The following is a 142,491-nucleotide window of genomic DNA, read 5'->3' as shown; positions in this document are numbered from 1 at the left end:
CCCTCTCTCTCTCTCTTTCTTTGCTCATTTGTTTTGCTTCTTAAATTCCACATATGAGTGAAATCATATGATATTTGTCTCTCTCTGACTGACTTATTTCACTCGGCATTATACTCTCTAGCTCTATCCACATCTTTGCAAATGGCAAGATTTCATTCATTTTTATGGCTGAATAATATCCCATTGTATATATATACACCACATCTTCTTTATTCATTCATCAGTTGATGGACACTTGGGCTCTTTCCATATCTTGGCTATTGTAAATAATGCTGCTATAAAAATAGGGGTGCATGTATCCCTTTGAATTTGTGTTTTTGTATTTTTTTGAGCAAATACCCAGTAGTGGAATTACAAGATGATATGGTATTTTTAATTTTTTGAGGAACCTCCATACTATTTTCCACAGTGGCTACACTAGTTGGCATTCCACCAACAGTGCACGAAGATTCCTTTTCTTCCACATCCTTGCCAACACCTGTTGTTTCCTGTGTTGTTGATTTTAGCCATTCTGACAGGTGCGAGGTGATCTCTCATTGTGGTTTTGATTTTCATTTCCCCAATGATGAGTGATGTTGAACATCTATTCATGTGTCTGTTGGCCATCTAGATGCCTTCGTTGGAGAAATGTCTTTTCATGTCTTCTGCCCATTTTTTAATTGGGTTATTTGTACTGGGGTGTTGAGTTGTATCAGTTCTTTATATATTTTGGATACTAACCCTTTATCCTCTATGTCATTTGCAAATATCTTCTCCCATTCAGTAGGTTGGCTTTTAGGTTTATTGATTGTTTCCATTTGCTGTACAGAAACTTTTTTATTTTGATGTAGTCCCAATAGTGTATTTTTGCTTTTATTTCCCTTGCCTCAAAAGATTTCTAGCAAAATGTTATGGCCAACATCAGAGAAATTACTGCCTGTGTTTTCTTCAAGGATTTTTATGGTTTCAGGTCTCACATTTAGCTCTTTAATTCATTTCTGTATGGTGACAGACAACGGTCCAGTTTCATTCTTTTGCGCGTCACTGTCCAATTTTCCCAAAATCATTCGTTAAAGAGACTGTCTTTTTCCCATTGTATATTCATTCCTCCTTTGTCAAAGATTAATTGGCCATACAGTTGTGGGTTTATTTCTGGGTTTTCTATTCTGTTCCATCGATCTATGTGTCCGTTTTTGTGACCGCTCCATACTGTCTTGATGACTACAGTTTCGTAATATAACTTGAAGTCTGGAATTGTGATACCTCCTGTTTTGTTTTTCTTTTTCAAGATTGCTTTGGCTATTTGAGCTCCTTTGTGGTTCCATTCAAATTTTAGGATTGTTTGTTCTAGTTCTGCCAAAAAATGTTGTCAGTATTTTGCTAGAGATTGCATTAAATCTGTAGATTGCTTTGGGTAGTATAGACATTTTAACAATAATTGTTCTTCTAACCCATGAGCGTGGAATGTCCGCCTATTTCTTTGCAACATCTTGTATTTCTTTCATCAGTGTTTTATAGTTTTCAGAATATGGGTCTTTCACCTCTTTGGTTAAGTTTATTCCTAGAATTTCTGGGTCTTATGATAACTCTACATTAAAATTTTTGAGGATACACCAGACTAATCTCCACATAGGCTGCACCAGTCCACACTCTCGCCAACAGCGTATGAGGGGTCCAATTTCTCCACATCCTCACCAATACTTAGTATTACCTGCCATTTTGATCATAACATCCTCATGAGGTTGAAGTGATATCTCATTGCTGGTTTTGATTTGCGTTTCTCTGATGGCTAATGATAATGAGAGTATTTTCATGTGCTTATTGGCCATTTATATATCTTTTTTGGAGAAATGTGTGTCCTTTGCCCATTTTTTAATTGGGTTGTCTTTTTTTCTAATGTTTATTTATTTTTGGTTTTTTATTTTTTTTAATTAAATATAATTTGTTGTCAAATTGTCTTCCAGACAAAAGCCAGTGCTCATCCCAACAGGTGCCCTCCTCAATGCCCATCACCCACTTTATTGTTAAGCTGTAAGAATTTTTTGTATATTTTTAGATATAAGACCCTTATCAGTTATATGATTTGTAAACTATTTCCTCGCATTCTGTGAATCGTCTCTTCACTTTCTTGAAGGTGTCCTTGGGAGCACAAGAGTGTTTAGGGTAGCTTATCTCGTAGTCCCAACCAGGCTTCTGATAAAGGTTCATGAGCTATGTTCTGGATGTTGAAAGGCAGAATAGGAACTGAACCTGAAAGAAAGCCAACGAACTAAATGAAATGGTAGCAATATTTTACGTTTGGGCTGTTAGGCAGTATTGATGAAAGAAAAGAATGCGGGTCTTGGATTAAAATAGATGTGGGTTCAAATGCCAACTATACTGCTTTCTACTAATTGTGTGCCCTTGGGCAAGTTCTAAGACTAGGCATCAAGTGAATAAATACTAAAATTGGTGTCATAGGTGAAAAGGTAACATAATCGTATCTGCCTTGAGGAGTTTTGATGAGGATACAGGAGATCAAGCATGTGGAGCGTAGGAAAGGATCTGGCACTTAACAGAATAACTGCAGGGTTTTTTGTTTTTTGTTTTTTTTTTACTGAAATTAAATAAACACCCTATGATAAATAGCAACTGTGCATTAACTGGCAGCAATGGTTTTGATTTTCAAGATTTGGGATCTAGAACATTATCCTTAAAGATCCTAACTGCATATATTCCACAACACGGAGTTCACACAATGAAAGAAATCCTGGGATCCTCAGGGGTGAAAGACCTCTCCTTTAACCCAATACCTTCTTTCTTCAGAGTAGAGGAGCGAATGTCTTTCCCAACTCACCAGAGGACTGGTAAGGCACAGATCCTACCCCTCCTCCAGTCCCCTGCTAAGGTAGGGGGTGGATCTGATCACACCTTCAGGGTGTGAGAATATTCTTCCAGATGGGTTATGAATCTGGTCATGTGGGGGTGATTCCCAAGTTGTTTCGGTTTGATTTGGGGGATTTTTTCTTTCGTCATTTTATTAGACAAATTGGCTTACGTTGAAAATGTGTAGCATGTATTTTTATTTTTATTTTTAAAATCCGATTTTGATGTCAAGCAAAACAACCAGGTAAAATATTGTGGGTCTGGGGCACCTGGGCGGCTCTGTTGGTTATGCGTCCAACTTCGGCTCAGGTTATGATCCAGGGTTTGTGAGTTCGAGCCCTGCGTAGAGCTCTGTGCTGACAGCTCAGAGCCTGGAGCCTGCTTGGATGCTGTGTCCCCCTTTCTCTCTGCACCTGCCCCGCTCATTCTCTCTCTCTTTCTCTCTCTCTCTGCCTCTCTCTCTGTCTCTCTCAAAAATAAATAAACATTTAAAAAAAAATGTTTAAATATTGTGGGTCTGCCCCAGACTCATCTCTTGATAAGATGCGGGGAGCTACAGTCTTGTAGGCTTCGTGGAGGTGGGAGTGGGCCAGCAAATTCACGAATTGGAAGCCTATTTACATTTCTCCTTTAATGCTACTTATCTGTTCCTTGAAATGCAGCTTTGCGTTCAGCCAAATGTATTCCACTCTTGAGTTCAGGTGGAGCCTGACACCCCAGGGAGAAAGCTATCAAATCCTAAAACTGCATCATTTATTCGTAGGCACTAATGATGGCCCAATAAGGCTGAACCCTTTGAAAGCAATTAGCTTTCAATGTGATCGCTTAAACAAAAGCACACCTCCCTAGATTTACAAATTGTGCTCTGCCATAAACTGCAGCCTTACTGAGCGCCTGGGGTTATAAATGCCAGTCCAAGGTGAATTCACTGAGAGAAAGAGCGCTTGCAGAGACCAAATACAAATGTAACTCTTTTTAAGGTGACCTGGAGGCCTTCCTGTAGGAGGTGTGGTTTGCCAGGAGCTAATTACAAGTCCCACACTCTGCCTTATTTGTGACTATAATCATGGAACTAAGAACTCAGAAAGTGTAGGCATTCCTGTGGGAAGAGAACAGTGACTTTTCTGTATTAGACCCGGGAGACCTGAGAAATCTGTTTTCCCCACCTTGGTCATTCTTTCCATCTGCACATTTTCGAGATCAATGCCTAGAATCTGGCATTTGCCTCCTCTTCTCATATGGCATTTATTTCCTCTTCTCCATTTGGAGCGGTGGGGGCACATTCACGGCTCTCCCCCAAGCTTCTCATCCCCGCTTCTCCAGCCTCTGCAAGTGCCCAGAGTTTCCTTAGATGAGAGCCCAGGACGAAATGTTGCCCCTGGAGCTCAGAGAGCAGAAAGTGAGCAAAATGACCCGCCTACCCCAGGCCCCATGAGCCCAGAGGATGCCTGCTGTGCGGGTCCTCCCTACCACAGTCCCAGCTCCTTCTCTTCCCCCGGAGAAGGGCCCCCAGCCTGCTCCAGCCAGGGGCCTGGGGGAGCAAAAACAAACAGTCCTTTGGAAATTCAGTGAAAGAAAAAGGCTGAGTCAGGCCTTCTGTTTAAATAGTCCCCACCTGTTCTCTCAGCCCGTGCCTCCCCCACTCCCACCCTGGGCTGCCCCCCCACCCCACCCCTTTCTCTTTTCTTTCCTTTTCCCCTTTGTTGCTCATTTTCAAAAGGACAGAGTTGACAGCTCTGGCCTTGAGCAAAGCCAGCCCCGGAGCCAGCCAGGAGCCGCCTCGTGCGTGGGGCTGAGCCAGCTCTCTCCGGAGTGGCCCTCACCGCCTGCAGCCTGCACGTGGCCGTGCCCGGTCCACGGGGCAAGGGACCCAACCCACCGCACACACACCCCTCCTCCGCTGGCCCCCTCGGTGTGGCGGGCAGGCCCCGGCCTCAGGCACCCTCTGCCCGGGGCATTTGTGAAGCCTGGAAGGAGAGGACGAGAGAGGACAGAGAGGACAGAGGAAGACAGACGGGTGGCCCCTTATCAGGGATGTGCCCCCTTGTTGGCTGGGACCCTCAGTGGCCCCACAAACTTGATGCCCTGCGTAAAAATAACTTCTAGGGATTGGAGGAAATCAATGTGTTGCCCATGTTCCAAACTAAGGAATAGGAAGTTTTCCAAAGTGGCCCACGTTTAGTGAGAGATAGGCCCTGAACCCACTAACCGCCCTCCAAGGCACACAGGAAGCCTTTTAATGTTAATTTATTTTTGAGAGAGAGAGAGAGACAGAGTGTGAGCAGGGGAGGGGCAGAGAAAGAGGGAGACAACAGAATCCGAAGCAGGCTCCAGGCTCCGAGCTGTCAGCACGGAGACCGACGCGGGGGGCTCGAACTCACGGACTGTGAGATCATGACCTGAGCCGAAGTCGGACGCCCAACCCACTGAGCCCCCCTGGCGCCCCCACAGGAGGCCTTTTAGAACTCCCCTGGGCCGCTGTGGAAGGTAACGAACCACCTCTCCAGAGTCTGTTGCTGACCTGTGGAAAGCCTTTTTCTTTCTAATTAAAGTTTCTTACAACTTCACGTGAATCTACCGTTTTGAGCAAATTGGAGATTCGCGTGCAGTTGTGAGAAATGGTACAGAGAGCTCTCCTATGTCTCTCTCACTCAATTCCCCCAGGGGAACATCTTACAAACCCACAGTACAAAATCAGAACGAGGGGATTGACATTGGTACAGTCAAGATACAGAACATTTCCGTCACCGCAGGGGTCCCTCGTCCTGCCCTTCCGCTGCCCAACACACTTCCCTCCCTCCCTCCCCGCTCGGTAGCTCCTGGCAACCACCAATCTGTTCTCGGTTTCTAAAACGTTGTTACTTCTAGAATGTTCTATAATTGGAAGCATACAGTATGCACACTTTCGAAGTTGCCTTTTCTCATGCTGTGCAGGGATGTGTCCATAATTATGTGTATCGATTTTTCATTCCTTTTTTAGTGCTACGTAGTACTCCGTCCTGTGACTGTGCCACAACCTGCATAACCATTCCCCTGTTGAAGGACATCTGGGTTGTTTCCAGTTTTTGCCTATTACAAGTAAAGTTACCATAAGCATTTATTTTTGTGTGAAGATAAGCCTTCATCGCTCTGGGGTCAAGGCCCTGGAGTTAATTGGCAGGTTCTATGATAATTGCATATTTAGTAGTGCACCTTTTAAAACTCTGCTCTAAAATGATTCCTTGCACATACTTATGGATGGGGAAGTGAGAAGTAAAAGCTGGAAATAGAAGGAAGGGGTCTTCGATACCCCAGTTCATGGAGCTGAGCTGCTGCCAGAATGGGCACACCGTGTGCCGGATGCTGAAGGCACAGAAGCAAAAGCAAGATGGCGGGCAGAATAATGGTGCCCCCAAATGCCACCTGCCCCCATCCCCCGAACCTGTGAATACACCAAGTTACATGGCACAGAATGAACGCCGTGGATGGAATTAAGGCTGCTAATCAGCTGACCTTGAGACAGAAGAATATCCCCGATGATCGATGATCGTGACGCTGAGCCAAAGAATGGAGGCTGCTTCTAGAAGCTGGAAAACTGGTTCTCCCCTACAGCCTCCAGGAAGGAAGGCAGTCCTGGTTTCTGCAGGCCAGCATTTTCCTGTGGCAGACCTCTGACTACAGAGCTGTAAAATAATAAATTCATGTTATTTGAAGCCACCGAGTACGGGGTGGCTTGTTACAGAAGCAAAGAGGTAACGAATACACCAAGTGGCCTCTTCGTATGTTTCAGCCCTCAGGGTTTACCCCTCCTGCTACTGAACAGAGTCCAGCTGCTTGTCTTGTGATGGGGAAAAAAGAGAAGGTGGTATTTCTCTCCTGCTTGCTTTAAAAGCCCAGCTCTTTTTCTGTGCATCGGCACAATTTTTGAGTGGCCATAGGCTTGGACCTCTCCCTTCCCATGCCAGACCTGCTGCTTGCTGGCCCTTTCCAATGGACCCGTCCCAACCTCGCTGAGCCTTGTCCTGTCCCTCCTCGAACAGCATCTTTAGTATCAAAGACTCTGAGAGCCTCCATCCAGCAAACTGAAACCTCCCTCCAGCTTTCACCCATGAAAACGACTTCAGGATGTTTCCATACTTGGAAGGAACTTGTCTGTCCGCTGGGATTCAGCACTTAATTAATAGAACCCCACAGGGGCCCGCCTCTCTCGCAGAGCGAGATCAGGCAACCGGTGTTTCATTAGCACATCAATGAACCTGGCTTCTTTTCCTCTGATCCTAACCCTAGAAAGCTAGGAGCCCAGGGTGTGGGTGAGGGGCGATCCAGAGAAATGACGTCCAAATGACATCATTTATGAGGAAGCAAAAGTGAGGTGACAATTCCCCCCAAATGAGTAGCTCTCAGGCAAGGAGTGAATGAGAATCAGCAGCGGAATTTTCTGAGTCTGTGCACACATTCCACCCTCCCCCACCCATGAGCACGTATAACAGATCATGTCCTACTCCATCAGAATTATCATGGTTCTATGAGGATCAAAGCCTTGAGAGCTTAATCAGTGAAGCCATCGATATACAAGCTAACCAATATGCAAATTCATGTCTACTAACGATGCGCGTGCACATACACACACACACGCATACACACACACTTTTAATTTGATCCACTATTTTACCATCCAGTTAAGCTTTGGCTGGCATGAAGCCAAGATTAAGAAGCTGGTCCAAGCTGAAAGATTCCTCTAATTAGTGGTCTCCCCCAACTAAGTCCTCTCTCACCTGAATGTGGCATTCTTCACCCCAGCCTGTTTTCTCATTTTATACATGGGGTTGGGCAATTGGAGCTAGAAAGGAAGAATGGTTGAATTGTCACAACCCCAGAGATTGCCAGAGATACAACCAAAGAAAATAACCTGCTGACAATGGGGCCTCTGAAACACCAATACCTCGTTCATTTATTTTCCAAATATTTGTTCTGCAGAAACATAAGAGGCGTCACCCTGGGTGGGACCAAACGTGCACGTAGCCCAGCGCTGCTAGCTCTCTGAGCAAACTCTGGAGATGGCTATTAATAATCCTAAAGGCATAGGCTGGGTCACTGGTGCTCAACCAATACCCCCCAACCTTCACAGGTGAGCCACCAAATCGGAACAAATATGGTATTTGTTTTTGATGCACTGGAGCACCCATACTTGTAGGGCAGTGATGCTTGTGGCCCTTTGTCTTTTTTTTCTTTTTTTTTTTTTTGTAGGCTCCACGCCCAGCATGGGGCCCAATGTGGGGCTTCAATTCATGACCCTGAGATCAAGACCTGGGCTGAGAGTCAGCCACTTAACTGACTGAGCCACTCAGGGGCCCCCGCATGTGGCCCTTTGAACTCACTATATCATGTAACTCATTTTAGAGCAGGTAAAGTTTGCAGGGGGGAAGGGGACCATCTTAGTCTGCTTGGGCTGCCATAACAAAATTCCACAGACTGGGTAGGTGGCCTAAACAACAGATACTTATTTTCTCACAGTTCTAGAGGCTGGAAATCCAAGATGAGGGGCCAGCATGGTCAGGTTCAGGTCAGAATCTTGTTCCTGGTTTGCAGACAGCTACCTTCTCATTGTGCGCTCACATGGCCCTTTCCTGGTGCCCGAACATGGAGAGAGAGCCAGCTCTGATCTCTCTTCCTCTTCTTAAAAGGACACCAATGTCATCATGAGGGCCCCACCTTCATGACCTCATTCAAACCTAATGACCTCCCAACGGCCCCAACCCCACATACCATCCCAGTGGGAGTTAGGAATCTGACATGAATTTGGGGAGGACACAAACATTCAACCAATGGCAGGGATAGAGTTGAGTTCCGAAGAAGGGGCACATATTCAGGGCAACGTGGAAGAACCCACCAGAGAGAATGTAAGAGAGCGTGTCCAGGGTAATAAAGAGTTCTACTCATAAGGGCCATGGCATTGCAAAGAACACAAAAAATTCGTGAGGCAAGTGGATGTTTCGTAGATGTGGAAAGACATGACTATACTGCTCTCATTGGCTGCATTGTCATAATTGCTGACTCATTAAGTGCTATCTTCAGATCCTTAATCCTATCAAGTGCGTTTCCAACGTTATATCCCAAGGGTGCAAAGGCTGGAAGTCACTGGATCAGGGACATAAGCCCAAACTCCATTAACTTCATTTCTGATGTTCTATAGCCCACCTATACCACCTTTGGAGGGTAATAATCTCTATAGAAGCTACTAATGGCTCTGTACAGTTTGTGTCCTTTTATTTATTTTTTATTTATTTTATTTTATTTATTTATTTTTTTAATTTACATCCAAGGTAGTTAGCATATAGTACAATAATAATTTCAGGAGTATAATCCAGTGATCCATCCCCCACATAGAAGACCCAGTGCTCATCCCAAGTGTCCTCCCTAATGCCCCTTGCCTATTTAGCCCATCCCTCCACCCACGGCCCCTCCAGCAACCCTCAGTTTGTTCTCTACATTTAAGAGCTTCTTATGTTTTGTCCCCCTCCCTGTTTTTATATTATTTTCACTTTCCTTCCCCTATGTTCGTCTGTTTTGTATCATACGGGTGAAGTCATATGATATTTGTCTTTCTCTGACTGACTAATTTCACTTAGCATAATACACTCTAGTTCCATCTACATGGTTGCAAATGGCAAGATTTCATTCTTTTCGATTGCCGAGTAATACTCCATTTTGTGTGTGTGTGTGTGTGTGTGTGTGTTCCATTCATTTCTAAGATTACCCATTTCATTCTTCTGGAAATGTTCTCTTCTTCACACAGGGAAGGTGTCGAAAGTCATATCCATGTTCACCCTACTCCAACCCAAAATAGCTTCATAAATATGTACCATGTAACTCCTCATCCTCCATGTTTTCAGGAGGAAGAATCAAAGCAGCGTGCCTACCATGAGCTGGATCATGGGGCGAACCTCTATTATTTTTATCTGAGACCTAGCAAGTAGAATGTGTTGGCACCACAGCTGGTGTGAGGAGGGCAGGGCAGCGAACTCTGGTTTCAATATCCTTCTTAACGAAGCCCAATGTCATGTTGGCTTTCTTTCTGCCACAGCTGATGGCCCTGTGTTCCTTCAGGCAACAGTCGCACAGACTCTCAGTTTCTGCTTTCAGGGCTGCAAAATCCCAACAAAAAGCTAAAGAAGCCCCACCTAGCCCTAAAAAGTCGCGGTGAAGAATTTCCCACCTCTCAAATAGGTGTCGTGAACTGAGCATGTTTTTTTTTTTTATTATAAAACTGATGCAAACTCACTGCATTGATTTGGAAAGCAGAGAAAAAGCACAAAGAAAACAAAACTCATATTTTGTGTATGTAGGGGTATATAATTATTTTACCGGAATCAGGATCATACTGGATCTAACCGGCTTTTTTGATGTATTAGTAGGACGCGAGCATTTTCTCCTGCCATTTATGTGGATCTTCACAAACACAATTGTTCACACTAGATGGCATGCTATCATGCGGTGTTTCATGATGTGTTAAATCCATCTTTTATTGTTGGCTATGTAGTCCATTTCTGAATTTTCACTGCTTCCAACTCTTCTCATCAAAAGTGTTGCATATCGAATCTGAGTCCGTAATTCATCGCAGAGGAAAAGGTCATCAAAGGCAGAGTGTGCCGGAAGCATGCTGATTTCATGGTTATTGACAAGTGGCTAATTAACACCCGTTTAAGCTGACAACCGTCCTAGAAGCAAGGATAGAAAGCAAAGAAAACTAGAGCAACTCCGATGAAAGCCTGGAAACAGTGCTGCTTCAGTGAGCGTGGAGAAGTACATCAACCAACTAAAGACACTTCATTGAATCTCAAATGCGTTCACTGGAAGATGCGCCATTTACTTTAGGTCCCACGTAGAAGGAGGAAAGATTGTCAAGGGAGTAATCAGATGATGCCTCACTTAAGCACAGCACTCGGGTGGTTCAGAAGACTCTAGGCTCAAGGAAGACGGTCTTGCTAGGAGACTCGAGGTTGGGGGGCATGGGTGACAGGCCGGATGTCAGGCAGCTTCACCCAAAACCAAGGCCTGGGGTCAGAGCACAGAAGATGGTCTACGACTGTGATGTAAACCAGACTGGCTTCCCTGCGGAACGGACTGGCTTTGCAAATGGTTATTGTTGTGTTAGACCGCTGGTCACCTCAAAATGGTAAAACGTGCCTTTCGACTCAGCCTCGGTCATTGTCACCCATGCACACACACACGCACACACACACACACACACATACACACACACACACACACACACACACATTCACCACGCTGTTTCGTTCAACTGCGCCTTTTCAGAAACAGTGTTCTCTGCCTGAAATACCTGTATTCATCCAGAAAATATAACTCAAGCCTCATCTTCTTGGGGGACAGCTCCCCGACATGCCCCTGGGAGGAGATGGCATCACCAGCTGGGAAGGAGTAGACCAGTCCCTCCTCAGAGCCACACTGGCTCTGCCCACCAGCCCCTGTGCCCACTACAGCCCTCTGGGACCCAAACAAGTGGATGAAGACAGAGCTCTGAAAGAGAGCGCTTCGTGTGGCGTCTCGACTCTGGGAGCCAGAGTCTTGCCCCATGGTCAAGCCAGCCTCTCACAGTCTGGAAACATAAATCTGAACCTGCAATGCCAACCTTAGCTTTACGGAAGATGCTGAGAAGGAGCTGATGAGACCGTCAGAGCCCCAACTCTGCAACGGCTAAAAGGTTTGCCTTATCCTAGCCAACGCGGCCAAAAGGCTGAGCGGACTGTTGGCACGCAGACCAGGTTCCCCTCCTTCCAGGCAGTAAAAACCCTCAGCTGCAGGCAGCGAGCTGCGCAGGCCTGGCCCGGCTCCGGATGCTCTCGCAGCCCCTGTCCGCACCCCTGCGTCCGCTGCTCACTCCACACCTTCAGTTCCCACCGAGGCTCAAGCTGTGCAAAGTTTGTTTGAAAGAACACTTGCTTCGCTACAAACCGTGCAAAGAGCTGGGGTCTGCTTCTGCCTCCCAGCAGCTTTCTCTTTAATCCAGGCACGAAGATCTCAGAGTTCCGGCGTCCAGGCTGGGGGGATCATTTCAAATTCCTTTTGGTGGGAAAGGGAAGCTCCTCCTTGGACACTTGGCTAGAACTGTGTCACTTCTTCATCCCTCAGGACCCAGAGTGATTTAGGAGCTCAATCATTCTATGCCCACTCGCCCCGGACACCACAGAGTCCTTATCGCACTGTGTTTTAATCCAGAATTTACACACTGTCTGGGAGTTCCTGGACGCAAGAGCCATGTCTTAATTGGCTTTGAATGCACAGTGACTGCAACTCCCAATAGGTACTTTGTTTGTTTGTTTGTTTGTTTGTTTGTTTGTTTGTTTTCAGCAAGCTCTATGCCCAACATGGAGCTTGAACTCACGACCCTGAGATCAAGAGTCACATGAGCTACCGATTCAGCCAGCCAGGTGCCCCTCAATCAGTCTTAGGTTAGACGAGTGAATGAATGAATAAACGGACACTGGGGTTGAGTCAAACCTCTCCAGGCTGAGGTCTTGGGAGGCCGGCCCATCCTTGGCTGTCCTGCCATCTCTTCCTTGGGCAGCGACCCCCAGAGTTATCTGGCACACATATTAAAGAGTCTTCTTTGTTGGGGCACTAAGGGTGCTTCTCAGTGTCACCCCATAGTCTCATCAGAAAGCATTTCATGGACATAGCAAACTAGGGTTCCACCCTCAAGGGTGGATGACTTCTGTCCATGACACATCCTACGGAGTGTGAGCCACCAGGCTTATCTGTCAGGATGGACAGGCAGGTTATGTTCTCTAACAAACAACCCCCAAATCTCAGAGGCTTACAACAACACAGGTTTGTTTTCTACCACGTGCACATTGCAGACCCGGGCAATGGCCCTTCTCTCCTTCATCCAGGGTCCAGTCTGAGATGACCCAGGCCGCCATCATCTCAAACATCGCCTGTGTCAGTGACAGAGGGCAAAGGGGAAAGGTCACGGTGACTCTCAATCTCACACCAGCTCTTATAGCCTCTGACAGGAAGTGAGACCCATCACTTCCACTCACATCCCATTGGCCAAAACAAGCCATCGGCCACGTCTGGGTTCAAGTGGGTAGGGAAGGCAACTACCCCTTGCATGGAAACAGCCCTAATGACCACCACATACTGTCTTTGATGGAGTTGGGACTCAATTAATTGTTTGACAAGGGATAAAAAAGAACTAACTTGCTGCTAAGGTAAGGTAAGGGTTTCTTTTGTTTTGCAGAAAGGAGGTAAAGCATGGGTATACATAATGAGAAGGCAAATGACAGTGAATTGCTCTGTGTAAGAAAAAAATAGACCCAAAGGAAAGGTCCGGGCATCCTAAGTGGGCAGAGGAAGCTTAGACCCTCTTGGGAGCAGGGAAATAGAACCTAAAGGGGAAAGGGGGCACCTGGGTGGCTCAGTCAGTTAAGCGTCCGACTCCTGGTTTCGGCTCAGGTCATGATCTCACAGTTCGTGGGTTCGAGCCCTGCATTGGGCTCTGCGCTGACAATGCAGAGCCTGTTTGGGATTCTCTCTCTCCCTCTCTATCTGCCCCTCGTCAGCTTGCTTTCTCTTTCTCCCTCTCCCTTTCACTCTCTCTCTCAAAAATAAATAAATAAACATTTTTTTTAAAAAGGAAGGGAAAAAAGAAACAAGAAGGAAAGAAAGAAAGAAAGAGAAACAAAGAAAGAAAAGAGAAAAATAAAAAAAATATGGAAGCCCCCAGAGGCAGAACAGAGGTGATTAAAAGGAGTTGAGAAGGTTTCGCTACATGGAGAGAGGTGCACTGCCTTTGGACATCTCCCCTGCTTCAGGAGCAGGTATGAGGGTTGGGGAAGTGACAACACGCTGAGGCTTATGTCCAGACAAACACAAGGCAAGGCTGGGGGTTGCAAAGAAGGCCCAGTTACTGTCTCCAGGACAAAATCAAATTTCACTTCATTGCATTTTCCTGCTCTGGCTCCAACTAACCTATCCTCTCTCCTCCACTGTGACCCAGCACATCTACAAGAGCACATGCTACATTCTGCCCCATCCCCCCGTGTGGGCTGCTGGGGGTTCCCAACCGTCACGCCTTCCTACGGCCTCACCGGCCACCACTTGTCCACTCTCCATGTCTCCTTTCCTCAAAACCCTCCCCTCTCTTTAAGCTACGTCTCAGTGGCCACCAATTCCCTTGAATCCCTAAGATGTCCTCATCTCTGTCCATGCCACCCACCCCCTTCATGAAGAAATGTCACATACGGAAATTACTGGTGGACAATCCAACTATTGTAAAAGACTGTGAGATGCTCAAGGACCAGGGATGATTTCTACTTGGCTTAGTCTTCTATCCCCAGCTCCCGGTACACAATTTAATATGAAATAACAACTCTAGTGGCACTAAATAGTAGTAACAGTGACAGACGACATTTACCAAGTCTTCGGGGCAGGGTTACTTCCGTTTACAAGGGCTCGCTGGGGCGGCTGAGGGCCCTGTGATAAGGACTTATGTACATCACTTTTCTATCTGTACAACCACCCTGGAGGGTATTAGCTTCACTTTACCGATGGGGAAAAAAAATGGAGGTCCAGAGAGAATAAGCAACCAGGGCCGAATCATGCAGCTCTGGTGTCGGAATGACCTTGGCTTGAACATCTTCCTCCTCACTTAACTCCAATGGTCACTTGTTTCTGCAAAGTTCTGAGCACGCACCACTTAGTGGTGGGGCTCAGCTTTCAGCTTGAGTCTTTCTGACGCCAAAGAGATAATGCTCTTAAACACAAGGTGCTTGTGGCAAAGATGCTCTAACTGTTCAAACCACTGGCCTCCCCTCCAGAGCTCGACATTCCCAGCCTCCCACGTGCAGGCCTGAGCACATGTCAAGAGAGCGATGAACACCACCACCCACGCGCCCAGAGCATGATCCTTCCCACGAGGTTCTCCATGCTCTCCCTCCCCTCAGACCTGCCACCTTGGGGCTTGGAGCCTCCAAGGTGGACCCAGGGCTCTAAGGAGAAGAGACGTCAGACGGATGAGTGACGTCATGGAGCAGAGTCCCACGATCCCGGGCCCGACAACCCCATGCCTCTTCCCCCGGAGACGTGAGCAAGAAATCCATTTTATTGTGCTGAGCCGTTGAGGTGTTGGGTGATGACTGCTAAAACAGTTAACTCACCCTCCGTAGATGACTGATTTTTAAAGCGATATTTGGGGCACCGCTGAGGTGTCAGGAGCTATTTTACATCAGCAGGAAGAGGGTCCCCAGGAGCGCTGGAAGACTTGCCATCCATTCATCCATCCACCCTCCTCAGCTTGGGGGCCGGGTGGGGACCAGTCTGAATGAATGAGTAGGACTCAAGATGAAGAGGAGAGAGGCCACAGATCACTGAACCGAGTACCTGGGAACAGGGAAAGACAGGAGACACGCCTCAGAGGGTCCTCGGGGCAGGGCTACTTCCGGTTACAAGGCTGAGGGCAGCTACAGGAGGGAAGCCTCTACAGCTCCTGACCGGGGTGCATGGGCCAGGCATGAGCAGAAGAAGCCTGCCTGGCCTGCGACTCTGGAAGCCCGGGCAGCCCAGGAGCTTCCTCCGAGATCTGGCCCAGTTCTTTGTCAAGCAGTCCTCCCAGAACATGAGCTGGCACCGTGTCCCGGCAGCTGGCTGCCCACTGCCCATTCTCTCTTTCTCCTTTTCTTTCTCTGGACTCTCCTCTCCCTGCCACCACCCTCCTACTCTTGGGCGGCTGCATTAGGGAGAGAACGACAGTCCCCTGGGGCAAAGAACACCCTAGACCTGTGAGCAGACTGTCCCTCTGCCCACCCACACACATTATGCACCACTTATTTGCATGTCAATACCCAGAATGCCCTGCTGCTCCATGCCAGAGCCATTAGACAGCTGTTGCCAGCGTCTGGAGCCTGGAATTGGCAGAGCTCGGTGGCCCTCAGAGCGCGATGCGTTTGCTCTCGTGCCAGCTGAAACTGGGAACGAGTTGCTTCACCTGCAGCCCCCGTCCCCTTGACAGAGTTCTGCTTGCCTGGCTCAAGTTGGCGCAAGGCACAAAGGAACCCAGATGCACTAAGAAACGATTTGGGAAGCCATTTGACCAGCTTCAAGATCCCCACGCTGCTCACCAAGCCCGTCCACCCGCACGACCCCCTCACATTCCAGTTCAGCCCAGCCCCTCAGCCCAGGAGTGCTACCTCTCCTTCCCAGCACAGGCTATAAGAGAATTTTCTCAAAACCCAGATTTGGGGGGGCACCTGGGTAGCTCAGTCAGTCGAGCGTCCGACTTCGGCCCAGGTTGTGATCTCACAGTTCGTGAGTTCAAGCCCCGCATCGGGCTCTGTGCTGACAGCTCGGAGCCTGGAGCCTGCTTCGGATTCTGTGTCTCCCTCTCTCTCTGCCCCTCCCCTTCTCTTCTCCCTCTCTCTCTCTCTCCCTCTCTCTCAAAACATAAACCTTAAAATAAAAATAAAAATACATTTTTTAAAAAGCCAGATTTGTGTCTCCCTCTCTCTCTGCCCCTCCTCCACTCACTCTCTCTCTCTCTCTCTCTCTCTCAAAAAAAATAAATAAATAAATAAACCCTAACAAAAAGGGGGCACCTCGGTGGCTCAGGCAGTTAAAAAAAAACAAGACTTGAAGAGTCCCCCCACCCCCATCCTTCTCTATAATTTCAGGATACAACGCTGGTGCTTATTCCTGAGAAAGTATCCAGGAGGATGATCGTAGGTGACGACGGAGAACACGGGTGGAACGTAGGCAGGGAGGGGTGGCTCTGAAAACTAAGAGAAACAGCGAACGGAATATGACCTCTATGTTCTGCCTCATCCAAAAAGGGCTTCTTCTGGGCGGCGTGTGTTAGACGCACCTGTTCCGGCCCCTCCGGGGAGGTAAGGCCCCGACCCGGACTCAGCCGGATGCTTAACGAGCCAACAACGCGTTCGCTCCCTGAAGCCAGACACCATGGTGGCCACCAGGATGCCGTGGCCTCTGCGAGGCCGTGTGTTGGCATGCCAGTGTGGCCAGCGAGCCCCTTTGCTCCCTGCCCCCCGGGCGTCGGGCCTGCTGCACCCTCCAGCTGGGCTGTTCCCAAGGACTCTGCGGCTCTCCCTCTGGGGCCTCCGGGGCAAGTCCTCATCTCCATGCCTCAGCGTCCTCTTTGCAGCGTCCATCTGCAAAATGGAGCTCCTTACCCAACTCCCGCCCAGGGCGGAGACGAGGGCTGAATGAGTCGACCCACCAAACCCTCTTCACCCAGCATCTGACACAGATCAAGCCACCAATAAACATTAGCTGCGGTTATCATCGCAGCTGGCCACACGCGGTAGCAGAAGTCGCTGCCGAGTTTAAGGAAAAGCAGCAGCCCAGGGTCACAGACCTGAGCAAAGCATAACGGTTTGCACAGGAAACCGAGCCATGGATTGGGCCTCCTTGCATGGGGCTCCAACCAGGCAGGTAGAGGACACCAAGCATTTACAACATGTTTAGGCCTAGGGATATGTTGATCACTGGAGTGGTGATTGGCTAGTAAGATGGGAGAAGTTCAGCTTTAAACACACTTTCGAAAGGTCGGTTCCTGCTCCCTGGCTCTCAGCCACTGCATTGCTGTGTGGTAAAGATGGGTGAGCTGGGAAGAGCCACGGTGGGGCTGCTGAGACAGCGCGGTGGCCCAGAACCAGGAAAGGTAGAGGTCCTAACATGAGGTCACCTTAAGTCTAGCTGCTTGAGAAAGGCGATGGTGGGCCATTGCTAACTATTTCACAGCCTCGACACCACCCTCCCCTTGGTGACTTTCCACCTGCCCTCCCCCACTCCAACCCTCAGGGTGGGGTCAAAGACGGAGGGATTTGGAGCGCTGAGCCCCAAGTCCCAGGAAAACTCCTTTCTCTGTTCCCCGGGATTAGAAGATTAGGAGGAGAACAAAGGAGCAATTCACCAGTGGATTCTGCAATTCTCCCACGTCCGACTCAGCAACCGCTCAGTTCCCACCATCTCAAGTGGCTCGGGAGAGGGTTGAAACCAGCTGGCTGGCTTTAAACAGTGTCTGTACAGATGCCTCTCCTAGATATTCTTCGGTGCCTTCTGCACATGCAGCTTGGGGTAGAAGGGAGCGTGTGTGCACACGCATGGGTTGCTTAGGGGAAAATCAGAGAGAGGCAAGGGAGACAGGTACTGACCCAGAAAACCTCCCACAGGTCTATTCTGAAAAAGGCCCGGTTCCCACCCCCTCTTCTTAAATCCAGAAGATCGACTCTGACCAGGGACGATGACTGATGTAACCCACCCTCATTCCAACGGATATACACTCCGCCAAAGAGACGCATTTTGAAACTTTGGGAAAATTGAGGGAGGAAAAACCCACAGTTTCATCATGGGTAACATCTGGGTGTATTTCTTCCACTTTCCATGCTTATGTATTTTTTAAAAAGTATATAATACCATCCAATTCACACTTTGCTCGGGGCCTGTGATGTCTGCTTTTTCTTAACATTATTCCAAGCCTTTTTCTGTGTTGCAACACATTCTTGCCATCCAGTCTCTGAGAGGATGGAGCCCAGTTGGAGGACTGACTGATGAAGGGGTTCAAGATGATTCGTGACAGGGAAGCAAAGAGTGAAGGAGACCCTGACTTGCCATGTTTAAGCTCATGCAAGGCTACTTCCCAAACAATATGATCCAAATAAAATAGGAGGAAAGGCGGCCCAGGAGAAATTCTCCTGACTCTCAAGATAATTGTTCTCTAAATTGGATTAAAGTTCCCCGGATCGTTCTGCTCAGGGTCAATGGTGGTCAGTCCTTCCTAGATGCCAAGAGATGCACAAAGGGTGGCTCCTTTTACCGAAGGGGATTAGTAGTCAATCATTCTTAGCGGATCTTTTCTTCAGTGCCTGCTTTCCTCTGTAAAATGTATTCACATGGTTTCTCATTTCTTAGAACCACAGCCTCCCACCTTATAAACATACACACCCTCTCTTCCTCATTTTCTCCACACTGGGCACCTTCCGGATGGGTGGCATTAAGGGAGTTCTAAAAATATTGATTTCCTATGCAATTGCAGATGTGTTGACAAATGTAACTTTTAGCAAGGGTTAACATATCCTTTTCCTGCCCGTTCTCAGCTTCTACCTTCTTATTCTCTAGACAGAAATGCCAGAAAGGGCTCGATGGCATATTGGAAGCAGAAGTGTATTGGCTAAACAATGGGTGGTTCTTAGATGGAGTAGCTCTTGCTCTGTTAGAGGATAACCATTGGAGAGGTGAAGGTCCAGGTGGGAACAACAGTGGGGCCCTTCTTTTTTTTTTTTTTAATTTTTTTAAACGTTTATTCATCTTTGAGAGACAGAGAGAGACAGAGCATGAGCGGGGAAGGGGCAGAGAGAGGAAGACACAGAATCCAAAGTAGGCTCCAGGCTCTGAGCCGTCAGCGCAGAGCCCGACGCAGGGCTCGAACTCACGAACTGTGAGATCATGATCTGAGCTGAAGTCGGACACTCAACCGACTGAGCCACCCAGGCGCCCCTACAGGGCCCTTCTTATGTGAGGCAGAGAAGCTTCCAGCCTTATCTTGTAGGGTTAACACGTACCGTCACTCTACTCCCTTCTCTGGTCCACAGATAAGGGATGAGGTATGTAGATCAAGAGAGAAGCCTGCTTTCCATTACTCTCCAGCCTCCCAGAAGGCATAAGTTGCCATCAACTAGATCCAAAAAGGCAAAAAAGACCCCAGCTCTGGGTATCCTCATGGAGCAACCCACTGGTTGCCATGGTTTGCCATGGCCTGCAGAGCTCAGGGAAGAATAAAGACGTGAGTGGACCAAAAAAGCAACAATAAGTTGTCACAGTTCGGAAGAAAAAAGATTCTTCTCTCCAAGGTTAGTTGCCTAAAGGCTTGGGACAGGAGGACAATGGAGAAGAATTTTTTCATGGTTAAGCGATTATCATTGGAGGTTTCAGAAGTTGACTGGCAGCATTAATGATCGGTGCCCTCCCCCCACCGCATCTTTGGAGAACCCATTCCCAACTTGGCTTCAGCCTCCGTTCTCAGGCCCTCACCCAGCTGCTCATGGGAAGTGTCCTCATGACTAAGGATGAGCAGATGGTGGGAAATGGGGCGGCGGGGGGGGGGGGGGGGGGGGTTGAAACAGGATGGAATCATTATACTAAAAGCTCAGCCAAAGTGAAAGAGGAAAGCCGGTGTTAACTTCTAGCTCACAGAGTGGCTGGGGTCCACATTGGGAAGTATGCTGATGCGAACCCTAAGTGGTTAGCAAATGAGACACAGACACTGTGAGGAGAAGTTGGTGATCCTTCCAACTCCTGTTTTAGAAGTCATAACGTATCAACAGCTGGAAAAAGGATCTCAACGTCCATCTCGAAAATCCCTCCTTTTGCAGATGAAGGCACGCAAGTTCAGTCTGCCCAAAGTAATGGCGAGCGATGGCCAGAGCCTGGGCTGCCCTAGGGGTTTCTGAATGGCTCCGGGTTCACGTTCACACCGCCAGCACGTAAGCCCTCCCAGCCTCGGCAGGACATTCCCCTCCCTCACACCACACCCAGCAGCATCCCACTCCTCCCCCCCCCCCCCCACCCTTTGCAGTGAGAATTATTTCTCAAGGGGGCCGCCCTGCTTGTGACTGCCTTATCTGGTGCCTTGCAACAGGTGGAGAAGCATGTGCGGGGCAGGATATCAAGCACAAAGGTCTCCAGGGAAAATCTTAGGAAAGGGCAAATGGCTGAGAAATAGGGAAAACGTAAAAGATCTGAAAGCCTCTGCAATTGGGTAGCGTTAAAAACCTACAGTGATACAGGAGGTAAAGCTGGGAACTTGCGCTCCAGGCAGAGCTGGAATATGTAAGCCTTTGTGTTCTCTACCCTCCTTTCCCCTGCCTTTGCCTCTCTCAGACACGGTCCTTCTTCTCCATAAGCAACATTTGCTTTCAGGGAAGATGTTAACAAGCACATCCACGGGGAAGCAGAACGGATAGAAAATTCTCTCGGGCAGCCTCCAGAAGATGTCAGAGTGAGGAGGGACATTGCCAACCTCGTCTGCAAAAATGTGTTTAAATCCAGGAGCTAGATAATAGGTATCGTCATGATCTGCACTGTGGACCAACGATGTTAACCTGAGCATTTTGCGGCCAGCCTGGCACACAGCGGAAGACTCTACCTCAGGAGTTCTCTTCTTCATGCATCCTTTCTCAAGACAGCTTGGTCTAAGTATTTGCAGGATCCAACGTTATTTCTCGTGTATGTCCTTTTGAGGTAATCTGCCACAGACCTCACCCGGGGCCACCCCCTGGTCCCTCCAAGTATTTGAGACCATATCCCTTCCAAGAGGTCATTAGCACTTCACTCCTAGAAAACAGGATGAGTCAGGATGAGAAAACACTCCCCTCTCCTTTTTCTTGGCCACCACAAGACTAACACACCAAACTGCAGGTGTATGCAAATTTCTTTGTTCAAGAATTAGAGAAAACTCAAAAGGGCAGGATCAGTTAAGCTGGACAAACCTCAAATGAACTGTGAACATGGGCTTTCATTCAGCTCCCAAGGGAAGGCATCTAACGTTTAGGCTTTCACAAGGAAGAGGTCATCTATGCAGGGCCGCCATATTGCACAATGCCTGGGAGCACCATTCCCGTAATAGTCTGTGATGGTTTCCCGGGAGTTGTGCAGGGCCTGGCCTACACAGCTAGAAAGGAGGCTTTGTCTCACCTAAAGTTGGCCCACCTGCGCTTAGATTATTCACATGGCCTCAAGCACCCACTTTTCCAAGTACCTGTGTCCTAAATGTACTCTCCTTCAGGAACCCTTCTCTCCTTTCCATACAAAGAGGTCTCAGCTCCCTAAATCATTCTGTCTTTTACTGTCTCATGTAGAGCTCTAGAATTAGCCATTTGGTCAACGTTGGCATGTTGGCCATCACTGAGCCTCAAAGTTACCAGTGGAAGAATGGGCTCCAGTCCCACGAGAAAGAGTGAATATGGATCCTCCAGTCCCCCCACCAGGGAGAGCTGTCCCAAGACAAACAAACACTAAGTGGGGGACAGGAGAAAAAAGATACAATTTCAACTGTGATGAGTAAATGCCCTCGCTCCACCCTCTTGGCAATGCGTGCCCAATATTGTATGACAAGCATTTGGTTTCTTTGGGGTTCTCCCTTGTGGACAGCCACCCCCATTAAAGAGCTTCAATGGGGTCTACTCATTTTCCATCTGATCAAAAGACAGTAATAAAAACCTGCATGATTTCCCGGATAGCAGAGCCTCTCTCTGAAACACACACATCCTCCAGAGACATAACATCATTGTGAAAATTTATTTTGGGGTCAGGGAGGCGGTTCAAAACATCTTAGCTATCGCAATGATTTGGACCGCCAAAAGGTGACAGTACACGAACAGATACAGAGCACATAAAGGGGAGGGGGGGGAGATGATAAGGAAATCATAATGCGGAAATCCACAAAAAGGAGAGTGATGATGAAAAAAGTTGAGAAACACTGCTCTAATAGAGGAGGGAGACAGGGGTAGGGAACGTTGCCAATTCTAACTGCTGCAATAGTTATTATTATTATTATTATCCTCGTAATCATCATCGTAATTAAAAATACTTTGTAGGCATACCCTAAATTAATCCTCCTAACAATCTTAAGGGGTAAGTACTATTATACTCATTTAAGATGATGAAACTGAGCTTTAGGGGTATTGTCCAAGGCCACACAGCTAGTAACTGGCAAAGACACCATTCCAACCCAGTTCTGTCTGACCCTGAAGTGCATGGGCTCTACCAACTTACAGAGCAGCCCATCTCTAAGTTCTGCGTCTACTCTGCCAGCCCAAGACCACCTCCAAGACTATGGAAGACGGCTAAGTTCTAAGAAAGGAGACAGGCAAATCCTGAGAGAACTCTGGATTAGGTTGAGGATGAAGAGGGACGAAGATGGCCCCTCTCTCCCCTGAGTCTGCCTCTTCCTCCTCCTCTTCTGGGAGGTAGCCGGCCACTGGGACCAGGATCCTGGAACGTGGGGCAGAGGGAGAAGTGAGGAGAGGGAGGGTGGCCCCCGCTGTGGCTCAGCTACCGGTGCTGAAACCCCAGCGCGGGACTGCAGCCAAGCCCCAGAGATGGGGTGACCTCTGTACAAACAGAACTTCCCCAGGCGGCGCTTCTGCAAATATAAACATGGGCTCACCACGTGATGGGTTCAACCAGTTCATGTAAACACTGAAGAGAGAAAAAAATTCAAGAGAAAAAATATGCTCCGAGGGACAGTGCAGGGTATGTAGTTTTGTGACTCAAAGGGAGGAAGTTCGAGAGCTAAGGGGCTCAGGACCCACTGGGTCTGCAGTAGGGTCACAGGGGCTATTCCAGACCCGGGCCCAGGGAGCATCAATCCCCTCCCAGTGTGGGAAATCTTGGGTCAGGAGCAGCGAACCATGCGTGGTCAGCTTTTCTCCTGTATCTGAGGTAAGTCGGGCTAGATTTCCATGGAAAACAGAGAGGGTAGTCCTGAAGGAGAAGGAAGAGGCACTGGGGATCAGAGCACCTTCCCCATTGGCTAGTGCCTTTGTGGAAGGAAGGTGCCTCAAGAAGTCCATTGAAGCTTGGGAAGAGCACACCTGCTTGGAAGCAGATGGATGGACTGAACTCCGAAGAGCACACCCTTCCTCCTTGCCCCTATGAGCCCCCACCCTGTTGTTTGTGCTGGCAGAAAGGATGCTTTCCCCCACAGCCCTGTGTCATCTGTCAGGCTGCCAGAAGAATCCCCGTTGTTTCTGCAAATAACCCTCGCTGCCCCTGTAAGAAAAGCCAGCTCTCCAGAGCGTTTGCAGATAGCATGTTGCCCTACATAGGAGTTTCAACAGCGCTCCATCCTGGCCTTTCCAAGGCACCCGTTACCCTAAAATAAACCGGCCAAGGAGGAGGCTGGCAGCTGGCCCTAGTGGACAGTAGGGGACAGGATGCCCTGTGCTGCTGCAGTGGTCTCTCTAGCATTTCCGGGAGAGACCCCAGAGCTCTAGGACACCCCCATCGCCAGGCAGTCAGAGGAGGACGACAGGGGCCATCACAGGCCCAGCACCGTGTCGGGATTTTTCCAGGGAGGTATGGCCTCCTGGAGGCTCAGCAGGCCCCCAGCTGAGGGGCCCATCTGACCCTCCTGGGAACTGAAAGTGCACCAAAACCCAGTGCAACTTAGGGAAGGGAGAGGGACAAGGCCTGGCCCTGAGGAGACCGGAAGAGGACGAAGAAGTAGAAAGAGAGACTAAGGATCCGTGGATTTCGGTATATTAACAACAAATCCCCCATGCCTTACTATACACATTTATTTTCATATCATCAGGTGGGCACGGGGAACTGTCTGTAAGGGACACACCAATAACAGAGAAATCCTATAAGCGACAGAAGGTAGCCCAGTGGGTTCCTACCCACCCCCCTTCTTATCTGTGCGCTCTTGGACAAGTAACACAACTTCCCTGTATCTCGGTTTTTAAATGGGATTAATAAAGTGCCTACCTCCTCGAGGAACTATGAGGATTGAATGCGTTAGTATTTGTAAAGCATTTAGCACAGCGCCGGGCACATATGGAGCATTATCAGCATTTATCGAACACAACACGGGCTCAAATGATTCTGCCCCCGACTTCGTACCCAAGGGCTCCTCACCCTATTCTTTGCCTCATTTACTCGTTTGTTCAGTAAATGTTTATTTAGGGCCTACTACATGTCAAACTCCGTGTTGATATTGCAGCTGTGAAAATGGTCAGAAGCAATCACGGTCTGCCCACTCCTGGGGCTTGGAGGCCACACGTCAGCTCTTTTCATGGGCTTTTCCTCTGAGCACCTCCAAATCCCCGTCAGGTTAAACCGGCCCAACCCACATCAAATCTGGCCTGGGGGCGCACGCCCCTGAATGCAGGACCTGAAAAGGAAAATTGCTTGTGGTTTTACAGCCGTCCGAGCCTTGGTGTTCAGGAGACCGAGCTGCCGGGGTCACTGAGCCCCACGCCGGAATGCAGATGGCATAAGCCCACATTTAGCTGGGGCGGGGGGGGTTGGGGGGGGTCAGTAGACTGCCTCGCTCAACGCCCATTCCAGCTTCCAACAGGTTTTCCTCCAACTGCAGAGGCTAGAACCCCCAAAACTACATTTCTCAGATGCTCACACAGTTAAGGTTTGGGATGTGACTTGGGACCTCTAACTTGATTTGAAATCAAGTTACTGAGGGGCGAGGTGTGCCTGGGTGGCTTAGTTGGTTAAGCATCCTACTCCTGATTTTGGCTCAGGTCATGATCTCACGGTTTGTGGGATCGAGCCTGCTTCGGATTCTCTCCCTCTCTCTGCCCCTCCCCTACTCGCTCTCTCTCTCTCTCTCAAAATATATAAATAAAAATTAAAAAAAAAAAAGAAACGAAGTTATTAGGGAAGAGAAAATCAGTATGGGATGCCCGTTTAACTGGAGCCGGCTGCGGCTGTGGCCTCCTGATTCAGCAGGTAGGTTTCCGAGCTGAGCAGAGGCAAGAGCTCCCGCTGGGGCCCAGTTCTGCCGTGTGGTTGCAGGAGCCGTTCCCGGAAGCTCATCCTAGAGCGTTTTCCCTCTGCCCTCCCAGTTGGTCGGTGATACATCCACACCTCTTAATAAACCCCTCTCAGCCTACACTAGCTGAAGCGGACTCCATTATCAGCAACTGAAAGCGGGACACCCTACCCAGAGCCGACCACCCGTAACAATGTAATTAGGATTGAACCAAGGCCTACACCTAATGAGAAAACTATAGTCCCTAAGGTGCCAGGAAGAAGAAGCCACCAGTTTCCTTGCCACTTGGCTGGCACCAACCGCAGGACCAGCCGTGAGAGTCAACAAAGTCCTGCTGGGCAGTTTTTCTCTATAGGAGGCTTGGCAGGATCACCAGGCAGAGACAAAGGTTGAAAGGTTTTGGCCGCAAGGCCACGCGTAGGAAAGCGGAGGAGACGGTACACTCTATGCTTCGCTGCCTTAGCCCTCAGTCAGACAGGACTTCTTTCTCTCTCTCAAACACAGCAAGTGCATCCCTGCCCCAGGGCCTTTGCCCTTACTGTCCTCTCCGCTGGGAAGTGACTTTCTATCACATTTCCCTATTCTATCTTCTCGCCAGCATTGATCAACTATTTTCCTGACTTCTTTGTTTATGTGTATATTACCTGTTTTCTACCATTAGAGCATACGCTTTCAGAGCCCAGGGGTTCTGACTTGTTCACACTGACTCCCTAGACTGTAGAACATGCCTGGCACATAGTAGGGGCTCCAAGAAATGTGTTGACTAACTTGTTCGCTGACTCTCATTCTTCAAAACCTACTTCCCGAGATCAGAGGTTTTTGAGCCCACCAAAAAGGCCCAGCCTTTTGGGTACAAATGAAATCCCAAGTACATTTCGAGAACAGAAGGGGCTCATGGGTTAAACCCTGGAGGTCAATGGCAGGGAAATCCTTCTCCCCTGAGAAATTAATAAGTTAAATCAGATGGAAATAAATTTAATCTTCTCCTTCTTCCCCTTATTACCCTAATTGGTTTAATTTTGGGGCAAACTTTTCAGCATTTCTCACAATAGAAAACAACTCCTGTTGCGTTGGTAGAGCCCAGAAAGTAATTATCCTGTGGTTTCGTTCTAATCCACTAACAGACACCCTCTGGCTTTGAGGACCCCTCAGAGTGAAAAAGTAAATAATAAAGGTCAGAACTTGCTTTTTCCATTTCTTATGTTTTTTTTTTTTAATTAAAACCTATGATAAAATGATTAGGCATGACAATGATCTTCTTTTGCAGTTAAAAAGAAGGTGCGTGATTTAGAGTGCAATGTAAGACACGAATAAACAGAAGCAAAAATCTAAATACAACCGAGCATCTCATTCACTAACCTTTAACTGGTTTCAAATATTGCTGAATGCAGCCTTGGTTTTATTCCAGAACTGACTAAATTAAACTCTGTTTGATTATCCTAACTTGGACATCAACTTTCCCCGGGGCTTAGCCCAAGTCTAATGTGCTTTGTGTCTTTTGTAGCGGTTTTGTTTAAAAAAAAATAAATAAATAAATTGCAAGGAGCTTCTATCAAGCTTTGATCTTTTCCTAACAAGAAAGACCTTTAATGTCTTACTTGCAATTTATTAGAGAAAAGTCCAATTTGTCCTTTTATGTCCCCAAGCTCTTTTTCCGCTTCCTCTCCCACTTTGCTGCCCACCAAAACCCAAGGAAAAAAATCAAACGTTTTCAGCCTTTATACAGCCTCACTCACTGTGAGGTTTCCAACCCAAGAGGTATCTGTGAGTTTGCAGAGTCAAACCAGCACTCCCAGGAAATGTCTGCCATGGATACAGACTGTCCTGTTGAGAGAAGCATCAATTATTGACCTTTGACACCAGACTTATTTTAAACAGGCAAAAATGCTATTTTCAGAAGGTATGGGAACCCATCCATTACACCCAAATTGATGTGCAAAACCTTTTGAAAGTCCGGAACAAAGAGACAAGATAGAAACTAGCACAATTGCCAACAGAAGGGGAAGGTACTGGGGACGGTCACCCAGGTGACACAGGTGCCTCTCCCCCCTCCCCATCCCCTTTGTTCTCCATTTGGCGGCATGAATATGAGATAGAAGCCTCTCCTCTGTCCCCGGGCACCGAAGTTTAATCCAGCACTTGTCAAGCAGCGGAGCAAACTTTCCCAGCTGTCACCATGAGTCAGCTCACTCGAACAGATGTTGACAGTTTGGTTTACAGAGAAGAGAGCCGGAGAAAGAGGGGAGGGGAGGGGGTGGGGGACATGGAAGGGAGAGGGTTATTGCTCAAGGAGTCTGGCTCTCAAGGACCCGCAGAGGCTCCAAATTCCCGGGCATCCCTGCGTCTGACCTTTCTCCCTCTCCCTGCACTGGAACATCTATATGTGGTGAACCTTCTTTGTCACGTGGCCTCAACTCTCTGCTCCCCACTCCGTCTCAGCCCTTCCTCCTTCCTGGTGCTTCCTCATGCTTGGACAAACCTCTGAGGATCATCTAATCCGGTGGTTTATAGATTATTCAGGACAGTAAAGTGTCCTCCAAAGTTTGGGGCCAACATGGGAATAACAACCCCTCATTTTCCAAGAGGGATATTGTGATTTATGAGAAATATATATTTGAACTTTGGGCCCACGTCTGGGGCGATGCTCCTGAAACCTTTGGAACTTCCTAAGTAGTGAGAACGATAAAGGTGTCCTTTGTTAGGTCAATGAAGTAAATTTTGGAAAGAACCTAAGGGTGAGGGCTGGTTGCCAGGAGAACCAACTTGGTATTTAGAGGTCACCATTGACCTCTGATGAAGGGAGACGGGTGGGGGACTGGGGAGGAAGTTCCATCACTAATGGCCAATGATTGAATCAATTATGCCTACTGCGCGAAGCCTGCATAACAACCTGAAGGGACGGGGTTCTGAGAGCACTGAGGCCAGAGAATAGGTGTCGAAGTGGGGAGAGTGGCATGCCTGGAGAGGCCGTGAGGCTCTCAGCCATTTTCCCCATACCTTGCCCTACACATTTCTTCCTCTTGGCTGTTCCTGTGCTACATCCTTTTATAATAAACAGGTGATCTAGTGAGTAAAATGTATCTTTGAGTCCTGTGAGCAGGCCCAGCAAATTAATTGAACCCAAGGAGGGGGAGGTGGGCACCTCCCATCTTTGGTAGGTCAGAAGCACAGGTGGTAACCCGGGCTTGCAACTGGCCACCTGGAGTCAGTGGGGACAGTGGTCCGGTAGGACTGAGCGCTTGACCTGTGGGATCTGAAACTACGTCCAGGTAGCGTCAGAATTGATTTCATTGCTTGGTGGCATCGGAAGACCCACACGCATGCTGGAATCGGGTGTAGAATTATACCAAGTAGGTGTTATATCAATCAAGGGGGTTTTCAGAGGCAGGTAACAGAGAACCAACTCGAACTGAACCCAACATTGAGGAGATTTCATTCCTCTTGTCTCTGGAAGGGCCCAGAGTGGCTTCATACAAGGTCACTTCAGCCTCCAGACCCTGAGGCCCTTCCCTTTCCCCAAGAGCTACCCACAGCATCCATATTTTCCCGCATGGTTGCAAGAGGCTACCAGTGGCCACGGAGCCTATGAGTTTTCACATCTGATGAGAAAAAGCAGAGAAATCTCTGTCCCAGACCTGAAATATAAATCTTTCCGTGAGCTAATCTGATTGGGTTAATTTGGGTCACTGACGTAACCGATAACGGTCACCGGATTCAGCCAGTGGTTCTCAAATTTTTCCAACTTGGGATCCTTTTAAAATTCTAGAAGTTACTGGGGACCCCAGAGAGCTTTTGCGTAGGTGGGTTATCTACTGATGTGTATTGCATGAAAAATTAACACTAGGAAGTTTTAAAAATACGTATTTATCAATTCATTTTAAAATAACAATAAGAAACTCACTACCTGTTACCATAAATAACATTTGTTATGAAAAATAACTATTTTTTTAAGCTTAGTGAGAAGTATGGCATTGTTCCACGTTTTTGCAGATCTCTTTAATTTCTAGTTTAATAGAAGACAGCTGGGTTCTCATATCTGCTTCTGCATTCAATCTGCTGCAAGATCACATGACAGTTAGCCTCTGGAAAAATCCAGTGTACTCCATAAAAGAATAAGAGTGAAAAAGGCAAATAATGGCTTAGTCTAAAAATAGTTTTGACCTCCCAGACACCCTGGAAGAGTCTCATGGCCACACTTTGAAAACTTCTGGCTTAGACTTATCAGAATTGCCCTCTAATAAGGGGGATGGGGTGGACCCCTGCCCAAAACTGGATCCAGACAGAAAAGGGCAAGGGGTCTGGATTTCAGGGTCAATCAATTGTGTCACCTTCCCTGACACTAAAAGCATACAAACAGGAAAAAAGAAAACAACTGCCATCTATCATCTCCGACATTTCTTTGTTTCTTTTAAGAGCATTCTGATTCAAAAGACATCAGATGAGCATAATTTCAAAATGAAGGGTACTAGTTTTGATTGACTACATAAATTTTTATAAAAAATGTACCATGCTGATTGGACATGGAAGGAGGGGCGAAGAGACGGATGGTCTATAGCCTGAGAAGCCGGTGGAAGAGAATGGCGTTTCCTGAATGAAATAGAGGGCTAGATGGGGGGAGCAGGTTTGGGGCAGAAATGATGACTTCCACATTGGCCGTGTTGAACTTGATGGGGCCTGGGAGGCAGCAAGTGGAGAGATCAGGGGTGAGGGCAGAGATCTGGAGCCCAGGAAAGGGTCACAGTTACAGGAAAAGCTTTGGGAGTCCTAGGTATGTGAGTGGCAACTGAAGGCCCTGCAGGAAAGGAGGTGGCCCTGGTGGGGGCGGGGGGGGGGGGGGTGCTGGATAAGCAAGAGGTGAGAGACGGCCAAGGGGGAGCACTAAGGGGCACCTGTCTTTAAGAGTGGGTAGGAGAGGAAAAACAGGCAGAGGATACTGAAGAGGAGTTGCCAGGAAATCTAGGAAAGCTTGTTCCAATCGACTGTCTTGAAAGTTTCAGGAAGAGAACAAGGGTGGTGAAGCAAATGTGTGCGAGCTGGGTTCTAGAAGACTGTGTATGGGGGCTTGGAGCTGATTTGCCGGCTGCCTTCACGTCTAGCCTCTTGCCTCCAGGGCCTGCAGCCTCAAGCTTTCTCCCTACTTAAAAACAAAAACAGGGGCGCCTGGGTGGCAGTTAAGCATGCAACTCTTGATTTGGGCTCGGGTCACAACCTCAAGGTTTGTGAGTTCGAGCCCCACATTGAGCTCTGCACTGACAGTGCAAAGCCTCCTTGGGATTCTGCCTCTCCTTCTCTCTGTCCCTCACCTGCTTGTGCTTGCTCTCTCTCTCTCTCTCTCAAAATAAATACATTTAAAAGTAAGTAAATAAAAACGAAAGCAAAAACAAAGAACAAGAAAACTAGAATCAGAAAAGAATCTCTAAAGATTATTTTTAATGACTATATAGTATTCCCCCATTTGGATAAGCCATACATGATGGTAAGTGCTCACGGTAGGTATACTAGCAAAAAAAAAAAAAAAAAAAAAAAAAGGCAAGACACCAAACAGGATATGAAGCGTGATTCCATTTGGGGAGGTCTACCTGGGTGCATCGATATGAACTTGTACATGCATGTAAATTGACCCACACATGGTTAAACGAAATGAGGCCCCCGGGGTGTGGTTGGTTGGGATTTGGCTCTTTAGTTCTACTGAGTGCAGCTGCTAGCATTGTAAGCTGATGAGATTCCAAAGGGGTGGGAAGGTTTCAGTGCCAGGTGGCTGGAGAGGCTGAGGAAGAGTTTCTTGGGAAAGAGAGAGAAGAGACCATGAGACAATTTCCACCAGGATTAAAATGTCAGAGAAAGCACACAGATGTTTAAAGCGTATGGGAGAAAGGCAGGATTTGTTGCATAGAGTGATATAAACATCTCCATCATCTCCCAAGAAATTCTAGAACAATCTACATTGTCCAGCAAGGATTTAGAAGTTGGAACGGGTAGGACTAGGGGGCCCAGGGAGGCTTAGCTACTTATGAGTTACCAAACAATACCAACAGCAAGAATAACCTGGATGGCTCTCATTTCTTGAACTGGGCAGTGCTCACTGAATCTTCAAAACAGCCTTATAGCATAGGCACCATGATTATCCCCATTTTACAGACTGAAACAACTGAGGCAGGGAGAAGTCCATCGTTGTCGAAAGTCACAGAGCTAGTAACTGGTTGGCACCTGCCCAGAGATCTTGCTTTTAGCCTCTGCACACCGCTATGCCTCTCAGTAAACTAAGCATTACACCTATTTGAAACTGGAACAAATGCTCCACAGTTGTCTCTGAGTTATACAGGCACAGGGTGATTTGGGTTTCCTTGTTGATGCATTTTCTATATATTTCATATTTCCTGCAGTGACCAGGTGTTACTTTTATAATCGTATGAAAATAACAAAAAAGATCTTATTACATCATCAGTTACATAAACATCAGTTACAACTGATCAGAGCATAAATGAGACCTCTCTTAGAAGGATTTACCTTTTGGGTCACCTGGGTGGCTCAGCGGGTCAAGCGTCTGACTCTTCACTGTGGCTCAGGTTATGATCTCAACCGTTTCACGAGCTCAAGCCCCACGTCAGGCTCTGTACTGACAGCTCAGAACCTGCTTGGGATTTTCTCTCTCTCTCTCTCTCTCTCTCTCTCTCTTTCTGCCCCTCCCCTCCTTAAGCTCCCTCTTTCTCAAAATAAATTAATAAACTTTTAAAAATTATTTTAAAAAAGAAGGATTCACCTTTTAATAAGAAGCAAATTCCTAGCCGAAAGGAGACAGACTTCTCATCAGCAAGCAGGCTGGTAAACACTCTAGCACTGGAGACTCTGAAGTCACCCTACCTGGCCACAACAGTGCTCCCTAGAGCAGCACCCTGGAAAGAAGGGAACCAGAGGGATAGTGACCCCCCAAACATAAGTCAGAGCTTAAAGAATGTGGGAGCCCCTGACTTGTTCTTCGAGGTCCCCCCTGAAATTAGCATGATATTATACAGCAAGTGCTCAACAAATGCTTATTAATTCATGTGATTTTCATGTTCCCACATGACCTACCAAAAAGAAGGAATGCAAACTGCCCTCAAGAAGGAAGTTTAAGAGGGCTTCTGAAACCAAGGCACGGGGCCGCACAAAGACCGAATTTGCTACCCTGGAGATACTGCCCAACATGACAGACTTAGTTCAGCCTAGGAACATTAACAAGGCAGAGGGATGACCACGGGGACTTTTGAGGACTTTAATCATCTTAGCACAGGCAGCATGCCCCACCTGAAAAACACCAACACAAATGACACGACACCTCCAGGCCTGGGTTCGAGTCCCGGCTCACAGAGGTTTGTAGAATCCGGGGTGTGATGGGACCTCATGGGTCTTCCCATCCCCCCCCCGCCAGCCACGTGCAAAGCCCTCCTGGTGACTGGCCAGTCTCCCTCTGACCACTCCTCCCTGGGTCCCCAAAGAGCCCACTCTATGAACAATCCTCCGAAAGACACAAACGGCTCTAGAAATGTGGATCACGTGAGGGGCAGATGCCCTGAGTTACCCTAGGATGTGGAACATGGTTGATAGCCAAACCACAATGTTCAGGAGACTCAACTCTGCCTTCTCTCACACCCTCCAGGCCACAGTTTGTCATCAGAATAAACCGACCCACCCACCAATGCCCTCAGAATTCTGGATTCCTTTCTTCAAGCCGTACGTCCAGATAAGACAAGTCACTGCTCACTCGGCGAGCCTGATCATATCTCCAACTCTTCTTAGGCCTCCGTTTGCTCATCTGGAAAATGAGGAAGTTAGATAAGATGATCTCTCGCCGAAATCTAAGGCTAACACTGCGATGCTGTGATTCCTCTTGAGGGTAACATGGCAGGTGGGGAGACAGTACTCAGGATTCATGTGGGACTCACACATGAACACCAGGTAGAAACAGCCTTGGCAATTAGCAAAGGCTCAGCCATGAAAAGTGGATATATTCACACGTGAGAGCTAGACGACTCCCAAGGTCCAGGTACACAGAGCCAGGGCAGAGTCTTAAGTCCCCTGAGGGGAGGGCCCCACCCGCCCAGCATCTGTCGGGCTGCACGAGATCTCCAGCCAAATCTCCAAAAGCACACCCACCCAGCATGGCTCCGGGCCTACTGGGCGTGGGGAGATGGGGTCTTTTCCAGATGAGGCTTCCAAAACTAGCTCGCAGGGCTGGGGAAGCCCCCGGGGTAAGAGAGAAGGGGTAAGCCAGCAGAGAAAGCAGGAAAAAATAAGAATCTGTATATCCAGAGTCACTGCCCAGAAGGACTCTTCCGTTGCATAGACAGGATGGGGTGGTACCAAGATGTGCCCACCATGTTCCTCAGCCTTGTTCTGGCACAGGCAGGCTGGCAGGGTGGCAGGGTGAAGACACAAGCTATGGCTAAGACTGCCTGCTCCCAGCCCCACGCCACCCCCTGATTCACAGCTGTGCTCCTTGGACCCAGTAATTCACCTTTTAAGCTCGGCGTCCTCATCTGTGTAATGGGGACGCTACTAACCTCTTCATTAAGGTTCTTATGGGGATTGAGTGAGTTGATTGGTTTTTAATCGAGATGATATTAGTAAGCGCTCAATGAAGAATCCGGAACCTAAGACACAATAGGGTTACTTAGCAGCAAGTACTCCTCGCTGTGCATCCTTAGACCTGCCCTCGCCCAGCCCCGTCCCAGGGATGGAGCTACTGCCTCTCCTGAAGTTCCTGAGTTTGGGAGAGATGGCGAAAGGGAGGAGGCAGGAAGGAAACCGACCCCCAGTGATAGAGCAGAGGAAAAAGTTTTTCCTTCTCTGTGGTCCAACCCCAGGGTGCCCCTGTAGCTCCTGGTGGGGGGAGCGGGGGGCTGCGAAGGCAGCAGCTGTACCCACAGGTCAAATGGACTCTGGCCCAGAAGCACAGGTGGCAGATAGGGCCTAAGGGACAGAGGTGAGCAAGTGGGTCATGGCACGTGGTGGAGAGACGGGGGAAGGAATGTTTCACAGTGATGCGAACGGGGAGAAATGGGATAATCAGGGGCCAAACCCCAGTGGGGAGGGGAGAACAAGGAAAATTTTCACACGACAAGTATGTGCAAACACTGCATGGGGCACACGTACGCCAGAAAAAAATTGTTGTTTATCTGAAATGCAGATTTAACTGGACGGCCTATATTTTTATTTGCTAGATCTCGCAGTGTTGGTAGGAAGGACTAGGACAGCAGGCTGGAGAGGCTCCGGTGGACGGGAAGAGGGGAGCTGGGCTCAGCTGAGGAGGAGGAGGGAAGGAGGAAGAACGCGGGCAAGCAGGGCATACAGGAAGGGCCAAGGGAGACCCCCTTGCTTAGACTAGGGAAGGTGACAAGCTGGCCAGGCGTAAGGGAGAAGAGGGAGCACTCAGGCCTCACGTGCAAAGGCCCAGGGTCTGAAACAGCACGTGTTCTGAGAACTGATGGCGTCCAGTGTCACTGGTGGGACTGGGGCAAAGGGCACGAGGCAGGGAGGGCGGGCCCCCACCTCAGGAGGCTATCCTTATCAGAACGCATTCATGCACAACCCTGTGGGCAGCTCCAGCCTGCGAGGCTCTCTTCCTGGGATAGCTAGTGAGCAGACAGACGCGCTCACCGCTCCCGTGGGAGCCCCCCTCAGTTTTCCCCGGCTGCGACACTTAGCACACAATGTTGAACGGAGTGTTCCCTCCTCTGTGCCACACACTAGAACAGGGAGCTCCCTAAGGAAAGAGACTTGGATTAAATCTCTAGTACCCAGCATGGTGACTGGTACCCAGCACCTGTTGAAGAAATTTATAGGCTTGGGGTACAAGACCTGGCTATGTGCATCCTGGTGGAGAAGTCTAGTCCGGTTGGAATTTTGGATCTGGAAATGGGGAAAGGATCAGATGCTTAAGATCGGATTTTTCTAGTCCAATATATGGACGGTATGTAAATACCCTTGTCTAGGGAAAGTATAAGCATCGTCAAGTTAAATAAGTTTCCTTGGTTAGCCATGAATAGAACTCACCTTGACCGACTTGAAGGAAAACACAAGATGTACCACACAAACAATGACAAAACCCGCTGGGGGGGGGGGGGTGGGGAGTAGGGATTATTTGGGGGCTAACGTAGGGACTCAGAGGAACAAACAAACAAAAAAACTGGAAGTCAAGTTTAGAAAGGCTGGATCCAGGGTAGGTCAGGGCATCTCTGTGGAGCGGAAAGGAAAGTCTGTGTGCTCAGGATCCCTCTGTGGGGCCCCCCAGTGTGGTTCAGCTTGCTTACTCACTTCAGCTAATTCTCAGGAGAGACAATCTGGCTGGCATAGCCTGGTCCTGGACCCACCTCTTGGTTGAACCAGGACAGGTCACCAACCAAAACAGGATACCTGCGGGTTAGTCAAGGACAAGACTTTATGGAGACCAAGGTGAACCCATGGATAATGACACCACATGAAATTAGGGTGGTGTTATCAGAGAAAAGAGAAAATGGATGCCAAACAGCCCCCACACAAGTGTCCTTATAATTATGAAGCTTTGCCACACGGTCAGGATGCAAAGTACTTGAACAAGTGAGCCAAGAACGCCACAAAGCCTCCTTCCATGGTAATTTCTACGGAAGATCGTATACAAACTCCCTCCTGAGATTATCTGAATGGAGCATTGACAGGAAATAGGAGAATAAAATTGGTAATGTCTTTAGCTGTTTCTGGGTCTACAAGAATCAATGTTTCAGGATGGCCAGGGGAGCCTGGAAGGTTTGATATCATCTATTGTGTGTCTTTTATACATGACAGAGTATGAAATCACGCTATTTCATTTTTGGTGCGGTGGCGATGGGGGCGGCCAGGGTGCAGTGGAGGAAGCTGTTGGAATAACCAACTTCAGTGTGAATCGGTAATGTCTCATTTACGTGCCTTCAGTATTGCAGGTGCACGTGTCAAGATAGACACCCAGATACGTTGCCGTGCTGCAGGCAAGCTGCCCGCCCTGTTGGAGCACCTGGGATTTGCAGATTTGGAGGAGCCTCCCTGTGCAAACAACTGTCAAGAATGATGGATGCTGAAGTCTCGGGTAGAAGGAAGGCATACGCAAGAGACCCGAGCTCTGGGAATCTGTTAGAACTCGGTTCCGTTCTCTTCATCCTTGACTATCAAGGACCAATGATTGGTGATTCTTTCCAGGTTGCCCAGAAGACGTTGGAAGCAAGGCACCAGAGAAGTGATATCTGAGCAGAGTGGAGGAGAGAGAGGGAGAGGAGAGCAAGAATGGTAATAGGGGAGGGAGATGCTGGGGCAGTGAGCCAATGGGGGAGACCAAGAGGTGATTTCTTATGTCGGTCAGAAACTGGGATGAGTTTTCCCTTGAAACTATTATTTTGGACAAGGAATCCTATTCTCCAGCTGAGATACCAATCCCCTTTCTCCTAATTTTTAAAGCTCAAGAGTCTTTCCATGACCTTCCTAAACTGCCCTGCTCAGTTGATCTGTCCCTACACCTCGCATTTCCCTGTTTCCTACCCACAACCTAGAGGACATCTCGTATAACAATTACTCAGGTTGTTAAAACCCACAGACCCTCTTCCCAAGTTTTAAAATAAATAACAGGGGCGCCTGGGTGGCTCAGTTGGTTAAGCGTCCCGCTTCGTCTCAGGTCATGGTCTCACAGTCCATGAGTTCAAGCCCTGCATCGGACTCTGTGCTGACAGCTAGGGGCCTGGAGCCTGCTTCGGATTCTGTGTATCCCTTTCTGCCCCTCCCCCAATCTCTCTCCCTCTCTCTCTTTCTCTCCCTCCCCCATTAAAAAAATAGACATTAAAAAATTAAATAACAGCAGTCCTGTTCATGTATATCGTCCTGTCCAGGCTGCAAAGCATACTCACTCACGCAGTCCTCTCAGTGACATAGGGAGGGTTGACATTATTTTCCTTCCAAGCTAAGAAAACAGCAATAGAGAAAGATACGTGTCCAAGATGACGTAGCTGGGATGGGGCAAAGTGGGGAGGTTAATCCCACACTTCTTTTTTCCTTACTCTCAGAAACATCTTTTATACACGTGTTTGTAACACTACTGGCAAGTTTCACAGTGTGGCAGTTACGTTCATTCACTAAAATAACACTCACCTGAAATCTGTCCACGAGCAGTTCACAGAGAATCATCTCTTTAAAACGCCAGCTTTATTGAGGATGGCTGACAAACAAAAATTGCATGTATTTCAGGTGTACAATGTGGTGGCTTGACAGAGGGACACACCGTGTGGCCACGACCACAATCAAGCTATTTAACGCATCCATGACTTCACACAGTTACCATTTGTGTGTCTGGGGTGAGAACACTCAGGAACTCTTCCAGCAAATTTCAAGTATACGGTGCAGTATTACGAAGTGTGGTCTCCATGCCGTGCATTCAATCCCCAGAATACTATTCATCTTATAACTGGAAGTTTCTAAATTCTGACCGTGTCCCCACTTCCCCCAGCCCCCAGCCCCTGGCAACCCCCATTCTAGTCTCTATTTCTCTGAGTGTTACTTTTGTAGATCCTACATAGAAGGGACATCATGCGATGTTGGCCTTTTTGTGTCTGGCTTATTTCACTTAGCATAATGTCCTCCAAGTTCATCCACATCGTCACAAATGGCAAAATTCGCTTCCTTTTGAAGCCTGAACAATACTACGTTGTGTGTGTGTGTGTGTGCATGCGTGTGTGTGCGTGTGCGGGCGTACGTATCCCACGGTTCTTTATCCGTTCATCAGTCAACATAGCCTTAGGTTGTTTCCATGTCTTGGCTACTGTGAATAATGTTGCAATGAACACGGGAGTGCAGATTTCATTTCTTTTGGCTATACACCCAGGAGTGCGAATTCAGAGCTCCCTCCATAACCCCACACTGCCTGAAATCAAGGCTCTTCTCAGCCCGCCAGAAGGAAGCATGATTTGCTCTGGAGAAGACAGAGAAAGTGAGGAGAAAGCAGCGAGGCTGCTTCTCAGGATGGGAACCCCCTTCAGATGTTCCTCTGGAAGGGAGATACTGTCTGATCCGTCCATTCTGAAACCAGGCACAGAGCCGCTGATAACTCGGTTGACATGTGGCTGCCTCTCCTCACCTCTTTTCTTTTTTTTTTTTTTTTTAATTTTTTTAATGTTTATTTATTTTTGAGAGAGAGACAGAGACAGAGTGTGAGCAGGGGAGGGGCAGAGAGAGAGGGAGACACAGAATCTGAAGCAGGCTCCAGGCACACGGAGCCTGATGTGGGGCTGGAACCCACGAGCCATCAGATCATGATTGAGCTGAAGTCAGACGCCTAACCAGCTGAGCCACCCAGGCTCCCCTCTCCTCTTTTCTTTTGTAGCACTTGTGGTTGGGTACAATATGACCTGACCTGAACTCCAAAGATGGACCCTGATTGGTCTAAGCCAATCAGATAATTCCATCCAATTCACCATAAAAGTTAGCCCAAGGACGAGCAATAATCCACATTTAAGCCAATCAGCTCACAGCGTTCCCCTGGGAATTATAGTGCTTAGTTCACGTTGGCCCAATGAGAGAAAGTGCAGGACCGGGCTGATTTCATGGGCATGTGACCCGTACTCACACAGAGTCCTACACTTACGAGGGCCCCATACGTGGTTTAATGCTCTGGGTTTGCCTTCTTGAAGTTCTTAGTAATTGTTGAACATGACATGCATTTTCCTTCACATTGATCCCCACAAATTATGTGGCTGGTCCTGCACAGGACTGGTTTGTTGGCTGAGGGTGGAACAAGGAAGCATGCAGCCATGCTTGCCGTAGGCTGCTATCTTGCAACCATGAGAAAAGCCAGCCTGAGGACAAAGACAACACTTCGAGGAGGGCAGAAGTGAGAGAATCCTAGAGAACAGGAGCTCTGATTGAGTCATGCGTAAGTCCATCACTCAGCTGGACTCCTTGATCACATAAGCTAAAACATCGCCGTCTCAGTGGAAGCAGATTTCAGGGTAATTTTCTGTTACTTGCAACTGAGCAGATCGTAACTGATAGAACAAAGGACGATTGTCAATGCATTAACTTAGACACTTAGAGCCACATCTGTAGGACAGGAATGGGTGACCTCAGCTACCTCCCCTACATATACTGCACTCCAGTCGCATCTTCCTCATGCAGTCTGTCCTGCCCACTCACTCCGGCCCCTGGGGTCACTCGCTCTTCAGGACTCCTGAAGCAGCTCAATCAAAACTTGAACACTTGGCTTAGGACGTGCTCAGCACTGAGCTGAGCAGAACCGTTCGTGGGCCTTATAGTGTTTATAAAAGAGGCATAAAGCCTCTTGCATTTAGAGCTGGACAAGACCCAAGAGGTTGAGCCTAACACCCCTTCATTTTCCAGATGAAACAAAGCCTGCAGGGAAAATGACTTGTCCAAGGACACATAGCACATCAAAGGCTGATTCAAGCCTCGGCCACCATCCCTTGACCCCCACTCTGCCTCAGGAACAATCCTGGTATTTTTACCTATGAGTTGAAAAATTGAATCTTCGTAAGTGCTCACTAAAAGTGAGCTACTATTATAATACTCTTCCTCGAGATACTGCTTATGGTTATTTTGCACGGACATTTAGCTCTTAAGTTGATGTTTGGCTTTTGGTGGACGTATGCTTTACCACCTTCCAAAGACTCCTTCGTGACAGGACCGTGTCACAACCGATTAACATCTTCCAGAGCACCTAGGGCAGGGCTCTGCACTCAGAGAGAACTCAACAAAAAACCGTTGACTCACTGGCTCACCTCCTCTAGCAGGTAGGATGCGAGAATTTCCACTTTGTCAGCTTTGGAAAAGCCTGGCTTGCTGGTTTGCAAGACAGAGGATCTCACCAATGAATGTTAAAGATCGGCCAGTCAAGGGAAGGTTCCAGGGACTTCTTGAAGTGATGGGGACAATATACCTGTTCTTTATGCCAGCTGTTGACAAGATCCAAAAGAATGGGGGCTGTACCACAGCTGAAGATATTTGAGTTAGGTACTGAGAAGAACTTCTTCTCTCTGTGGGGACTCTGATACAGTTTCAAAGAAGGTCATGGTGTTTTCTGGACACTTCTAGAAAAGGGGACACCGATTGCTAGTATGGTTGGCCTGAGGTGCCCCAGTGGCTAAGCGGACGGATGTCTGGTATTCTTTGGCAGTCTTGGGGTGGGACGAGAGCACAGACAGCAGAGCCTTGGGACCTGAGTCCTGGAGGTCAAGCCTGAGCATCCAGCAGTCCCCCTGGTGCACGATGTCGGCTCCAGAAGCTGGACCCAGGGCCTCACCTTTCTCTCCAGGATGTGCCAGGAGGGAATGGTCTGGGGACAAAGCAGTGTGAGGCAGGGATTAGGTCGTGAGGAATTAGAGCCATAATTGTCCTCCAGCAATCTGAGCTCTTGAGAGAAAGGTATGGCATAAACCGGGGCTTATAATTACAAATCAGAATTTTTTCTCTTGAAATCCCTTCTTCACTTAATATTCTTAATAATGAACCATTCCTAGGAAAAGGGAACATGAGACCTGAGAGGTGGTTTTCCAACTGAGCGGAGTATTTTGGATCCTTTTGACTCGGCTTCCCAAATGTTTTTTAATTTTTTTCCTCTTGGGATCAGATGTCACAGACTGACCAGACACTATTCTGTCTAAACAGGAAATTCCCTATCTCCAACCCCAGCCTGCTCCTCCCTTCTCCCCCTCTTTTATTTACCCTTTGACCTGAGCATAATATAAATATTTAATCTCCTTTATTACCTGAAAATTATCTGTATTTATTCTGTTTGTTTAGTGATGGTTACTTGAAAACAAAACAAAAACCATAGGATTGGGCTAAACAACCAGTTTCTTGATTTTTCCACTGAGGTAATCCCTGCTGGTATTTAATTTCAATAATTGACTGGTTGCTCCCCAAACACAGCTCAGGTTTTCCCAGTCTTCTTGCTTTGGGCCTCTTTGCCTGGCAAAATTCCACTCACCTCGCAAAACCTATTTCCAACACCCCCTCCCCCTGGGAAGACGCCCCCGACCATCTCGCCGCCTCTGCAGCTGGACCGGCACTCCCGTGTCTGTGCTCCCAGAATGCCCTGGGTGTCGTCACAGCCGGCCACCCCCTGGACCCACTGGAAGGCAACAAAATGGAGCTGTCTCGGTAGGACTCGAGAACAAACTTCCCAACTTCAGATACAGACCCTACCGCCTTCTAGTTCTAAAACCTGAGGCAAGTGTCCTAAGTTTTCTGTGGACCAGGCAGCCCATCTTTCCAGGTTTTGCTCGATTCCCTTCTGGCTTTTAAGAGACGGATGTAAGCCTCAGAGGATGGACAGATAAGGAAGAAAAGGGAACTAAACAGTGGAATAAACACCGGGATGCAGACCATCAGACGGAAGCGGTGTGAAAAGAGAAGGATTTTTCTAGAGAGGAAAGAACAGGTCATCTGGAAGTCGCTGAGACACCAAACATCTAGCCCCGAAGTTAATATCCACACATTCACTTAGCAGCCTCTGTGGCCTACTGTTTGGGAGGTGTGGGTGAATTTGTCAGTAGCCCTGTGTTCCTGCACACCGGTGAGTCTGTGACGGAGGCTCAGGTGCAGTGACAGGATGAGACCTGAGCAGGCAGGTCCCAGCAGTCTGTCCTGGCACAGATCACAAAGTCCGCCTCTCGGGCAGGACCTAGCTTTGGGATTATGCCAACCCGCCCCTGCCAAGGCAGAACTGCTTAGCCTAGGGCTAAGAGAAGCCCATGGCTGTATAACTCAGGCATCAATGTACCTTTTTTTTTTTTTTTTTTTAATGTTTATTTATTTTTGAGAGAAAGCACAAGCCAGGGAGGGACAGAGAGAGAAAGGGAGACACAGAATCTGAAGGCAGGCTCCATGCCGTCAGTGCAAAGCCCAATGCGGGGCTCGAACTCACCAACTGTGAGATCATGACCTGAGCCAAAGTTGGATGCTTAACCGACTGAGCCACCCAGGTGCCCCCAATGTACCCTCTTAACACACAAGTAAGCCCATGCCAGACCCTGGCTTTCAGTGTCCTGATGGCTTTCCCAGTCGCTCAGGCTATAGTCTGGGGTCCTTACCTTGGTCTGGCCCCCTGCCTACTTCTCTGTGTTCTGTCCCCACCTGGCCTCATTGTGGTCTCTTAAATACACCAAACCGGTCCCTTTCTAAGGGCCTTGGCACTTGCTGTCCCTCTCCTGAGGATCCACTCCTTCAGACACATGCATGGACTGTCCTCTCCTTTTGTTCGGGGGTCTGCTCGAATGTCAGCTCTTGGGTGATATCTGCCATGCTGACCTTACCTAAGGGAGGTCCTATCCTTCGCTCCCACTTACCTGCTGTACTTAGCTTTTGCACACTCACCTCACCTGCATTACATCTGTTACCTACTTGCTCACTGCCTTATTTGGTTTTTGTCAGCCTCCCCATCTGTGTATGCTCTGCGGCAGCAGAAACTCTATTTTGTTTGCTGCTGCATCATTGCATACCTGAGCAGGAACGGCAGTTAAGTGGATAAACAGAATGCAAGGCCCCCAACCCCCTCGTTCCCAGGGAGGAACCCAGGCCAGGGCCCAGAGCAGAAAGAACCTGTTCAAGGTCATACTCACTGGCTGGCGTGTCACAGATTCCAAATTGAGCCCACGACTCCTGGCTCCCAGATGGAGATTTATGGTGCCACTCCATGTGATCTGAGGACCGGCCCTGTCACCCTCACCGTTCCTAAATACACACTGCAGGCTGGACTCTGAAAGGGAGGCTGAGTGCAAAAGCCTTCCTCTGCTGTACTTGAGTCTCTTTGTAGGTCTTACTCCAAGTAAGCTATGAATCTGAATGGAAAGGTTCTTTAAGAATCCGGGTCAGAGGAACCCGGGTGGCTCAGCCGGTTGAGCGACTGACTTCAGCTCAGGTCACAATCTCACGGTTTGTGAGTTCAAGCCCTGCGTCGGGCTCTGTGCTAACAGCTCGGAGCCTGGAGCCTGCTTTGGATTCTGTATTTCCTTCTCTCTCTGCTTTTCCCCCACTCATGCTCTGTCTCTCTCTGTCTCAGAAATAAATAAACCTTAAAAATTAAAAAAGAAAGAAAGAAAGAAAGAAAGAAAGAAAGAAAGAAAGAAAGAAAGAATGAATCCGGGCCAGGGGCGCCTGGATGGCTCAGTCGGTTAAGCATCTGACTCTTGATTTTGGCTCAGGTCATGATCTCATGGTTCATGAGATCGAGCCCCGAGTCAGGTTCTGCGCTGAGCATGAAGTCTGCTTGAGATTCTCTCTCCTGCTCACTCTGCCCTTCTCCCACTTGTGCTCTCTCTGTCTTTCTCTGTCTCTCTCTCTCTAAAATAAATAAATAAACGTTAAAAAAATAAATTAAAAAAGAACCCAGGTCAAGCTCTCTCGGGTCCTCACCTCCAAGATGACCAAGGAAAGAAGGAGTGACAGTCATGCCACAAAGGACCATGTCATGTGCAGCCTACTCACTGCACCAGCTGTGCCCATTGCATGGCCAAAGACAAGGCCATTAACAAGTTCATTATTCAGAACACGGTGGAGGCCACCTTGGTCAAGGACATTTCTAAAGTGAGTGTCTTCAACACCTGTGTGCTTCCCGAGCTGCATGTGACACTCCATTACTGTGTTACTGTGTGAGCGGTCCCATTTCCAGCAAGGTACTCAGGACTCAGGAACCACTCTTGTGAGGCACAAAAGGACGAGAACACCCACACCCTGATTTAGACCCGCGGGTCCTGCCCCACGACCTCCACCAAAGCCCATGGAAAGAGCTAAGTCCTTAAGGATTGAAGAACAATGGCTCTCTAGAAAAAAATAAAATGGAGATTAGGCTTTGAAAAAGACGAAGAAAAGAAAAAAGAACCCAAGTCAAGATGATGCTGGGGGATCCGGTCACGAACTATGTCCACAGAGGGCAGGTCAAGAGTCTACTGGATTTGGTTGGGTTGGAAGACAGAAGGATTCCCAACAAGGTCAGGTGGAACTGGAGTGGGTGTCCAAGACGAGTGAAACAGAATCAGAGCCCGGCAGAGAGAGAAGAAAGACACAGCTACCCATTCATATAACGTTCACTCAGTCGATCAGCAAATATTGAGTACCTACTGGAGTATTTTGGTATCTCTAAGGATGGGTGCATGGACAAGACAACCTGTGAGACCTTACAGCCCAAGGAACCTGATCCTGTATGACTTTGTCTTCAAAGGACCTCTTTGTAGAATGGTTTCTTCATCAACGGAAGCCCTGAGTACTCAGGACAAGAAGTATCCACAAAAGAAAGAGGCACAAGCTTTTTCCTCTTCTCTCCTCTCCATCAGCAGCATGGATACCAATGATAACCATATCATGGAGTCATGGATGCTGGGCCACCCAGGGCCTCCATGGCTCATTTTGTCCATCCTCCTGCCCCTAAGAACAAACAATACTTTCTTGGACCCAGGTGAGGGTGGGCCATTTTCAGAGATTCCCAGCATAGTTAATTCCATAGCTTCCCTTGGTCTACTTTCCTTGACTATTGGCCTTTTCCATATGAAGTCTGCCCTCATGCCTTGCTGCTATACCTAATTAAGTTCTTTTGTAAAGTTCATCTCAGTTATTACAGGCGATTCCATAGACACCGGACTCCCTTTTGCACCACTTACTAACGACTACATTAAAATCTTAATCAATCAGCCAACAAATAAATATGCATCAGGCATCAATTATATGCAAAAATCTATGGTAGGTTTAGGGAGAAGTACAAAAAGAAGGCAGAAGAAAGAGCCATGGATCTGGAGACGTAAGTGAGAATCACAGCTCTGACACTTGTTCCCATGAGGACAAATCTTCTTCCTCATGTCAAATTTATCATCTGTGAAATGGGGTGGCCAATTCTTACTCCATCTATCACCCTGGGTTGTTGTGAGTTTCAATAAAAATTACAACAAGCAGGGGCTTTATAAACTGTAAAATTCCATAGAAATAATGAGTCAGATGTAAGACAATGCAGTGGAAAAACACTGAACTTACAGCCACAGGGCTGAGTGGGCCTGACTCCATCATTTACTTCCCTTGGGACTTCGGGCAGCTCATTTAACCTGTTTGCCTCTCTGTAAAAATGGCTTGTTGTGCAGATTGAGACACTGAACGTAGAAGCATCCGTCATTAGCCTCTGGTACCTTAGCAGATCTCACATCTGTATTTGTTCATTCATTTGCAGGTGACCAGGGGCAAGAAGGGCATGCAGGCAGACCAAGAAGAGATTGCAAGTGTGGTGAACACCTCGGTTCGACCAGGCATAAAGGGTCAGCCTGGGAACAATGAGAAACGAGACTGGAAGGGTTGTGGAGGGGGTAGGGAGGGTGAATGCCAGACTAAGGAGTCTCAACTTGACAGAACCATTTGTAGCCATTAAGGAACCATTGATGGTTTTAGAACAGCAAGGTAGCAGATGGCAGATATTTCTGTTCTTTGTGGAAAGTGGCTCAGGAATGGGGAGTCTTCTGGAATTGTTGGGTTCTCCACTCAAGGGCTGAGTGGCTAACCTGCTGGAATGCAACGTGGGCTTCAGAGGGTCAAGGCCTGGCTAGCACCTCTTTTGACATAGCTAGAGCTCAGAGCAAAACCTGCCCAGGGCCTTGTATTCATCACATACAGCTACGTAACAAATGACTTCAAGAAGTAGTGGTTAAAGCCAATTAAGAAATATGTATGTATTTATTAAATATTTAAAATAGTAAAGATTTGTTAAATAATTATTCTTATCTCACAGTTTCTGTGGGTTAAAAATTTGAAAGCGTGTTAGCTGGGGTGGCTTAGACTCTGGGTCTTTCATGAAGTTGCAATCAAGATGTCAGTCAGCCCAGCCTGGAGTCATCTGAGGGCCTGACTGGAACTATCATATCCACTTCCAAGATGGCGTACTCATATGGCTGACAAGTTGGTGCTGGTTGTTGGCAGGAAGCCTCATTACTCAGCACATGAACCTCTTCACAGGGCTGCTTGAGAGTGGTCATGACATGGCAACAAATTCCCCAGAGCAAGTGTCCAAGAGAGAGCAAGGCAAAGGCTACAATGTCTTTGATGCACTAGCCTCAGAAGATACACACCCTCACCTTCATGATATTCCATTGGTCACACTGGTTAATTTTGGTTCAATGTGGGAGGGAACCTACATAGGGACTGATCAAGGATCATTGGGGCCTTCTTAGGGGCTGGCTACCATGGCAGGGAGAGTGGGATGTCAAAGAGAATGATCTTGGAATCAAATAGATCGGGTTCAAATTTTAGGTCCTTGACTTACACCCTGTGTGACTTCAAGCAAGTCACATATCTCAAGCTTCAGTTTTGTCCCTCTGAAACGAGAATAAAATTAGCAGTGGCAGCGTCATAGAGCGCTGTAAGGAGCCAGCAAGGTGACGTGCATAGGGTGCTTGGTCCAGCTCCAAGCCCAGAGTCCATATTTGGTAGATAGTAGCTTTATGTGCTGGTATAATGCACAGACAGGTAGGTAGAGAGTTGTTCTAGAAGCACAAAGTGTCCCTGTGGTAGGCTGAATAATGCTGCCTAAGGATGTCCATGCACTAATCTCCATAATTTACGAAAATGAGACCATATATGGCAAAAGGGATTTTACAGATGTAAGCCAGTGATCTTGGGGTGGGGAGATTGTCCTGGATTAGCTGAAAGGATGCAATGATGCCATCTCATGGGTCTTTATGAGAGGCAGGCTGTAGCAATGTGGAGGTGAGAGGGTGAGGTGATGACAGAAGCAGAAACTACAGTCAGGCAGCCGCGAGCCAAGAGGCCAACGTATGCTGGCAGCTTGAAACTGGAAGAGGCAAGGAACAGATTCTCCCCTGAAGCTTCCAGAAGGAGCCATCCTTTCTGTCGCCCTGATTTTGGCCCCCTTTAGGCTCATTTCTGACTTCTGACACCAGAACTAGAGGAGAATAAATTTGTGTTGTTCGAATCTACTAAATTTGTGGTAATTTGTCGCAGCAGCAAGAAGGGGCTAATAGGATCCTTTGAGGGGCTTGGGGAGGGGGATGGACAGGGAAAGAAAGGATAAAGGGAGGAGGAGGAGGAGGAGGAGGGTGCATCTTACGAGAACCATTGTTCTCTCACAAGATAGAATGACAGCCCTGATCCTGTGGGCTCTGGAACTATCCAAGCACAAGGCATGGATTCAGGGCCCCAGCAGGGATAGTGGCTATATAGAGAAAGCAAGGAGTAACAGAGCAGTTCTGAAGATGACTGGCCTGGCCTGTCGACTTAAAGTGCCTTTTGTTTAATGCCATATCTGATAAAGGGTTAGTATCCAAAATACATAAAGAACAGATACAACTCAACACCCAAAAAACAAACACTGCAATAAAAAATGGATAGAAGGGGCGCCTGGGTGGCTCGGTCAGTTGAGCACCAGACTCTTGATCTCAGCTCAGGTCATGATCTCACGGTTCTTGGGATGGGTTCTGTCAGCGCAGAGCCTGCTTGGGATTCTCTCTCCCCCTCTCTCTCTGCACCTCTCACTCTCTTGCTTGTTCTCTCAAAATAAATAAATAAACTTTTTTTTAAAAAAATGGGCAGAAGACATGAATAGACATTTCTCCAAAGGAGACTTCCAGACGGCTGACAGACACATGAAAAGATGCTCAACATCACTCATCATCAGGAAAATGCAAATCAGAACTACAGTAAGATATCACTTCACACCTGTCAGGATGGTCAAAATCAAAAGCACAAGAAACAAGTGTTGGCGAGGATGTGGAGAAAAAGGAACACGTTACACTGCTGGTGGGAATGCAAACTGGTGCAGCCACGGTGGAAAACAGTATGGAGGTTCCTCAAAAAGTTAAAAATGGAACTGTCCTAAGACCCAGTAGTTGCACTACTAGGTATTAACCCAAATAATATAAAAACACTAATTCAAAGGGATACATGCACCCCTATGTTTACTGCAGCATTGTTTACAATAGCCATACTATGGAAGCAGCCCAAGTGTCTATCAATAAATGAATGGATAAAGAGAAGGTGGTATATATATATAGTAAATATATATATATATATACACTATTATATATATAATATATATTAAATCATATAAGAAGGTGGTATGTATATATATACACACATATATATGTATACATATATACATATGTGTATATATACATATATGTGTGTATATATATACATTATGCAACCATAAAAAAGAATAAAATTTTACCATTTGCAACAATATGAATGGAGCTAGAGAGTATAATGCTAAGTGAAATAAGTCAGTCAGAGAAAGAAAAATACCTCTGATCTCACTCATACGTGGACTTTAAGAAACAAAGCAAATGAGCAAAGGGAAAAAAGAGAGAGAGAGAGGCAAACCAAGAAACAGACTCTTAGCTATAGAGAAGAAACCAATGGTTACCAGAGGGGAGGCGGGTGGGGGTGGGGGAGATAGGTGCTGGGGATGAAAAGTACACTTACCACAGTAAACACTGAGCAACGTATAGAGTTGTTGAATCACTATATTATATATACACCTGAAACGAATATAATATATCACGCTATGTTAACTATACAGGAATTAAGATTTAAAACTCAATAATAGGGCGTCTGGGTGGCTCAGTAAGTTGGGCATCCGACTTCAGCTCATGTCACGATCTCCCCGTTCGTGAGTTTGAGCCCCACGTCAGGCTCTGTGCTGACAGCTCAGAGCCTGGAGCCTGCTTTGGATTCTGTGTCTCCCTCTCTCTCTCTGCCTGTCCCCTGCTCACGCTCTCTCTCTCTCAAAAATAAATGAACATTTAAAAAAAATTTTTTAATAAAAATTTTAAGAACTCAACAATAAAAAATGAGTAAATAAACAAAATGCCTTTTGCTTGACAAGAAGTAAAATTGGGTGGGCCGGTTCCTGATGATCTCAGTGGCCCTGCTCCGAGATGGACATTGGGCAAACTTCTCTCTCCCCTCAGAAAGGGGACAGAGACAGGGACTAGGAGAAACTGTCTCCTGAAACCCTGGGGAGATGAGAGGAAGTGGGGGATGCAGGAGGCCGTGGGCAGCTCATCAAGAAAAACAGGATTCGGAACCCCAAGTTCTTCCAACTTGCTGCTCAGTGACACCGAGAAAGTCAGGTTCACTTTTGTCGAACGTCAAATGAGATTGCTGTAAGGATCGCATAGGTGAAGCCGTGTAGTGTATTCTACACAACAGGCATATGGGACGCGATCAATAAGTGTTAGCTATTATTACAGCGACCCGAACGTCTGGTCTGACCTCCCCACCCACAACACCCCCATCTGTAAGAGAGGCACGGCTCCGTGGGTGGTGTTAAATCGTCAGTAAAATCACCCACGTAGCAGGGGCTCCATTAACGTCAGGTACTCTTAACATTATTAGGAACCCAAGCTTGGGAATCCTACAATTCATCCTCACGCTCACGGAGCACTTAGGAGCAGCCTGACCTTGGATGATCAGTTGGTCATCTCCGACCTAGGAATGACTATCCCTTCTTTCAGGGTAGCTGTGAGGACAAGAGACATGAACCGATCGCAGTGCGCTGGGCGCTGAGTAGATCCCCCGTAAACGACAGCTATTGCGATGGCCGGTGGCCAGGGCCATCAGCAGGGAGAAGCGTCTCCCACCAAAGGCAAATCAGATGACACTGAAGAATCTTTCTCTTCCCCCGTGACCCTTGCCGCTCACCTGGCTGACACTGCTCAGGAGTGATGACGAAGGCAGTGAGCTCTTGCCGCCCGACACGGCCAGCTGGATAAGCGGGAGAGGAGCGATTAGCAAGCCGGGAGCAGAGCCGACCGCATCACCCTCAGGGTCCCGTGTTTGCCGCGCAGTCACCTCCAGGCAGTCCCACCAGCAGCCCTGCTCTGGTCCAATGCGAAGGCAGTGCCTCCACTTGCAGGGGCCATACCGACTGGTTACAGATAGAAGTTCTCACTGGCACAGCATCTCGGTTCCTGCTGCCGGGTGGGGCCCAAAGGTGGGTGTGCCCTGTCCCTAAGCAAAATCCTTGCGGCCTCCTGCGAGAACAGTAATAATAGAAGCTTATAACCGTGCTTGTGCGCCAGGGGCTCTGCTGAGCACCCTTCTTAAGGAGGTAGATTACCTTCTACCCACTTGACAGGTGAGAAAACTGAGACACAAGGAAATTAAGCAACTGGCTGCAAGTTATTCAAGTGGTAAGCAGAGAATCAGGATTCAAATCCAGTCATCTGTCTTTGGAGGCCCTGCTCTCCCCATCAGGCCACTCAAGCGCACTACCTTGGGCACCCGTAGTCATAAAAGTCACCCTCGTTGATGGCCTTGGAGCCTGCCATGCAGAGAGGAGGCAGACGCTGGCACCACACTCCCGGGATCGCAAGAGGATCCCTGCCTGGGAGGAACCAACCAGACCGCACTTGCCCTACTGGAGCTCGGCCCCCTCCCTGTTCCTCCGCTACCCTCTGTACTGCTCCTCTGAGACCTTGAGACCTTTGCGGAGTCGGCTTCCAGATCCCTGGTGGAGGGAATCCGGTTTCACCCAGGTCCTCCCCAGCGCCTCCAGGCCAGCCCTAGGTAGAAGGCTTCCTGGCCAAGACACTAGAAAGTTTCCAACCCTTCACAAACCCCCTCTGGGTGGGGAGATGAAATAAAAAGACAGAGAGGGAGGAGGGGCCATCGGAGAACTGAGTTTTCCCCAGACACTGAGCAAGCCTTCAACATCCTGAGGACTGGACTCCAACAAGTTGCAACTCACCAAAACGTCTTCCCCTCCAGCTGCACCGGCTAATTACAAGAGAAAGGCTGAAAGGGAAGGTTCAAGCTTTCCATGACAGTGTGGTTTTTCTCTCTTACTCTCCTTTCTCCCCCTCCTCCATTCTTCCTTTCCCACTCTCACTCCTCTTCTTCCTCCCGCTCTGGATCCTGGCAACATGCTCTTGCAGAGAGGTACGAGTTAGCTGTGTGCACTGAGCACAGACTCATCTGTCATAAGGGTCTTCCAGAAGCCACAGAATCGAATCCCTGGCTCCTAACACGCACACACAAAAAAAATCTGCTCACCTGTCAGCATCCTCCAGAAAAGGGGTAGCAAAGGGGAGGCTGGATGGCTCCCCTCAAGACAGCCTTCCAAAGTAATGCTTACTTCTCTTTGCACAAGTGATGCCCACTCATGCAGAAGATACAAACGCTTAAGATTAGCCCCGACCCCAGCCACCAGCGAGAACACATTATCGATACTTTGCTATGCACTAAATCCTTGACATTCCCAAGAATTATGCCTCAAGATCTCCATGACTCTCCAAATTTAAGAAGATGGATATGTTAGGGGCAAACCCCAAGAGCCTTTGCAAAGAGATCCTTACTCTACATCTAAACTGTATCATCGTAGGCTTTAGGAAGGGAATGTCCTAGTTTGAGACCGGGAGTGGATGCGGTACCACCCACTTTACAGATGAGGAAACTGAGGCCAAAGGGATGTACCCGTTTTTCTGTGGCCCTCAGTTAAATGGGAGTCAAAGATGCAAAGAGAAGGGAACTTCTTGGCAGAGTCTGCAGAGAACTGGCTGGTGCCTGTGTTGGCCAGGAACTTGGGAGGCACAGGGAAGCCAGTAGGAATCTTGTCCTCCACCTGCACTAACAGGTTGAGTCTCCAGCTTGACCAAACCCGAGTTTTCCAGAATTTGCCACCCGGTGTGTTGTCTGGGTCTGGGAAATGAGACATTGGTGGGTCTGAACAACCACCCTGTGGCCCCAGGTGGCCCCATGCTGACACAGGGTGTGTGCTCCCAGGTAGCAGAACTGGGACCAGCGTATCCCCAGAGAAGGCCACCAAGGAGAGGGACAGATAGATGCTCGCATTGGATGTCACAGGAACACTCGGTTCCAGAGAGCGTGTCCTACCCAGGCATTCAGGGAGAGCTTGCCAGGACAAGAAACCTGGGACCAGCCCGCCTCCTCACCCCTGTCCCGCACTTAACACTACTTAACCCTGGCCAAGTCCTTTGACAACCGGCATCAAACAGGGGCAAATCCACCTTGAACAAAAAGATCCAGACACCCCAGACTGGCGGTTGAGCTTACCCCTCTATTCCAGGGCAACCAAAAAGCTCTGGGCAATGCTTTGGAGTTAGTTGCAACCTGTAATGTTGCCTGCCCCTCCCCTTCCTCCTCCAGGATTGAGCCTGGAGCTAAAAGCCCTCACTCGCCACTCCCTTTGCACAGCCCAGAGCCAGCTGCGGAGAGTCTTCCATTCCTAGACCTGCCACGGATTGACTCATCCCCTGCCAGCTTTCCCTGAGCCCTAGCCCAGAGTCTGTTCTCACCGCACCCACAAAGCCCTCGCTGGATGCCCCTCTTTCTTGCGCCGGAACCTCTAAGAAGAGTCCATTTATTTTTTCCCCCAGCCGTGCCCAAGCTCCTACAGCTTCTGTCTTCATATTTCATCTCTCTGGTGGCTCATCACAGAGAAGAAAGAAGGGTTTAATGAGAACAATTCTAGATAATGATAAAAAGAGGAAGGAAAGATCCACACGCTAAGAATCCCAGCTAGCTCATTCTTCCAAATGACCTAGTGGAGAAGTTTAATGGAGGAGACCCATTGCCCAAGTTTCACGAGGGCCTTTGGAGCACTCCAAGGATCTCTAAGTTCTTGGGAAGTGTTTGGAAATAGAAAATTCATAATTTTGGAACCATTCAAGAGCCAAAAAAATAAAAATAAAAACACTCATATGACTTCTGACCCAGATACTGTTTCCTCCCAAGATACAGACACACCCTTCTTATGTGCTTTGGTACCCATGCCTCCTACGTGTAAACATCCACACATACCACCTCCACACAAACCCGGAGATGCTGGGGATTTGATCTGCCCCAGGTAGAGCAGGTAGAGTTGTCAGATAAAAATAAAAACGTAGGCTACTTGGTTAAATTTGAATTTCAGAGAAACAACAAATTTCAATGTAAGTATGTCTCAAATATTGCATGGGACATTCTTACGCTAAACTCTATTCATCGTTTATCTGCAACTTTAATTTAATTGACAATCTTATGCTTTATCTGACATCCTTAACCCTAAGGCATCTACCCTAGGCCCCCCACAGAAACACACTACCTAGCCCCACATAGACCCTCTACCATAAATGTGAACCTTGATCCGTTGTGAATTCTATTTTCGTATAATCGTCTGAAAATTACTAGGGCTGAGGATCTAGGGCAGAGCAAGTTGCTTTAAGGCCCCTCACCATCTGCCTTAATCCTGCTCCCACTCAGGAATATGCCCATGATTAAATGTTAAGAGTGTAGGGATGCTCAAACTCACCAAATGTCAAAGACCTTTGGTATCCCAAAAGGTTATTTTCTCTCTCATCCTAAATTTTCCCTCCACAACGGTACTGGTTTGGATTAAGAAACGGCTGAAAGTATTGGTCCGGGTGAAGAGTTTAATTCTCAGGTGCTAGAGAAAATCAAAAAAGTGGCTTAGCTGGTTTCTAAGGTAACATCACAGAGATGCCCAGGACAGCAGTCGTGCTGTCTTAGCAGATCTATTGTTAAAGGACTAGATGTATATTGAGCCTATCATGAAGGCTACAACTCTGTACTCCATAAACACTGACCATGACAATGAAGACAGGGTCTCAGGGCATCCCTAAGTTCTTCCCCTGCTCATCTCCCGGATAGCTATGCACCCTCCAATTTGATGAGCTCTCTCTCTCTCTCTCCTAGAGTAGAGCAAAGATCTCCCAAATTTCTGATAGAGCTCCTTGAAACATCTCTGTTGGGGGCCTTTCCCTTGTTAGGCATGTGTGGACAAGATTTCCTCACGCTTTTGACTCACCCTGAAACGAGGTCTGCCCAAGGCTCAGGTCTCTAGCTGGCAGCTTGGCAGTGAGCCTGTGATGGTTGGGAAAAGAAGCATTCTATTCGGCTTTCCAATGCTGGCTTGCCTCAGAGATCGATACTGCCAACCCGCCCTCCTGCAGCTTCTATTTCCAGGCTGGTAGAATGGGTTCACGTAACTAACCAGATATTGTCAGAAGGACCAAAGAGATGATGTCTGTGAACATTTGGTGAATTCTCAGAAGGACATGGTCAGGTTCTGAAACATAAGGCATCCTTCAAGGATAAGATATGGCTTAAAGCTTCCAAAGAGATTTTTCTATCTCCAGGACATCTCCCATGAGAAACTCAGAGTTTTTAGGTGCAGAAAAAACATCTCTGGTCTCCTAGAACCCGCACAATTTTTTGGAAAAAGAAAGAGCTACAGGGCTCCCAGAGGGAATAGAAAGCATAATGGAAGAGGGGTTCAACCTTCAGCGAGAGGACCAGCGTCGGAGCTTCCTAAGAGTGGGAGATTTCTGCTCCTGAAAGCTGACAAAACAATGAGCTCTTACCACACAGCATCTTGCAGAGTCAACGTACCATAAACATACACAATCCCAACACTCTTCGAGGTGGCAGAAGAAGACGTCAGGGACCGCCCGGCGCCACTCCAAATCCAAAAATCCACGAAGACGTTGTAGTGAAAGTCCTTTTGATCGCAAAGAACAGAAACCCTCTCGGACGAGTTCAAGGAGTGACAGGGGCTGTTGAGAGGGAATACTGGAATCATGTCACGGAGTGTCATGGAATCGTGGGGAAAACATCAGAGGATCCAAGAAAACCAGGGTGACTCTCACTTGTCTCCAGCTTATCAGCCGCATCCTCCTCACTTGCCACTGAGTGCCTGTTCACCTTGTTGCCCAATATCCCAGCCTCCGCTAAGACTTTTCAGCTCCCGTGACCACGACCAATTCTTTCACTCACATGTCTGAACGAGGGTCTAGTGGGCCCAGCTCACTGAGGAATGAGTCTTGACGGGGTCAGGTGTCCTTCCCTGAGCCAGTCACTGTGATGGGACAGGGAGGGTTCAAGGCACTGAGACTTGCTCCCCGTGAGCAGAGGCAGAACAACCATCACGATGCCTGGTAAGAAGGGAACGATGAATACACCGACGGGGGGAGTTAAGGCTAAGAGGAAATACCCTCCTTGTCCACAGTGAATTGAGACTTCAGGCCAAAAGGCCATCCATTTAGTGGGCAGTATGCTAAGAAGTTTACCTGTTGTCCTGTTTCATACTCCCGTCAACCCTGCACAGGGGGATAATTATTCCCATTTCACAAGCAAGGAAAACTGAAGCTCAGCAAGGTCACACACCAAGGTCCCTGAGCTAATGGGTGGAGGCGCTATGGTCCAACCCAGGCCTGTATGACTCCTGACCAGTGCGTCTGCAGACACAGTCCTCCATGGAACAAGGTTCTGCCTCTGTACATGGACTCAAATGAAATGCAGACAATGAAAGGGATTTTTCACCCCAAATCACCCTGAGTGAGGAAGAACAGGAAGGGACAGGGAGACCAAAAAAAAAAAAAATGATGTGTTTTTCCTGAGTAAATAAGGACGAAATGGTAGAAAGGTGGAAGAAGGCTGGCCTATATAAGGACCTCGGGTGTGAAACAAAGGGTAGCAGAGAAAAATGAAAGCCAAGGCCATAGAAGAGTACTTACTTGAAAGGAGTGATTTTTTGCTGCTGATCTTTGTTCCTGTACCAGAAGTGCCTATTAAAAAAAAAAAAATGCCGTTGCTTCAGCAACAGACGGAACCGGAGGCCCCACAAGGCCTTTGCCAGGTCAAGAGCTTTTTCTATTCCCCCGACCCCCATCATTTCCATTGTCAAGACGAGGGGCAGAGTCTTGCTGAGGCACACCGCTCAGAAGGTGTGGCAGAAACCCAGACCTCATCTGAACCGAAGAAGAAGTGAAAGAAGCCTTGGGGGGCAGGGGCACCCTACTCTGGGCTCTTCCCAGTCATACCTGAAGACAGTGACCGAAGCTGAGACCAAAAGCAAGTCCTGAAGCGGATCCCCACAGGAAGTAAGAGGAAGGGGAACGGAGAAATGATCAAAACTAAGACACACACCCCTAAGATCCAGAAACGGACACATACACACTCGCACAGAAACAGGGAAACGGAGACCGCAGAGAGTAGGCTGCCTTGTTTATTCTCCTGAAAGGCATCTGGATTTCTCAGTGAGATCCTGATTTGGGTCTTTTCCTCATTTTCCATCTGGACTGAATGGTGAAATGGCCTGGCACGAGAGGTGCCGTGAGTCAGCTGCAGATTCAGGCTTGGTCCCTCTGCCCCTCCGCTCTGCTCTTTGCCAGACCACACAACCTCCCTCCCTCCTGCCAAGCGTGGCTTAGCTCACCATCCAGGTATCGCACTTCAAAGACTTGGGGGTGAGGTGGGCTGGGCTGGGCCAGCCTCGGGAGGGGAGCAGAGTCCACTCCCGGCCCAAACACTCTTCGTCAGTTCTCTTGAACACCTTCCGCTCCTCTCACACCCCTGACACTTGGAATAACCCCTGGAAGTTAGAGCTGGAAAACCCGACTTTTCACTGGAGCGGTCTGTCTCTTCCACACTGCAGGTCTGTGCAGCTTTATGACTGTGGGGTTGACCAGATGTCAGCCAAAGCCCAAGCACCGCCTGGCACCAACAGAGTCTGTGCGTTCCTCCTTGAAGTATACTCCCCAGGGTGATCCAAAGACCAGGGGTGCTTGAGTGACCAGAAACCACGGGACATCTTGCAAGGTGTGTGGATCATCAGGGTGTGGTCTGCTTCCTACATCTTCTAAGGTACGACCTTTAGGCCACTTTGTATCAAGAGTAGGGGTGCGATCTCCCACAGAAAACTGTAAAGACCTCTGCGATCAGGAAACACACTCATCTCATCTTCGTGTCCCCGGCAACGCAAAGTGAAGGGCAGTGCCTCGTGCTAAAGTGCTCTCACTAATCGTCTGCTGACTTGAGTTCACTTGCCGGTAGCCTCCTCTGACTTTTTTTTGAAACACGGCAGAACCGGAGCAGCATGAAAACAACATGACGTTTCTTCCTTTCTCAAATCTGTTCTCTCCTGACGCTTGGGTCTATGCATGAGCCTGAGCGCTGGTCCAAGGACTCAGTGTCCTATTGTTTCACTGGTGGAAAACCTGAGGACAAAAATGCCTTTGACATAAAAAAGTAAAACAAAATAAAAGCTTTTAACACTCATTGATCTGTCAGGCATGGTGGCGGTGGGCAGAAGACGACCCCCCATGACCCGTGTGCTCTCGTATAAAGTCCTCCCCCTGAGTGTTAGTGGGACATGTAATTTGCTTTCAACCACTAGAATATGGCACAGGTGACGGGACATCACTTCTGTGATTGTGGTACCTCATACGGCAAAGGTGAAGGGACTTTGCCGATGTAATTAATTTGCAGTTGACTGAGTCAATTCCAAGGGAGATTTTCCTGGGCAAGCCTGAACTAATCAGGGGAGCTTAAAAAAAAAAAAAAAAAAAAAAGAGGGTCTAGATGTTCCCTGAAGTTAGAAATTTAAACCTGCCGAGGTGCTCCTTGCCCACGCATACCCTGTCTCTCTGTCTCTGTCCCTACTGTCTCTCTCTCTCTCTTTTTCTCTCAGCTAGAATGACACTTTCTGATGTGGGTAGAGGGGCTTGGTTTCTGGATAGGCAGACAGCCACCCCCCTCCCCATTCCCCCCCCAGTCCATCCTAGCTGTCTCAAATGTTCATTTCCCTCGACACATGCCAGTCTCTTCCTGCCGTGACGTGATGACCAGCTCTCGACGTCTTGCAGCAAGATCTAATCAAATCAAACAGGTGGCCTCCACCTGCCCTTCCTCCCCAGCACCTCCTCTCCGCCTTCCTGCAAAATGGAGCATGATTGCCCAGAAAACGTGAGTTCTCCTCCCAAGCCCAGACCGTGCATGGTGTTCTATTCCGCACAGAGCCTTCCCTCCGGGAGTCCGTACCTTCACTGCCACGTTTTTGTGGCTGATTCCCCAGATCTCTACCACCAGCCCTGCCGTGCTGTCTGCGCTGAGGCTGGCTTCCGCCAGACGTTGCCCATGTCCGCCTCCTTCTCTCCACTTTTCCTCAGTGCTTCCTCTGCCCGGATCATCTGCCTCCCACCCCATCCTCTCAGATGTCCAGCCTCTAGAACCTCAAACTCACGTACCCTCCACACACCCGCCTTCCTCAAATATTTCCTTTACTGGCCACCGAATTCTGCCTCCGTAATATAGAAGAAAATCATCTGTCGTCCTACTTATTATTCGGGAATGTTCAGGTGAATGTTCAGGGTGTGAGAACAAAGAAGCTCCATAAATTTAACAGCGTACCTGAGGCAGAACACTTACACTTTCATTCTGTGTTAACACTCAGTCTGTAGGAACAGCGGAAGCGGGTAGAGCCGTGTACGTGGGGCCGGACGGCCATGGAATAATGATTGTCCAGGCTGAGGGATGGGCTCGTGGGGATGATTACACTCCTCTATCTGCTTCTGCGTATTTTTGAGATGCTCCACCATAAAAATGTTTTTAAGTCGAGTTCAATAACCAGTTAAATCCTTAATTAAAAAAGAAGTGGGCAAGGATGAGCCCACACTGTTTTCATCGGTCCCAAGTGGTAACAGTAGCCTGAAAGCGTGTCACTGCTTTGCTATTGCCTCTCCTGAACCCCAGCCCCCTCCTGGCTGGATCCTTCCTGTTTCTTGCCAGGGGCTGTGTGCGTGTGCAACATCTGTTCTACAGCGGTGAGAAGCTGGCTGGGCAGATGGATAGATGCATTTGTACCGCGATGATGCCAGCACACTATTAGGGTGTTTTCACTCTTTTCTCTCACCGGAAGGTGGGGGGGGTTGAGTCCAGGCACCAGCACAGAGCTACTTAGCTTACGATAGTCCGTCTCTGGGTCTCTCGAATACACAGCATGGTCTGTCTGCGTTTCACACTCCACTTCCTGTCCGAGTCCAAGATTCACACAACTCCTGACCTGTTTTCAGACCAGGAGCCATCAGACACAGGTGGCCACATCTTTTGGGCCCGCACTGGCGGTGTGCGGACAGAGAATCATTGCGCCAGATGCGGGGGGCGTCCGTCACACCTTTCTGAGGACCAGATAAAGTCCCTGTACCTTTCCAGGCCTGTGGCTCTTCATTTTGACTTTGACTTTCAACCTGTAGAGCCAATATTGACCTCATTGGTTTCTTCCCAGACTCTCAGAGTAGAGTTGGGCCACATGCATTCCAAATACCCAGCTCTGGCCAAAATCAAGCACCCGGGAAGTGCCCAGAATGGCCTCTAAGTGTCCCCAACACAGGCACTTCACTCCCCCCACCCCCAGCAATACTTCCGCTGCCCTCTGCCATCTGGCTGGGTTTCTCACTGGCTGCAGGAAGCAAGTGATTATGGAGGATTTAATAATTATCAACAAAGGAAATTAAAATGTGTTTGGTTTCATGTCTTTTGCCTTTAATGCTTTCACAATCTAGAAAAGGTAACTAAGGTGGAAGGCTGGCCACCGAGAAATAAAAAATAAGTAAATAGAAAGGAGGAGAGAAACAGACCTCATCCATTAATCTGTAGACATTCCGTGGGGCTTCCAGGGGGCCCACTGCTACCTAGACCCTAGACAGCACAGGACTGAACCCCACGGTCAAATCACCTGCTCTCAGGGCACTTTCTTTCTAGACATAATGAAGGCCTGGAAAGACGATGAGAAAAAGATGCAAACCTGGCTACAAAAATACCCCCATGAAAACGTGTTTGAAGAAGGTATTGTGAATAGTAACTACCACTTGAGTGTTTACTATGTGTTATGAATTGAATTCTGTCCCTGCCCAAATTCCTGTGTTGAACTCCTAACTTCACATCCCTCACAAGGTGAACATATTTGGAAACAGGGCCACCGAGGGGGCACCTGGGTGGCTCAGTCGGTTGGGCGTCTGACTTCGATTCAGGTCATGATCTCACAGTTCATGGGTTCAAGTCTCGTGTCAGGCTCTGTGCTGTCAGCTCAGAGCCTGGAGCCCGCTTTGGGTTCTGTGTGTGTTTCTCTCGATGTCTGCCCCTCCCCCGCTCATACTTTCTCTGTCCCAAAAATAAATAAAAACATTAAAAAAGTTTTTTACAAAATAATAACAAAATTAAATAAATAAAAAGGAAATAGGGCCATTACAAGTGTAATCAGTTAAGATGAGGTCATATTGGAGTAAAGTGGCCCCTAATCCAATATGACTGGGGTCCTTTTGAACAGGGACATCAGGACACAGACACACACAAGGGGTACGTCATTCACAGACCACAGCTAGGCTGTTCCCAAGGAACTACCGGAAACTGGGAGAAGCCTGGAACACATCCTTCCCTGACACCTTCCAAGGGAGCCCCACCCTGCCAACGACACCTTGGTCTTGAACTCATAGCCTCCCGAAGCGTGAGACAATGAACTTCTGTTGTCACAGCAGCCCTAGCAAATTAATACACTGTGTAACAGGTGCTGTGCTATGTGATTTAGAGATTATCTCATTTAACCCTCGTGCCAACCCATTGGTAGGTACCATAGCCCATTTTACAGCAGAATAAACTGAGCCAGGGGAAGGTTAAGTAACTTCCTCAAGGTTGGGCTGCTTTAATCTGAAGGGACCGTGTTATTCAAAACTCGGGGTTCAGGAGCAGCTGGGTGGCTCGGTTGGTTAAGCGTCCGACTCTTGGTTTCGGCTCAGGTCATGATCTCACAGTTCCTGGGATCTGCCAGTGCGTGAAATCTGACAGTGCTGGGCCTGCTTGGGATTCTCTCTCTCCCTCTCTCTCTCTCTCTCTCTGCCCCTCACCTGCTTGTTCTCTCTCACTCTTTGGTTCAGACTGCATGAGAGATGGAAGTGTTTAATCACTATATTGTACACCTGAAACTAATATAACACTGTATGTTAACTATACTGGAATTAAAATAAAATGTGAGGGGTTCCTGGGTGGCTCAGTCGGTTAAGCATCCGACTTTGGCTCAGGTCATGATCTCGCGGTCCGTGAGTTCGAGCCCCGCGTCGGGCTCTGTGCTGACAGCTCAGAGCCTGGAGCCTGTTTCAGATTCTGTGTCTCCCTCTCTCTGACCCTCCCCTGTTCATGCTCTGTCTCTCTCTGTCTCAAAAATAAACGTTAAAAAAATAAATAAAATAAAATAAAATTTGAAAAATAAAGTTATCATCAAAACAAAATGAAAACGGGGGCACGTGGATGGCTCAGTCGGCTAAGTGGCTGATTTTGGCTCAGGTCATGATCTCACGGTTCATGAATTCAAGTGCCACATCAGGTTCTCTGCTGTCGGCACAGAGCCCACTTCGGATCCTCCGTCCCCTTTTCTCTCTGTCCCTCTCCTGCCTGATGTCTCTCTTTCAAAATAAATAAATAAACTTAAAAGAAAAAAAAAAAGCATGGGGTCCAGGGAAGCCAAACCCACCCTCCACAGCCAGTGTCGCCTCACTGGGTAAACCCCCCATCTTTCTCCCCTCGGCCTTTCAATCCTTACTCCAGACAGATGTTGCCTCTTTGGTTGGCTTATGGTTAAGATGCTTCCCTGTCCTGCTCGGTGGTCGAGTTGGTGCCTTCACCTGTTCTAAGTCTATACAAGTGGAAGGGCCTAGTGAGACAGGATATTCGTGCTGCGTGTGATACCTCAACTCAAGCACCCTCGTTCACCAGCAAATCGGTAGCCTTCTCCCTGGGAATCGCGCCATCTGTGCGGGCAGCCTCTGACACATGCCTCCCAGCCATCAGAATACAGACCGTTCACGTTCTTTATATGTGTTTAATACGCGTCTTTGTCTAAGGCTTGTCACTCCGTGGCGTGCGGATTCCTTCTGTCACACAGCCTCCCTCGCCACTCTGGAAGACACGTCCCGTTTTCAAAGGCATGACAGCCAAGTAGCACTACTGTCTTCATCACGGGCCACTAGGCTAACGGGTGGAGGCGAGCCTGACCCTGAGACAGTGCACCAGCGCCGACTGGGGCGACGTGATGCTGTCTCATAAAAGTGAAGATGTCGCGGGACCATTTTGTTTTGCAGGTGATTTAAGGGAGTTTTCACAGGCGATTTCGACTCTACTCAATTTGTGTATTTCAAGCTGATTTCAGTCACTACATAAGCCATGACTCCATTGTAGTTTTTAAAAAAAACAGTGAGGATGGGGCGCCCGGGAGGCTCAGTCAGTTAAGTGTCAGACTCAATTTTGGCTAAGGTCATGAACTCGTGGTTCATGAGATCAAACCCCTGCATCAGGTTCTGTGCTGACAGAGTGGAGCCTGCTTGCAATTCCCTCTCTCTCTCTCTCTCTCTCTGCCCCTCCTCTGCTCATGCTTGCTCTCTCTCTCTCTCAAAATAAATAAATAAATTTAAGTAAATATATAAATAAATAATAAAAACACAGTGAGAGAGGGACACCTGGGTGGCTCAGTTGGCTCAGTCAGTTGAGCCTCTGACTTCAGCTCAGGTCATGATCTCATGGTTCATGAATTCAAGCTCTGCATCAGGCTCTCTGCGTCCATGTGGAGCCCGCTTCAGATCCTCTGTCCTGCTCGGTCTCTGCCCCTCCCCAACTTGTGCTCGCTCTTGTGTTCTCTCTCTCTCAAAACTAAACATAAAAAAAAAAATAGCGAGAGAATTATATCAGCAAAGAAGACATCATACAAGCCAAAAAATCTTGTACCATAACAATTAAAGCATAATCAGGACAGGAGTGATTTATTTTCAGCAGAACATCAAGTAAACATCAACCAACACACTAAGTTAATGTTGTCATTTTGTGTTTTGTTGGGTTTGTAGTTCTGATTGAGTTTATTGACATATTTGTTGGATTTTACAATGAGATAAGCTTATGGAACTTAGGCCTTATTGTGTTTGTACATATTTAAGTTATACTACAATTAACATATTTTAAGTCCAACAGAAGTAGTATATTGGAATTTATTGATATTTTAAAAGATTTTAAGTAAAACAAGACTATTTCAATTATTCACATTTGAGACACAAAGGGTTGAGCAGACTAGTAGATAAAGGGACAAAATAGAAACACATCAACAGTGACATGACCAATAGTCAGAATGATGCAGAAATAAAACAAGGTGATTAACAAAATGCTGGAATAATTAGGGAATGGTAAATAGTTTTCATTCAAAAGTAATTTATTAAGGGCCTTCCGTGCCAGGAACTGTCCTGGGGACTCCTGGCCAAGAAGGAGGGAAAGAAGGAAAAGTGGAAATAATATATGAAGTTGAGTATGGCCTTGGGTCCTTCAAAACATTCTGTCCAAAGGGAAAGATTTGGTCTAGTAGGTAATAATGATCAAGCACTAATGAGGCTCACATAGACTGCCTCATTTAAGGCTCACAAAAACCATATGGGGTAGACAATAAACTCCCTCCATTTTACTGATGAGGACAGAGGACCACATAGGATAAACACAGCTACATAGCTAGGTGTCTTTAGGAAATTACACATGTGAGTCAGGGAAACCTTTCAAAGTAGATGTGATTTCATTTGGGTCTTTAATAATGACTAATTCACTAGTCAGAACAAAGGGGAAAGGCATTCTTGTCAGAATGAATAGTTTGTGCAAAGATACGGGAGCATGGAAAGGCATAGCTTCTCTAAGGAATGGCACAAAGGTGCCGACTGGCCCAGCTGAGAACATGGCCAGAGTCAGCTGCTTTGAAGGGGTTCAGGCCCATTCCTCAACTCTGGTAATGGATCAAACCATGTCACTGGACCAATCCTTTCCACGCTAGTAGAAAAATAGTGTTTCCTGATGGCTCAACTTTTCCAACCAGGGCTACCACATACCATTGCATAGGTTGTGCACTGCACAATAAAGAGCCCCATCTAAGTGGCACTATTCACATATCAGACATCATAGATATGTACATTCATTATGACAATTTCCTGGAAGGGGGAGTAAAGTTTCTCATTCTAACAAAGTCTGTATTTCACAACAATTTTCTGACAAATAGATGTATCCTGAGGAAGAGTATCTTTTTCTAAATCACATAAATTTGCCCTATAGGCTGGTGGTGGTAAGCTAGCTCTTACGGTTTCTTTCCCTTTAATTGCAAAGGAACCTAGATTCCAACCATGCCCTGCAGTTTTATTTGGCCTTTTCATGGCTCAAATGCATCTGCTTCAAAAAGTTAACACACTCTCTGTCCTCCTGTCCCATGTGATTTCATCTTGCCTAACTCACCCACCCCTCTTCTTCCTAGATCTGAATCTACCAACACTGTTTTTGTTTTTTTTTATCACAACAGATCACTCTTTATGGTTAATCTCATTTTTCCAAAATTGAAACGCAGCTCTAGGGCTGTCCATTGTACAAACATGTCAGACCCCGTGATCCAAGAAGTCCTCCAACCAGAAACTGGATTTATGGAGCCATCCCTATTCTGTCGTATCTCTCTGGAATGGTTCCAGAAGCCTTCTAAACATCAATTCTTAAAACTATGAACTTCTATCTTGCTCACATAGTCACTCTGAGTCACGGTTGGCTCCAGCTCCTTCAAAAGGAGCCTGGGGTCAACGCTGACTGTAGTTAAGTCGTCACCATAGCAGGCACCACTGCAGAATTAACTCCAAGGAGCTCGTGGCCTCACCCTCAAAATTGTCCTAATCCTGTTCTGTAAGAAACTTCTAGTAAAACCTAGAAAAACACTGTGCAAAAAGGATTCAAAGCTAGTTCAGACGAGTGCCTAGCTCTGCAGAGAAAAGAGGCAGGGGCGGGAGCAGGCAGTGAGCTGTTCTCTGCAACACTGTCTTTTTAACAAAGTCTCAAACCAGGATGGCAAAACTGTAACGTGTTCAGCCCGGTTGGTTAGTTAGTAAGGGGTATGTTCTACTATCTTCTGCTCTTTGAATGGCTGAAATATACCGTAATTAACACTTAAAAAAAATTTCGAGGACTTTTTTTATGCACTTTGGCTGAAGGTCATATTCTAATTATTCATCAGAGAAGCTTTAGGGCATTCTTTGATGAACCCAAAGTAATCAAGTTCTGACCTGGCCGAACCTGTCTCCAAGGTACAGTGATCACCAACGTAGCTGCTGGTGGGACTTGGAAGGTGTCCCACCTCCCCTGTGTCGGTGCTGTCGTGGCAAAGGGGCAGTGCCCAGGCTCCGGGGACGTACAGATGACCCACGGGGTGCGGCTGGGGCCCTCCACCGGTGCCTTTGCTACCCCCACCCCCCATCCCCGTGGCTAAAGACCTCCACCAGTGTCTGCTTCTTTCCCTTCCAGAAAGGAGGCGGGTGTGAAATGATGTATCCACTCTGCCACCTAGCCTCCAGCCCCATCACTACAACACAGCTGCCTTGAGCCATTCTGCACAGACCTCAATGTCGCTGAACTTCCCTCATCTGGGGAGGGACCTGAGCGACTGGGTACTTTATTTCCTAAAGGTCACCATACCTTAGTTTCAGGCTGAGATGAAGTGGCAGGACTAATATGCCTGCCGTGTGCTGGCCTCCGGAAAAGGGACTGGTGTCAATCTCATAGGATCTTTAAAATAGAGTAATTACTCACAGTAGGGAGTGGTTTAGGCAAGTCTGTCTGTCTAAGACAGTGAGGAGAGTAACGCAAAGGAAAGAATGAAGACAAGACCCTCCAGCTGACAGTTTTCCTTTCCAGCCGGGAGGAACCAATGATACTTTTGTTTTGTTTTGTTTTCATATGAAATTTATTGTCAAATTGGTTTCCAAAGGACACCCAGGGCTCATCCCAACAGGTGCCCTCCTCAATGCCCATCACCCACCCCCCCCTCCCACCCCCCATCAACCCTCAGTTTATTCTGTTTTTAAGAGTCTCTTATGGTTTGGCTCCCTCCCTCTCTAACTTTTTTTTTCCTTCCCCTCCCCCATGGTCTTCTTCTTTTTTTTTTTTTTTAAATATGAAATTTATTGTCAAATTGGTTTCCAGGAACCAATGATACTTTATGTCTTATTAAAAGTCCAGCTTTCCCAACCATGTTAGCAGCTTCCACCGTGGCCTTGAAAACCACTTAGAAACTCACAGAAAATGATCAGAGGAAAAGATTCAAGCTTCATAAAACACAAATGTTAGGTGCCCTTTGAAAAGTTGTCCATATAAACACATAAATCTATGTTGTACTTCTTGGAGCCAGGTTTTGATAAGCAGTGAGTCTTTTAAAGGAATGGGGAGGAGTGAGCTCCAGGGGGATAAGACACAAGTGGATGATATTTAACTTCTTACTTCTCCAAGAAAAATGTGGTTGAAAGACATCAAAACTTGGACATGCCAGGGTGGGAAGCTAATGGCAAGGAAAGCAAGTCAGCAAGAAAGGAGGGAAGGGAACCTGGCCTCTGACATTTGCATCTGGCAGGAATAAATGAGCCCCTCCCAACTAAAGTCATTGATGCAAATGATTTTTTTTTTTTTTTTTTTTTTTTTTTTTTTTGCTCCAAAAGCAATCTTCTAAAGGTGACTGTGAATAGATGTAGGTCTTCAGAGTGGAGGGGAAGGGGTAACAGAATCAAGAAAAGCTCATCGGGATGCCCCACAATCCAACATCATGCACCAGCCCTTCCCTTCCGCTGTCATATGTAAGTATGGAAGCAGACCCATCTGGCCAGTCCCGCCTTTGGACCTAACCACTACAGACAGCCCCAGGCTCCTGAGAATTCTTTCTCTGGAGCTCTCTAAAGAAGCCTACCTGAGGTTCCTGGGAGAGCAACTTAAACTCTTTTGAAGCCGAGACCCGTGATGATCACTTAATGTTAACAGAATCACTTAATGTTTACAGTGTATCCACTCTCCATGGCCCCTCTGTGCCCTACCCCAAGGACCAGCCCCAGCCACCTCCTTCTCCTCCTCCTCCTCTCCACAGGCTTTTCGTCCTCTCCACGAATCATTCCCCTCTTCCTTCTACCTGTCCTCACACATTTTCTTTTCCAGCCACTGGAAGTCGGCTAGACAAAAAGACGTGTCACCGGAGGCCGTCTCTCTCGGAACAGAGGGTGGCTGGAAGCAGCAACTCATGTTTCTCTGGAAAGAGCGCCACAGTTTCCCTGTTCATCTTAAATGCTACCAGTGTGCTTAGAGGATCTTTGCTGCGAGCTGGTGCAGACAGAGGAGCAGGGGTCAGAACGCACACCGCACCGCTGGGCCACCCTTCTAGTCTGAACTTGACACAAAAGGGAAGATAACACATGATCTCCCCAGTTCCTCAAATATTTCAACCAAATTTTTGGATATTAATTTTCCCCCTAACTTCCCAAGTCCCCAGATGGAGGGGGAAATGCAATGCAAACAGGTCTTGTAGTTGGAGGGTTTTTTTGTTTGCTTGTTTGGGATTTTTTTTTTTAACCTTGACACACAACTCCTCCCCCTCCTCCCAGCTAATACCCACACCCCCTCTGGCAATTCAAACAAAAGCACAACTTTAAACTTTAGCCTTGTTTTAAAATGTGCCTTTCAGCTAATAGATAATCAAGAAGAAAGATCAGGATCTGGGAAAGTTAATAGCATACCATGAGATGCTCCTGAACCACACCAGCAAAAGAAATCTTTTCTTAAGAGCAGTCCTACGCAAAGAATTCTTATCACAGATAAGGGTGCAGTCTAGTGGCAAACTTCATGAAATGCAGCCCCTTTTCCAAAGGAAAGCGAGAGCACTTGGAAAGAGCTGAAGGAAATGTAAAAGGGATGAGTCCAACCCAGGACCGTCCTCTCAGATGGGGCAGCAATGACCGGCTGTGCGTTTTTCTCTGATCTGGTTGCGAAGTCTGCAGCCCAGCCGTGTCAATTTCAGAAGCAAAGTTGAAATCGCCACCTTCCTTCTTGGAAGAATTTAGCTTTCTTTCATTTTACTAAGGAAGGAAGGGATCCAGTAGTGTCTGAATAGATTGCCTGAGGTTGCAGATAGAATAGTAATATTCCTGGTCAGGATCTCTTCAGAGCAGGTCCTACGGCTGTCAGCTCACAGTCCTGAGATGTGCCTGTGCATGGCAGTTAACCTTATAACAAGGTGTTCCTCTGGTCCGTCCGTCACCCATCCCCTCCAGAGATGTGGCCCTATCCCATAGAAATGCCCCCTGTGAAAGAACGTGGAGGGAAAGTATCTCTCCAATCTGCCTTCTTCCATCTGAAAACTCCACACCAGGACACATTAGATCACCAGCAAGATTTTCAGACTTAGCATCTTCTGGAAAGTGCCAGTCTCTGTAACTCACTGCTCCCCACAATGCCGTTGTATGAATGTCCCTTCCTGCACGTACACACAGCACAGATACCCACAAGCATGTGTGCACGTGCATGCATACACATACACACACACACACACACACACACACACACACACACACACACAGCTTCCCTGGGCCAACAATGGAGCTGAAGGAAAGTGGCCACCTCTTGATCATATGACCAAAGACAGTCAGTCTACCAGCAAGAGAAATGCTCTTAATTAAATCCCCTTGCCCAGACTTTTAAGGGGGGAAATCCAGTTTTTCTTTTCTTTTTCTTTCTTTTTCATTCAGCTCACTACCCTCTCAGCTGGCCATCCTACACTAACACTCCCCCATCAAACACACACTCAAACACACACACACACACATACACACACACACACACACACACACAGTAACTTAAACACTAGCAGACAGCCATTTCCCAAAGCCTGGGAAGAATTTCTTGGGCACTGTATATATCCACTTGGCTAATAAGAAAATGCTTCTCCAGGCAGCCGGAGCCTTGGCTAGTTGAGGGGTGGGAGGGAGGGGGAGACCGGGTTACTCTTCATTGTGTCCACCACCTCCTTGAATTCTCTCTTCCACTCGCCCCCCCCCCCACCTCCTCCCCCTGTAGGCAGCCCAGCCCTGTCCCCCATGCCCCTTTCTTACATTCCGGGGGGAGGAGGGCACTGTTCCGGGAGCTCAGGGGAGCCCCCGTGTGTCTAGAAGGCCTCTCCCCACCCCCACCCCGTGTGAGTTTGTACTGCAAAGCTCCTTGGCACCCTCGCCTGGGTTGGGTGTTGGGGAGCTCAAATAGCAGCTACAAACTGGCTGGCAGCCAGGGGCCGTCTATTTAAAAGCGCCTGCTCCACCGGAGCCCGTAGTCTCTTTGGAAACTTCTGCTGGGGGAAAGAGCTAGGAAAGAGCTGCAAATCGGTGTAGGGTTTTTTCTCCTTTTTTGCTCCTTTTAATTCCCCCCTCCTCCGTTTGCACCCTTCTCCGAGCTTCACGCGGAACCTGCGAATTTCGAAGAGGTGGTGGCAGAGTGGGAGCAAAGAGGTGTTAGGGTTTTGGATTGGGGGCTTTTTTTCTTTTAATTTCTTGATTTCAACATTTTCCCCCCACCCTCGCGGCCACAGCCGCCGCCTCTTACCTGTTCCGCGGCAGCCGCGCGCCGCAGGCAGCTGAAGGGTAGAGAGGAGCAGGGTATACTTCAGATTTTAAACAAAATTTTTGAAGGCAGACCCATTTTTCTCCCCCACCCCCACCCCCTTCTCCTCCACAGCCTCCGAGCGCATTATTCCGGTGGTTGTTTTGGGGTGAACAATTTTTGGCTTTTTCCTCCCTGTAATTCTGACCGGGTCCCGCCGAGCGCGGGGGGGGGTGTTGTTTCTCCGGCCTCCACTCCCTCCGCGTGCACCTGGCGCAGCTCTTCTCCCCCCAACCTGTTGCAAGTCCTTTAATCCTTGCATTTGGGACTTGATCGTGGGCGCCTCAGCCCTCCATCTCTCCCTACATTTTGCAATTGTCTGGGGGAGGGCACCTGCTCTACCTGCCAGAAAAAAAAAAAATTTTTTTTAATTTCTCCGGGCGCCCCCCTGGCCCCTTTCTCCCTACACTCTCGCTCTCGTGCCCCGCCCCAAGGTAAAGGGGAAGACACGGAGAAGATGGTGCTCACCGCGGTCCTCCTGCTGCTGGCCTCCTGTGCGGGGCTGGCCCAGGGCCTGGGCTCCTTCGTGCACTGCGAGCCCTGCGACGAGAAAGCCCTCTCCATGTGCCCCCCCAGCCCCCTGGGCTGCGAGCTGGTCAAAGAGCCGGGCTGCGGTTGCTGCACTACTTGCGCCCTGGCCGAGGGGCAGTCGTGCGGCGTCTACACTGAGCGCTGCGCCCAGGGGCTGCGCTGCCTCCCCCGGCAGGACGAGGAGAAGCCGCTGCACGCCCTGCTGCACGGCCGCGGGGTTTGCCTCAACGAAAAGAGCTACCGCGAGCAAGCCAAGATCGGTGAGCGCGCTCGGTGTGCCAGTCAGTTACACGGCGCACGGCCGGGGGACACGGGACAAGCTGGCCCCGCGCGCTTGGCCCAGCAAGTGGCTTAGAGCCGGGGTGTAGCCGGGGAGGAGGGTGGGGAGGGTCCGGGCACCTCGGAATTGGAGCCTGGCCGATCCAGCTACCCCAGGCTGCTTTCTAGCCGAGCTTCTCTCGCGGTTTTCGCTCCTTCTCCTCGCCCCTACCCCCACCCTTCTCACCCTCCCCCTTCTTCCCGAATACTGACTCTGAGCTGCTGTTCAGTCTCCCGGTCCAAACGGCCGGGTACTCAATCTCCAATCTGAGAGGGTGCATGTTACATTATCGATTCCCTCCTCCATCCCCCACCCCCACCCAATACGGTTTTTTCTGGACTTGATAAAGAAAATCTCTTTTGTTAAAATATTGCTTTGACTGGGGACCTGGAGAGAGAGGCGTTACGGGTCTGCTGTGGTAATTCCACCTTTGTGCCTCCCAGTCCCTGCCCTCCCCCCCCCCCTCCCCAGTCCGTCCTGACATTTCTATCCTCTACGCCTGCACACACTCGCGCGCACACACACCGCTCGCACGCTTGGAAGCTAACGTCTTTAGGGTGGGGGCTTTGATGCCCCTCCCACGTGCACACCATTGCTCTTGACTTGATTTGACTGTTTGTGGTAGATGGTGAAACATAGTACAATGCAAAATACCTTCTTTCCTCCTGGGAAAGGAAAAATTACAATAGCTCGCTCCGCGGCGGTGGGGGGGGGGGGGGGCGGCGGGGGGCGGGGAGGAACGGGTAAGGTTTAGGTTCCTGTGCTGAGTATTCGTCCCCGAATCTAATTCCTTTTTCCCCGCCCAAATTCCGATTTCACCTAGGAAGAAAGGTGGGTAGAGGGACAAGAAGGGATGGAAAACTCAGACATCACAACTTGCCCGCCAGTGCTAATCTCCCCACCACCACCACCACCTCAATCTTTCAAATCGGATCGCAAGTGGGTGTGGTGTAAATGCAAGAGGGGCCCTGGAAACGCAGAATGCAAAATCAAGTGGGCGGAGACGGAAAAGCCGCGCTCAGGGAGCCTCGCCTCCGCCTCCAGTAGCCCCGCCCCCTGGTTGCCCCGCCCCCAAATTCTCTGTGTCTGGAGTCTAGGGTTTAAAAGGTTGACAGAGCTACTTGTTCAATCAGTTCAGTCAGAACAGTTCTGCCTCCTTATCCCCAGCCCCCACCACCAGACGGGGTTTCCGTTTGGACTTAGACCTGATTTTACTTTTTTTTTTTAAAGTCCAGTGAATTGGACACAAAAATCTGGGTTCTGAAACATCAACCTGGTTATTCTCTCCAAAAGGGGTTAAGACTTGGCTAAATAATTTTTTTTTCTGTGTAATTTCTTACTGAGACCATGCCCTTCCCTCCTATCTCGTCCATTAGGGCACCCAACATGAGTTTTCCTAACTGCAAACTACAGACATTATCATACAGGAAAGGAGTCCGCTCCTGAGAAGCGGCAGGAGAACTTTCCCGGGTTCTTCCTGGATCCCCGCAAACTTTGCAGGTTTCGCCTGTCGCCCGCGGCTGCCCCTCCACTTTGCGAGAGGCTGTCGTTCTCCGGATTGCAGCCTGCAAAAAGGAACAGAGGGCAACACGCAGGCCCCGGAGGCCCTAGAGGCCCGTTTGTGAAGTTATTTTTATTAGGAGCCACTTTCCAAGGCGGTCCTGGCCGCCTTCATCTTGGGGGATGTGGATTTGGAAAATCTTAGCACGGGGGAAGAAAAGGTATGAATCGATTTCCTGGCTTGGAAGCCAGCGCTCTGGGTAAAAATCCGGTCACATCGAAAGTATGCAAGGTATCACTCAGCCGCATTCTGGGCCCGCTTTTATTTGCCCAACCGTGTGGTTGGTGTGATGCGGTTGGTGTGAAAGTTGTGCGCGCAGGGCGCGCGCACACGCGCGCGCAATTGCTGGAAGAGCAAATTGGCTCATCAGCCAACTTTCCAGTTCAACGTAATACGCGCGCGCGCGCGCGCGCGCACACACACACACACACACACACACACACACACACACTGGCTTTTGTCCCAAGCAAGATGCCCTTTAGAATTCTCAGCAGCCCATTCCTCAACCCCCACCCAAAAGGTGCCTCTCGGCGAACACGTAGCACCCTCCACGCCCCACCCTAGACTTTGCGACTCCACCCCGCCTTCGGCAGGTGCCTGACCCACCTCAGTTTCCGAACGGCTACAGGAGCTGACCCCCTTCCTTCCGGAAGATAGTACGCTAGTGGGCGCTCCTGGCTAGCGCCTTTCAACTCGAAAATCGCTGAGTGGGTCCCCAAAAAGTTGGAGATAGGACAGAGACGGTTCATAAAAAGAGGGAAAAGAACAGAGAGCGGGAGGAGAGTGTCGGCTCCTTTGGCCAAAAATCTTGTTCCCCAACACCCCACCGCCATGTCCCCCTCCCAAAATCAGCAATGAGAACTTGGATTTGCCTCTCCCTCCTGCGGTTGCCATACAGATATAGATTATGCGCACACACACACACACACACACATACACACACACCCATAAATCAAAAGATACATGCGCATGTAAAGAAAGATACAGATATAGATACATATATGTTTTTTTTCACCAAAAGAAAAAGTGCATCTCTAGAATCCGAAATGGAGAGCTGAGGAGAGCGAGGTGGCAGGCAGCCAAAGCTGCTGGGAGGAAGAGCCGAGGGCGGGCGGGCGGAGACTGGTGTTTTGCTGGGCGCGTTGCTGGGCAACCGGAGAGCCGAGTCCGCCCGCGAACTGGGTGCTGGGAGCGCGCCGGGCCCTACATTTTATTTTGGCCAGTTCTGGGGCAAAGATAGATACAGAAACAGAGGGCAGTGTGTGTGAAGGCTGGAGGGAGGCGGGAGACGAGCTATTTATTGAGCCAGGCTCAATAAATATCGGTGAGCTGGGTCGAGTCAAGGAAGCACCGGGCTTTTGCTTGGGCATTGTTTGGAGAAGGAGCCCTGTGGCTTTCTGGGAGGGAGGGCAGCCCACATATTTGCCCGGGTCTGGGAGATCTTTCTTGAGCCTGTGGGACATTAAGCTTGGGATACAGGGAGAAATGGGTTTTGAGTTTCAGTTCTGTCATTGAGAAATAAGAGAGGACAGAAAGTATGCTCTGGGAAAGAAAAAATAAAATTACCTAAATAAAAATAAATTCGACCTTTGCTGCTTTGAGGGGTTTGGCCTCCATCACCCTGGCTTCCACTCCAAACCTGGTCCGAATGCCATGTTGAAATCAAGTTCCAGAGTTAGGTTTATTGGCCAAATTTGTGTCTGGGTTGAACAAGATCATGGAAAACTGAAGGAGCCAGATTCCTTTCCCACCCGCATCCCCTCCCTTTGAAACAAGTCTTTGAGAGGCTGGCTATGCCCTGAGACAACCAAAATGGGAGTCAGGAAGACAGGAGATGGTGCTTTTAACTGGACTTTTCTTACCTCCCGCCACCTCTTTCTGCTGTGTCAGCTCACACTGGAAGAGTATGGACAGTTGGCCACTGTGAGAGCTCATTTTCTTTCCATATTTTTTTTTCTCTCTTCTTACCCCTCTTTCCCACTCCGCCCCCACCCCCAGCCCCTAGCTCCCGGCAATCCCTGAGGGCTTCCCTGAGGGCTCCAGTTTTAAGTCCACGCAGCTGCGAATTAGCCTGGGGCTTGGCTGGTTGGTTTTGAGCAGCAAGTGGGCTTAAAGCTGCAGAGGGAGGACCGGGCTGACCTAGGAGGCAGAGGTCACCTCGAGGGTTCCAGCAAAGGGCAGGAGAGCAGGATTCCCAGCAGAAGTCCGGGTCCCCTTAATGGGGGATGGGGGAAAGGGAGATAGGGGGAGGTGGCTAGCGGGGTAAAGAAGGTGATTTTTGTCTAAAGTTTTTGCTTTGTACCTGAGCAATGCCTTTGCAACCTTGGGCTATTGAATGTGTAAGAACGTAGAACTTGAGAAAAGGGATCTGCACACTCCGAGCCCACTGCATCCAGAAACTGGAAGAATGCCATAAACAGAGCAGGTACCAGTGAGGGACCAACACGGGGTACAAGTGAAGAGGGCCGAAGAATGGACTCGGTGAGAGACGAGGAGGCAGTTCAGAGGGGTTTTGTTAGGGTTTTTGTTTCGCGTTTTGCAGTTGGTCTAAAAGTTGCAGTCCCCAGAGACCATCCTTAAATTGCCATCTGGATATGTTTTCCAAAACAATAAGATTTGTTACCTATTTGCAAAAACTAATAAGCAAATCTACAAGGAGGCCAGTTCTAAGCTTCTCCTCCCCACTGCCCCATATACAGAGGTTCCTCCACTTTTGTTTCCTGTTCCATTTCTTTTCATGATTTCTGTTATGATGTCCTTTTTTTTTCTTTTCTTTTTTGTTTAATATAAATCCAGAGAGACAAAGTGGCTCTTCCTGTCTGGCCACTCGGCTTAGCTCGGTCCCAGTGTGCCCCCAGGAATTGTCTGGGTATTGGCCAAAGAGTGCTGATGCTGGAAGGAACCCACAGATCCCAGCAATCAAAGCAATGGTTTTACAGATGAGACGCTGAGGCTGAAGGTGTTGAGTCACTTGCCCAAAATTAGGCGCGGAGTTGGCAGCAGAGTCGGGTGGATAGAACTCAGTCTTACAGTCCTGTTGATTCTATACTCCATTCTGCCATTCCGGGCTCTTCACTAGTCCCTGGGGCCTGGCCCAAGCTGCAGCGAGGCTGTGGCAAGTACAGCCCAATGGTGGGGGGTGTGAAGGTGAATGGAGGGCTCAGAACTTGGGGGTGCTCTGTTTTATGGGAAGTGAAGTAGCCCCAAAGCGGAGAATGCAACACCCCTTTTATTTGCAATCCCACTCGGTCGCATTCCTTTCTCTACCTGGTCTTGGGAACAAGGCTGGCTTAGGACAGTGGTTTGGTGAGGGACAGGCAGGGGCAAGGAGAGTGGAAAGGGGCAGTGCTGAGCCCAGACTTCGGATCCATGTACCAAACCTCATTTCCTGAACTGCAGGGCGCTCTCCGGGCGCGGGAAGCCAGGCAGGCAGGCCCTCGCTTCCCCTTGGCTGTGCCTTGGCCCACAGGGTCCAAGGAGAATGTGGCCAGAAGCAGCCGGCTTCCTGTGGCCACCAGCCTCCGCCAGCACAGGCCTTTTGTGGAGTCAGGCAAGCAGGATGGGGAGACCAGAGCTGGCAAGCTGTGCGGGGCAGGATGGGAGGAGGGAGAGAAAACCACAAGCCACAAGAGTTGATAAGGAGGAGAACAAGTCACCAGATTTTGAGCATATACAAGTATGTCAGACGATCTTTCCCAATGAGAAGAGAGAGAGAGAGAGAGGCCTCCTGATTACAGCTGGGGGCCTCAGATTGATCTGAGGAGTTGCCAAAGGCCATGCTAATACATCCTGGAGCTGTGGCATCCTGTCCCATGTCTCTTGGGGGATTGATTCTTGAGGACCAGACGGATAAGTTAAAGCCCTCTTCCCGGTAGGTTACACCTGCCAGGTGCACCCTAGGGGACTTTTAATACAAATAGGTTACCTCATTTTCCATCCCTCAACCTCAACCATCAGATGTGGGCCTTCCCTTGCTAAATCCTGAAGCTGAATTTGCACTCAAAACCTGGGCTCCTTTGACCTTTGCTGGTTTGCAACGATGTCTTGCAACGATGCTCCAGTTATCCCAAACCATTCAGATTGTTCCATCCCAGCTGAACTGAGCGTATATGCTCCACAATCTCTTTGTCACCCACTGAAGATGACTGTCCTTCCAGACCCTTTAGGACAACACTGGCCAATTGAAATATAATACAAGCCACCCATGTCAGTTCAAATTTTCTACTAACCACATTTTTTAAAAAGGCAAAAGAAATGGGCGAAATTAATTTTAACCATATATTTTAATTCAGTATGTCCAAAATATTATCATTTCAACATACACCCAAACAGTTATAATGAGGGATTTTACGTTCCTTCTTTCACATTAAATCTTTGAAATCTGAGGTGCAGTTGACATCTACAGCCCATCTCAGTTGGGACACTACATTTTCACTGGAAATACTTGATCTGTAGTTTTAAGTTTCATAAAAGTTACAGTTGAAAAACTGGATTCACATACCCGAGTTGTTCCAAACATGCTCAAAAATTGTCCAATAACAGTATTCGTTTGTATATTTAAATTAATGTAGGGGTAAGGGCGCCTCGGTGACTCAGTCGGTTAGGCGTCTGACTTCAGCTCAGGTCATGATCTCACGGCTTGTGAGTTCGAGCCCCATATTGGACTCGGTGCTGACAGCTCGGAGCCTGGAGCCTGCTTCGGATTCTGTGTCTCCCTCTCTCTCTGCCCCTCCCCTGCTCACGCTATGTCTCTTGCTCTCAAAAACAAAAATTAAAAAAAATTTTAATTTAATTTAAATGAAATACATTCTTGAATTCAGCCCCACTAGCCACATTTCAACCTTCAGTAGCCACATGTGGCTAGCGGCCCTGTAACTGGACAGCGTAGAGGCCACCACAAGCCCCTCCCCAACCTGAGGAAGGAAATAACGTCCCTACTCTCCTCCGGCATCCAAGGAGTCCAAAAGGAAGAGTCTTGAGTCTGGATTGCCAGACACAACAGGACTCTTCTCTGACCCCTAGCCACTCTATTCGTAGGGGGACCAGAGAGAATTCTCGCTGTCTGTTTGCTCCCTGCCACCCCCTTCTGGCCATCCAGGACCATTTTGAGGGAATGTGGCTGCCTAATTGTAAGGTTCTGAATGGACTGTGATGAGTCATGAGTGGAAGTGTAGCCAGGTCAGAGAAATGGCCAAGTGTCTCCTCCCCGCCTCCCCCCTTTTCCATTCAGAGGCTGCTTTCCACCTGGCCCCTCCTCTCCCTTCTGGTTTGGGATGTCTGTAGGGAACAGACATTTCTACTGAGCATTCTCCACCTTCGCCAGCTCCAGAGAAACCTGGCAAGGGATCTTGACGCTGTGCGTAAGTGTGTATTTCTTCTTTTTTTTTTAAATTTTTTAAAATCTTTATTTGTTTTTGAAAGAGAGACAGAGCGTGAGCAGGGGAGGAGCAGAGAGAGGGGGAGACACAGAATCCGAAGCAGGCTCCAGGCCCCGAGCTGTCAGCACAGAGCCCGACGCGGGGCTCAAACTCCTGAACCATGAGATCGTGACCTGAGCTGAAGTCGGACGCTCAACTAACTGAGCCACCCAGGCGCCCCAAGGCTCAGTGTGCATAAGTGTGTGTTTCTTATATGTAAAGTTACCGCCAGCTGCCTTCCAGGGATCAAGAAATGTGTACCGGAGCTGCAGCCCTGAATCCTCCTTGGGCCATAGAGGAAGTAAAATGAGGGGCGTTTTTTCTTTACCTCTGATCCCAGGACGGTGGAAGGTGTGTGAGGGAGACCTTGGCCTTTCATTCTGGGGAGTGTTACCAACTTGACACCAGCCACATCTGTGCCATCTAGGCAACCTCGGTGCAATTAGGAATTGCAATTAGGAATTAGGAATGCAATTAGACAAGGGGAAACTTCTGGAGGGAGTTCTCGAGGTAGGGACTGGTTCCTCTTACCTGGGCTTGGTGATCAGACTTTCTGGCAGTCTGACTCTTGTTCTGACTGCTTACCCGCTATGCTAGATGCTGTCTTTATTTCTCTGCTTAGGAGATGTCACATATCCCTGTTGACCAACTTGGCCATTGGCTTAGCCAATGCCAAGGTGCTTAGTACTCAGCACCTGAGTACTTTAGTTTTCCTGGCCTGAAATGGGGCAGGGGCTGTCAAGGAGCTCAGCAGGGTAAGCCTAATGGCCTCCCTGTCTATTCACAGATTCTCTGAACCGGCTCCCCGCCTCTGTCACTCACCCCAGGTCAAAGTTCCCCTCCAGTGTCTTCTGCAACTGTCCCTTAGGATGACGGTTGTTTGGGTTTGTTTTCCTCTTGAAAAGACAGTGCTTTTGTCCTTCTCAGACCATAAGTCAGGTTAAAAAGAGCCCAGAACACGCACGTCTGTTGCTGACCACAGAGGAAAAGAAAACAGTGTCTTCCAGGAGAGACTAGGGCAAGGCAGACACGGGCCAGGGATGGAATGGGTAGGAGGAGGGACACTGCAATTCCCCAGGAAGGTTCAGCAGCCTCTCCCTACCGCCCTGTCCCCTTTCTGTTTACGCAAGGGCATGCGCACACAGTGTGATTGATTCACATGGCATCCACAGCTGGGAAACGGTCAGACTTCAGGAGACTGAAACGTGTCTCACGGTTTTTTAAACAGTGAGCCGCCAATCCGTCATTTCCCCGTAAGCCTCCTGTCCTCACAAAAAGCAGGAGGATGCAGGTTGGCTGCGAAACAGGGCAAGGTTGGGAGGCGGCTCAAAGCATCTAGCCACACCCAGGCACGGGTCAGTGCCCTCAGACCAGCTGTCCAGTAGAACTGTCTGCGATGATGAAAATGCTCTATACGTGCACTGTCCAACACAGTAGCCATTCACCGCTGTGGCCACTGAGTCCTTGAAACGTGAATAGAGTGACTGAGGAGCTGAATTCGTGATTTGATTTAATATTTATCCATGTAAGTAGCCACATGTGGCTAGTGAGTACTGTATTGGAGAGCACAACCTTAGATCAAAGAAGCCCAGTAAATCCGGGGATCCCTCCTTGTTCCTGTTCCTCTAAGACTAATTCCTCGGCTTTCTGGCTCCCTCTGCAGCAGCTTCAATGCTTTAAGGCAAGGGCCTGAGTGATGTGACCTCTCAAGGCATCCAAGGAACCCTAACATGCCTGAGTTTATGTTACAGAAACGCTTCTAGACCCACTTCTCTTTAACTCTTGGGGAAATCTGTGTCTGTCTCTATTTAAACATTATATACTGGTTACCATATAATCGAGAGAAAAAGATAAATGACAAAGCTGTGTGCTTAAGAAATGTACTGCTTAGGGGCGCCTGGGTGGCGCAGTCGGTTAAGCGTCCGACTTCAGCCAGGTCACGATCTCGCGGTCCGTGAGTTCGAGCCCCGCGTCAGGCTCTGGGCTGATGGCTCGGAGCCTGGAGCCTGTTTCCGATTCTGTGTCTCCCTCTCTCTCTGCCCCTCCCCCGTTCATGCTCTGTCTCTCTCTGTCCCAAAAATAAATAAAAAACGTTGAAAAAAAAAAAATTTAAAAAGAAATGTACTGCTTAAATTCCAAAGAAGGAGTTAGAATGAGGGCCAGAGGAAACCCAGCTCCCCTTTTCATTCCTTGTAGAGATTCTGGGCAAACCCATCTTGTCTCCTGGCTAGAAAAAGAGACTTTCCCTTCCCCAGGTCCAGGTGGCCTGGCAAAGCCCTACATTCTTCCAGAGCTGTGAATTCCAAATACGCCTCGGTTTCTTCAATTTCCACAAGCAAAGTCGCAATATCAGGGCCACCCCATTTTCTCTTAAGGTCGATTATGAGGTTAAGATAGATTGGGAAACTACCACCGGCCCAGGAGCAGGGAGCTAATGATGCCAGGGCAGGACTAGGAGCCCCAGGATGGAGGGTTAGATTGCAGGGAGCAGCGGGTCCCTGACACCTCGTCACCAGGCTGGGGAGAAGGATGGAATCAGAATGCACCTGCTGGTGCACCATCCGGCCCCTGCGAGAGAGCAGAGGCAGCCAGAGGTTGGATGTGGACAGCACGGTGGCATTTGGGTAGGAAGCATGCATCGTATACTCCGCTATGAGTAGACCTGCCCACCCTAGCGTGCCTCCGGGTGCATAGCAGCTGGGCCTACAGCCAGACACCCTCTGTGACTGCTGGGTCATGGAAATGGCACAGCCCTCCAGGAGGTGTTCCTGTCGGTGCAGGAACGGCCGTGTTGTGTCCCTGGATGCTGGGGCAATGCTCTGAACCGGGAGCGCCTTATGAACGGAAAAGGAACGGAGTTGGCCACCCTGACGTGGCAGGGGCTGGGGCCATCAGGGAGCTGGTTGGAATGACTGAGCTTGGAAGGCAGACCAGACTCAGAACCCACCTGAAAGGCAACCATCAGGATGACGGGATAGCCCTCACTCCCTCAGTCGTTGGGTGAGATTGCGGGATCAAAGGGCCCTGCCTCCACCATCCCGTGGAGGAGCGAACAATAACCAAACATGCCGCTTTTCCATCTGCTGCAGAATCCTTTCAAAATGACATCCAGAGATGGGAAGGGAGGCCCTGGGCATGTCTTGCTTCCACCCCAGATCACTTGTCAGCTGCAGATTAGAGAAGCAACACGGGCTTATGCACAGGTCGGCCTTGTCCGTCCCCCCCTCCCCAACAAGCCTCCCACTCTCCCACTGTGTCCACGCGTGGGTTTTTTTTCCAGTTCTTCACTGGCCATCCCCACGACTCCTCAAATGCATGCTGCAGACACACAGAGAGAAGGAGAGGACTTGGGTAGCTGTCACAGAAGTAGAGGAGGAAAGCACCCAAATCCCAGATTTTAAAATTGCTTGCAATCCTTGGAAGCACTGGAAACAGGTTGTGTGGCCGTCAGTCTCCTCCGCCATCTACTGGCCATGCGGGGGTATTGACCTGTTTTTGGACCAGCTTCCAGAACCCCCTGCCCCTTGAAGTTCCCTTGCCTTTCAGGGGCCCGGGCAACTCACCAGGAAGTCTTCCCCTAAATCCCCTCTGCAGCTTTGGTCCATATCCTCTGGATGAAAAAGTGCAGGAGCAGCCAGCTACCTGTGCCTGCCTGTCTCACCCAAAACTTAAACCCTTCCCAAATTGAAAGCCTGTTTATGGCTTGGCCGGGAAGCAGCTGAGTAGGGCTAGCCGGCTCTGCCATTCCAGCTCTGGTCTTACTTTCCAGCTTTTTAATCTTCGTAGCTCTGCACTGGCTTGGTGCCACGTTTCCACTGTCTCTGGAGACTGCAGGTGACCACAAGACCCTGATTAGTATCTTTGATACTCGACTGTCCTGCTGCCTAAGAGGTCCCGTGGGGTTAAGTGGCACCAAAAACCAGGAGGCACATCAAAACTTAAAGTTCAGAAGCAGCCAAAGAGCCTGTGCGCTGGGGAGGGTGTGCCCTCAGGAACCCCGCCTTGGTGAGCCCGGGGAAGGAGAGAGGGCTTGCAGGAGTGTTTTGAGTTCCTCAGAGAACTTACAGGGATCTGCATCATTTTCCGATATCAACATGTGCCTAGCCCCGAGGCCGTATTTGAACACCTTCAGAGAAAAGACTAAGGTGAAGGAAAATTTGCTCCCGAGTTTATGGAACCACTGCTAACAGCCCCGTCCTCCTGCCAGGAAGAGTGAGTCCAGGGTAAGGGTGGCCCATAGCACTTCCTAGAAAAAGTCCTAAGAGGCGAAGAGTCTTGAGAAAAGCTGTCGATATATGGAGTGCTGTGAGCCAACATGCTGCCAGGCCCACAAGGCAGAGAGAGGAGCTCCGTGAGAGGCGACACGAGATCTGGAGGATGGCAACCTCTGACCAAAGGGACGGAGGGGCCCCTGCAAAACAGGTGGCCAGAGGAGGATGGGTGGTGCTCCCGTCCCAGATGTCTTCAGGAAGTAGAAAGAGCACCCTGAGACAACGTGGATGTACTTGTTCCTGCTTGGACACAGGGACGTGGACCCGGGGGTCTATTGGAAGGGTTCCAGGAGCTGGTACAGCCAGCCCCTGGAGGTGAGCAGCTTCCTGGGGTCTCTCCCATGAAAGAGGTGACTCCTGGAGCCCGGCCCTGCAGGTGCCCCTGAGGACAAGTTGCTGGCCCTGCAGCCCAGGCTGGAGCAGTTTCTGAAGGAGACACTCAGCCCTCTGCCAGGTGCTGGTCGGCATCTGGCCCACCCACCCCCCACCCTCCCTCACTTCACGTGGTTATCATCTCGATTAGGGAAAGGGTGTGGCCATGCACCCCAGAACGCCCCCAACCTTTCAGTGGCAACCATCTCTTTGTCCTCTCTCCTACCTCAGCTGTCAACTGCTTGTTAAAAGTCCGAATGCTTGGTGATGCCCAGAGAGATTGAGTGAAGTGTCTCAGATCACCCAGCAAGATGGGCTCAGCAACCCTCTGTGCCACAGTTGGCTTTTCGTTTCCACGCATCTCTCCCCAAGACCTGAGCCTCGGGTTTGGGACTAAGTTACTAGATAACAGAGCCCTAGCCTTTCAATTTGTACAGAGTCCCCCCCGCCCTCCACCCCAAGCCGGCTCTGCTCCTCCCTGTGCCGCACCCCATTCTAACTTGTCCTGCAACCAAGAAAAGTTGGTTGGCTCCAAACCCCACTCCTTAGCCATCCTCCATCTGCCAGGCACATCACCATGCCAGTTAGTCATCACAGCAGGTTTGCTTGACTCCACTGAGTCAAGCCGAGGTGGGAAGAGGGAGGGAAAGACCAAAAGTGGGGGATGGGGACCTGGCACTGAGTTTTCTGCTCAGAGAAAGCCCGCCTGATGCTCCGCCATTTGCTCTCTTCCCGTCCTCTTCCCCTCCGGTGACTACTTCCCTGCCTATGGATAAATACCCAAATCAGCTAACCCCCACCCAAAACACTGCAAACCTGTGGAGGCTTCTTCGGGGCGGGGAACTTCCCTGCCAGGGCCTTAAAGACCGGATACCTATTCACTTAAGTTTGACAAATCCCAAGCCAAGAGACAAACAGGTGCCCAGGTGCTTCCTGCCACCTGCCATCCCGACCGGGTTAGGCCGGGTCCCCAAACGCCTTCCTTACCCCACACCTGGAACTCCCCCTGGGAAGAGGGCCTCTGCCCGGGGGACACAAAACAGTGTCTTCCCACCAAGGTTCTCCTTCCCAGTGCATCCCTTCATCCGCACCTCCTTGGAGTCCTCTCCCTCCATTTCCCATCCCGATGCCTTGTCCTCATGGCTCCTGGGGAGCCCAGTGACGGTGGAGTGGGCAGGGGACCGGATCTTCCCTCTCCTCATTTGAGTCAGTCGGGGTCACTCCAGAGCCCTGTCTTCTCTTTCTAAAATTTGAAAAGAAAAGAGGTGTTGTAGACGGGGCCTCCCTGCCCCCACCCGCCCCACCTTGTACCTGGTCTTGCTCTGGGCATCCTGGCCACGCCCTGACCGGCTGGGAAGAGCGGCTCTGTGTCTGCCGGGGCTGGTGGGGTCAAAGAGCTGAGAGGACACGTGGGGACCCAGAGAAGGGTGCCTAGGAGAGAGGAATGTACTGGAAGTCTGTGGAGGGAGAAAAGGCTAGGGGTAGAATTAACAGATCAACAAATAAATGAACAAAGTCCTGCTTCTTTAAAGGTCATAAGTCAGCTAAGTATAGACTGTCACCAAGTCTCTCCTATATATAACCGCTCCAGCCCCAGCCAGCTGTCAGCCTCTCTTGGCCTGGAGCTGAGTTATGTTCCAGCCTCCCAGGGCCCGGAGCACAGAGCCAGCTCAAGGGTTCCAGGTCCCCCCACCCCGCCACCAGCACCGCTCCCCTCCAAGCCCCACACGTCTGGCTCTCTCAAATCTTCTCCTCTTCATGATCGTCCCCACCACCACCCTGCTAGCCTAGATCCTGAGGACCGTCCTACTCCCATCCCGGTTGCCCAAGTCAGAATCCAGCCCAGCTCCAACAGTCCTGGAGGCACAAAGACCCCACATAAGATAGACTTGGCCTTTCCTGTCCATGCTGGGCTGTCACCTATTTTCCCCCAACAGCCTGCATCTCACCCCTGAGGCTGATCCTCTGCCTCCTTCTCCTGCAGAGAGAGACTCCCGTGAGCACGAGGAACCAACCACCTCCGAGATGGCTGAGGAGACCTACTCGCCCAAGATCTTCCGGCCCAAGCACACCCGCATCTCCGAGCTGAAGGCCGAGGCCGTGAAGAAGGACCGCAGAAAGAAGCTGACCCAGTCCAAGTTTGTGGGGGGCGCTGAGAACACTGCCCACCCCCGGGTCATCTCTGCACCTGAGATGAGACAGGAATCCGAGCAGGTGAGTCTCGAGGATTCTCTCCTCATCTCCGTCGGCATCCGCACCTGGCCACCTCTGCCACTCCCCTGACTTTTGACCTTCCCCTGATTCTAAATGAGCATCCGTGGGCAGCAGGTGCTTTGGCTGGGCCTAGCTGAGGGCCTACCGCTTAGATCAGCTTGGGATTCAGGAGGATTTTCAGAGCCTACGTTTATCAGGCCTTGGTGCTTGACCGAGGGACCCCGGGAGTAGAGGCGGTGCTCATTCAAGGAAGGTGCTGGGCTGCCACAGCAAACACACCAGGAGCTGCGACGTCACCTGGGCAGAGGCTGCATGTTCCCCTAGGGCATCTGCCGACGACCACCCCGGATGTAATCAGGGCAGAGCGGAAGAGCTGAGGGTGGGTGTTGTGGGAGGTAAGTGGGACCATGTGTCTTCCTGTCTAGTCACACGCAGGCTCCTCCCAGAGGAGGAAAGATCTTAGGTAGCAAGTAATTGGAGCGACAGTCTCGACAGACCCTTCAGCCCCCGTGCCCTCGGCCACGCGCTCTGCGTATACAGGTGGTTTCTCCATTTGGGTGCCGCCGTGTCCCTCACCCCTGCTGTCCTCACACAGGGCCCCTGCCGCAGACACATGGAAGCTTCCCTGCAGGAGCTCAAAAGTAGCCCACGCATGGTGCCCCGCGCCGTCTACCTGCCCAATTGTGACCGCAAAGGATTCTACAAGAGGAAGCAGGTACGCCACCCGCCCCGCCCCTGCCCCCAGGTTCAGAGGGCTCCTGAAATGGCACTTGCCAGAAATTTTTTTTACCTCTGAATGCTTAAGATTTCCGTCATTAACAATAGTGTTTCCTGAGCCTCCGGTCTCCGTGCAGGTACCCCGGTCGCCGGGCTCCCGGTTCCCTCCTGTGCTATGATCTACTTAAGTTTTAATGATCCACCTTGTTTCCATGAATCCATTGAAAAAGGAAGCTTTATATCACTATGTCATATCGCACGTTGTACCTACTATTTTCTGACAACCCCACACACAGAAATACATACATCCGCAGATGATGACTTCAAAACCTATTTCAGCAGGTACCCACCCCCCCCCCCAGATCATTTACATCCCATTCGCAGCCAGCCTGCCCTTTGGGCAACACGGAATATTGAGCCTATTCAAGTGGTACCCATTACCTCAGGCCGGTGGTTCTCACACTTCCTGGGAAGTGGCTTATTAAAACACCAATTGCTGGCCAGAGTTTTCCGGGATGGAACTCTGGGAATTTCGCATTTCTAACACGTTCCCTCCCAGGTGACACTGATGGTCCACAAGGGTCAGGGGTCAAGAGCCAGGTGGCCTTGGGTCAATTCTTGGCTCTCCCACTTACGAGCTGTGTCCCCCTTACCTAGTCATTTAATGTCTCTGCCTCCAGCTTCTCATGCAAAATGATGACTGCACCCATTGTCCTTACGCAGTTATGAGGGATAATGGACTCTTCTTTGTAAAACCCTTAGAACAGTACCTTCTATGTAGTAAGTGTTCAGCAGTGTCTGCTACATGATGAAGCTGTGCCAGTGATGCCCGGTACCATCACCACCACCGCCTTCATCATCATGTAGCCGCCTGGAGAATACCGCGGCAGAGGACCCTGAACGGGTGACATAAAAAAGAGCTTGTAAGAGCTAATCAGGGGCCGACTGTCTAAGTCAGCATCTTCCGTGGGGCCATCCCCGTGCAGGGGGTTTACTGGAACCCCATGGCTGAGGTCGGGGTTGAGAATCTGTCTGGGGGCAGGGAAGACAAAGGCCAGACAGGAGCAGAGCCTCCGGGGACAGCCACCCTCACTGCCTGTCGCTCTCCCCACCCCAGTGCAAGCCTTCCCGCGGCCGCAAACGTGGCATCTGCTGGTGCGTGGACAAGTACGGGATGAAGCTGCCAGGCATGGAGTATGTCGATGGGGACTTTCAGTGCCACACCTTCGACAGCAGCAACGTTGAGTGATGCGTCCCCTCCCCATCCTTCCCTCGCCCCGTCCCACCCCCAGCCCCGACTCAAGCCAGCACCTCCCTCCACCCCAGGACGCCACTCATTTCATCTCATTTAAGGGAAAAAAAAATACATATATCTATCTATTTGAGGAAACTGAGGACCTCGGAATCTCTAGCAAGGTCTCAACTTTCAAACCGGCAACAGCGGAGATGCAAAAAGCTAAGGAGACCCCCCCCCTTTGAAAATGGTTTTCTTTTTGAAGCAAGTTGAATGGACAGGGAGGGGAAGGGAGGAGGAACATGAGAGAGAAAGGAATAAAGTGCACGTGTAGAAGAGAGGGGGAGACAAACCGAGTTTCGAAAAAGGAAAGAAGAATGTGGGCAGGAAGGAAAGATCACCGGGACCATGGCTGGATCCACCTGTCGTGTCCAGCCCTGGCCTGAGTTGGGAGACGTTTGGGCACTAGAAGGTATGGCCCAAGGTGTGGCATTCGATGACACCCTTGGGGGTTTTCCCGACTGGATTGGATACAGGGGGAGAAAGGAAAAGACAGAAGGGGTCAGTGCCTCTCCTGGATCTGTCTCCACCTCCAGCCAGCGAGCTGCATGGCTCCCACCCACCCCTCCTCCCCTCTCACCCGGCAGAGGGTTCTCCCTCCCCAAAACTTCTAAAAACTAAAATGCATTCCATTCTTCTCCAAACAGAGCAAATGAATAACCGAGTGTCATTAGAGAGATAGATTTTTCCTAAGCAGATACATAAAGATTGTGTGTACGTCTTTCACTCCCCGTGCAGACGTTTAGAACCCAGTACACACGCCCAGAGTGGACAGACTTGCCCTTCCAGGGTGACTAGATCATGCCGACACGCACGGTGATTTCAGCCCCTCATTGCACTCAATTCACCATTAGCACGGCCTCTGTGGGGGAGGATAGGCTGAAAACAGTGTGGCCTCGTATTTATCTACGAGGCTCCATGTAGTGATCTATAAGGCATATAAATCTATTTTCTTTCTTTTTTTTCTTCTTTCCTTTCTTTCAAAGGTTTGTATTAACTTTTCAAAGGAGTTCCTCTGGGGGCACTGAGGAACTTCCTCATTTGGGGAAAAACCAGGAAAACCCAAATTCTTCTAACACAACCCTTAACTCTGGCTTGGCCAGCCTCCCTCGAGGGGCAAACGCAACCTTGGGCAGGCCACGGTGTTGGATTTTTTCACGATTCCCCGTACGCGTGTGTGTGTCCATAGGTACCACCGAGCCAGGTAGATGAGGGCTCTTGATGGTGCATTGCCCCTGCGTGCACCATCCCCCGCCTCCCCCTCCCCCTCCCCCCCCCCCCCCCCCCCCCCAGCACATCCTTTAGACCCTCCAGAAGTAACCGGCTCTGGGCCCTGCACCAGTCGCGCACACCAGCTCCAAGTTGGACCCCCTGGTCCTGCCCAGCCTTTTCATTTCATCCGGGCAGAGCCTGCATTTTGAAAGCCTCTCTGGGCCTTCACGCTGGCAGAGCAGGAGAGAGACTGAAGTGAGAGGTGGCAGCAGGGGTGATGGAAGTGAACCGGTTTAAATACAGGGAAACAGTAAAAGTGATTGCATTGCGCAGGCCCACGTAGAGGGCATATGGAGGGACGGGGGCTGGAGGGACGGGGGTAGTGGGCAGGGGGACTGCCCTGTTTTAGCTTTGGAGCAAAGCAACAGAAAGGAGGACAGAGCCAAGAGAAGCCTCCCTGGCTCCCCACCCCCTACACCCTTTGGGATTCGAGAGGAAAGAAAGAGGAAGATGGGGGCACGGTTTCTCAGAAATGAGCTTAATCCAGGCCTGAGGGCCAGTAAGGTGGGCAACTTTAGGCAGGTTCTAGACCCTCGCTGCTGGACAGGAGCAAGGATCGGCAGAGACTGGCTGTGCTTTTGAAGGGACAAGACCATGCGCTCAGGTGGCTACCTTCAACCCGCAAGGAGGGACTGAGGCCAGAGTCTTTCGAGCTCTCCACCCACACGGGCCGGTGCAGGCTTTGTCCTCGGTGTGGAGGATGGATGAGAGGCCAGGACGACCAGGAAATGGATGCTCCAAGGGTGCTGTCATTTGGCAGCCAGATTTGGAACCAGGAAAATTCCCATTCCTGCTGACTTCCTCCACGGATTGGCAGCCGTGGGCTGTCCTCTGAGGCTCGAGAAGACCTGCCAGGAAAGGGCAGGAAACTGGCAAAGGAGACCCCTTCTTGCCATGAACACAGCTCTCTCCACTCTCTCCCAATGGCGTGGCACCATGGAGGCCACCCCAACACCGAACTTGGGGCAGTGAAGAGGGACAGCAGAGAAGCAGATAGATTTCAGCTGGTGGGAAACTTGTAGCTATGGAACTCGGGGAGGGGGGGGGTCTCCTGCCCCCCCCCCCAACTGGACAGTTGGCTGGGACAGGAAAGATGGTCGATTGTCATAGGACAGAGGGCCCTATGGGGATGGCAGCCATGAGGACTCACTTGACCTGCTGCGTCCGTGCGCCCCATCTCTCTGCACAACTGTCCCCAAACCCCCGACTCACGTTTCTGTGTCTTAGGCCAGTATTGTAAACCTTTCCCACCTCACTCTTCTGTCTGCCCTTTCTTTCTGTGGATCTTGAGCAGTCTTCTAACTGGGATCTGCCAAGTGGATACTGGGGTGCCGTTGCCCCTAAGAAAAGACTGAGCCAGGGATTGCATACCCCTTCCCACACCCCTCCCAAGACCTGGACCTGGTTCCTGAGAGGGGCCCCCTCTTTTCCCCCTGCTGTTTACTGGACTCTGAACGGGCGTCTGCCCCTGATCTCGGCTCTTTGCTGTCGGCCACGAGGTGGGGGAGGACGGTCTGGTTTAACTCCACCAGCGCCTTCGGGTTTCTGCCGTTCAGGCCGCCTCACCCGAACCTGTGAGGCCAGTGCTTCTGCAGAGGGTGACTCTGGTCAGCTGGCCATTCCCCGGAGGATGCTGGACCTTCGTGACGGATGAGAGTGACCTCCCAGGATGAGAGGGAGGCCTGGCCTGCAAAGGCAGTCATCAAGGAAGATGTCCCCATCGAGGAGCGTGCCCGGGGCAGGGCAGGAGGAGAGGCAGGTGGGCAACGCCACCAGCTGGGATCCTGAGCAGGAATCTTCTTGACTCCAGGCTGCCTGACGGCTGCTGTTTATCCACCTAGAGGCCTTAGGCTCCGGGTTTTCTGTGGCCTCAAGACTCAGTGTTGCCCCCACCCCACTCACCCACCCAACAGCGGGCCTCTTCCCATCCCCCTCTGACTCATGCCTCACTCTAGCAGCGAGAGGATATCCGTCATTTCCACTGGTTCCCGCTGACTGAGGGAGGCCTCGCCAGGACTGAGCCTCCTTCCCCCAGAGCTTCCCCACCCACCTGAGCAAAGCAGGGCATCTGGGACGGAAGAGACTCGAAAGTTTCTCAGACAGCCAGGCCTGGACAGGCAGGCCTGGAGACATTCAACTCCCCACAGGGGAGGACGGGAGGCCCAGGAGGCCGTGGGGTCTACCTCCTGTCTCCTCACCCATTTCCCACCCCCCCCCCACCCCCCGCCCTGCTGTCACCACCTCATTGGTCTCCATGGTAACCGCAGGGTCAGCCTCCCCTGGGGGAATTGGGCCTGACCTCTGCTCTCCCACCACCCAGCCTGGTGGCAGCCACACGGCTACCCCACTCAACTGCCAAGCACCCCCCCCAAGGTGGCCCACGGCTGCCCCTCTCCCTCTGCTCGGCCCCCCAAGAGGGCTGCCGTGCCCGTGGAACTCTAGAGGGGAGTGGGCCAAGGAGAAGCAATCCTTGGGCTCAAAGAGGACATTTTTGGCTTCTGAGAGAAAGGAGGCTGGGTTTAGAGAAGTGGTGGCACGAGGGGACGGGGACCTGCCAGCCGGCCACCTGGGTGTTGTACTGTCTTTATTTTTAAAACCACTAAGTGCAAGACTTATTTTTGCACTTTTCTCCACTTTTTTTTTCCTCCTAGGTTTTTGTTTCTTTTTTTAAACATACTTTCTTGGTTTTCTAATGGAGTATATAGGTTAGCCATTTTCACAGACTCTGGCCCCCTCTCCAATGGGGGGAGGGAAGGTGGGGAGCACCGGCCACCTGTGCCCGTCCCCCCCCACTCCCTGGTCCCCGGCCACCAGCCTGAGTCCCCAATCTCCCACCACCACCACCACCACCGCATAGTAGCCCACATGGATAGACAGTTGTCAGACAAGATTCCTTCAGATTCCGAGTTGCCTACCGGTTTTTTTTTCTTCTTTTAAGACAGCAATAACCACAGCACATATTACTGTAGCTCTTTGTAGTTTTACATACGTACATACCATAACTCTCTCTCTCCCCTTGTTTTGTTTTCAACTTTTTTTTTTTTTAAATAAATGCTCATAATCTTTACTGGTGAAAAGGATGAAAAAATAAATCGGCAAATAAAACCAGGCTGAGGGGCTCGCCTCCTGTTTAAGCATTTTGTACCTGAGGAAATAAAACAAACAAAAACAAAAACAAAAAGCCAGAGGATCTCACGTTTTATTAAAAAAGTGAAGATTGCTGTATACTATTTATTCAACTTATAATTTATGTTACTCCTTGATCTTTGTCTTTTGTCATGACAAAGCATTTATTTAATAAAGTTATGCATTCAGTTAGCCTGCGTCAGCGTCCTCCGAGGGCCCAGGGAGGCAGGTGAAGGGTGAGAGGCACACAGGGATCCCCTCAGGCCACATTCCAGAGGGCGAGGAGAAAGGGCCAGGCAGAGGAAAGGCTGACGGGCCTGCTCCCTCCACAGAGGAGCCCCCAGACCCAGCCTCCCATCCAAACCTGAGCGCCCCCTTCTCCATCCGTTCAAAACATTCCAGTGAGTTAACGGACACAGCGTGCTTAGAGCAATTAGGCAATGTGCGCTCAGCTACTGTTTTTACCGTTATTATCATCATTTAATCTCAGCCCCTGCCATTACGTAAAGTGGCCTTAATCTACCCTTTAGCAAATGACGGGTCCCTTTTCCTTGGAGAGGATTTTCAGGAAGGCATTTCTAGAATGTTCCTCAGTCGCTGATTCTGGTGCCTCGTATAAACTCTTAACTCCTGGGAACCTCTGGCCAACGTGAATCCTACCTCCCACTCCTGCCCAGCCCCCAGCTGTCTCCGCCCAGTGAAGAAGAAAGCCATAAAATGGCTAATGACTCAGATTTTAACCTTACAGCCATTGAAAGAGCACAATTCCTACATTGCCCCACTATCTGTCTTTCCTTCCTCCTGGGTCCCTTCTTCCTAATGTCCATGCCCCCCCTTCACGTGTGGGGTGCACAGGAGTTCACTGCCCTTCGTGCATCCCACTGACGGCACCCGATGGCTGCCCAGTCCTCGGGCACAGCACATAGACAGAGTTGGTGGCATCCCCACTCTGCCCAGCCCAAACCCTGGTACCTCCGCCCCATCCGAGTCATTTGGCCGATGGAGTGATTAGGAGCATCCTGCCTGGTGAAGAGGTTGGCCTGTCACTGGCCATGCATCCTTCTGAAGGTCGCTGAAACTCTCTTCCCTGGGACCCTTCAGACATGTGGTCATTCAGACAGCGCCCAGCAGCAAAGGCAAAGATAGAGCAGGCCCCTCGGCCTTGCCTCTGCCTAGATGCACGAGGAGGTACAGAGAGCGATGGGGTATCTATTCACCTCCCTTTGCAGGGGGGTTGATGAGGGAGCCCAGGGAGAGTAGTGCTTGGAAAGGCTCTGCTGGTCCAGCCACATGGTACCCCTGCCCCGGGACTGTCTCCTGGCGTCTCCATTGGCAGCCGCTCACCCTGCTGTCACCCCCATGCTGCTGGGGGTGGGGGTATGTGAACCCGGAGTCTTCTCCCCACTGCTCCTCCCTCCACCAGGCTCCGCTGCTGCCCGTGGGCCTCCCCCCTGCCCTGACAACCCTCCTCTGCGAACTTCCTGTTCACCCATGAGGTCACCTAGGATTCTGGCTCCCGGCTGCTCCAGACCTGGCCCCACCCCACCCCACCCTGCACGATTCAGGGGTCATTGGAAAACCCCCACAGCACCCCAGTGATCAGACACTCACGGGGTCCTTGTGACCCAGTAGGACTGGGCTGGCGCCTCCCTCACCGCCAGCCGGCCGCGCTGGTCCATGGCCACACTTCCAGAGACACTGCTCGCTGTGCTGTCGACTTCAACAGTCTCGCCTCTAAACACTCAAAGCTCAGAAGGCACGCTCTGAGCCTCGGGACCCCGAAGGGCTCCACACGGAGAATCCCAATACCCCGCTCCCCACTCCACTCGTACTCTGTATCGCAGTGAGGAAACAGGTGGGGGCTGCAAGGCCGGCATCTTACTCGGGGGAGAGTGAGTCTTTGGTCTCCCCAGTCTATTTTCCAAGCCGTCGAGCCTCTCCGGCTTTGCCTCCTTCCCTGAGGAGACTAGACGCACGGGTCCACTGTTACCTCTGCTTTTCTGGGTCCCACCTGCCCTGCAGCACCTCAGCCCTGGAGAAGCCTCACCAGCCAACAGTGGCACTCCCGTTCAGCCCTGCTGAGCCCTGATGGAGAAAGTCCCTCCGCGGTGTGGGCTGGCATCATCACAGAATCCCCAAGCTCCAAATCCTGCTAGCCTTGCCTCCCTCCCACGCTCCCCCGTGTCTACAACACCCTTTCGTGCTCCTCTCCGTACCCCCTGCTCCCCATCAGAGAAAAGCAAGACCGGCCTGTGAGAATGTCCTACCTTCGCATCCAAACCCCTGTGGAGTTAGCCAGAAAGCCACCGCCCCGTTCCCCTCCCTCCTGAACCCTTCTTCTTGCTTCCGAAGGACAGCCGCCTTCCTGTGCCCTGCACACCTGCGGCTCCCACCCTTCGCCATTAACCACCCCTCTCCTGCCGTGGAGGTGACGGTGGAGAAGGAGCAAAAGGGGCACATATGAACAGTGTCTTGTGGATAGAACCCAATGGGTCTTGTTCATGAATTGGATGTCAAGATGAGGGTGATGGGAAAGTCAAGAGTGTCTTCTTGGCACTCCGGGCAGCTCCAATACAGTGTGCCCAAAATCGAATTCATCCTGTACGCTCAGGTACCTTGCCCATCTTATTTTATCTTACACGTTACACACTGCAAGTTCAAGAACAAGAACGCCATTTGAACTCATCACCTTCCCTCCTAAGCCACCCTCTCCTCCTCCCCAAATCCTTCCTCCCTTTCCGGCTGCTATCCCAGAGAATGGTACCGCCATCTACCCAGTTGCCTTAGCCTGACCCCCAGTGTCATTGCTGACTCCTCATTCACCTCCTACGTCCCCACGTCCCAGGAATTGGCTACCTCATCGAAAACTCTCAAATCTGGGGCGTCTGGGTGGCTCAGTCGGTTGAGCATCTGACTCTTGATTTCGGCTCAGGTTATGAGCCCAAGTTCATGAGATCAAGCCCCACGTCGAGCTCCACCCTGAGCCTGCTTGAGATTCTCTCTCTCTCTCCCTCTGCCCCTCTCCCCTGCACTCTCTTCTCTGTCTCTCTCTCAAATAAAAAATTAAAAAAAAAAAAAATCACACATCTAGTCATGCCCATCCTCTGCTTAAACGCTTTCCTTTCAGTCCAAAGCTGAAATCCCTCAGCAAGACCCCCAAAATCCTTCCTGACGAGCTCTCCTCTGACTTCCTCCCCAGCTGCTCCTGTATCTACACCCTCTCTCTACCACAGGGAGCCTCAAGCCTCCACGTAGCTCATGCTGTTCTCTCGGCCTGAACACCCCCCCACACACACCACATCTTCCTCTGAAATTCCTACCTCCTCCCTACAACTGTTCCTGTGGGACGTACATTCCTCCCAAGTGCACTCGGGAACACCTCTGTCCCTCCCATGGACGTCGCAGACTCCCGTGGCTGTTTCCATCCACTGCAGTGTCAACCCTTCGGGACAGGGGCCATAATCTGTCTCATCTTCACCTCCAAGAACCCTAACCCTGAGCCCAGGGTGCAGCACTAACTACACGTAAGCAGCACTTCCTATACAACAGAAATGATTTTATATTCTCAAAGCAATTCTTTGAAAAAGAAATCATCCCAGTATTTAAAAGGGAAATAAATAAAGCTCAGAGGTTAGGAATGTGTCCAAAGTCCCATATGTCATAAGTAGTAGAGTCCAAATTCCGTTCAAACACTGCCTCACCCCCGGGGGGCGCTCTCACCCACCACATCCTATGGAGCCGGTCCAGTCTCTACAGCAGTGGCCGTCCGGATTCAGAGGGCTTAACAACAAGGCCAGCTTCCCAGGCACGAAGCCTGTGTGGTCACACAGGGCCTGGGCCTGGCTTAATCCTCTGCCATAACTGTCTTGAAATTCTGTTTTTTCAAATGTTTATTTTTGAGAGAGACAGAGAGAGAGGGAGAGAGAGAACATGCAGGGGAGGGGCAGAGAGAGAGGGAGGCAGAGGACCCGAAAAGCGAGCTCTGTGTTGACAACAGAGAATCCGATGCAGGGCTCGAACTCACGAACCGCAAGATCATGACCCGAGCCCAAGGCAGACGCTTAACCAACTGAGCCACCCAGGCGCCCCTTGAAATTCTTAATAATTTCTAAACCAGGGGCTCTGAATCTGCCCCAAATTGTACAAATTAGGTCACCGAGAAACTAGGTGACTCTATGAATTAGAATCGCCCAGGGGGCGTGTTTCAATGCAGATTCCCAGATCCCTTCCCAGGCTTCTAGCTCAGGCGGTCTTCGACAATGGGTCCCCTGTTTCTGCGAGTTTACCAAGCACCCAAGCTCCCAAATGGACTCCTGGGACCACCGCTTAAGCAAAATCACCCTCCGAGACCCAGCAGCAGTTTCCCGTGCTGCCCCCACGGTGGCAGTATAGCCCCAGTGTTTGTCAACAGCCCAGCGGTTCCAGGAGGTGAGCAACCAGCTTGCAATCCTCAAGATCCCTCCCCCCCCAACTCCTCCCAGCCATCTTCCCACTTGGGAGCAATTATACTTTCCCTCAGCAAAGGTTTCTAGGGCATACTATCCATCCATCCATCAGGGGGTTCCTGTAGCTAGAGCCACAGTGGGGGTGCGGCTCACCCATAAAATCCTCTTCAGAGGGTTTAGAGCACAGGGAGGCTGTGAGCAAGTGACGTGGAAATGAGCACTCTGCAAAAATACTACAGAAAGGGCCCGAGTTGGCAGTCTTGGGGTACGGCGGGGGCGGGGGCGGGGGAGGGGGGTCTGGCGTGAGTGTTAACTCCAACGACGGCCCCTTCATAATCCACCCAATTTATATGGTTTTCACACCCATGGTCTCACATTGCTACCACCCTGTTATTTGAGGCTGAGATCATCCCCATGAGATGCAGAAAACTTGAGTCTCAAGAGAAGGCGGGTAGCTCCAGGGCAATAAAACAGTTAAGTGGTGGGACAGGATTCAAACCCAGGTGTCCTGACTCCAGCTTTCTTTTTGCCCAGCTCTGCATTAGAATCGCCTGGGAAAAAGAAGAAAAAGAAAAGAAAAGAAAAGAAGGAAGGAAGAGAGAGAGAAAAAGAAAAATAAAGAGAAAGAAAGGAAAGAGAAAGAAAGAGAGAAAGGAAAGAGAGAGAAAGAAAGAAAGAAAGAAAGAAAAAAAGAAAGAGGAAGGAAGGAAGGAAGGAAGGAAGGAAGGAAGGAATGAAAGCCCTACCTGGGCTCCACTCCAGGCCAATTAGATCAGAATCTCTGACGGTGGGATGCTGACATGCATGTTTTTTTAAGCGCCCCGGTCAATTCGAATGTTAGCCGGGGTCGAGACGGCCTGCACCTGCAGGGAGAGCCAGCACCCTCTGCCCCATCCCAGGACAGCAGCTGCAGCCGAGGGGTGGGCGGCAAGAGCACCCACCCGTGGATGAAGGAAAATCAGACCCCAAACCAGGATGGCTGGCCCACAGGGTACAGACCCAGCCCGCGCCAAGAGTGCCCTGGGGTCCCTCCAGGCAGCCCCGCCCTGCTTCCGCCCGGAGAGGGCAGCGTAACTCAGAGCTGAGCAGCCTCCGCACTCTGGAATTTGGAGCCCCAGCCTGGGCCGTGGAGGTTGGACACCTCTGTGGGTTTTTTCTTCATCTGTAGAGTGGGCCTAATAGTTCCTCGTTGATAGATTCATGAGGATTGACAGAATTAACTCAGTTTCGGAGCGGTAGAGCACGTGGCCTAAGTGACCAAACGGCCTGCAGGCCTTGGCCTTGGCCTGATGCAGCCTAGAGCACTCTGGCCAGGATTTATCTGCTTTGGGGGACCTCGTTTCCTTCTAAGGGGAGAAGCAAGTCTCACCCCCTTAAAGGTCCCAAGTGCCTTTTTGCCTCTCCTGAGTCGATAGAAGGAAGGACAGGAGGGAGATGGTCGAACAAAACCACCTTCCCTCACCTCCTGTGGCAGGGAAGTGTCTGACTCCAGACACAAAAGAGGGACTACCAGGGAAAGGTGGGGCTCTGTGCCCGGTGCTAGGGAGGGGAGAGAGGGGGGCACTCCTTTCCCTGTGGCCCACTGCCAAGTGCGAAGGCCCCTGCAACTCGCCAGGGGTCAGGGGCCCCCAGAACAGTGGGTAGAACTCTCATAGAATTTTGCTTCAGAAACAGGTGCTCATCGGTGCATGTGTAGTCTTGTGAACACTGCTGTTCTGGAAGCCGAAGAGTTACTTGGGCCCCTTGGAGAACAGCACCTGAATTCCCAGAGGCAACACCTTGGTGAACACGCTGGCATACAATAACCCGCTCCCTTTCCTTGGGGACCTGGGGGTCATCTCCCCCTGCCCAGAAGGGAGCTGTCCTTACTTCAGGGGCCAGAGGGCCTCAGATCCAGTGTCTCCCCGTTCTGTCGCCCTCTGCATCACCACCTGAACGTGAGACTGAACGTGGGAGAGAGAAAGACACTCGCTCGACCGCTCCTCCCTCACTGCCCACCCAGGGGCGGCTTGGGGGCCAGAGGCTGAGCTGGCAGTCCAGGGGAGACACCAGAGTCCTGTGGCCGCACTGGAAGGGTCCACCTGGACTGAAGACTTTAAGTTTCCACAGGCCACTTGAGGGAGGAGATTCCCCTGCCTCCTGACCCATCCTTCTCATTCCCAGCCCAGCCAAGGCTGTGCCTGTCCCACTCACTCCCAGCCCCTACTCCCAGCAGTCGGGGACAGAGCTGGACAGACGAGGCCAGCCAGCGCCAGATCGCTTTCCCGGGGAAGCCCCCCAAAGACTCAGGCAAAGGACACACAACTTTATTTTTCCTTCCTTTAATCTTAAGCAAAAGAGACACGGGGGTTCAAAAATAAAAATTTCTTTCCCCCCCCCCCCAAATCTTCACCCCAGCTCCACCACTGCAACTGCCCCTTCCTCCCCAGCAGGGACAGGAGAAGGGGGGGGTGGTGCAGGCATCTGGGGAGGGGGAAGGCGGGGGTGTGCCGAGCTCGGTGCTGGTCTCTTTCCAAATATAAATACACGTGTCAACACTCCTGGAAAACCCTCCCCGCCCACCACGCAAGGCTCTCCTCTCTCTGCCCGTGTTTGGAGAGGGGGCGGGAGCGGGGGGTGCCAGGCACCGGCTGGCTGTGGTTTACTGCATCCGCTGGGTATGTACCCCACGAGCCTCCTGCTGCTCATTGTAGAAGAGATGACACTCGGGGTCCCCCCGGATGGTGGGGGCTCCCTGGATCAGCTTCCCAGTGTTGGGGTTCACACACCAGCACTCCCCACGCTGCCCGTTCAGAGACATCTTGCACTGAGGAGGGAGAAGACAAGGGTATGGAGGACAGGCCTGAGGCCACCAGCTTTCCCTGCTTCCCTCAGCCCGAGGTTTGCCGAGCAGCTACGGGACGCCCGAGCTAGGGTGCCGCGAGGTGGTCTTCTCGGCCGTGAAGGGTGCCAGGGGACCTCCCTGAAATGCAGATTCCCCTTCAGGAGGCCCGAAGCGGGGCTAAGACTCTGTCTGGCTCCCGCGTGATGCTGGTGCTCTGGCCCAGGGACCACGCTAGTAGGGGATGCCCCACATCGCAACGACTCAGTGCCCGCCGGCAGGAGAGGGGACCATCCAGTGGGGGCCCAGCAGACTGGAGTTCAGTCATAGCGTGAAGGGAAAACAGCACGTGACAGCAGAAGTCAGCACTAGCACAGGCCCTAGCAGGTGCTTTGCACCGTGAGAACAGTCTACACACTGCTCATTTACAGTTTACAACGCTTTTTTTAAAAGCGTATTTATTTAAGTGATCTCTACCCCCATCGTGGGGCTCGCACTCATGATCCTCAGATCAGGAGTCGCTCACTCCTCACACCGAGCCAGCACAGCCACCTTGTGAGTTAGGTGCCATTATTTCACCACTTTACAGATGATCAGAAGGAAGCACAGATAGGTTAAGTAACTTGCCCAACGTCACACAGCTAGTAAGAGGCGTGGCTGAGATAAGAACCCAGGCATTCCCATCCTACGGTCCCTGCTCTTACCCATAAACTAATTACCATTGAAAACCCCTTTAGTTACCCGTAGGGACCGGCCACAGCCTGTCTTTCATTAGAAGAGATCACTATTTCCACTTTTGATCTCCAAATGAAGTAATAAGCTGACATTTCGAGGGCACGTGTACAAATAGCTCTGAACACTACACTGATATCTAGAGGGGGCAGGATGCCTGCCTGGGCTGTGAGGAAAGTGGGGGAGTGAGACCCCCTAGGGGTCAGCAGAGGCTACTTGTCAATGGTTTAAATCCATGATTCTGCAAGTATAGCCCATGGATCATCAGCAATCCCTGGGAGTTTATTAGAAATGCAAATCCTTGGCGCGCTTGGGTGGCTCAGTCAACTAAGCACCCAACTTTGACTCAGGGCATGATCTTGTGGTTCTCGGGGTTCAAGCCCCACGTCTGGCTCTGTGCTGACAACTTAGAGCCTGGAGCCTGCTTCAGATTCTCTGTCTCCCTCTCTCTCTGCCCCTCCCCTCTTCATGCTCTGTTTCTGTTTCTGTCTCTGTCTCTCTCTCTTAAAAATAAATAAACATAAAAAAAATTTTTTTTTGGTCCCCACCCAACCTTCCGGAATGGTAAGGCCCAGAAGTCACTGCCAGGCGATTCTAATGCTCAATAATAAGTTGACAGGCATTAGGGTAGCCCGACATCTCCTTTCCCAGAGGCTCCCTCCCAACCTGGACCCCAAGTGCTGATGGCAGGTGGCTGGGTAGGTGGAGTCAGCCTCTGCGTCTGGAGGTGCAGAGGCCTGGCAGCTGACATCCCCACGCCCCCTCAGCATTCAGACCTCAGAGGATGACCGGTGGGTGGGGCAGGGACAAGCACACCCGGGGCCCAAGGCCAAGGAGATCCTCTCTCACCTGTTTGAGGTTATACAGGCCATGCTTGTCACAGTTGGGGATGTGCAAGGAGTAGAGGTGCTCCAGGGGGCCCCGCTCATCTGGAAGGTGCATGGTGGAGATCCGCTCCAGGACCTGGTCCAATTCCTGCTGGCAGGGGGTCTGCGGGCACAGACAGACACAGAGGGGCAAAGAGGGAGCTCGGAGTGAGACTGAGCTCACAAAACACCGGTCCTGGGAACAAGCTCAGAAAGAAGTTCATACACAGGGAAGGGATTTTCCCAAGGCCACCCAGCAAGTTGGTGGAACCAGGGACTTCCGACAGCGACCTCATGGATATGTCACTGTGCCCCACTCCACCCTCTGAAGAAAGTCACGTGGATAGGAGTTTTCACCCCTCTCTCGTGCTGTGTCAGTGGCTTTCAGGGATCAAAATGGGATCTACTTGCAAAACGTGAATTCAAGTGGCTGTCTCTAGAGCATCTCTACCCCAAACCAGTGGGCCAACCCCCATTTCTTTCCATCAACCCAGCCAGGCCAAGACCCAAGACAACAGAGCTGAGCTGGGGAGAGGGAAGGGCATATCCCAGCGAGACTGAGCAAGTCTAAGGAGGTCCGGCCCCATCTCTAGCATCCACTTCCTTGCCAAACAGAAGTGTGGAGGTTTCAGAAGGAAGGGACTTCAAGAAACCCTATGCCCAGTCCCTTTCACAGCCAGAGATACTGAGGCCCCCAAAGGAGACAGTGATCAGTCTGAAGGTCACTGAATATGTTAGTGGCAGAACCAGAAGGAAAGTGCTTTGCCTTCCGGCAACACAGGACACAGATGGTAGTGGGTGCCCTCCCCCACCGCGAGACCCCTTTTACGTGTCCTCCCGCCCCTCCAGCCAGACCCGGCCCCTCTGACCCTGCCAGGTGGTGGCCGCAGCTTCTTGGGCTCATCCAGGCCAAGGTGATGTTTGCCACCCTTCCCCATCTGCCGGTGCTGCTCGGTGACCTTCTCCCGGAACACGGCCAGCTCCTTCATGCCTGACTTGAGGGGCTTCCTACCAGCACTGCCTCCACTGCCCAACAGGTTCACGGTCCCATCCACGTGGTTCTCAACCAGACCTCCCTCAGCGTGCTCATCTCCGTTGTCTGCAGAGAGAGGAAGGGAAGACCAGCTCAGGGTGCTGTTTCTAGAGCAGCGGGCCCCCCAGCAACTGTCTGAACCCCTGGAGATGGAGAGGACTGATATCCTTGCAGTTGAGCTAAGCAATTTACATGGACTGTCAATTTCAGTTTCGCAGCAACTCTTGGGCGGGGTGGGGGCATTACCCCAACTTTGGCAGACAGACAGGTCAAGGCGCACGAGAAAGACCAAGACCACAAATCCGGGATCCGAACGCAGGCCGTCCGACCCCAGCAAAATGCCTGGGAGGCCTGGCCGGTTCTGCCTCCATCCAAGGCACAGCAAAGGAGCACGGAAGGATGAACGTGTCTGCAAGGCTTTCACCATGGAATGGGATTGAGTCCTTCTGGATCCATCATTCTCCTCTAGAAAGACCTCCCAGATTCACCTGCCATAACCTGCAGTTTAAGATCTTCATCATCTGTGACCTAAAAGGGCACATGCCATGTCTGGCAAGGGAGAAAGTGGAGAATCACCACCAGAACCCACGGTTTCCATCACCCCTGCTGCTACTCGTCATTTGCCCAACGGTCCCCTTCTCACGTGCCCCCATGACTCAGTCCCACGACCGCTCCAGCACGGCCCAGGCGGCCCTGGATTGTTCCCATGTCTGTCCACACATGGCACCGCCAGCCCCAGGCACAGGAACCCGTCCAGCTCTGTAGTTTCGGCTTATCACAAGGCACGTAGCCTCACCCAGATGCTTGTCCAAGGAGCATGTTAAGTCTCTTTCAACTTTCTTCAACCACCAGTCAACAACAGGGAAAGGCTCCTACTAAGTGCACAGCTCAGGGTGGAGGGGGCCCTGAGAACAGCCCCCGGCAACCCCAGTCTCACGCTGGCTCAGGTGTATACACCCAACAGCCAGGCCAGAGGAACAGGATGGTACACGGAAGAGTCATAACGAGGGGGCCAAATCCCCAAGGGCCCTAGGACGGCTGGGACTCAAACAGCCCCTTGCACACAAGGCAGAGCAAACAGGGTCACAGACCATGTCCCCCCGAGTGGTCCCCCTTCAGGTCCCAACAAGACCTACAGATGTGGAGGGGATGTTTCTAAACCAATTTGGCCCATTTTTTCTTCCCCTCTTTCGTGCCTTCAAAAACTTACAGCCCTGATAACATGACTGCATGGCTCCTAAAATATTTCTACCCAAGAGTTTCAGGTGAGGCACTTAGAACCTGGTTGTCCTCTCAGAATTCAGTGTGGCGGGTTCAGATGGCCCCTGTCCTGACCAGTGTTCACGGTAGAAAGAGCAGACGCTGCCCTGTGCGAAAGCTGTGGCATTCACTCTCACTTGCCAACTAAGGGATGGGGACAGTCATGAGTGCCATGGGGAACTGGCACCTGCTTTCACGGAGCGTGCTCCAGAAGGCTCCAGGAGACCAGGCACCTGCCACCTGGCCCAGGTGTCCCCATCAGCTACAGCGGTTTCCTTCAGAAACTCTGCACGTTATCTCCAGACTGAGGGAGCACTACTTGGTAGGGTCGAGTCCCAGCTCCCCCACTTTTTATGCCAGCTGTATTTCTCCTGCACACATAACCTCTCTGCGCCTCCGTTTTCTTAACTCAATTGTCGGATCCTAACAGCTCCCGCCTCACAAGACTGTTGAGACCATGTTAGAGGCCAAGCAGTTAAGATAAGGCCTGGAACACAGAAACCCAGGCCCTGCTTGTGATAGTTATTACTCTGACAGTGATGAAATGGCCTCAGTCATCTGTTATCTCGGCAATGCGGAACCCGACCAAGGACCAGGAAGCAGAGGAACAGAAGCCCCCGAACATCAGAACAGCTGTCACTGTATCCATGCGTGGTCAAATTCGAGCGCTTTCCTCACAAGGCGCGGGGACATTCGGCACAGGAAGAACACGGACGGTTCACGGCAGCATGGCTCCAGCAAGCCCGGTTTCTGGATGTCTGGTTCCCAAGGCCACCACAGAATAAAATCAACAAAATTAAAAGGAGAAAGAAAAAAGGCATGTGGATAGTGGCAAGAAGCATCAAATGGCAGGGAGAGAAGAGGACGCTAAAAAAAAAACAAACATAAGAACTTAGGGGATATTTAGTGCAGAGCTTACAACTCCATACCCATCGATGACCCCTGAGGACTTCCACATTCTGTAGCCCAAAACAAGAGTTGTCTTGACTAATGACAATGACCCTGAGACATCCAAAAGGGGATGGGATTAATGTCTGAGCAGCCTGCGTGTTACCCTAAGTAAACTGACCACGGATTAAATCCTGTTCCAGAAGCCCCAACACCACCTGCAGGGGAAGAGCTATTTGAAGCGTTGACCATCAAGCTGGGTGGGAGTCCTGTCCCATCGTGTATGAGTGGACCCATCAACCCACCCCAAATTTTCATCACCGACCCTGATTCCCGACCCGGCACCACCTACACTGGGACCAGAGGATTCACTGGAGAGCTGTTCTGTGCATTATAGGATGCCAAGCAGCATCCTGGGCCCCTCCCTACCGGATGGCAAAGATACCTCCACAAATTGCCAAAAGGCCCCGGGAGGCGAAAGCGCCCCCCACTGAAAACTGCCCTTCAGAAGTTAGGCTTTATCCAGAGGCCTGGAAGTTGCCCAGCCCAGCACCGATGACCCCAGGACCCGCGTAAGGTCGATCTGAGTTCTACCACATTCCCCTCCCTCAGCTAAGACCATCCACCACTCTCCCATCTCCAACACACTTCTGGCCCACTAGTCTCCCTTCCGGCAGAGGGGGGGTCTTCCCTAGGCATCCAGAGGACTCCCAGGCTGCTGGTCCCCCTTCCCTGAGCTCTCCCCGCCCTCAGACCACTGAGAGGGGCCAAAGCAGCATCCCCTGGCTGAGTCCCAGAGGTCAGCCCACCTTTACTGCTCACAACAAACTCTGGAAACATGTTAGATGGGGGCGCCTGGGGGGCTCAGTCGGTTAAGCGTCCAACTTCGGCTCAAGTCATGATCTCACGGTTCGTGGGTTCGAGCCCCACAAGGGGCTCTGCGCGGATAGCTCAGAGCCTGGAGCCTGCGTCGGATTCTGTGTCTCCCTCTCTCCTCTCTCTCTCTGTCCCTCCCCGGCTTATTTTCTCTCTCTCTGTCTCAAAAATAAATAAATAAACTTAAAAAAAAAAAAAGTTACCAGCCTCACTTAAAGAAAAAGAAAGAGAAAGAAAGAAAACAGGCTGGATGAAAGAGAGGCTCATAGGTAAGTACCCATCAAGCCTACCGGCTCTAGGCAGGGCTGGCCCGTCATTAGGTGCAACACGCACAGGCATCCAGGGGCCTAGGAAATGTATCCACTTTAAAATCAAAAGGAAAAATAAGCTTTTACATTAAAAAAAAAAAAAGCAAAGGTCTTAATATACAATACTTTCAGTTATTAGACCCGGTTACCAAATATCATTTTGGAACTTTTTCTCACAGAGGAAAAGCCACAAACGCAAAGGCGTCCAGGGTCCACAGAGTCCCTAACACAGCCCTGCACCAGGTCCCAGGAGATGGGGGCCGACTGGACAGTCTTCTCCAAGGACGGACTCGGCTTCCTGTCCTGAGACAGCCCCGATCTCTCTAGAGTCAAGGTCAGTTTGTCCACCCTCGCAGAGGCCACTTGGATTCAAGGCTATGTTTTGTCCCATTCCGTTATTGATCTCAATGCTGCCAAAGAACATGCCAATAAGATGAAGAAATCCACGGGTCCGGGTCCGATTTGCTGACGCACATGCTGACACTCCACACCTTGAAATGGAAGCCGAGGGAAGGAGATCAGCGAGTTGACGGGGTGGGGCTCAGAAAAGACTGTAGGCTGAGGAAAGCCTCGATTCCTTGGCGGTTACATTCCCAGCCAAGGAGGTTCAAGAATTCAGGCTTCAAAGTCTAATCGCCGGACTGAATTCCAGGTCTACCACTTAGCTGTGCAGCCCCAGACAAGTTACTTAAGCTCTCTGTGGCTGCAAGGCTCATCTGTAAACTGTGGACAAACAGCACCTGCCTCCAGCGGGCAGCCAGATTCCAGAAGCTGCACATACACGCAGTGCCAGGCACACAGCAGGAGCACACGGAGTCAGCTCTCAGCTGCTCCCATTTCCCGCCCCCCCCCCACCCCCGGCTCGAGGAAGTGCTCACGTGGCATCCCCTACGCTCAGTAGGACAAGAGCATCGTCACGTTATTACCCAGTTCTTCCCATATGTTCTCTTATAGGTGACAGAAGCAATCTGCAGGAGAACATTCCAGATGCAGAACTCCAGCTAGAGATGGAATCTGCCCTCGGAACAAAAATACTAGGCTGCACTTTTTTTTTCGGCCTGAGAGTGAGGTTCAGAATAATATTTATTATGCAACTACTTATGTATGCAGCTCCGTGGGCTGCAGTGCAAAGGTCAGTCTAAGAAATGGTTCTTAGCAGCCCAGATCACATAACTGGAAAAGGCTTCAGGCTCAGAGGCTCCCGGAGACTTTCCCCTAAGGATTAGCCACTCTCTATGTAGCATCCCGGGCAATGGTTCAACACCAAAACAGGGAATTCACCCATTATACATGGAAAGGAAAGCTTTTCCAAAGTGGGGGAGACACCGGAGGACCTGAAGCGTGAGAACTCCCATCCCGCGTAGTGGACTGCCACACCGCTCGACCTCATGCACCTGGAAGGGGGCTGGAGAGGAGAAAGGCAAGTAGAATGAGAGGCAACGGACGAGCTGCCCCATTTTACAGACACCAAACTCGAGGCCCAGCTGGACTACCACGTGGTCTACAGGAGCACACACAATCTCCGTGCCATCATCAGAGACGCTTCACAATTGGCGTGGGGTCCCCACGCTGTTCTTTGACCCAGCCTTACTGAGTGGCCCAGGAGGGCAGCTGGAAGCAGACATTCCAGAAGATAGGGCTTTACTTACACCTGCATTCCACATTCTAGACTACGCATTAATACCCTAGTTTTAAATTTTAATTCTGGCCTAGACTTTTTCCCCCCGTGTAATCTCATTGGATTGTAGCACTGATGACCTTACTCCATGAAGGTCATGGACCCTTGGGTCCAAGGGATCAGATCCTTACTCTCACGAAACCCCATCTTCCCCTAGCGCGATGCTCTGACCTCAGTGCTCCAAAGGACAGTTGGTGATTCCTGATCTATGGAAGACCTTAAAGCATTCAAGAAAATAGGCCCCCCAGATCCAAAAGCAACCCCCTACTCCCTCTTGCTTAGAATATGAGGCTCTGTCCTTAACGCAGGCCTGGTGAGAAAAGGGAATTTCCCCCAGAAATACACCAGATTACAACAGATTAAGGTCTCCTTCCTTTCTTCTTGTCTTTCCCCCACCCCCTGCCCTGAAGAAAACCTAGCCATTTTCCAACCTTCTCTTTAGTCTACCTCCTGACTATTTGGAAATCTAAGAGCTGGGAACACCACAGGGAATCATCCAATCTGACCCTAAATCTATCACTCCCTCCAGTGGATTCACCTCCTTCAAACAGGTGATAGCATTCCAGGCCCCGTAGGACTGGATTCTGAGTAATGGGCCGGGGTGACGCGGGCTGCTTTCCTGGTTCCATTCTAGCTGGGCACAGACCTCACATGGCTCCCTTTGTTGGTCTCTCCCCAAAGGCACTTAATCTTGACACGTGTTGGGCAAAAGAATAAACACTAACTTACCATCTTCCTCTTTCCTCCTGGACAGCTTCTCCATGAACATCCAGGACAGAGGACAATTCACTAACAAGCTCAAATGGGCAAAGAATTGCAGGAGTCAAGAGACCTGAATGCCAGGCCTGGCTTTGCTGTTTATGATTCACCCATGACTATAGCCAAACCCTCTAACCTCTCTGAGCTCCAACTCCTCAAGAGTGACAGATGCAAATAATAATCCTACTAAAGTGAAGGTTGCTACCGGATACAGGATGATCGCTACTTAAACTGGATACAGTGTTGTTAGCATTTGCCCAACATGGGAGAAGCAAGCTCCAGAAGAAATGTGCAGATGATCTAACGGGTAAATGAAAGATGTATGTGCTAGGCAGAGGGGAAGGGTGGGTGATAGCTGATCTGTAGAATGGCCACGCACATGGGGGGAAAATGAGTTACAAGAAAGTTCTAGAATACTATTTGCATGTTTCTTCTAAAGCCTGATTTTGTTGATTATATGAATTCTGTATGTCGCTAAACAGCATAGTTGTCCACCATTTGATGGAAGTCCTTGGGCAAGTGTGGATTTGCCTAAATTACTTTAACTTTACAGAATCTATGGGAAGGAAGAAAAGGGAGGGAGCAAGGGAAGGAGAGAGAGAGGGAGAGAAGAAGGCATGGAAGGAGGGAGGGGAGGTGGCTCATAACTGCCTTGCATGCACAGGGCAGACAGGGCTCACAGGCAAATTCACCAACATACAGGGGAAACAGCTTTTGTTTCAGAGAATTTGAAGCCAGTCCCTTTGGATGGCTGATTGTGGCCACTATGTGTAATAATGCAGGCCACCAAGGCTGGCGTAGATAATCCAGGCCATGCTGGGAGGTGGGGAAAGAGGCAGAAGTTAACAATGGTACAGAAGAAAGGGGAGCTTGTTATTTTTCAGCTGAGGTCCTTTGTCTCTCTGGGTAAGTGACACTGTTTATGTGTTTCCCTCCACCCTTTTGCCTAAAGGTCAGAGGCAGCAGGCAGCAGCCGTGTGTGCATGGACAGCTGCTGTGTGCGGGGCACATTCCAGCTTCGCGAATGATGTTCTCCTGGTCAGCCCATCTACCTCCTGCTGACACCCAGCTTCCTTCCAAACTCCCTTCCCATTCTCTCCCCACCCTCTAAGGCCCTGCTCCCCGCATGGCTGCCTGCAAAGCAAATCTGAGGTCTCAGACACTACCACCTTCTGGGAGAAACCCCTTTGGCAACAGACCGGTAGCAACTCAGCACGATTTAGAACAAAAGGAACTCCCTTGTGGTAGAAAACAGCTCCGAGCAGACTCTTCGGATGTTCTAGATCCACAGGTCATCCAGGTTATGGCACACAAGTGCAGGACCTGGCCATTCTCAGCTGGGGATCATCTCCCTGCACCCGCAACTGCCTCAGGCTTACTGCCCAGCCAACTGTTGCTGAGCTCATAAGCTCTGGGGAGGGGAATGGCCGGTACCCACGTTCACACAGGGAAGGAGTCGCCTGCTACTGGTGACAGTGTACGAAAGCAGGGCAGAGGGCCCACTGCTTGCCAAACCACCCTAAACTTTCTGGATTCCCTTTGGAACAATAGCTCTTGGGTTCAAAGCTCTGGCCAAAGCTTTGGCCATAGTAGGAAGAGAAGTGCTGGTGTGAAAGCTGGGGGTGGGGGGTGGTGTCCAAAGTTCTGCTCCCCTGCTACCATCATGCCTGGGACTCTGAATGATGCTCGACAGGGTGTTTAAGAGGTGTAGGCTTCAAGGGACACCTGGGTGGCTCAGAGAGTTAGGCGCCTGACTTCTGCTCAGGTCATGGTCTCGTGGCTCGTGAGTTCGAGCGCCACGTTGGGCTCTGTGCTGACAGCTCAGAGCTTGGAGCCTGAAGCCCACTTCAGATTCTGTGTCTCCCTCTCTCTCTGCCTCTCTCTTTCTCTCAAAAATAAGTATTAAAAAAATATTTTTTAAAAGATGTGTAGGCTTCAATATATGGGAAACCTGGCTGGCTCAGTCGGTAGAACATGGGGCTCTTGATCTCTGGGTCACAGTTTGAGCCCCACGTTGGATGTTCATTACTTAAAAAAAAAAAAAACCTTCTATGGTCAAGATGTGCAGGGTTCAGTGTGTTCATTTACAAATTCAGGGAGTTAGGTTACGGGAATGGCTCCCAGTCATGGGTGTTTGTCAGAAACCATCTGAAGATGGCAATGCAAGCTGGTGCAGCCACTCTGGAAAACAGTATGGAGGTTCCTCAAAAAACTAAAAATAGAACTACCCCATGACCCAGCAATTGCACTACTAGGCATTTATCCACGGGATACGGGTGTGCTCTTTCGAAGGGACACATGCACCCCCATGTTTATAGCAGCACTGTCGACAATAGCCAAAGTATGGAAAGAGCTGAAATATCCATCGATGGATGAATGGATAAAGAAGAGGTGGTTTATATATACAATGGAGTATTACTCAGCAATCAAAAAGAATGAAATCTTGCCATTTGCAACAACGTGGATGGAACCAGAGGGTACTGTGCTAAGTGAAACAAGTCAGTCATAGAAAGACAAATATATCGCTCATATGTGGAATTTAAGATACAAAACAGATGAACATAAGGGAAGGAAAGCAAAAATAATATAAAAACAGGGAGGGGACAAAACATAAGAGACTCTTAAATATGGAGAACAAACTGAGGGCTGCTAGAGGGGTTGTGGGAGGGGTGGATGGGCTAAATGGATAAAGGGCATTAAGGAATCTACTCCTGAAATCATTGTTGCACTATACGCTAACTAATTTGGATGTATATTTAAAAAAATTAAAAATAAAACAAGTTAAAAAAACTATAAAAAGTAAAATATAAAGAAATTTCCCATTAAAAAAAAAAAAAAGAAAGAAAGAAAGAAAAAGAGAAATCATCCAAAGAGCTTGCTAAAAATGGTCCCAGACTTCACCTGTCTGTGAACTAGCAAGCCTGGGCAAGGGTCAGGGACTCTGTATTTTTAACAACCTCCTTCAAGCTCTGGCATTTCCAAGGCCCCCTTCCTTTGTGCTTCTCTCTCTCTGGCCTCAGATTCCTGAAGAACTTCCTAGTGATGGGAAAGAGGCCTCCTCTTTTCAAAAGATATGACTTCACAGACACACTCTGCGAAGACACAGCCCCATAAGCTCTTTCCGCCCCTAGACTCACGGGTTCAGAAACAGACACACACGCATGCCTGGGTGCACACAGGGGGTCCTTCTTGGCCAGGCATCATGGAGATTTCTAGAGCATGCCCTCACGCTGCTGCAGAAATAGCATGGCCTCTACAGAACTTCCCTGCCTACGCACTCCCTAATGGGCTGCTTTATAAACACCAGGGTCATTCCTGGAATGGCAAAGACCTGGGGAGGGTCAGCGCTGAGGCAGAACGTTTGAGAAAACAAAAACATGCTCAAATTCAGCCAAGGTCCTCTGGGATTCAGTGAGCCAGGCTGTCCTTGAAGAGCCAGAGAAACTGATATCAAGATGGCAAACAGCACTCTCAGCTTTCACTCCTTTCCGTGGGTCCCAAACATTTCTCCTCCGGTTCAACTAAAGTCATCCAACAACCCAGCAAGGTGACCTGTCTGCCGAAAGCCCATGGGAGCAGACGGTGTACTTTGGTGCAAACTTGGACCAGGGACTATGGGAACGGGAAGAATGAACCTGACCCAGTGATTCGACATCTCTCAGATACGCGTGTAGTGGGCACACGGGCAACAATGTTCATTACGGCATCATCTGTAGTTGCAAAAAACACCATCGGCAATGCGATCCAAACAGGAGAATGGATGAATAAAATCAGCAGGGTAATAACAATGGAATAATACCCAACAGCTGGCAAGAATCACTCTGACCCGTGATCGCTCAGAGATCTACCCAACATGAACAGATCTCAAAAACCTAATATTGACAGAGCAAAAAAGTGGCAGAAGGACACCTCTTGGGCACATTTAACTTATCTTCAGAGAACATTTCCAGATGCTGGCTATCCATTAGCAAATTTGTTTAGCCGAGGAAAAGAAACACTAAGTAATGCATGCCGGTGGCTGCCTCTGGGGACAAGGGACAGCAACAAGAGGCTGGTGGAAGGCCATCAGGAAAAGATTTTTAAAGAGACATAAAGCAAAAATGACAAAATATCAACCGCTCCCAATTCTGGGTGGTAGACTGGAGTTACTGCGTTATTCTTATTATTGGCTGCAGTGTTACCATTTTAAGATTTTATTTTTAAGTAATCAGTAATCTCTACATGCAATGTGGGGCTCAAACCCACAACCCCAAGATCAAGAGTCACCCACTCCACCGACCAAGCCAGCCAGGCACTCCGCAACCATTTATCTTTTAAAAGTCACTTCCTAGGGCAGTTGGGGAGCTCGGTCGGTTGAGCAACCGACTAGGCTCAGGTCATGATCTCACGGTTTGTGAGTTCGAGCCCTGCACTGGGCTTTGCGAGGACAGCATGGAGCCTGCTTTGGATTCTCTGCCTCCCTCTCTCTCTGCTCCTCTCCCACTTGCGTGCATAGGCTCACACTCTCTCCCTCAAAAATAAACATTAAAAAAAAAGTCCCATCCCTCATGGGGTGCCTGGGTGGCTCAGGCCTCTTCAGGCCTTCTCCAGCTCTTGATTTTGGCTCAGGTCATGATCTCATGGTTCATGAGTTTGAGCCCCAAGCTGGGATTCTCTCTCTCTCTCTCTCTGCCCCCCTCCGGCTCTCTCTCTCAAAATAAATAAATAAACTTTAAAAAGAAAAAGTCCCTTCCTTCACTGCATTCATTCTTCCAGGTCCTTGTCAAGAGGGGTATTTGTAAGTTGGGGTGCCTCTGAAAGCCCACTGGCTGGAAGAGGACAGAACATCAGTGACTTGGACAACTGCCCTGCCACTCTGAGGCCAGAGTAGTGTCACCACGGCCACCTATCACCAGGGGCTCCTGGCCAGGTCTCCGTGGCATGAAGAAGTGGGAAATGAGTGGCACCTGAGTGGCTCAGTCAGTTGAGCATCCGACTTCAGCTCAGGTCATGATCTCGCAGTTCATGAGTTCGAGCCCCACGTCGGGCTCTGTGCTGACAGCTCGGAGCCTGGTGCCTGCTTCGGATTCTGTGTCTCCCTCTCTGCCCTCCCCCTGCTCACACTCTGTCTCTCTCTGTCTCTCAAATATGAATAAACGTTAAAAAAAGAAAAAAGAAAAAAAAAAAAGAAGTAGGAAATGAGTCAGAGGAAAGACCCAAAGAGAGTGGAAGACAGTCATAGGGTCAAGGAGGGGACGACAAAGGAATCAAGACGGTGCAGGCCTGAGAATGGAAAGCCAAGGGACGAGCACATCCTAGTATAGCCCACAGGGCACTGGAGGTGTGCAGTGGGAGAGGTGCCCAAGGGCCAGTCATGCCCAGTGGAAGGGGTGCACCTGTTCCTCGAGGCCCAGAGAGATAGCAGCTTTAAACTGAAACAGGAGAGAGCCAGGGTAGAAGCCACTCAAGAGTTTCACAGGAAGGACTAAAACAGGTTACAAAACTGCAGATGGGAAAAACCACATGGTTTAGGGAAAGACTTTCAAGGAGGAGGGAGGATGGACGATATGGCTTCCAAAATGTCCAAAGGCCGCTTGACTGAGACTATGAAGGGCAACCCTGGGCAAGGCACTCTTGGAATTTGAGTGAACTTCCCTCCCGCCTCCCTAACCATACACAAAAAATGTGCCAGGGCGCACTGGCTAAAAGCCGTCGCTCCACGCTTTGCCCTCCTCCTCCAAAGGACAGAGCCTCTTGAAGACACAAACTTGGACTTCACTTCCATAGTGCTTTAAAGAAAAGTAGAAACAAAAGGGGCCACCTGGGTGGCTCAGACAGTTAAGCCTCCGACTTGATTTTGGTTCAGGTCATGATCTCACAGTTTGTGGGATCGAGCCCCACGTTGGGCTCTGCTCTGACAGTGCAGAGCCTGCTGGGGATTCTCTCTCTCTCTCTCTCTCTCTCCCTTAAAATAAATAATATAAACAAACAAACAAATAAATAAATAAATAAATAAACAAACAAACATTTAAACCTCAGGAAAGCTAACTATTTGGAGAACATCCCACCTGGAGTCCTGGCCTAGAATATCCTGTTGTATTACTTCTCCTCACTTTCCTGGCCTCTCCCTCACCATCCAGGCCCCGGAGCAGCAAGGACGGTCAGGAGTTAAAAAAGAAAAAAAAAAAAAGAAATCATTAAATGGAAGCACGAGATGGGAGAGAAAAGACGCTTCCCTCCCAGGGGACCCATATACAAACAACTGTGCCTGTGCTCAGTTCCAAAGAGCTCAGTTCCCCACAGAGTAGCTCCCAGAGTGATAAAGACTGGGTTCTACCCACCTCTCTCCTCCCACCCTCCCCTTCGGCCTACCTCTTGTCCATCCCCATAAGACTGTTCCCAGAGACTGTAGGCCTGACAAATTGAACCCAGAGGGTGCAAACAGAAACTAAAAACCTGTAAGGATGTCCAGGATTGCCTGCCACACTCTCAAACCAGCACAAGAAGTGTCCTGAATATAAATAAGTGTCTTTAAATAGGTCACCATGCTTTTCTTTCTCTTCAACTAAAAGTTCACTAATTGTGTCTGATAGAATACTGCATCGCATCAGGGGTCTTCCTTGCTTATGCTCCCTTTAGAGGCAGCAAGCTGAACCAGAGACAAGCAAATGGGTTCAAATGGGAACCCTCACCTCTGGGACATAAACGGGCTGGGCCCTCCACCACTGGTACAGCCGTAGTGAATGACAGTGGCATCAAAGGCCACGACTGTCCAGTGGAAAACCCTCCGCCACTAACCCCATTCTGGACTTTCCAAAGCAAAGGGCAGCTGTCCAGGTAAGCTACACCCCGTGGAAGAAGCCATGCCTGTGAAATGGATTCTTAAGTGCCTCTTCTTAATAAACTTGGCCCATCAGAGGACATGGAAAAAGAGGCATTTGCCTTCTCCTCTTTTCTGGGTGTTGAGATTAGAGGAAGAAGGAAGGAGGTTAAGGGTGGAGGGGCAGGGGGCGGTCAGAACCTGTATGACTTCACCCGATTATCTGAGTTTCTGTGCTAAGTGGCTTATGTACATAACTTTGTTTTATCATCAAGCAATCACATGAGGTTGATAATTTCTTATCTACACTCACCTTGACCCCCCCCCCCCAAAAAAAAAAAAAAAAAACCATGGTGTTTGAGGCCAATTGCACAGTCACGTAGACAATGGCAAAGCCAAAACCAAATCCAGGTTGTTCAGCTTTATAGCTCTTACACAACCAGAATGGCATCTAATCTGGCCATCGGCATCACCTACGGAAAGACGCCATTGAAGGCTTTTAACCCCAGGGCTTTGTTTCTTCTGTCCCCCACCACCTCGTCCTTTCTGCACCTCCATGGGACCCTCATCTTCCCAGGGAGGGAAGTCATCAGTCAGATACCAGCCAGCCCCACCCAACCTCAAAAGCCTTCTGATCCATACACCCACCCCCCTTTTATCCCTCCCAACACACCTCCTGCCACTGTTGCTACAGAAACTACCCAGGCAGCTGCAGAGTCAGGGCCCAAGGGAACCGCCATTTTCATTTTATCTTGGCCTCGGGCACTTTAGAAAGCAAGTTCACCATCCAGGGGCAACTTGGCACCCCCATCCAGAAGCCAAGACAATAGACCTGAAAGAAACTTCCTGGGGAGTTGCATAAAGGAACGTTTTTGAGAAGTTATGCCTTAATTACTGCCTCCCAGGGAAAAGGAGCTTTTCCGAGCAGCAATATATAATTCGCTGCTTCTCTGCATGCGTGAGTCTGATGGAATGGAGCCCCGGAACGAGAAGCTGGAGACCCAGACTCCATTCTGGTCTGTGCTCGCCTCGCCACTGGAACCTGAACGGAGCCTTGATTTCTTCATCTGTCAAGTGGGGAGAATCCTGAGGCTAAAACAGAGCTGGAAAACACAAAACAAAAAAAACCCTACAGGCGCTTCGGTGAAAGTGGCCGATGTCTAGAGAAAAAGCAATTTTGATTACCGTCATTTTGTCATTTACCCTTTGGGGTAGACCCTTTGACTGCACTCTGCAATCCAGCTCCGATCCCTCCAGCTGGAAGCCTCCCACCTCCTTGACTTCTCAGGGGTTGAGTACGCTAAGTCTCCCCCAGTCCCACCTCCCCAGCTTGCTGAGGCCTTCCTGGGCTCTGCGCCCCTCCTGGCTTCCTGCCTCCCAGAACTCAGCTCCTTGAATGAAACACAGGCTGACACACCTATACCCATCCGCTAATTAGAAACCCCAGGCCTGGCTCCGCGCCGGCCGGCTGAACTGGAGCCTGGGGGCCAATTCTCCTGCCCCGCAGCTGGAGGCCGGCCAGCCCCTGCCCCTTCTCCCCAATCTCCGCTCCTGCTACCTCCCAACAGCCAGGAAGAGATGCGGGGCTGGCGGCCAGAAGGGGCCCCACAGGCTGCCAAATGCCCCCTCCCCCTGCTTAAAAAAAGGCGGCGGGGGGAGGAAAGAAACAATTCCTGACTACAGTCGACTCTGTATTTCTTTCCGGGGGAGGTGGCTGTCTGAGCAAGGTCTCCCTCTGCGTCCTGACTGACACCCAGGAGCTGAGCCAGAGCAGATCCTCCCTGGCTTTGTTAAAGGGCAGGAGTGGCCGAGCAGGGGGAGGGGCACAGGGGATGGTCCATTTTCCAGGAGAGAAAAAAAAATCTATAGCCCAGACACTCTACTCATTGTGGAGGTGGGGGTGAGGGTGGGGGCAGTTACCCTGGAACCAGAAAGCCAACGAGCTTCTCTGAATCTACTACCCCAGCTGTCCAGTGGGCTTTTCCTCCTGGTGCCCCCCCTCCCCACAATCACAAAGGCCCCCAGAGTCCAAGGAACTGGCCACCTCGGATTCCCAGTGGCAGATCCTGTGCTTTGTCACCACCATAAGCATATGCTGACCCCTGATGACTCGAGCAACCCCCGTTCTCTGCTTCCTGGGGCCTCCCCTCTACCAGAATGCTCAAGAACAGAGTCACTGTATCGTTATGCCCAGACAGGCGGTCACTCGGAGGGCTCTCTGGGACCACAGATGGAATGAGACATTAGGAAGGATCTCAGGGCCCAGAAAACAGTCCCCCGCCCAGCATTCCTGTCGAGAACCCATCAACCCCTTCAAAATGAGGCGCCACTCCCCGACTCGGGGGTGAGGTCAACTCTGGAGACAGCGTAGTAAGGAAACGTCACTTTTTGGATAGAACGTCCGGTTTCTTTGCCAGGATCACGTTCAACTTTCTGGCACCCTAGGCTCAGCCAGGATAGATGTGAAAGCCCATTTTCCTGGAGCAGGAAATGAGGGCCACAGAGTCCCTTCACTGGCTTTGTCAACTCAGTGAGCGTACACCCTCACACATGCCCAAAGCACTAAGGGGGCTGAGACGGGTCTGGTTCCTCCCCGACCCTATTATTCTGAAGCCTGGATCCCAGCAGGTTTCCTGTAGAGGGTTGTCCATGGAGGAAGCTGCGTCCCACCCCTGAAACGTGGCCTCAGAGATTCTCTGGTCCTCTGAGAACCTGCAGTTGGAGGGCTGGGTCCTAACGGTTGGCTGGCTGGATGAAGGCAGAACTCTGCCCTGTCACCTGCTTATGAGCAGCAAGCCAGCACAAGTACCCAGGGTCCAAACTCCAGAGCCACTTCTGTCCCCTCAGTCTCTCCACTCCCAACAGAGGCATTACACACAAATACACACACACACACCGCCAAAGTGCTCGGCTTTGTCTTATTATCTAGCTTTACACACCTGAGCACACACACACACACACACAAATACACACGCATGCAAGCACCACCCCACGGAGTGGTACTATCTATATTTGGTTTACAGATAAGGAAACTCTTGCCTTGGGTGACACGTATGTGGCTGCAAACTGGGCTTTGAATTGGAACAACTTCACACCAAGATGAGGCCACTCAAGGCCATGGTAAAGCCTGCAGAGAGACGAGTGGCCTGCCTGGCACAGCCAGTTTGGCCTCCGTTCTAAAGGCCACCGAACTAAGCGTCAGAGAGGAGACGCAGCTTGCGGACATTAAGGCAGGTAATGTGTGAGAACCTACTATGTGCCAGACACTTGCCAGCCGCACACACACCCCATGAAGAGATACAATCACTCCCATTTCACCAACAGGGAAACCGGTCTTTGAGGAAGGCCCTTGGGCATCAGCAATCAAGATCTCGAAGATGGGGCTGCAATGGAACCCGCTCATCCTGACGGCAGAGGCCAGGCTGCTTCCAGCATCATCTGCTGCCCACCAGCTCTTCTTGCCCCACCTTGGGACCCTTTGGTCTCTCCTGCCTGCCGCACACTGGCCACTTCCCCCTCTGAAGTCCCCAGGACTTGGGTCTCTCAGTGGACTGGAGGGAATGCACACGACCGAACCTGGCAGTAAGGAACCTGGCCCGTCCATCAGCTGCACACGGCAGGTGTCCAGGAACAAACTTTCTGGCTGACAGGGTCAAAGGCTTTTCCTGCCAATAGCCCCATCCCTTACTTGGCCATGGGGGCAGAGGGGTACAGAGGAAAGGTCAGCCTCTCGTCTCGTTACTTACTGCTAAGGCATCCGTTGACGAGCTTCAGAGTCCACACCTGTGAAATGGGGGTAAAAAGCCTCCCCCTCTCCTTCACACGGATCTTGTAAGTGAGAAGACAAAGCAGGCGAAGAAATCAGTTCATAAAAGGATGAGCGCAGATGGGAAGGTGGCTGAACCCCTGGCAGCTGCCTGCCACCTCAGCAAAACGCTGGCCAGAGACCGCAAGAAGTGCTAGAGAGGCCTAGAACATCTGCCAAGCAGAACACCAGCTCCCCTGGCGACTAAAAAGCATAATCTCGCTCCTCTGTGCCTCGGTGTCGGCGGGAGCAGCCTTAGCGCAAACCCGCTCAGGGAACATGGCCACTTCCCCACCCACACAGCCTGGCCCCTGCACGGCTTCCAACCACCATCATTTCAGGATTAGACTGGTTGCCAGCATTCCAACCCCCAATCACTCCCTGGTCTCCATCTACCTGGACTCCCGTGGAAGGCTGGGGGCGATAGATTTTCCATGCCATTTTCTCGAGCCCTTCCCAGCTACTTAGCATCCAGCCAGGTGTTCAAGACCTAGCCACAATGGGAGATGCGTGGGAGACCAATGCTGGGGTGGGGGTGGGGGGGTGGTCAAGAAGGCAGAATGGAGAAAGCAGGGGAGGAAAGGGGCACTGGGAACACTAGGAAGGGACAGACTGAAACTAAATGTAGCCTCTAGTCATGGAGGCTCTTCAACAATAATAATAACCAATCCTCTCATTGTTGTTGTTGGTACCCTGTTGTAGGGTATGAGGAGGGTCAATGACAAAACCAAATGTGGGCACAGCCTGTGTATTTTCTGCTCATCTTCATTCCCTTCAGCACCCCCTGCTGTGCATGACCCCACCCCCACCCCCACCCCACCACCCACCCACCCCGGCCAGGTACTGGCCTCCTGTTCTGCTTTTCATTGGACCCAAGGACTTTCGAAACTTCCCGTTACCAAAATTTAGCAATTGCACATCCAGTTTTCTACGGCAGGGAATAGCTAACCTGAGACCCAACTATATTCTGACCCGATAAATGGGCCACAGTACAGTGAGTCTCTCAAATTAAGCCCTCGAATGTTGGACAGTGGTGACTGAATGTGCGCCTGCTCTCGAATAACATGCAATTATTTTTCTAGGACTAACTTCCATGTCGTCCCCTAACCCAAAGGAATGATTTGCCTGAAATTTTCATTTTAAAGCTCAATGCTAAGGTAAGCTAACGGTGAAAACCACCTAAGCTTCCCTCTTCCCTCTGCCTACCAGGAAACTCAACGGTCTGACTTGACCAAGAACCAGTGCACAGATAGACCCCTGTGGTGGTCACGAACAGTTAGGTTCTTCTTTCCACCACCTCTTCTAATTCAGAGATTCCTGGCCCTGGATTTTGTTTTCCTAAGATTCTTTGACCTTGTGTACGATTTTTTTTTTTCTCGAAGCTTCTTCAAATACCTCTGTCAAAGGAATGGATGGGATCATGGCTACCACACAAAGGGAACTATCTCAGTGAACAATCTGGACATAAGTGGAAGGTGAGTAAGGAGACTGCAGGCAAAAACCCAGATTCTATGACTTACTCAAATTCCAGCCCTCCATGCACAATGGCCGGAGGAGGCAGCTGGCCAAACACTGCCTGCCTTGCGGGTTCCGGACCTGTCAGAGCCACACCCTCCGGACCAGACCTGCCTCCAAGGCCAGAGTGCACCCAGCCACACCCCGCTGGGTCCTGTGGCCCAGGAACTACACAGCTCCCTCCCAGAGACCCAGGAGCAGTAGCCCTCAACTCCCCCATCTCCTCCTTCCAGTGGTGACTCAGAGCAGCTTAGCAGAGTTAGTTCTGGGTGTTCTGTCCAGAAGGGGGGAGGGTGGCGGAAGGTAGTGGTGTTAGCAATCGGTGACAGTGGGTCCCACTCATTCCCCAAGTCTATTTTACGACTTTGAACTCAGTATGCAAATTTATGCAAGACAAGATGCAAAACAGCGCTTTGAGCCAGAAGCCCCATTGCTTTTCTCCCCTTTTTTGAAGCTGCACGGAACCACTGTAAATCAGGGCTCGCCTCTGCCCCCCCCCTCCCGCTCCCGCTCCCCCAGCAACTGCAGATGCAAAAGCCTCCTCAGACCCGCCCGCCTGCCGGCCTGCCTGCCCCGGGACTTTGAATGACTGCACATTTCTATAGCACCTTTATATGTGCAGCGGGCCAGACGGCCACTTGGGCGGCTCCGCCCCTCGGCATAATCCCAGGCATTGTACCCGGCGGGGAAGGAGGCAGGGGAGATGCTGAAGGAGCCAGTCGCCCCGCCGGCCCAGAATTCTGAAAGGGCCCGGCCGGGCCCCAGCCCACTTCCTCTTCTTACCCCGACATTTCTAGGCACTTCTGCCCACTCCACCAGCAAACACACCCACGCGCTGTTAAGACCCAGACCTCACCACATCTCAGCCCCCCCCCCCCCCATTTTTCTTCCAGGCTCACCTACTCCAACCCTCAGTCTCACTTCTGAGTGGCTCTGAACCAACCAGTCCCAACCCCTCGCCCCCAAGGGACGCAGGCTCAGCACCCGCAGATGTGCCCACCCCCGCCCCCTGCATCCCAGCCGTCCCCAGGAAGTCAGCAACACGGCCCCTGAGTCCTGGGAACAAAGACAAAAGAGCTAACAGCAAAGCCGGAACTGCTGGGGTTTTCTGCCTCAAAATAAGAGGGTGTGTTTAAAATTCTCAAAAGCAACCTGCTCAAAGAGGAATGCAGGCTGGGATGGGAGAGAGCCGGTTCTTCAGAGAGGGGAGAAAAGGGGATGGGAGAGGGAGAGGGGGAGGCAGCAGCACTCAGCGCTATGGTCCCCTCTGGGCCAGTGTCCGCCCCTGCACCCAGCCCGGACCCCGGCGCTCTCCAAGCAGGGCCGCAACCCTGCCCCTGCCCAAGACCCTCTCCTGCACAGAAGCCTCCAAACTTGCCCCTGTCTTCCCTGCATCCCTGCCAGCCCAGGCTTCTCCCCACCATGCCCCCTTTCCCCCAGCCCTACTGACCCCTGAGCACCGTGCTCTGGGTCACTCCTTTCCAGGGTGCCCACTGGGCTTCTGCATCTAGCCCCCACCCCCGCCCCCAACCTGGTGTCCCCTCTTCCCAGTCTGGAACACAAGAGAAAAATGCGGAAGGCGTCTGTCTGGGCACTGGGAGGAGATGGCTGAGGAGGCAGCTGGGGCTAGCTGGCGGAAAGGAGTCCCATAACCAGGCAGAAAATCCAGAGTGACATTCTTCCCATGAACTCACCCCATTGTCCCTGGGCTCCCCTGACAACTCCCCCCTCTGGGGCTCTAGGGAGGAGTGAATGGAGAGAATCTCCTGCATCTGTTCTGGGGCTTGGAAGCAGGAGAGCCGGTTTTCAGGCTGCCAGCGAGAAGGATGAAGAATGAAAAAACAATTCTACGATGGTCAGGAAGGACCTGTACCACGCACTGTGTTAAGATGGTCAAAATCCAAGCGAGTCTATGAACTTGGAGGCCTTTGGAAAAGTTCATCCTGCTGAGGAAGATGTTTAGTTGGTCAGAGTTCAGCTCAGAAAGCACAGCACCTCCCTGGTGGGGGGTGGGGGTGGGGTGCGAAGGTGGGGGCGATGGAGGAGGAAGGCAGGACCAAGACTTTTCCTTTTATTACTTTCTAAGAGAAGCAGGAGAGAAGGATTAACTTGGAGGCGAGACATGCTGGGGAGGGAAGCAAGCAGAGGCAGAAGAAAGGACTCAGTGGTTCTTCTGGCTCCCTGGGAGGAAGCCCTAACTTGCTCTGCACTCAAGGTCAAAATGAGCCAGAGCAATAGAAGAAATATTTCAACTCTGACCCCCAATTTCACTCTCAAGGAGAACAGGGGAAAAACAATAGCTGGTTGGAGGAAGAGTAGGGGGGCTGGGGGTCTTGGGGAGGGGGGTGGGGAAAGTTGTACTAGGGCCGCAGAAGCTTACAAGCAAGAACGTGTTCACTTATTCTCTCTTCTTTCTTTTTCTAAAAAGCTTGAGGAACTTGGTCAGACTCGCTTGCTTTTTAAACAACAGCAGCAGGCAATGGACACCTTTCCCAACGGTGTCCAAGAAGAAAGAAAGTAATTACAGTTTCCTCCAGACCACGGGGGCGGGAGGTTTTTGTAATTTTAAAAGCGAACGGAAAACAAAAACAAGTGAGATTCTGACAGTCCGGTTTGGGGGGGTTGGGGAATGAGGATCCCTTACAAAGGCTCCCAGCCCCCCCCCTCCCCCGCCCCGTTCTACCGGACAGGAAGAATCCCTCGGATTAGGACGGGGGTAACACCTCCCTGCGGTAAGAACGGCTGCGTCCAGCGCCCCGCATCCCCCCGCCGTCCGCCGCGGGGCCCAGATGCTCCAGTGAGCGGCACGGCGGTCCCAGGCTCACCCGGGGCTGCAGCCCGCCACCCGGCTTAAGTTACACAGACTGAACCGCTGGGCTGAGCCTCCCAAGCGCCCCTCTTGCATTGTTCCCCCTAAACGAGATGCACGAGTAGCGCTCGTTTTCCTTTCTCCCCACCCCACAAAGTGCCAGCAAGTCCTTTCTTCCCACCTTACAATCGCAGAAGGAAGGGTCCCTCGACGAGCCGCCGCCTCCTCCTAGCGCCCGTTCTCCCCAGACGTCCCCGAAGTCACCGGCACCCGCCAGCCTCCGCCCCCCAGCAGCGTCCTCCACCGGCACCTTTCCAGGAACCTCTGGTCGGCGGTCACCGACTCAAGCTGTGCTCCCCAAATAAGCCTCAAGCTCTCACTCCCCGGGGTCTGACCAACACCCTCCCCCCCCACCACAGCAAATCCCCCCTCCAAAATAGAAGTCAAGGTACGTTCCAGCCGGGGAAGATTAGGGTAACCGGAGATGCCTTTCCGCTGCCCGTATATCCCGACCAAATCAGTAAGCAGCCAGGGCTCTCCCGCACGCTCTGACTCCAGCTCCCCTCCCCGGGCCGGACTTTCGGGTCCCCCTCCCAGCAGCCGCCCCACTGCGGGTCGAGGACTCCGCTCTCTCGCCGCTCAAGCGGTCGCGGAGCCCCGGGCCCCACGCCTGTCCCCCGCGGCACGGCCGCCCCCAGCGCTCCGCTGCCCTCCAAGTTTCTCCGAACTAGCTGTCCCAGCCCCGCGTTACCTGCAACCTGCTCGGGGCTGGCGCCGTACTCGGCGTCCCGGCGCTTTTCGCAAGTGCCCTCGCCCAGGACCAGCGCCTGCAGGGGCAGCTCGGAGCCCGGGTGGGGATAGCAGCGCAGCCCCTGGGCGCAGCGCGGGGTGTAGACGCCGCACGCCTCGCCCTCCAGCCGGGCGCACACGGAGCAGCAGCCGCAGCCCGGCTCACGGACCAGCTCGGCGCAGGGCGCGCGGGCGTCGCCGGCCACCCCGGACGCTGCGGCGGAGGCGGCGGCGGGCGGCGCGGCCGGCGGGGGCCCGCAGGCGGCCAGGCGCTCGGGCGTGCAGGGCGGGCAGCGGAACAGCACCTCGGCGCGCACCCCGCGGCCGCCGCCGGCGCCCAGCAGCAGCGGCAGCAGCAGCAGCAGCAGCGAGGGCGGCAGGAGCAGCGGCAGCGCGGGGCCGCCCAGTCTCGGCAGCATGTTGGCGGTGGTGAGCGCGACGGCGGCGAGCGAGCGGGCAGGTGGCACGGCCCTGCGAGCGCGGGAGCCGCCTCCTCCGCTTCTTCCTCCTCCCCCGCAGCCGCAGCCGGGTCCTAAAGGGCCCTGCTTCTCCCCGCCCCCTGCCTTCTCCCCTCCCCCTTTTGGAGACCACCCCCTTCCCCCGACACTCCCGCGCGCCCGCCTGTGCGTGCGCGCACGCCCACTCGCCCACCCCCGCGCGTTTCTCTGCTCTGCGGGTCCCCTGCCCCCTTCTACCTCGGGCCCCCAGTGCCTCCACACCCTTCTACCTCGGGCTCCCTGACTCCCCGGGAGTGCGAGTAACTTGGGGGTTTGAATAGGACAGGCACGAGAGTGCAGAAAAGTGGGCGCTTTTGTCTCCTGTTTTCAGTTTGGAAGGACTTAGTTTGAGCGCTTCCCGTGTGGCGGGCACTGGGCTAACTGCTGGGGCAATGCAAAGGACGCGAGACAGTCCTGACCTTCATGTAGGTTTCAGTCCACCGTCTCCATCTCCCTCCAGCCTCTGGTTTCCACTCGGTGCTGGTATGTTGCTTGGGGCAACGACTTTGGTGTTCTGTGAGCCCATCAGAAGAAGGTTCACATCCTCTCAAGCAGCCCAGCCCCGAACAGCCCCTCTTAGTGACCACTGCAGTTTCCCAACCCTGCAAGCATCTGGTAACATATAATTACCAGAAATGCAATTTCTGGGCACTGAGAAACCTGCTCCCTTCCTCTCTGCCTACTCTGTCCCCCCTCCCCCAAGTAATCGCTTAGTTGCCTCCACTCTCCCATCTGGAGGCATTTGCTGCAGGAGAGATTCCCAAAACACCCTGCCTCAGGGGTCTTGGAGAGGTCAGATCAGCCTTCCAGGTGTAAGAGAAAGCCCAGGGGTAAGGGCATTCATAGCTCTCCAGCAGTGCAGATCCAGGAGGATGGCCTCCCTCCATTGTTCTGTTTGATTTACTGAGTCTTCTCTCCTTGCTGCCTCCAAGCCCCCGCATTCCAGGCTTGACCAGGCTTTAATTCTCACGCATGTCCCTGGGTTGTGACCCTAACAAAGGCCCTCGTCAGAGAGATTGTCTTGGCCCGGGATGGACCATTAAGCTGCCTCCAGCCCAGGTTTAATTTCCCCGATACCGCCGCCACCCCTTCCCCCTGCCGGAGCCCTCCACGCCAGCTCTAACTTTATGACTCAGAGCCATTTGACCGAACTCAAGAACTCCGCCGCTGCTTACCCAGTGGCCACCTGGCCCTGAAGGTGAGTGAGATGCCCCAGGGACGGCACGTTCTGGCTTAAGGAATTAACAGTGTTTGGGGGAAGATGAACAAATAACCAGTTTGTCAGAGGCTTGGAGGAGGAGAACTATATTTAGATGGAGAAGTGATGAGGGTGTGGGGGTCAGGGGTGAATCAGAATTGAAATTGAAACTTAGAATTCTACCAGGGGGGAGGCAGGGATAGCAAGGACAGCTGGAGCACAGGGACCAAAGCAAGGGCACGGAAGTGGGAAAGTGAGGTTGAAGAAAGGAAGTTCACTTTGGCCAGCAGCGTGCTAGGGGGTGGGGGGCACTGGCAGGAAATCCAGTGGACTTGGGAGGAGGTGTGGCTTCATTTAGCGGGCAGGGGATTCCGCCTCCATGTTTGAGCAGAGGAGTGAAACCCACATTGCTGAACTTCGGGAAATCACTAGCGCTGTATCTGATGCGGATCCGAAAGAAATGAGACAACAGTGGAAGGGAGGCTCCGGGTCCCTCCTCCTGGGTGTACCCTATGCCTGCCTGGTAACATTTGTTTCTGCTCTTCTCACCCACTAGGGTCTGCGTGCCTTCAGAGTAGGGAGAGTGTCCCGCGTGACACTGCCCAGTGGAAATCGAACGCACAGCACAAATGTGAGCCCCGCGTGCAATTTTCACATTTCTAGGAGCCACGTTAAAAATGTGGTAAAAAGAGACAGGTGAAACCCATTTTAATAAATACTTTAACTCATTGTATTCAAAATATTTTCAAATGTAATCACTATTAAAAATTATTAAAGAAATACTTCACATTCCTTTTTTCATGCTAAATCCTCAAGCTCTGAGATGTATTTTACGCTTAGAGCACATTTCAGTTTGAACTCGCCAAAACTGAAATACTCACGTGTGGCTAGCAGTTATCATTTGGACAGGGCACAGGTCTAAAATACAGCTCCTGGCACCTAGTGCGCACGCAGTAAGTATGTTGAATGAATAAATGAGTGAATGAATGACTAGTAGTGTTTCGGAAAGTACTCTGGGCAGGACCCCTCCTTCTCAGTCTTCATTGCTAGGTCTGGCAGCTGGGAAAGGTAGCAATGAACCTACTGAGGGGACAGGAGAGACATTCATTCACTCATTCATTCAGCTACTCCCTTACCATTTGAGAGTCATTCTCTTTCCAGCTCTGTTTAGTTGTTTTTGGTTTTTTGTTTTAGAGAGAGAGAGAGCACGTGAGTGGATGAGAAGGACAGAGGGAGTGAAGGAATCTTAAGCCAGCTCCACACTCAGCACAGAGCCTAACATGGGCCTGATCCCACGACCCTGGGGTTCATGACCCAAGGCGAAATCAAGAGTCGGAAGTTCAACCTACTGAGCCACCCAAGCACCCCCATTCCAGCCCTGCTTAAAGTTCTCGATCTCTTAGCCAACAACTGGGGAGATGAGCAAAGTGAGACTAACTTGACAAAAGCAAAAAACTCCCTGAGATTTCTCTTGAACGAGCCTGAAGACCAAAGCCCAATTCTTTTGTCCTAGTTTCCTGGTTAAGTGTCAGTTTTACGGGGCTCCTGGGTGGCTCAGTCGGTTGAGCATCCCGACTCTTGATTTCGGCTCCGGTCATGATCTCGAGGTTGGTGAGTTCAAGCCCCGCGTCGGGCTCCGTACGCGTCACCACTGAACCTATCTCCTTAAGTCCTTTCCACACCCCCCTGCGGTTCAGAGTTCTACTCCAGGCTGCTGCTGCTGCTACAGCTTCCATCACAGAACACCTGCCATCCACCGAAGCCTGGAGAAGCAGAGGAGCTTGACCAGGAAGCTCTACAAAGATTTGTGGAGCGAACCCAGGCTGTCTGTACTTGTCCCTGCTGTGCCCACTGTTCCTGGAGCACACCTTACTCTAAATCGCTCATGAGTCCTCGGCAAAGGATATGTCCTTAGTCCTGAGACACTGGCTGTGCCCGGCATCGGCATCAAGGACTTTTCCAGAGATGGGGACAGGCTGAAACTGGTTTTCTCCTCTCACCCTAATCCCTGCCTTTTTCCATTTGAAAAGTGTTTCACAAACTCCACCCCCATAAGGTTTACCTTCACCAAGTACCACCTGTACTTTTATTTACATAAGATTTTTTTTAACCTTAAGTCAATTCACTGGGTTTTTTTTTTGCAACTAAAAGCTATTTTTAAAATAAACTTTATATCACTACCATAAACGAAATACCAGGATTGATGGCCATAGATAGATAGCAACCATAAAAATAAACACAATGAAAACAAAACAATGCTATTCAATTCAAGCTGGATACAGTTGCCTGCTGAAGCCTGTGAGCCTGGCATACTCCTCTGGTTGACAAAAGATGAGCCAGTCTAAAGAGAAGAATTAAAGGCCAGCCAGACCCAAGTTGAGATTTATCTCCATTAAGTCATCAGAAGGAGGAGAATTTTTTTTTAAGCGTTTTATTGAGGGGGCTCCTGGCTGGCTCAGTCAGTGGAGTGTGCAACTCTTGATCTCGGGGTTGTGAGTTCAAGCCCTAGGCTGGGCATAGAGATTACTTAAAAATAAAATATTTAAAAAAATAAACATTTCATTGAAATGTAATATACATACAGGGGCGCCTGGGTGGCGCAGTCGGTTAAGCGTCCGACTTCAGCCAGGTCACGATCTTGCGGTCCGTGAGTTCGAGCCCCGCGTCAGGCTCTGGGCTGATGGCTCAGAGCCTGGAGCCTGTTTCCGATTCTGTGTCTCCCTCTCTCTCTGCCCCTCCCCCGTTCATGCTCTGTCTCTCTCTGTCCAAAAAATAAATAAAAAACGTTGAAAAAAAAAAAATTAAAAAAAAAAAAAAAAAGAAATGTAATATACATACAAAAAAGTACACATATCACAAACTTGCTAAATGTTCACAAATGGACCATTCCTTATCACCAGTACCCAGGTGAAGAAAGAGAGCATTAACAGCACCCAAAAGCCTCCTTCATGCCCCTTCCAGTTATTACCTCCAGCACCCCATTATCCTGGATGAGTTTTGCCTGCTTTTGCATTTCACATAAATGAAAACATACAATATACAGTCTTTCTGTCTCTGGCTTATTTTTCTCAAAGCTAACACTGGTCAACTTTGTCCATATTCTCGTATGTAGCTATGGGTTCAATCTTGTTGGGTCGTGTTCCGTGCTGTGACTGCACCACAATTTATTCATCCTTTCTACTGTTGATGGACATTTGGATAGCGTCCAGTGTTTGACTCTTCTGAACGCAGCTGCTGTGAACCTCCCAGAACATGCTGTTTGTGGAGCATGTGCACACATTTCTGTTGTAACCACACTCGATATGGAATTTCTGGGTCATGGGGTATGCATGTGTTCAGCCTGAGTAGATACAGGACAGGCAGAAAGTTTTGTGAAGTCAGATATATATATATGTATATGCATCTGTATATCAGCAGTTTATTGCTTCCTATCCTTGCCAACACTTGACACATTCCATTTTTTCTCAATGTACGGGCTCTGGTGGATGTGTAATTGCAGCTCATTGTGGTTTTTACTTTGCAGTTCCCACATGACCCAGGAAGGTGAACACCTTTTTAATGATAGGAGGGGATGCATTTTAAAAAGAGAATCATAGGGGAGTCTGGTGGTTCAGTCGTTTAAGCATCCGACTCTTGATTTCAGCTCAAGTCATGATCTCATGGTTAGTGAGTTCAGTCCCTGCATCAGGCTCTGGGCTGACAGTGAGGAGCGTGCTTGGGATTCTCTCCCTCCCTCTCTCTCTCTCTCTCTCTCAAAATAAATAAATTAAACTTTAAAAAAGGGAGAGAATCATATTCCATAATATTATATAATGTCATGCCCACATATCATGATCAAATACCATGAGTAACACCTAAAATCATCTTGGCCACGTGGGTTGCAGACGTTTTTATTATGGAAATTTTGTTTCAGTTTTACTTGTTTTGAGTGGAAGAGAAGCGGTGGAAAAGGGTGAGAGTGTTGCTTGAGCAGAAGAAATGGCCTCCACTCCATCCACACCCCTGGGAAAGGCCAGGGGCCCGTGCACCTCTTCCTGATGAGCCCTGAAGCCAAATAAACAAGCATGAGGACGTCTGGCTTTTCTGATCTGAGTCCTTGGTTGGAAACTCCATAGTGAAAATCTGAGGAGCACGACTGCGGAAAAGATGAGAAATGAAACACGTGCTCAGAGTTAAGTAAGCGGCCGGGTCTGCCTGCTTTGTGGTGATTTCCCGGACCAGCCACAGGTGCCGGGCCAACAATCAGGTCCCGTCACCATCATTGTCTCTGTCCTCAGAGCATCTTAACCACACACCTCTACCCTGACGCTGGCTTAAGTTTCTGGATGGCCCTGATTTCTAGAAGGCACTGAATTGGGTTGAGTGACTGTAAAGTGACCAAATGGAGAGGACGCAAAAGAAAATCGGAATGAGAACGTGAGCACTGAAGGCTGGCAGGAGAGTTAAGAGAGAGGGTTGGGGGCAGACTGGATTCGCGTCCAACCCCTTCACTCGCTGGCTGCGTCGTTTGGGGCAAGTTACTTTATCTGTCCGAGTCTCAGTTTCCTCATCTGTAATAAGGGGCTGAGATAAGAGCACCTATTTCAAAGGGCTGCTGCAGAGAGTAACTGAAACACTATGCCTGGCACACAGCCCTCGACAGGAGATAGTTGTGCTGTTATCACCTTATGCTCACAAGGAGGGGCCCATGTCTTTCGGCACAGTACAGGAATGGGGCATGAGCCTCACAGTTCCTCAGTGGGAGGCCAGGCAAGCACCAGGCCCCTTTGAATAAAGCTGGGCAGATGTTTGCAGGAGGAGGAACTCACCAAGCTTGGTGGGAAGGGGCGGGAGTAGTTCCCCCAGGGTGCAGGGTGGCAGGAAGGGGATAGTTGGATGCACGTGGCTTCCAGGAAGTACAATGAAGAGTAACAAGAAAGACGAAAAAAGTGGGGTGCCTGGGTGGCTCAGTCAGTTAAGCATCTGACTCTTGATTTCAGCTCAGGTCATGATCTCCCAGTTTGTGGGTTCGAACCCTGCGTCGGGCTCTGCACTGACAGCATGGAGCCTGCTTGGGATTCTCTCTCTCTCTGTCTCTCTCTCTCTCTCTCTTTCTATTTCTCTCTCTCTCTCTGCTCTTCCCCATGTGTGCATGCACAGTCTCTCTCTCTCAAAATAAATAAATAACCTAAAAAAAAAAAAAGAAAAGAGTACCAAGAAAGAAATATAAGTAGACATCAGAGTATAGTGAACCCTCAGAAGCCCGGAAGAAGGCAAGGAAGCGGTCCGGGATCCAGAACCTTATCTCTTCTGTAAGATGTGGCAAAACAGCATGACCATAGCCACAGGCAACAGAGGGCAGTGACGAAAGGAAGAAAGGAACGAAACTCCCAGCAGTGCCTCTGTGCAAACACTCCCACAGGTGCTATTCATTTAATTCTCTTAAGTGCCAGATGAGGCCCAGAGAGGTGAAGTGACCTAGTGACCTGGTCATCCAGCTGCAGACGGTCCCTGACTCACGATGGTTCAACGTACAATTTTCGACTTTGCGATGGTTGAGGAAGTGATACGCCTTCGGTAGAAACCATACTTTGCATTTTGAATTTGGATCTTTTCCTGGGCTAGCGGTGTGTGGGGTGGTCCTCTCTCCACATGCTGGGCGGTGGCAGGGAGCCGGGGCTCCTAGTCAGCCAGCGATCGTGAAGGTCAACGACCAACACGCTCACAACCATCCCGGATCCCTATAAATGTTCTGGTTTTCACTGTCAGTACAGCAGTCAGTAATTTATAGGAGATACTCAACATTTTATTGAATAGGCTTTGTGCTGGATGGTTTTGCCCAACTGTAGGCTAACATAGGGTCCGGAGTATGTTTAAGTTGGGCGAGGCTAAGCTGTGATGTTCAGCAGGTTAGGGTATCACACGCGTTTTCAACTCTCGATGCTTTCAGCTTACAGTGGGTTTATCAGGATATAACCCCACTGGAAGTCAAGGAAGATCTATAGCATTTAATAGAGCCAGATGCCAAACCCTCACCTTTCCACTACCCTGGGGACCAAAACTCTAATCCAAGATCTGCTAAGATCGAGGGGTGTGGCCACAGTTGTCCCCCATGCCCCTCCTGGCCCACACTGCCATTGCCTTGTTCTGGTAAGTTACCTCTCGCTGTGTAACAAACCATCCCAAAACTTAAGCTTTGGAACAACCATTGGCATCATCTCTTGCGGTACTGTGGCTTAGCAGGGCTCAGCTGGGTGATTTGCACACAGGCTCTTTCATGGGGTTGTAATTCACAGTGTCTGTGACATGGGTCATCTGGAGGCCTGGCTGGGGTTGGACATCCAAGAGGGTAGTTCCTTCACCTGGCCAGAAGTTAGTGCTGGCTCCTGGTTCTCAGCTAAGCCAGGTGGTCAACCACAGCGCCCCCCTCTGGCTCCTCCATGGGTTTGGGTTTCTCAGGGTGACAAGGCTAGGTTTCTTGAGACAGTGTCCCAAGAGTGAGTGTTCCGAGAAACCAAGAGGAAGTTGCAAGGCTCCTTGATGTCCAGAAGTCCCACCACATCATGCCCCCTCATTCTGCTGGTCAGACAGCCGCCAGGCCATCTCGTCTTCAAGGGGGTGGAGAATTGGCACGTGGGACCGAAGAGATTGTTCAGGTCATCTCTGGAAAGCATAACGGGGCACAGCCCCCCACCCCTCCTCATTGATGAGAACACCTGCATGGAAGGCAGGCTGTCACTCTACCTCCCTCTGCTTCTCAAATTGCTGCTCCCTCCCTGGAGATGAGGACCCCTCTCTGCTCTCCAGAGGCAATGATAGGAATAAAACCAATCACTGCCCTTCCCTCCACTGGGGCACCCACAGCTCCCCGGCTCCTGAAGCTCATACTTTCACAAAGACCGCTGCAGACCAAGCTTCGGGCAGAGGTCTGCCGTTAAACAAATCAAATTCTCCCCCTCTCCTTTTGTGAGGTTGTTGGGGTCCACATGTTGTGGAAAGTCTGGATGGGTTCAAGACCTTGGGGCCCATTGCATCTGAAGGAGGGGTGTTGAGCAAAGCATCCCTCAGCCTGAATTCTCTAGATCGGGGGTCGGCAAAAGTAAAAGACCCTCCAGTGAATATTCTAGGCCTTGCGGGCTTCAGATGGTCTCTGTCACAACTACTCAACTCCACCATTCCAGGCCCAAAGCAGCCAAGGACGACAGTCAAACACAGGAGCTATGTTCCAATAACATTTTATTCACAAGAACAAATGGAGGCCAGAACTGGCCCGAGGTCTGCAGTACGCCGACCCCTGCACGAAGGCCTCCTTATTTATAGGGAGCAGGCTTTCAAAGACTGTCAGGCCTAGGAGACAACGTAAACCCCGCAGAATCACTCCCAACCTGGATTCAAGTGACCAGCATGGTGGTGTCCCAACATGTGACCCCCGGGATGCCTGTTGGAAAGGCCAGCTGCAGACACATCACATTCTGGATTCTTTACAAGGGTCCCCACTCCCCCAGCTTTCCTCTCCATCCTCATTCCCTCCCAGAAGCCCACAGTGAGGTGCCCGGGTCCCCAGCGTCACCAGATGAGAGTCTCCCTCTGGCATTTGGCCCGGCCCCAGCGGACCCTCCTGGTCACCAGGACGAGACTCGGAGAGGACAGGGCTCTCCCCCTGACACTTCTTGGAGAAGGAAGGCAGGCCAGGAGGCACAGGGAGGCCAGGCAGATGTCACGGATCAGAATGGGGGAGAACTGGTAACTGGCTTCCCTGAAAAGGTTTCAAGCGGGGTGAGTGTCTCCAGAAAACGTGAGCGGGGCCGCTGCCTCCATCAGATGGGCCTGCCCCCTCCCCCCACTGGAGCAGCTCTTCTTTCGAGGAACAAGCGATACTCTATCTGGAATCGTTAAGTAAACCTTTCAGGCCCTGGCAAACAACAGCCCATCTTATTCCAATGGGGGAGCTTCTGAAACACAGCAGACTTCTTAATCCTAAATCTGTCTGCGGGCACCCCCTCCCCTCTCTGCAAATCCCTGCCACCCCCACTCCCCAGCCCTCGGCTGGCTGGGAGAAGGATTGCTCACTCTTGCTACCTCTGACCCCTCGACCCTTGGTTTTGAGTCTTCACGTTTACTCTCAGTGTTGTTATACTCGGTTTTTCTCCCACCCACCCCCCACCTCCTTTCAGGGTCCTCTCTCTCTCTCTCTCTCTCTCTCTCTCATTCAGTGGATCTCAGCCACACAAAACTGTCTGAGCAAACTTGTTCAGGCCCCCACAATTATCTCATCTCCCCATTACCCCCACCCTCACCCCCTTGAGGCCACGGACGAGCAAGCAAAGCTAAATAAATAAAGGCTGGGAGGGGACCCAGCCAGCTTTTCTGAGCCCTGGCGGTGTAAAATCACAAGCGCATAGGCTCAGCTTGCCTTCTACAACCCCCCACCCCCCAACCCAGGGCACCAGCCTCTCCCCCCACCCCTCCCCCCGTAGTCAGATCAACAAAAAAGCTGAACCCCTCCTACAGATGAAACCCAAGTCCTCCGCAAAGGCGTGTCGCAACGCAGGCTGCAGAGTCTGTGTGTCCAGCTGAGCACACAGACCTCCCCCTCCCCAGTCCTCTCACTCCCTTCCTTCAACATCACACACACACTTCGTGGCCCTAACTCCCCTTTCCAGGAAATCTGTTGCCTCAGCAGAGAGGCAGGGAAAGCAAGAAGTTGCTGTAGGCACGTTTGGTCTCTTACAAAATTGCTGCCGAGCAGTGGTGAAAAATGGGTTGGAACAGCACCCCTCTGCCTCCCCACCTCTTTCCCGCCTGGGAGAAGGCTGTAGAGACTGCACACTGCAATTTTACAGGCAGGCCTTGGTTCTCCTTTGCTCTGTAATTAAGCTGCAGCCTCTCTCCTCCAATCAGAAGCCAGCCTGACTGCTCCACGGGGATTGAGGGGGAAGGGAGGGAGATTTGAGTGTGGGAGGGAATGATGAAATCATCCAGGTTGGAAACTAAACCCTTGGGGGTGGGGTGTGAGTGGAGGTAGCAAAGAATCATTCCCTCGGGGAAGAGAAAGACCCTCCCTCACCCCCCCCACCCCAACAAGTTCCAAGATTCTTTACAGGGGAGGATGAAAGAAATCCCCTGAGAGAAGGAGGCTCTCTAGACTTCGGTTCTTGCTTCACTCCTGATAGAGCACCTTCCTGAAGGTGAGGCAGACCTCATCTGTCCCCGTCCCTTGCTCCTGACACCACCACTCAGGACTGGAGCCCCATCCAAGCTGTCCTAAGATCTTAGTTTATATTACTTTGTGTTTCTTTTTGGGTCTCCCATCAATCCTTCCCGTTTCCCAAGACACAAAAAGCTTGGTGAGGGCAGGGACTGGTCTTCTCTGATTCCTGGGCACCCCTCTCCCACCCCCCCACCCCCATACCCCTTCTGCTTGATTTTGCCCACAGTAGATGGAGATTAATTACCCCATTCTCCCTACATGCCCTTCTATGGCGAGCCTTGGCGATGCCTCTGTGAATGGAAGAATTGCGACCTGAAGAAACAAAGCTCCTCTTCACACAGGCCATTGGGTGAATGTGATTTCACTGCCCAAGCACTGGTCACTCCACCAGGCACTCCTACCTCTTCATGCTGGCCATGGGCAGGTAATAACCACCCCCTGAGTGAGTGCCATTGTGTACAGAACTTTTGCCAAGCAGCACTTCCCAAATATCCGCCATTCGAGAAACTGCTCCTAATTTTGCCATATCTTTGAACTGCCTTGATTATGATGCCTTTAATGTTCTCTTTAAGTCAACTCATTTTATTTAACTAAAAGATTGTAAGCAAGAATATGCCTAAAAACACAGGTTTAAAACACGCTTTTTCCTTTACACATGACAATGAAATACGTAACTTGTCAAATAAAAGATGTTTCTTGGAATACCACCTAAAATTGGCTTGCATACCATATGTTGGGACAAAACATAGAAAGTATTTGAATCTTTTGGCCAGGTTGCATATTTTAGGCAAGTCTCTGAGGATCCGTCCCCTTATCTGTAAGACAAGAAGAAAAATGCCTGTTCTGCCTTCACAAGATAATCAATACCCTATGAAGGGTCAAGGGCAAGATCAGTAGCTATCAAGGAGGAAGGGGTTGTTTAATAGAAGACATGGCCAGGAGAATGGCATAATTTAATAGGCATAAGAGCTGGTTTTTTTTTTTTTAAGTATAAATTGCTAAAAGAGGAAAGAGCAACAGTGTCATACATAACTCAAAGGAACAGGAGCCCTGCACCAGATACTGCAAAGAGATATAACAGAAATAGTAGAGACATGTACCGGCTATTAAAGGAAACAATACACACCCACATGAAAAACACAAATAAAAGAACCTATAGGGAATTATAACCCTGATTGTAATTCTAGTGAGCCAAGAATGTAAAGCAAGGGAAGAACAAGCCTCTGGATATATCAGAGGGAGCTCTGCAGCCTAACCAGTGAGCTGGGAAGGCTTCCTGGAGGTGGTGTTAGAAACACAGTTCTGGCTCCTTGGTTGTGAGGATGTTTCTGGAATCCTTTTTTCTTTTGCCCCATCTCAACTCCACGTTCCCTTGGGTTCTAGCCGTGGACAGCAGGTACCTGTTAAAAACTGCTTTTCCAGGGGCTGCTGATGGTTGTCAGGACGTCGGGGCCGTCTGAGTATCCACAGCAACACAGAGAGTCTCTGTGATGTGTTCCAGGGCTAGCACCTTCTGCTGCTCTGAGTCCCCTCCATGGCCCGCCCCCCAACTCCTCTCCTCTTACCTGCAGCTTCCCGTGGGCACCTCCTTCCCTGGAAATCTTTTCGGCTGCGGCCTCCGGGGAAACTTATCTTCCTCACTGTCTGTAAAGTGTTTCTTCTCTCTGTAACTTGTCACAGTGTAACTATTTCTATCTCTTATTTTGTTGGTGCACTGTTCCACTGTAGCTTACCTTGGGGTCTCTTTCTGTCTTCCTGAGTTTTCTGCCTCTTTTTCATCAGTTGTCTTCATTAAGGATATTCGTTTTCATGCCTATGCACCACCCCCCCCCCCAAAACCGGCTAGAGGCCTCCAGTGACCCAGCCCTTCCCTTCTATAGAAAAAGTCCTAAAGACTCTGCTATATTGTAATGATAATCAGTGGCCAGGACTCTGAGGTAACATTGTCTGGGGTATGGGAAGAAGGGAGAGTTTAGAGTCACAGAGAAACTCTACCACCATTGCGCGCGCGTGCACACACACACACACACACACACACGTGTGGCTGGGGCGCAGCCCATCGGGCACCTTGCCAATACTTTCCAAATTGTGCTTCCTGCCCATGAGCCAGAATGGAGAATCAATAATTATTTCCATCCACATCTTTACAAAATAGTAAACAACCCGGAGGCTTGGCCAAGTCAATGACCTCAGTTCCTGTTCTTTGTCCAGAATCCTGGTCTCTGGACCTTCAGTATGTAAAGGGGCATTTGAGTCGTAACACCACCGACTTCGTAGCTTGGAACAACCAGAATGGGCACAACATACTTTACAGGCTGTTAGTTGAGGGCCCCAGGGCTAGCCCTGCCACGTAATCCACAGGGTGGTTTTTGTGCAGGTCACCAAACTGCTGGGAACCTCAGTTTCCTCACCTGCAAAATGGGGTAAGAACACCTAGCTCCCGGGGTTTCTGTAAGGATGGAGTGGAATCACTCGTGAAGGCCCCTGGCGGGACGGCCAGTCCGAGGAGCAGGCTCCATTCACTGTCGGCCAAACCCAAGCTGGTCTTTTCTGAGGGGCTCTGGCCTCTTGGAGCCATCCACTGAGACTTTGAAAACTCGGATCCAGAATACGGGGTGCCTGGCATTCTTCACCACCACCTGTCAGCGCCTGAGCCCCATCTCTCATTCCCTGGACTCGATGATTCCGAAGGGATCCACCAGGCCAGGCAGGGCCCCCCCAGGAGACCTTCACCCCGCAGGACTGCCATCTGCCGCGGCCTGTCCGCCCTAGTAGGTCCTGAGTGTCTGGAACAGGAGCTTCTCCCTGGGGGAAAATATTATTGTTTTTTGGGCCACTTGTTTGATCCTTCAGAGTCAATATTTGTGGAGATAAGCACGGCAGCGTGTAGCCAGTGGAGCTGTTTACAGTGCAGCCCCCACCCCGTTGGGCTCCCATCCCCTCTGGGTCACCGTGTGAGCTGAGAGGGTGCGTTTCACCAGCATTGGGTCCTGCAACTCGCCTGGACTGCCTTGGCGGGGATGCAGAAGAGGGGGTGGAGTGGGTCTGCTCCTGTCCCCGAAGGTGTGCTGTCGCCTGCTCTGAGAGGAGCGCCAGGCAGGAGTTTCATGTGGCCTTCCAGGAAGCTGACAGCCTGGACCCTTGTCCCTGCAGGCCCCTTCTCCAGCACACGTCCCAGGCCCACCCAGGCCTTGTCCAACAGACTGTGAGGTCCCGGAGTGCTCTCCTCTAGAAGAACAAGCTTTTCTGTTTCCACGTCACACACACACACACACACACACACAAATGCCTCGAGAGATTTTCCACCAGGTCCGGAGGGCTTATCAAAGGATTGGACTTAAAATATAGGTTACAGGGGGTACGCAAGCTTCCCTTTGAAGTGGCCTAGAGGGGAGGGCACCCCCGTGGGCTGGGCAGGCAGCAATTGGCCAGCACAGCTGCACAGGGGGTGCGATGGGAGGCCAGAGTGACACCTGCCTAGGAGAGACACAAGGCACATGGTAAGCCGCGGAGGACAGAGAACACAAACACGGTTTCAAACAAAGCCCAAGCCAGAAGTCCTGGGGACGTGCATTCCAAGTCTCGTGGAGCTGCGTGTCATGTGGGCAGCTCTGTATAATTACAAGGGAGTAGAAGCAGGGATGGAATTATTTAACCACGGTTCATGGTTTTCTGGAGAGACAACAGCGAGGCTGGCGAGCTAATAACAACGACCAGAGAGGAGGAGGCCGGGGCAGGAGAGGGACGGAGGGGGAGGAGGAGAGCCTTGGCACAGCTGGGCCGTCGGCTGCGTGCCTGGCTCTTGGAGAAGTGACGTCCAAAACTAACCTCATTTAAGTGTCTTAAATTTTTTTTTTTGATGTTTATTTATTTATTTAATTTTTAATGTTTATTTTCGAGAGAGAGAGAGAGAGAGAGAGAAAGACAGAGCATGAGTGGGGGAGGGGCAGAGAGAGAGGGAGACACAGAGTCCAAAGCAGGCTCCAGGCTCTGAGCTGTCAGCACAGAGCCCCATACGGGGCTTGAAGTCACGAACCATGAGATCATGACCTGAGCCGAAGTCGGACACTTAACCAACGGAGCCACCCAGGAGCACCCCCCCTTTTTTTTAATGTTTATTTATTTTTGAGCAGGAGACAGAGAGAGTGAGCAAGCAGGACAGAGAGAGAGGGAGACAGAGAATCCAGGCCTGACGTGGGGCTCGAACTCATGAATAACGACATCATGACCTGAACCGAAGTTGGACGCTCAACCTACTGAGCCACCCAGGCGCCCCTCATTTAATCATTTTATTTAATTCTCACAACAATCATACAAAGCTGTTCTCATTATCCCCACTCTTCAGATAAGGAAAGTGAGGCTCTGAGAGGTTAAAGTGATTTATTTGTCCAAAGTCATAAAGAAAGCAGGCCCCAAAGGGGATTTTGCTGACGTTGGTCCAGGCACTTCCAACAGATCCGTTTTTGATAAACTCATCATTCTGTCCTGTGGACAGCCAGGGCCTCCTTATCCTGCCTTAGCCATTTCCTTGATTATTCCTCTTTCTCTCCTTTGAGACAATGGGATCTTTTGTCTCCTAGGCGTGAGCACATGCTAAGCCCCAGGACCAGTGGGTCAAATGAGTCAAGAAGACTGATGCTGTCCTTAGCCAACCACGGAGGCATGATTGATAGAAACCTGCCTGAAGCCCTTGGGAAGTTGAGAGGTGCTCAAGAATTTGGGGGGCACCTGCTGTGGTCAGGCACGGTTTTCATTTCTGGGATACATCAGTGAACAAAGCAGATAGATGGCTCTCCTTGCCCTGGCGGGCCGACCCTGGGAGGGAGCACAGGAGGACAGACAGACGCAGGGGGACGTTCCTTCTCACTGACTTCCTATGACAAGGCTCCCCAGCCTTGAATTTGTCCCCCACGTTGCCGCCAGACTGGATTCTTTTTCCAAATACAAACGTGATCCACTCAGATCCCTACTGAAAAACCTTCCAGTGGCTTCCCTTTGCTCTTAGGACGAAGACCTAAAACCTTACACTAGCTGTCAAGGTCCTAAATGGGGTCTCTGCCCCATCCTGCCTCATTTCATGCGAGCCCCCTCCCCTCTCAGCCAGTTCCTCCTGCAACCCTCTTCTCCATCAGCAGCTGTCTCCCGGCACCCCCCCACTCCAGGCCCCTTCTTACAACTCCACCCCCACTGCCTTACCCAGTACGTGGACCTCTCTGCTACCCCAGAAACCCCCTCCCCTTAAGGTGGAACATATGGATAACACGCCTCAGGCACTAGTCACTGCCTAAGAACAAAGGCCAGGGAAAAACAAATGGTCAACTATCATAGTCATGTGGGACATGAAACCCCACTATAATTTGTAACTGTCCTAATGATTTACAAGCAAAGCACAATCTTAGCAATAGTCAGACCTCCAGGAACCTACAGACTCAATTTCCTGGAGCCCTAACACCACCTTCTCTTTCACTGGGTAGAGAACCCTGTGTAATCAGCCACTTCTCACAATCCCAGTGAACCTCGTTCTGTCCATGGGTCCTGTCCCCGTACTATAATAAAAACACTCTGTCGCACCATAAACAGCCTCAAGAATTCCTTCTTGACTACTGGGTTCTATGATCCTGCATCAGTAGGGACAAAACAGAAGGTCTGACTTCAGACAGCCCAGGTCATTCGGTCACTGCACCTGTAGATGAAAAACAGAAGCCACTGCAATGTGAAATCCTGGAGAAGAGATGGGCCGAGGTGAGTCACTAGCCAAGTCTATCTCTAGGAAAACGCTGAGCAGAAACCCTCCGGACTCACAAAGTTGCATGCATGAGAGCTCTGCTCCATATCACCTACTCACCTTTTCTTTGGAAAAGTGCTAGACTGGGCTGCAAAAGTCACTTTCTAATTAAAGACCTAAGAATCACATATTCATTCGCTCAACATGCACTGATTAGGCCCCTACTGTGCTCCGGGCATATAAAAATGAACTGGACTCATGCAGGTCTTGTCCTCAAAGTCCTGCCACACTAACAAAGCAGGCAGGCTTTGTAGGATGAGGGGGTTGGGGCAATGCTAAAGATAGCCAGGGCAATATGGCAGGGCACGGGAAGGGCTTCTTGGAGGTGCTAAGACTCAGGAACTGAGTCTAGCGACAGATAAGAGTCCGTTGGATTGGGAAAAGCTGCCCGGGTCATTGGTATCGTACATGGAAAGGCACGGAGGTAGACCCAGCTTAGGGCACTGTGGGAACAGCTAGTGGTTTGGAGTTGCAGGGAAGTCAAGTGTAAGTTCCCAGTCTCCCAGTTGCTGACCCCCTGCTTGAATCTGACCCTGAAACCCCAGGTTTCACGTGTCATCCTGTGATCTAAGATAGGGATGGAAATGCTCCCATATCTAGGAAAAGAACTGTAAGATCAGTAATTACTGTAAGAGCAAACAAAGAGTGGGGATAGAGGTCGGTCCTCGGAGATCTCCAGAAAGGGGGTTGGTGAACGATGATCTTGGAGGTTTAGTCCACTCAAATCAAGAAGCATCCAACAATGAGGAACAGTTACTACACGTGCCCCTCCCCAAGGGGCACTCATAGAATTCCCCCAACAGTTTCAGGAGGTAGGAGCCATTATAACACCCACATCACGGAGGAGAAATTGAGATACATATGCAAAGGTTAAGTCCGGTGCCTTAGAGCACGCGGTCCTTTTCCAACCCAGACTCCGCTCCAGAGTTTGTACTCTAAAATAGTGCTTCTCAAGTTACTGCTGGTGAAAGACCCGTTGTCCCCACTGCCTCGCAGGCTGACACTTTTGCAAAATACAGTAATAAAATGAATTACTAGGAAAATGATCACGTGCTTGGATAGCGCAGCAATGGCAAATTGCTCTGAAAGTTTCCGACGCTTCCTCTCGGTTTCTACATCTACCCCTTCACAGCGCAGAACAACATGGGGCTACACACGCGTGGAGCAGAGCGAACCCACCACTATACACTTAACTCATGTGCTGAGGATGTGAAAGACCGAGCTGGGCGCAGAAAAAAAAAAAAATCACTTGTCTGGATTCCAAAGGCCGAACTGTCAACCTCCACCGCTCACCCCAGCATTAAGGACTCGTGAGACACTTGGCTCTGTGTGGCTGGTGTGGGTGACTTAGGGAGAGGCCCCCTGTGTTGCACAGGAGTGACACCAGTTAGCTCCAAAGGTCCCTTCCCAGACCAAAATGCTAGGATTCCATCTCTTTTTGCAACACCCCAGCTCAGCAGAAATGTTTGCAAGGGCCAGCTGTTTTTGTTCATGCATTCATTAATAAAAGTAGTGAATGCAACAAGAGCCACCCTTTTCTTTCCTTTGTCCTGTCCTGAAAGGGGGCAGGGAGGGAGCAGGAGAGGCTGCAGACGCAGGGGACGTGCCAGACGTGCAACAGGAAGGGCTCAGCAGCCGAGGACTGTGAGGAAGGAAGGCAGGTGGGCGGAAGGCGGGCTGATGGCGGGGGGAGGGGAGGGGAGAAGGGCCGTGTGACAAAGGCGGACAGACACATGGAACCAATTACCCCCGGCAATGGGGTGGGGGTGCACCTGGGAATTAAAAAACACCTGGCAGTTTCTGGAACAGAGGAGGATTAAGAGCTGCTGAGGAAAATGGAGCAGATGATAGAGCAGGACTGGGTGAGATGGGAGAACACTCAGAAGGGCTCAGCTCCCGTCCCCCCCTCCCACCCGGAAACTCACTTTGATCCCCTGGGGCCTGGGCAGTGGCTATTTCTCAGTCTATCAGTAGGGCGGGGAAGGGGGCACTCTGGGTCCTCCATTCCTGAAAGGAGGAAATTGGTTACAGAGGTGAGAGAAAGCCTCCTTGGGCCAGAGGAAGCACGAGGAGCCGAGGAAGATTCTCCAGCAAGGGTTGCTGCCCCAAACACAAGACGCTGGTTCAATTCTAATTTCTGATAAATAAATAATTCGGGGTATAAAGCATGTGGTTATACAATGTATGAAATGCCACAGAATCACACGCTTCGACATGATTAAAATGGTAAATTCGATATCGTGTGTATTTTTCCATAATAGAAAAAACGAACGTGGAATTGTATTCGGTTTATCTGAAATTCACATTTAACCAGTGCCCTGTATTTTGTTTATTAAATCTGGCCACCCCACACCCAGCAGGAGCTCGAATGACGCAGGGGGCTGCCCAGGAGGAGTGGGGGCCACAGAGGAGACAGAACAGCTGCTGCTGGGGTTGTGGCAGGAAGTGAAGGCAAGGGAAGGAAGAAAAATGGTCTGGCTTCTCCCCTCCTCCCACCCTCCAGTGACCCACCAGTTCTTTCCATCAGCCAAAGCTTCCAGAAGCCAGAGGGTAAAGGAGCCTCCGCAATGCAGGGGCAGAGAAAGGATCCAAAAGCAAATATGCGGTTATTTTAAATGACCCAGGAAGGCCGGATTTGCCAAGCCCCAAAATGGGGATCTCATTTTATCGGCAGGCTGAACCGAAGCCCCAAGCCTCAATCGGGTCATAGCTCTGAGGTCCTTGCTCTCGCTCTCCTGATCCCTGGGCCAGCCACAGGCCAGGAGTTGCTGCGTGCTGCTAAGGCAGCGGATGAGAGCACATTTGTGAGCGCCTCGGAGCCGGGAACCAAGGAGGCTTGCTTCAGCCTGGAAGTGGAGGATATGGCTCCCGTCTTGCAGCTGGGTCCCCAGTGTCTATTCATTCCTTTATCCAGCGTCTGCTCATGAGATACGCACAGTCCACAGCAACTGAGTGTGGGGTAGTAAGTTAAACAGACACATTCTTCAGGTGCTTACGGTTCCAGTGGGTTGGGGGATTTAAAATGCAATGAGCGGGCGCCTGGGCATCCGACTTTGGCTCAAGTCATGATCTCAGGGCTCCTGTGGAGCCTGACAGCCCGGAAACCGGAGCCTGCTTCGGATTCTGTGTCTCCGTGTCTCTCTCTCTGCCCCTCCTCCGCTCACACTCTGTCTCTCTCTGTCTCTCTCTCCTTCAAAAATAAACATTAAAAAAATAATTAAAATGCAATGCAAATGAGCTAAGACACAAGACGTAAATGGCAAGTGCTAGAAAAGACGAGTGGAGAAACAAGGCAGCTCATGATGAACAGGAGGAAATGGGTGGTCTAGGCGATACCTACAGTAGATGTAGAGCGTGCCCAGCCCGGTGCTCGATGCTGGGGGACAGCAGGGCAGAATTGGACACATGCCCCCTTGTCCGGAAACTCATGATGTCACTCCCAAGAATCCCCAGAAGGCAATCACCAATATCTGTCTACTTGTCTCGGCTTCTCATGACCCCGTTGGGGGAAGAGAACAGATTTAGTTGCACAGAGCTCTCGGGTTCCCACCAAGTTCTACCGTCTGCTCTGTGATGCTCCTGTTCTATCACATTGGCACTTCTCTGTTTCCTGTCTGGTGACCCCTGACAGCCCCCGAGAAGCGGCAGGAGCTGCATCCAGTCACATGGAACCCTGGAGCACCAAACTCAAAGCT

The 142,491-nt window shown here is 50.4% G+C and overlaps 2 protein-coding genes, 1 long non-coding RNA gene and 1 pseudogene across 3 annotated transcripts; 2 read left to right on the top strand and 2 right to left on the bottom strand.

The window, feature by feature from the left end:
- The first annotated feature begins 43,772 nt into the window (after positions 1-43,772).
- On the top strand, positions 43,773-44,186 carry LOC122226077 (annotated as a pseudogene).
- A 25,068-nt stretch (positions 44,187-69,254) lies between these two features.
- IGFBP5 (insulin like growth factor binding protein 5) lies at positions 69,255-86,379 on the top strand. Its single transcript, XM_042950108.1, has 4 exons — positions 69,255-70,440; positions 84,105-84,334; positions 84,930-85,049; positions 86,169-86,379. Exons 1-4 carry the CDS (start codon positions 70,107-70,109, stop codon positions 86,298-86,300), a joined length of 816 nt encoding a protein of 271 aa, XP_042806042.1. The 5' UTR covers positions 69,255-70,106; the 3' UTR covers positions 86,301-86,379.
- Positions 86,380-97,493: 11,114 nt separating this feature from the next.
- IGFBP2 (insulin like growth factor binding protein 2) lies at positions 97,494-122,646 on the bottom strand. The gene is made up of 4 exons (XM_042950107.1): positions 122,089-122,646; positions 100,477-100,706; positions 99,591-99,731; positions 97,494-97,994 (listed from the first exon to the last, which is right to left on the bottom strand). The coding sequence occupies exons 1-4, from the start codon at positions 122,543-122,545 to the stop codon at positions 97,830-97,832; spliced, it is 993 nt and encodes a 330-aa protein (XP_042806041.1). The 5' UTR covers positions 122,546-122,646; the 3' UTR covers positions 97,494-97,829.
- Positions 104,191-113,175, bottom strand: LOC122226616. Its single transcript, XR_006205703.1, has 3 exons — positions 112,457-113,175; positions 105,307-105,377; positions 104,191-104,463 (listed from the first exon to the last, which is right to left on the bottom strand). It is a non-coding gene; the product is annotated as an uncharacterized LOC122226616 (long non-coding RNA).
- Positions 122,647-142,491: the final 19,845 nt, after the last annotated feature.

The sequence above is a fragment of the Panthera leo genome, chromosome C1 (genome assembly GCF_018350215.1).
Source record: "Panthera leo isolate Ple1 chromosome C1, P.leo_Ple1_pat1.1, whole genome shotgun sequence".
Classification (NCBI taxonomy): domain Eukaryota; kingdom Metazoa; phylum Chordata; class Mammalia; order Carnivora; family Felidae; genus Panthera; species Panthera leo.
This window is presented reverse-complemented; position numbering and strand designations above follow the sequence as displayed.

Excerpts from the sequence above, each read along its gene's own strand:
- IGFBP2 (XM_042950107.1), bottom strand. The coding sequence starts at position 122,545 with ATGCTGCCGAGACTGGGCGGCCCCGCGCTGCCGCTGCTCCTGCCGCCC. Across the intron at positions 100,707-122,088 it reads CAGCCCCGAGCAGGTTGCAG|ACAACGGAGATGAGCACGCT; the intron begins GTAACGCGGGGC and ends CTCTCTCTGCAG. Across the intron at positions 99,732-100,476 it reads TGCGGCCACCACCTGGCAGG|ACCCCCTGCCAGCAGGAATT; the intron begins GTCAGAGGGGCC and ends CTGTGCCCGCAG.
- IGFBP5 (XM_042950108.1), top strand. The coding sequence starts at position 70,107 with ATGGTGCTCACCGCGGTCCTCCTGCTGCTGGCCTCCTGTGCGGGGCTG. Across the intron at positions 70,441-84,104 it reads CCGCGAGCAAGCCAAGATCG|AGAGAGACTCCCGTGAGCAC; the intron begins GTGAGCGCGCTC and ends CTTCTCCTGCAG. Across the intron at positions 85,050-86,168 it reads GATTCTACAAGAGGAAGCAG|TGCAAGCCTTCCCGCGGCCG; the intron begins GTACGCCACCCG and ends TCCCCACCCCAG.